Raw genomic sequence first — 144,179 nt, forward strand, 5'->3', positions numbered from 1 at the left:
AAATGGCATCATGTCCAGATTTAAAACCGAGGTGTCACTAAAATCGCAGTCCGAGTCCACAGGCCACTATATGCAAGTCCTACGCACTGGGTTCTTCCCCTAAACACTGCGTAAATCCGACACGGAATCCCCGACACATATTTAAGTGTTAACCTTCAGAGTTAACGCTGCAAGAGGAACAAGTACAATTTGGGCATGCTGCTCTTTCTGGCTTACAGTGGATGAAGGGCATAAAGAAACCTGAAAACGGAGGGAATCCAGTCGATAAAGGGTCCCAAGTTAAGAGACATAGTAGCCTATGTCGTTAAGATGTTCAGTAATTTCCCCCGGGGCTAGTAGTACGATCCGAATGGACAGGTTCCGTATGAAACCCGCCCGATTGCCGGAGTGCGCAGAGCGGGCATGGTGCAGCCAGAGCAGGTGCAGCACGCCTCCCTAGTCACCTGGCTGGTGCAGTGGTAACCTCACTCCCAAAACCTGGCTATAATGGCAATAAAGCAGAAAACAAATAGTCCTGGCTGTACAAACTAACGCCGTGACAAGCCTCTTTTCTTACCTGTAATCAATGCAGATATCACTTCACAGCCGCAGCGACACTGCGGATAAGAGACACGTCCAGAGCAATCCCCAACTCCTCTTACTCCCCCCAAAAAAAGAGAAATGCTTAAAATAACGTTATATCCTGATCAAACGTCTTGTCCACTTTAAACATCCCCGGTAGAGGTGTAGTTAGAGGGCGATTCCTGCACAGGAAAAAATAAATTGCCGCAGACTTCCAGGGGCAATCGCCGATCAGCAGACCTTACTACGCCGCTTCTGAGCGCTCTGAGACCCGGGAGCTCCACTTCCCCATTCCCCGGCGAGGATACACTTTGTATGCCGTTGGAAAAGCCACTGCGCCGTATGGGATACCGCAGGAGCCTGTTCTTGTGTGCGTGCGTGTGTGTGCGTGCATGTGTGTGCGTGCACAGAGCGGGGTGTGTATCGATGTGACTCGGTGCGGTGTTCCTGCTCAACTGATGTGCTGAGGGTGCTGCAGCGGAGTGCGAATGGGAAGGAGGGAGTGCGGGAAGGACGGAGATAGAGAGAGGGGCTGCCTCGGAGTTTGCAGCCTCTCCGCGGATCTTCAGGCTCGGGAGGGACCGAGTACTAGATGGCGCTTTGCCCGTTGCAAAAGGCGACTGTTTTCAACATGGTTCCTGCGTCGTCTGCAGTGACAGGGGGCTGTGTTTGGGTTACATTTGTAAGTCCTTGGCAACTACCCTAAAGAGGCTTTTGCGCATTAATGAGCACGATACAAAACAACAAACCATGTATTACCATCATGTTTATGATCTAATTTCCTAGGAAATTACAGCAAAACTGAGAGAATTCCACTGTGCAGTTTCATGTGAGTTTTAGTGTAAGCACCTTTAAACAACTTTTAAGAAGTTGATTTTCAAGTTTACCAAGCTCCACCCTTTGGTGGATATTATTCACCCCGAAAAAAAAAATATGACAGATATGAGCTTAAATGAAGCTTATGCTTTGTTAAAATAGAGGTTTATGTAATGCATTCATCCCATTGAGAATGGGATTTGGCAAAGCCAAAGGGGAATTTACTATACGCTACAATACCGGGGTGAAATGATCAGATCATCGGATTTGAATATCTAATCGCAGGATCATTTAAAGATGGAGATTTGGCAACACTGAACATAATTACGACACTTGCATAGTTGTAGGGGATTATAATCTGCATGTTTCTTCCTTGATGATCTTTTAACATGCTCCAGGAGTGCATCCTCCCCCCACACATTTGAAGCAATTAATATTCTAAATGTCCTAATTATGTAATCGTGTCTTCTTCAATGATATAAGTAGCGTGGGGGGTACGGGAATAATACCTGTTTTCATAAAATAGTCTACCAAGCCTACTTCTCTTCATATGAAGAAAATTGAAAGCAAATCCATCCCCATTGACTTAATATTGCGTACAATATTGAAGCCATGTTGTGGTCTATTTGAGCCCTTATCCATCTCAAAACATAGGCCAACTTTCAAACGTTCTTACAAAAAGCAATTGAATCAGTCACTGACAGGATGAAAGGTTTGGGGGATTTTGCAATGTGCTCAATGAAAACAAGTGACGAGAGAAAAACATGTGCATGCGATTGCAAACCCCTGACAATTTATTCTCTATGTCTCAGAGAAGTAGTGTGCGCTCGGAGGGGTCTATTGTATCGGGGGTATCCGTGCCTGCTGCAGCATCCTCTCTGCCTCCCTCCCTTCCCCTCCCTTTCTCCCTCCCAGGTTCTTTGCTTTGAAACACTGCATCAGAGCCCCACCTACAGGCCAATTGAACCTTACAGCCCGACACTGACACATACAAATCCATACAAGTGCCATAATTGTCTGTTCATGGCCACAATTCATAGTCATTTTTTCTAGAATTTAAACATAGGGTTTAATACGCACAATGACAACTGTACAACACCTGCAATTTTACAGTACAAGTGATACACAAAAATCCCGGAAACGTAAAGCCACAAGCGATTAAATGAGCTGTAAGCGGTCTAGCAAAAATAAATTAGCCTACGTCATTTTATGGGCTATGTACTTTGTAGGGTTCATGTCTCTTAGGCAACCTGATCTCACCAGAATGCTGAATGCACCACGACTCCTTAACACCGCATTGCGTGGAGTCACGAACTTTGTTACATTTACGTGTCGGCACCACGCAAACAAGCCCAATGTAGTGAATGAGGCTCCTTTGTCCTGGTGCACACACGCATTTCTACAACGTCCCGCAGTGAGCTTTTATTCTATAAAACGTTTTTTAAATCTACTTTATAGCTTGTAGTAACTCACGGGAGGCTTCTTTTATTTTATTTGTATAAATAATTATTTTTTATTTTTCGTCAGAATGTAAAAATTACATTAGTTACGAATTTGTGTTCTCAAAAAACAGTGCATTGTACGGTGGCCCTGAAGTGCAAGACACCACAGCATTTCAGAAAACACCACAGCATTTCACAAAACGCAACAGCATTTCACAAAACACTACAGCATTTCAGAAAACGCCACAGCATTTCAGAAAACATCACAGCATTTCAAAAAACACCACAGCATTTCACATTGGACGGAAAGGGTATTCCTTTAGGGAGAACACTTCTTGTTTGTGATTGGACAGAGCCAGCCAGAGAAGCACTGCTGTGATTGGTTGTTTTTGCTGCCAGTCAAGAAATGACGCTTCGTGATTGGTCAACACCCGACAGCGAAATATGTCCCAACCATGGTCCCACAACAACACATCAGCCGTTAGCACACACTCAGATCTCACAGCTCCTCATATCTGTTCAGAAACTGGACAAAAGTTAAACATATACAAACCACAGACTGTCTATGTCATGGCAAATACAGTCGCTGCTTTATTTATGTCTGTATGACGTTGTTGTGAGTGTGGACGGAGCAGCTACAGGTTAGTTTAGCCTGATGGATCCGGTTCAGAAAACACGCATTTTAAAAGCTTTTCGCCTGCCGTCTTGTCTGCAGACTTGTCAAAGCGTTAATTCATGGTTTTTACTAACTGTTATCAGTATGTAGTTACTTCGGCATCACTTTGAAACGTGTATTTCAATTAAATCACGGTCAAATATGTTCATTTTGTTGTAGGATTTACATGGAGATACGCCCCGTCCCTTCTCCAGCGCGTCTTGTTTGAATGACAGCATTGACAGGAGCAAACACAGCTGACAGCCGCGGTGAAACTCGAGCGATTAGAGCGATGCGAATATTGGGTGGTCTACCATAGTATTTACATAGAGATAAGCCCCTTAAAAACCATGAGTTAATAAAGCATTAATTCTGTGTTTACTCCTGTCATTCAAACAAGACGCTGGAGAGGGGGCGGATCCATCAGGCTAAACTAACCTGTAGCTGCTCCGTCCACACTCACAACAACGTCATACAGACATAAATAAAGCAGCGACTGTATTCACCATGACACAGACAGTCTGTGGTTTGTACATGTTCAACTTGTGTCCAGTTTCTGAACACATATGAGGAGCTGTGAGCTGTGAGTGTGTGCTAACAGCTAACGGCTGATGTGTTGGGCTAATCACGAAGCGTAATTTCTTGACTGGCAGCAAAAACAACCAATCACAGCAGTGCTTCTCTGGCTGCTCTGTCCAATCACAAACAAGAAGTGTTCTCCCTAAGGAATACCCTTTCCGTCCAATCTGAAATGCTGTAGTGTTTTCTGAAATGCTGTGGAGTTTTCTGAAATGCTGTGGCGTTTTGTGAAATGCTGTGGCGTTTTGTGAAATGCTGTGGCGTTTTGTGAAATGCTGTGGCGTTTTGTGAAATGCTGTGGCGTTTTGTGAACTGCTGCGGCGTTTTGTGAAATGCTGTGGTGTTTTCTGAAATGCTGTAGTGTTTTCTGAAATGCTGTGGAGTTTTGTGAAATGCTGTGGCGTTTTGTGAAATGCTGTGGCGTTTTGTGAACTGCTGCGGCGTTTTGTGAAATGCTGCGGCGTTTTGTGAAATGCCGCGGCGTTTTGTGAAATGCCGCGGCGTTTTGTGAAATGCTGTGGCGTTTTGTGAAATGCGGCGGCGTTTTGTGAAATGCGGCGGCGTTTTGTGAAATGCTGCGGCGTTTTGTGAAATGCTGTGGTGTCTTGCACTTCAGGGCCACCGTAGAATTGTGTGTAATGCAACTGTGATTTTTATTAAATTAGTTAGTTTTTAAGGAAGGCCAGAGCTTCAGCTGTGTCAACTGGGTAGGACACGTTCGATTCCTGTTTTGAATAGTATGCCGTCGATGGGTTTCATTCCATTTTTCAAAGTCCTTTTTGACGCTCTGTGTAAACTTCGCGCATCCAATCACAGAGGTTGAGGACTGATCACGGGGTTTGTCAAGCTAAGCACATGGTGTAGTCCCAAACGATAGCTGAGGATTCTGGGTAGTGTAGTGTCTTCGGCCATCCTAAAACTCAGAAAAAATATTTGTTTCTCCGAATCGAAGGGGGAAAATACAAAAGCATTGTACACAATTCAAACCAATCACAATTTGGTGTTTTTTAGTCGATGAGTAGTTCAGATATCACTGTAAAATCAATCGACAGTAAGGAGAATACTTACTTCCGGGTGTAAAATTCTCCGTTATCCAGTGGGAATGGACACTCGTAATACAATATAGGAGACATGATCATTATCTTTTAAATAACGTTAACTAAAGGGAACAATCTATTTGACACAGCTGAAGCTCTGGCCTTCCTTAAAAACTAACTAATTTAATAAAAATCACAGTTGCATTACACACAATGCACTGTTTTTTGAGAACACAAATTCGTAACTAATGTAATTTTTACATTCTGACGAAAAATAAAAATAATTATGAATACAAATAAAATAAAAGAAGCCTCCCGTGAGTTACTACAAGCTATAAAGTAGATTTAAAAAACGTTTTATAGAATAAAAGCTCACTGCGGGACGTTGTAGAAATGCGTGTGTGCACCACGACAAAGGAGCCTCATTCACTTTACATAGGGCTTGTTTGCGTGGTGCCGACACGTAAATGTAACAAAGTTCGTGACTCCACCACGCAATGCGGTGTTAAGGAGTCATGGTGGAGTCACGCATTCTGGTGAGATCAGGTTGTCTTAGGAGGGGAAGAAGCACCACAAGTCGTAAGTGGACGTTTCAACATGTAGCTTTATGCTAGCATTTTAAAGGCGAAAGATGAACAGCAAAAAAGCTAAGACGGGCATTAATATAGTAATTACTAGTGTTTGCAAACTATCCGTTAACCAAATGGGGCTGGAATAACTGTGAAAGAAGCCAAAAACTAGTAACATTTTAAAAACCTTACTTACCCCAAATGGTTTTCCCAAACTCTCTTCCAAAAAACGAAAACTCCGGCGTTTATATGCATTTTAAGCACTTACGTAAACGTTAGTTCAGGCGTTACACTTTAACTGTTAAAGTTTAAACGTTAACGTTTGAGCAACTCTACTGTAAAAAAAATTAAAAAAGGAACGTTGTACTTATTAACGCCAGGTTGGAGCCACGTGACTGTGATCACGCGCACCTGTTTTTTCTCGCTTCACTCATTAGAAGCCCACTACGTGAGCTAGGCTACTGCAAAAATAAACGTCACATAAAGCTTCCTTAAAGTTGTGATGGCTTGGCTTAAGCATTACATCAAATTAAGATATTAAGTCTTGTATATCTTTGTATACAAATTGCAATCAAATTCAGCATGATATCTTTGAAAGTTCAGAGAGCTGGACTGGAATTAAAAAAAGATGGCTTTTGGAAAACAAGTAAACACAAACCAAGTTAAATGTCAAAAGTCACTAAGACTGACCCCTTAAATCAAATCACAATAAATTAACAATAGTGTGTTGGGTTTGGTTGCCATTTTCCCAAATCGTGATCTGACAGGCCATTGATTTCAGTATGTGTCAGATCTCTGTTCATTTATTATACTTTAGTCCTTGTGACAGACACCGGGGAGGTCTCTTGGAGTCATTTGAAGGGTGAAAATGCATTGATATCAGCAGACCTATTGGCTTCATTTAATTATCCAACCCAAGTGCAGAGCTAAATCAACAGTCTGTGGATCTCAATATCAGATAGCTTTCAAAGCACAGCAAATCAATAGTGCTGCAATCTACAGTGACAATAGTAATTCTATGAAGGGTCAGGATCACATGACCTTATGAAATTAATGTTAAGGTGACAGGTCCATGTATAGGTCAAACATGCTTGGACCAACTGATTATAGGTCTGAATAATTATGTTTTATCATAGGAGGTCCATCCTATCTGTGTGTAGCATGAGCATAAATTAATTCAAGGACGAACAGGTTTGTGTTGAGAGCTTGAACACACAAGATTTGTTTTAATTTATTGTACACTTGGCGAAAAAATATATCGACTACATAAGCAGAACATTTACATGCGTGTCAGGCTTGGCATTAAAGATAACTATTGTAATGTCCATTGTTCCCTCTGACATTTTACGCAGCAGATGTAATACCCACGTTGTATTGGAATTGTAAATGGTAAAATGTCAATTTTTCAGATCATTTTCAAGACTTAGTCCACGTTATCTTAGAAGTTGAGATCAGAGATAATTCATTATTAAGGAAACCTCAACTGGCAAAACATTATGACCACAATATCCATTAGTAGCTGTTTCGGAGCTTTCATTGGTATCTCAAGATCTTCTTCAGCGGATGAGGTCACCATTTGTGGAATTGTTTTTTTAAACATTGTATCCAAGCTATCCTGAAAGTTTAAATGAGAAGTAAATTATTGTAGTTATTCCTAATGTTTGGGGAATATTTTATGGACAAAATTAAAGCCTTGTTTTAGACCTATTGTGCATTAAGCATAGACTTAGATAGATTTTTGGTTAGTCATTTTAGAGCCAGCTAATTATTTTTGACCAAAATAACTTAGCTGTCCATTGTTATCATTTATTTGTCTATTATCAGTCATTTTTGGACACCCTGCTGCCAATCAGAAATTGGGATTCACCCAGATCATGGTATAATTGGTTTAATCCAATTGCAGTCTCTTGGTTACACTGAATTATAGTTATAATCCCAAATTGAAACCGGACCTGCCTAGGTAATGTATACAAGGTGTTAAAGTTTACATTTTCAAGTTGTTATATTGAGCATTCAGTTAATATAGTTCTGCTTTGTGAAAGCTTGCGTCTGCAAGGGCAGAGGAGGAACAGAAGATGCTCGACCGGTGCTCGGCTCTTTATTCAAATGCACTGACCAATCTGACTTTCTATTTGTCTTGCAAATGAGACAATGATTTATGGAGGCACCATGAATAGCTTTGATGAAGCCTCTTTCTTAATGCAGTCAAGTGGGTTGTAGGGAGGTCCGTGTGTGTGTGTGTGTGTGTGTGTGTGTGTGTGTGTGTGTGTGTGTGTGTGTGTGTGTGTGTGTGTGTGTGTGTGTGTGTGTGTGTGTGTGTGTGTGTGTGTGTGTGTGTGTGTGTGTGTGTGTGTGTGTGTGTGTGTGTGTGTGTGTGTGTGTGTGTGTGTGTGTGTGTGTGTGTGTGTGTGTGTGTGTGTGTGTGTGTGTGTGTGTGTCTGTGTGAACCCTGTTGCCAGCTGGCAGTGTTATTTCAGCAGCTCTCCTCATCTTGCAGACAAATGTGTGTGGTTGTCCATGTGTGCATGTGTGTGGCGTCACATAAGCCTGTATTGCGTCCCTGTGTCCTTTTGAATTAACTCAGTGAACCCCTTTAAACACAGCTGTATATTATGGTTTAGCTTAAGCCTGTGGGGATGCAGAGATCACCCTGCAGAGGTGCACTGCTCCCGGGGGTCTTCCCCTTTCCCCTACGAGCCCCAACAAACACACTGTATCAGCCACATAATGACATTAATCACGCATCTGTCACTGCATATCCCTCAACGCGGAAGGCTGGTAAATCACAGGGCATGTATATATCCGCTTTATTTTCAATTTACAAGTCATTTCTATCCTAGGGATGATAATATTTATGAGGTGTCATGCGGAATTTAGTGTGTCCATCTTCATAAAAGTATATGCTCATTCCCTTCACTCTCTCAATGGCTTGATTCCTCCTGGTTTAAATCAAACTGAAACACTGGATATGTCAGCCTCATCCATGATATCTCATTTTCGTAGAAAATCTATTAGCGTGTCGCTGAACTAATGAAGTTTTATGTGCTGTATGGACGCAATGAATGACACTGATAACCCATTGATTTGGATTGTAAATAGGTTTTCAATTTTCTGTCTGTTTTGTGAGCTACTAGATAATTAATTATATTGAAGCTGACATTTCTGTATATCTCGTGTGTGTGTGCAGGAGCGGGTGCGTGGGGGTGGATGGACGGGTGGGTTGAATATGTCACTCAGTCATATAATTAGTTAGTTTGCATATTGATGACTTACTGCTTTTTGTGTAAATGTGTGTTTCAGTTTTTATTCCATCATCTCGTGTGTGTTTATTCATCCATGTATCATCTCCATCAGCCTCCCCGTCAGGCTAGCAGCTGCCTGCCTGCCTGTCTGTCTGTCTGTCTGTCTGTCTGTCTGTCTGTCTGTCTGTCTGTCTGTCCGTCTACATAGCTGTGTGTGTGTGTGTGTGTGTGTGTGTGTGTGTGTGTGTGTGTGTGTGTGTGTGTGTGTGTGTGTGTGTGTGCGTGCGTGTGTGTGTGTGTGTGTGTGTGTGTGTGTGTGTGTGTGTGTGTGTGTGTGTGTGTGTGTGTGTGTGTGTGTGTGTGTGTGTGTGTGTGTGTGTGTGTGTGTGTGTGTGTGTGTGTGTGTGTGTGTGTGTGTGTGTGTGTGTGTGTGTGTGTGTGTGTGTGTGTGTGTACCAACACACTGCAGGGCCAGGTGAATCAATGTTTTGCCAGCCATTTCTCTAGAGATCCAGGCTCATGTCCATGGAGATCAGACCAAGCTACCCCCACTGTGCCTCTTTCTGTCCCCCCTAGAACTGAACTGGATGGGCACTGCAGATGGTCAGGGGGTTGGTATACACATATTATACATGCAAAGAGCCAAGGCAAGGCAATCAAACATAAAGTGGTACAATGGAATCAAGCTCAAAGGAAGCACACTCTTTTAACATCCACTATAGCCCAGTATACCTTTACATTAAATGCCAAAGTCAAGTGCCAATACAGGAAGTGGAAAATCAAGTGTGTGGAGGTCAGGATGGTGACTTTTAAGCAGTACAAATCATTAAGAATATGCGTGGCAACATTGCTCATTGCTGCGAAAAAAGTGTTGCGTTGTGCTTGTATTCTCATTTGGTAATCTTTTGCAATTGAAAAAAGAGGACAACATACCAGTGAAAAATGGTGTTAAATATGTGATATCATTACTATAGTGGGCTGAACTACCAGCAGCTCTCTCTCACCAGTTGCCTCCACTGTAAAATCATCATGCACAAAATGTCCAAACAGCTGCTAATGGAGAACCAATGGTAATGGAACAACTGCAAACACTACAGGTTATGGTTTGCCACAGTGGCGCCTTGCAGCCTTCTGTTGGCCAGGTGTGTAATGGCTCCAAGTCCTTATGCCGTCAACAACATGATAATAGTGTCTTCATCTCTTCCACAAGGCAAGGTAGACTGAATAGGAGCAAGCCAGACTGTCTATAGTGTGAGGGCACACTTGTATTGACAGTAGCTTTCACCAACTTGCCCAGCTGCTGTCAGCACAATACCGACTGGCACCCATTACCACTGTTCCTCACATTTCACTTCCCCTTGGAACAGCATCATATGGCCAAATACGGTCTATGTGTGTATTCATATCTGTAGCTTTATTGTGTAGGTCAGTATCTGCATTTATCCTTTCTTGGGATGTCTACCCATGCTGATATTCTTGGGTTAACTGAATGAATATTTCTAAGGATGTTTTGTGCATTTATTTTGGGTCTGACCAGCAGTAAACCAATCTTCAAAAAGCTACAGTAGGCATAAACATGTGTCACTTAAAATCAGTCTGACATGTGTTGGACTGCATCATACATCATCATGTTGAATATTTAAACACAAGAAACTTTCGAAAGGGCATGACAACACAAGTGTGTACCAGACACGTTCATGCAAATGTGTTACTTGGAGAAATGGATGACTAATCCTCCCATCCTACAATTCCTACATCCACTTATCATGTTGTTTGTGACAGATATCAAGCATATCTTCACTGATTATAGTTAAGAATACATGCATTCAACTATGTCCATGGTGTCCATGATGATACATCAGAACACCAGTAAAAAGATGAGGAAGGATGAATAGGAAGCGAAAACATTAAATTACCAACCAATGTTATTCTCACTGTTAATTGATTGAACACATGGTAATGCATTTACATTTTAAATTGATCATTGTCTTCCAAGTCTGACGGAAGAGCTGTAAATTGCGTAATTATGTATGCATGAGTAAATGTCATAAACAGGCAGTGTCACCGCAGAGAAGCCGCTGTGTGTGTTGGAGTGACAGACTATATCATATTCAATTTGCATGGGGTTTTCAACAGAGGGACTGCTACACTTTGTTAACAAACAACAACTGTGGACGCTCAGGCGTGAAGACAACACACACTACTTATTTTGCAATGTTCTGCACCAAAGCTAGGAATAAATGAACGAAGGAAAAACAAAACTGTCGGCACCGAGTACAAATAACTCAAACATACTACGCAGACAAAATGCATCTCTGATTTACAAGTGAGACTACAAGCAAAATGCAGAACAACACAGCCAGGCCTGTTTGTCAAACAATATGCAGGAGAGCATCTTTATTGAAACATGTCAATGGATACCCAAGATGCAGCATGTGTTGTTTGCACGAGCGGTCACACTCACTGAAGGAATCCCTTTTATTGCGTTCCTCCTGAATCTACCCTGCCTCGAATAATCCCTCATTGAATCTGTTGTGCTGTTGTTGTAATACTTTATAATCCCTCTGCATTGCGTGTGACGTTTCTACAATGAAATAAATAAATAAATGCCAACATTTGTTTTCTGTATATGTAAAAGCTTCTGTGTCTATATTAAGGTCAAGAGAAAAAATCATTCTGATCATTCCACGATGACATGCAGCATGAGCAAACTGTGTGCAAACCTTTGGTGAATGGAGTACAAATGAAATGAGTGTTGTGACATGGAGGCTGAGCTGTTTTAAGCTATTCCACTTCCAGGTAGAGATGATGTGCCTCAGTGAAAGGTGAAACTGATATTTCAGTCTACAGTTGTGTCACAAATAGAGGGTTAGAAAATAGCTTCATCACAGCCTTCACTGCGGAATGAATTGTAATCGGGTATGCCAAACAAATTCAAAACACACAGTAGTCTAGTCATGGGCATCTGATGATACTGGCACTGCTTTTAGTGAAGACACAGGCACATATTTGATACACCCCCACAGACAGGAGACATGCACGCAAACACAATGATACACATTCTTAGTATCCACATGAAATGTAGAAAGGAAATAAGTCACACACACATAATATAGGGTTTTTGTCAGAGGTAAATGCAAAATCTAAATTGTAAAACATTAGGTAACCTCTCACAGTTTCTTTTGACATTTTTTTTTTTTACACTGTATCATGTGATCACAGAGCTACCATCAACTTGCCAAACGAGAACTAAAACAAGTGACCTCACAGAAAACACACACACACACACACACACACACACACCACACACACACACACACACACACACACACACACACACACACACACACACACACACACACACACACACACACACACACACACACACACACACACACACACACACACACACACACACACTAACACAAGCATTAGCTGGGGCTGATTCCAAAAAGCAGAAAAATAAAAGTCACGTAGATTAATAACTATCAGCCATTATATGAAGGGTCATTTTGATAGATAGCTGTTGTTTTAGGTTCCAATGACACACATTGAGTGGTTGAGTATATATTCTAGCGAGATGAATAAGTGGCAGATGTTTTTAAAGGCAAGATTTAAATTCAAATTGAAAACCAGCTAAATTCAAAACATGAGATTGAAATCTGCGAGAGCTCCCAAAGTGATTGACAGATCATGTAATTCAGAGACTTACACTACACAAGAGCTATATTGAATTATTAATAGTTGCTGATGCAGGAAGTTTTGTAAACACCGCAGTAGATTTGGGAGTAGTTTTCAGATCAGTTAGGGAGGCATTCTCTAAATTCAGAAAAAACAGCATAATTTTGAGAGGGAATGTATCGTGTCTCAATTCATATTTTCAGGCAACATAGCGAGGAGATATTTGGCAAGTCAAAACATGTTGACTTTACACCGAAGCCGAAAAGTAAAATATTCACTGACAAGTCTAAAATATGAGGTTGTGCAAGACAGTATCTGCGCCTCATCAACTTAAACAACCTAGCCTGTGAACATAATACAGGCAGTGATTGCATTTCTCAACAGAACATAATTAGGAAAACAAATTAGCAGTATATCAATATAATTCCAAGGCAGGGATGATGTGATTATTCTTTAATATATTGGGGCTTTAGGGAAGAACACAATTCCATATTAGTTCATTTAGTTTTTCTGTAATTCCAGAGTAACAATAACAGTGATTTATGATACACTTCTTAGTGCTGGTCTTGAGATACAAAATTATCTAAAAGTCCAGGTCTAAAATGTACCTGAGACAAGGCTGGGTGCAGTTGAAATACTGGAGCTTTTACAGGAGCTCGACACTCTACTGTAAACACGTCTCCCATCTTTTCTTTAAAGAATGTGCACACTTGCTTCCACATAAACAAACGCATGCACACAAACACACAAAAGAAGAAGTGGATGAAGGAGAAGACTTCAGCAAGCTGACAAGCGGAAGATTAATCCATCTTTCCCAGCCAGTCACTCCCACTCCCTCCCTCCTCCGTTTCTCTTTCCAGCCTCATTGTTTTCAATAAAGTGTCAAGACTGGCCATTTTATAATCACATTTGTGACTTGGGATCTGGGATTCAGATGCAATCAATGTCTATTAGAATCACAGGGTTATTGATTGAAAGTGGAGAGATGGTGTGAGCGATCTCTCTCATTTCCATCCTCACCCTTCCTCACACATAGTGTACACATATTTATATAGTGCCACATCTGGGCTGTGTCATAGCCTGTCTACAGAACACATGATAAGGGAATACATATGGAAAAGGAAATAATATACATAGCATAAAGAAAGCCCTTAAATTGAAAATTGGGTAGAAAAGTTGAACCGCCAATGCACTTTTTGAGTTGCTGCTACATTTTAAAGACCGATCAATGTATATGCATGCATAACATTTTATTGGATCATGTTTATTATGTATATCAATTGTGGATCAATTGACCTTAAATGCAAGGAATTATAATCTTTTACGTGATCTAAAGTTCTGATTAATTCAAGACAATGTTGATATTGTGTCTAACTTGTTGAAAATGCAATGTGTGTAGCTGTGTGTGAGCAACAACATAAAACCCTAAAGTTTTTTTAAATAGACGATAAAGCATTTATGAAGTATGGAGCTGGTGCTTTTTGTGTTCTTTTATTTATATCTTACATTATGTATCATTAACCCTATACAGCAGCCTGTATATATGTGTGTGTGTGTGTGTGTGTGTGTGTGTGTGTGTGTGTGTGTGTGTGTGTGTGTGTGTGTGTGTGTGTGTGTGTGTGTGTGTGTGTGTGTGTGTGTGTGTGTGTGTGTGTGTGTGTGTGTGTGTGTGTGTGTGTGTGTGTGTGTGTGTGTGTGTGTGTGTGTGTGTGTGTGTGTGTGTGTATGTGTGTGTTGACTTACAGCAGGGTTTGTCAGCCTGGGTCTGTGCAGCATTTCCACAAGGTGACATATAGGCAATATCACTGCTTCTGGAAACATTGCGCAATCTCACAATAGCTATATATCAGTATACATGTGTGTATACAGTATATGTGTGTATATAATAGCGGCAAATGGAGTAGTACTATGTAGGGGTGAAGATGATATAGACAGGATGGTATGATGTTACGCCTTGTCAAGACTGTCAGGACGAATATAGTTGGAAGAGCAATTTTAATGTCAATATCCTTTTGAGAGACACTGTTTCGTCAATAGAAATCCCAACAGCTTGTGTGTAGCAACTCACCGTGATTCTTTATCTTATTGTGGGGAATGTGTTTTTCCCCTTGTTCCCATCTAAAAAGGTCAGCGGGCGGGTTGACCTCCAAAGCAGCAGGGGAAGATTGAGTGTATTTGCTCAAAGGTGCCTGAGGAAGAGCTCTTTCTCATGTGGGCTGTATCGACACTCGTTTGATCAGATGGGGACGCCGTTCAAAAGATGCCAATTGGACTAAAATGTTAATCAGTGACGTGCATTGGATAGGATTCAGTTTATCGTAAGATATCTGTGATAACTGGAAAATACATGACAAATAAACCAAACAAAAAACCACATGCAGTGTGCTCAGTGTCACCCAAGGACTATATTGAGCACCTTGTGGTGGGGGTATTGTGTATGGCTCTTCACCTCGTAAAGGGGCTCCTCTGGGGTGAAGACTTCAGAGTAAAGGTTAGAATTAAGTTAGGAAAAGGGTTGGAGCTGTGGTATATAGTTAGGATGGATAAGGTTCACATTTGAGGCTATAGAGACTGTATTATGCCACTGAGTATAGAAGTATCTCACACATATTGAGGTACAATAGAAGTGTGTGTGTGTGGGTGAGTGTCTGCGAACGTGTGAGTGCGTGTTAAAAAGCCTAAAGTCCCAGAACCACTCATTAAGTGTGTAGCCCTTTGGTATCAGAATAAGGAGAGCAGGACTCTGCTGCAGTCTGCACTCAGCATGCCAGTCACACACACACACACACACACACACACACACACACACACACACACACACACACACACACACACACACACACACACACACACACACACACACACACACACACACACACACACACACACACAGCCATATGTGTGGGGAGACATACACATCACAATCACAGAAACCATGGAGGGTTTTCTAACTCACCCAAAAGTACACACAAATATGTACACACACACACACGCGCAACCACATGCACAAAAGTTACAAAGGCTGACATGAATTTATGTTTCCCACTGCTGAAGGAAACACGCCTCTGGAAAAGGGGAAAATTCAACCAAAGACTCGGAACACCGATTGTTCAGAATGAGGCACACACAAACAAGGACACAACACCACCACACTCTCCCCTTTAACTGGAAATAGTGTATTGACTGTGCAGTGTTTAAAGCAGACTTGTGTGTGTATGAGGCTGTTGATTTAGTCTCCTTAATGCAATAATTGAGTCTGGGACTTGTATTGACACATGCACGCATGTTAAAAAAGCACACATGCTCACATTGATTAATGCTGATTGACAAAATCTGTGGAGTACGTTCGCTGTGATCATTGATAAAAATCCCTAGGATTGAAGTTATTTGAATGGAAATGAAGCACAGCACAGGATTATGTTTGGTTACAGTCTTGGGGTGAAATGTGTGTGTTTCCATGAAATGGAATTTGTGGAAGTGATTTGTGAGACGACTAGGGACAACGACATTTTAATGAGCGTTTGTTTGATTTGGGAATTGGAAACTGGAAGGTCTTTTCTTTATGCTGATTTGCTCTGCTTAGTAATAAAGTAAATACTGTGTGTGGTTTTCTTTTCTTTTATACATTCATGTTTCTCTGGTTTCATCCTCCTTCTTGCCTTGTATTATTTTCTATTGTCTAACCTTTGTTCGAAATTCAATATTTCTAAACACAGAAGAGAATATAAGATCTTAACTAAGCTAGAGAGAGGTTAAATGAAGGAGAAATTACGTGAATCTTTTCTGCGACTCTCTTTCTCTACCAATCTCCTGCTCAGTCAATGAATGCAAGTGGGGGGGGGGGGGAACACAAACAAAAGGAAAATAATCTATGCACCTCCATCTTTCCTCAGCCTCTTGACAACTCCACAGCAATCGATAATCAATCCCTAATCTCTCACATCTCTCTGTTCCTTTTCGCTCTCTCTTTCCTTTCAAACCTTTCCATGTCACTAGCTAAGATATTGAATCTGCTGAGAAACAGGACCATGCAGACCGGCACAAATTACGTTTTCACGCATGGTCACATGCATACAGGTGAAAAGAAAACAGCTACTGCACAATAAAATACTAAAAACTCATTTGCAAAAAAAACATTTCAGCCAACAAACATTTTCTTCCAAGAGCAAAAAAAGTGATCACATGATGATTACACAGGATGTGGTTCACTTCTGTCATGCACATGCAGGTTTGGTTTCAGAAGGGGCTACTTCTTGGCTGCAGCCACTAGAAGTCTTAGGCCCGTCCACACGGAGATTAAACAATATAGTTCTTTATCGTATGGACGGTTCGTCCACACGAGGCCGTAACGGAACCGTGGAAACGGAGTCCTCAAACCATAACGCATCCCAAAGTGGGAAGATCTGGTAATGTAACACCGTGTGTAGTACGCCTAAACGATCATAGCCCGCCTCTCCCCACCTCTCCTGCTCACCCCTGTGTCACCGCTGATGCATTTCGCCAACAACAACAACAACAATGGTGGATCACAGGGTTGCGTTCGTGCTCCAGACGCTACTGACCATGATACAGATGTTAGTGCAAAATCTACAGCTCCACCACAACCATCAGCAACAAGTGGACATGGAGTACATGAACTACATGTTGTTAAATCCACCGCGGAGAATAACCAGAAGGGCGACCAGGCAACCATGGCAACCATGCTCGGGGGGTCTTCTTCGCTGCTTTTGGTGTCTTTTGTGACGGAAGTACAGCGCCACTTACAGGCCCGGCATGTGTACTACACCGGTCTCGTGAGGACGGAAACGTTTCTTGAGCCGATTCCGTGTGGACGGAAGACTTTTTTGATATCGATATCGGTTCGTTTTCATTTTCGTCTCCGTGTGGACGGGGCCTTACTGGACCCATGAGGTTACCAGGCAACCACAAGAGACTACAGGAAGTTACTGCACCTGGCAAGGCAAGGCTGCAAGGGAAGTTTATCTATATAGCACCTTTCAGCACACGGCAACCCAAAGTGCTTTACAAAATACAATAAAAGACATTTAAGAATAAATACAGCAGAAGCATATTATAAAATGGCGTTTAAAAAACAGGCATTTATCATCATCATCATCATCATCATCATCATCATCATCATCATCATCATCATCATCTTTATTTAAAGAGACTCTTGGTCCATTATTACAAAAATATACAACACTCAAATATAAATTAAAAAAGGCAGTTATACCAATGTTTCCACAGAGGTGACTGGTATCGTACATCACTGAAACACGGATTTGAAAGCAGCATAATGACAGAGTTATGAGAAACATTCAATCAACAGATGAATTTGTACATCAGATTTCTCAAAAGAGCATGGAACTTGTTGACTCGTGCATTACAGAACATTTCACTTGCACTGCACCACCTTGGTTTTCTAAGCAGCATATGCAAACAGTCATTATAAGCAACCTGGAGCTTCCGGAGGCTCGCCTTCTTATACTTGACCCACAAGGGGGCAGTAGAGAGAGGAGTGCAATAAGCTCTAAAGAGGTTCACCTTAACCTTATCTGAACACCAAGAGAATTTTCTAGCCAACATGTTGGCTTGTAAGACACGCCGCTGTCTATACATGTCATCATCATCAGCCATTTCATCTGTGATGATGTGTCCCAGATACTTCGTACAGCAAACAGACAGCACCTGTCCTGATAGATAGAATGTTGGAAAACGAAGGTTCTTATCCCCTTTTGCTCTACAGATCATTACAGCGCTCTTCTTAGCATTGTATTTAACGTCAAATTTGACTCCATAATCAGAACAAACATTTAGCAACTGTTGAAATCCAGCACTGCTAGGAGAAACAATTCCCAGATCATCAGCATACATAAGATGGTTTACAATCACATTACCAAACAATCACACATCCTGTTTTACAGACACTTAAATCATCTGATAGATCATTCATATAGATATTAAAAAGGCATGGTGACTCCATTACCAACACCAAATGGCGCCGAGACTGCATTCCCCCATTTGATCCGCATGCTCTGGTTGGCATACCAATAAGCCAGGATCCTAATTATACTGTTGGGCACACCCCTTTGTCTCAATTTGTCTACATTTTTTCATTTAAAAAGCAAATATAATAAAATAAACACAACAGATATAAAATACATGAATAAAAGCCATAGGCCTACTGCAGTGGGAATATGACCAACCATCTGACCAAAAGATACGTTTTTAGTCAAGATTTAAAAGTATTAACAGTTACAGCTGACCTGCAGGATTCAGGGAGTTTCTTCTAGATGGTCGGGGCATAAAAACTAAACGCTGCTTCTCCATATTTAGTTCTGACTCTTGTAACAGAGAGCAGACCCGTCCCAGAAGACCTGAGACTCCTGGATGGTTCATACTTCTGCAGGAGATCGTTAATATAATTTGGTCCTAAACCATTCAGTGCTTTAAAAACCAGCACTTTAAAATCAATTATTTGGTAGATTGGAAGCCAGTGTAAAGACTTCGGTACTGGACTGATGTGATCCACTTTCTTAGTGTTAGTGAGGACACGAGCAGCGGCGTTCTGAATCAGCTGCAGCTTTAATGGATTTTTTTGTGAGACCTGTGAAGACACTATTACAGTAGTCATATGTTCTTAAGGTGGTAGTATGCAGACTTAATAACTGCTGTAAGAGAAATACTGGCCCCCAAAAACCACAGCATGACATTTTATACTTCCGTTGTATATAATTACATGCAATAAAACCTGTTATGTGAGCCTTTCGAGGTGTTTGAAGGCATGTTTTTTATTTGTTACCTTTGAGCCAGGCTAGCTGTTTCCCCTTGCTTAAAGTCTATGTGCTAAGCTAAACTAACTGCAGCTTCCCATTTACTGCGCAGACATTAGGATTCATCTAAAATAATCCCAACAGTTTTTAACTGATCGTGAACAATCGTGTAAGTCTGTATTCAATCTTTAACCACTTATTATCTAGTAAAAACAAAATGTGACTACATTACAGAAAGACTACAAGTTTGTTTCCGCCCAGAATTTTAAGGAAGATAACAAATGGACAAACTGTCACCTCTAAATCTAAATATAGAATCTCCCAGGAATTACGTCTTTATTGAACAATTGAAAAATGAAACAATTGGTATCGAATGATGTGGTGTAGCAGAAAGGAAGTGTCTGCAGGTTTGACACTTTATGCAGGGTTGTGTTTGCTTTAATCATAATAGGATTTTGAAAAAAGGGGTAGACATCCTAATTCCTTGAGGAAATTATGCCTTGACAGATAGGAAATGCACACAACATATATGGCCTATAATGTATATATAATCTAACCCTAACCCAGCACAGAGGTCTGGTGAGGCAGACCACTCCTCAGAGGGAGCCTCTCCCCATGAGAAACTGCAGCCTATAAAAAGAGCTTCAGGGTCTGCTGCTCCAAGGTATAAAATCGACCTCTTTTACCTTTATGTACTTCCACAGGTGGCTACTGCTTCAGGAAATGTTAATCTTCCCCACATGGACATGATAAAAGAGAGAACACATATCTGACGGATTAGTGGTTAAAGGTAGAGTGAAATGAAAGAACAAAATTGGAGACAAGAGACCAGGGATGGAGGATGCCAGAGAGCAAGCAACATTTAATCCACCTGCTTTTTCAACCATATGGACCCCTGCTAGCCTGAGATCAAATGTACCATCTTTTCTGTACCTGCTGCCCTAAAGATATTTAGTTAAATAAATACATAAAAAGATAATGAGAAAGAGAGGAAAAGGTTAAAAAAAATGCATCTCACGTCAGTCTATCTATGTGTATAAATCCACAGCGTTGACAGAACATTGAATAAGACCAGTGACTCAGTCAACACATCCTCACTCCCAGGTCGGCCTATGTTGACGTTATGTCAAGTCCCCTGTGTCGGCTTTTTCCAACGCAAGGGGGGGGGGCCTTAGCGTCCATTTTCAACGCAAGGGGGGGGGCTTTAGCGTCCATTGTCCATATGCTTCTATGGACGCTCATGGAAGCACGGCATTCGTTTGTGTCAGCTGCCCTTAAAGGCAATGTGAGCGTCCATTCTCATTGGATAACGGAGAATTGTACACCCGGAAGTAAGTATTCCCCTTACTGTCGATTGATTTTACAGTGATATCTGCACTATTCATCGACTAAAAAACACCATATTATCCTTGTTAATTACACAACATTGATTGGTTTAAATTGTGTGCAATGCTTTTGTATTTTTCCCCTTCGATTCGGAGAAACAAATACTTTTTCGGAGTAAAGGATGGCAGAAGACACTACACTACCCAGAATCCCCAGCTATCGTTTGGACTACACCATGTGCTCTGTTTGACAAACCCCGTGATAGTCCTCAAGCTCTGTGATTGGAGAGTGTGGAGGGTTACGCCGAGCTTCTAACAGCACTTGAAATGGGATGGAACCACGGCAGACTGTCCAAAACTGGATTTGAACGGGTCCACCGCGTCCCCCCCTCCTCCACTCCGTCCCCAGAACTACACACGCTGGCTATTCTGTTTCGCAATCTATTCTCTATCTATGGCACGTCTCTACTGGGAGTTGTAGTTTTAAAAGACGTTTTCGTATTTCCCATAATAAGAAGTTGCCAGTATTAAACTGTGTACATCCCTGGAGGTTTAGGGGAAAGGAAACACTCACATTTAAAACATATAATTAATAAATGGGTGAAAATGGCTTGTGCCCATTATGGGCAGTATTAATATATATACCCACATGCACGCTAAGGTTAGAAGAGCTTTATTTAACAGCTGGTCTTATGTCTGTGACCCCTCCTGTTAATTAATAACATTACATTACATTAATTGATAAGCCTGAAACATGCACTTGTCAAGGTTCAGAGGCACATTTTGCAAATATGGCATTAGCCATCGATCAGCTTAAGATAAGATATACTTTATTGATCCCAAGTTGGAACATTTGCGTAACATCAGCATGTGTAACAGTTAAATATGCAGTGGTGTTTATTTGTAAATCATTTAGTATAATCACACAAATTCTGTGTTTTATATTCAACAATTCTGTGTTCTTTATTTATTGATTGTTCAAAACCTGACGAGGCCGGAGATGAAATATCTACATACATCTTATAAGAGTATAATACATTATGTATAATATCAGTTAAAATAAGTGCTTCAACATAGTTAACATTGCTGGAGGTATGCACAAATATTGATAGATGTCTTGTAATGCACTATTGAGGAACCTGCGACCCAAGTTTTTCATTCAATGCATAACTACACCATAGTTGTGTAGGCCTATAATATGATATGTCAATAAACCTTAGAAAATCTTGAAATCTTGAAAGGGATGTGCAAAATAGTCATTATATACAGTCTTTAATTAACTATTAGTAGAGAATAACGAGTAATAAATATACTTTATAGGGATCCTATTAATATCTAATAATAAAAATAATGAAATTCAATAACATGCTTTAACCACTAGGTGTCCCTTTATATCAGCTGTGCACCTTTATGGTGTAAATACAGCCTATCTACCAATTGGATCAAATATAAAAGTCAGCCGAATTAGTGTTGATACTGCAAGGAGACGTATTGTGTGAAAAGAAATGTAAGATGTTGTTTAATGGCTGATATATTTATGATCCACGTCACGTTTTCAGTTCCTCATGTTTGTCTAGAAGTCTTCTCATCAGGGCTCTATAAATACAGAACTACAGCAGATATGTAATATTTAATGCAGCCGAACCGTGTATTACAATGCCGTTATGTGATGACTTTCAAAGAGAAAAGCAAGCACACTCGGAATAAAGTATTATTATTATTTTTTTAAATGTTTTCGGTCTGTTTCCGGTATTTGTTAATGACGATGTGCTCTGAGATGTGATACTGGAATTGCACAGGGGAAAATAACGTAGGCTATCTTTAGATGCGGATTTTGTTAAACTAATATGTTTGCGCTGTGGACCAACACTATACATTGACGGGGAAGGGGGTAGCAATAAAGATAACACCATTAAACAGTTACACAACATAACAGAAATAATATCGATAGCAGCGTCCCTAGCAACCACCTTGGTAACAATGAAAACGTTATGGACGCAATTTCCTGAAGTAATCTTCGTAATAACTAGCAAACTAAAGATCATGTACATCCACTGCACACATAATCTGAAATAACAACTCATATTTCTCGCATCAAATGACATCAAAACGCATTTTAATGGCCAAACTAACTTTAAAATAGACATTTTCCACCGAGAATAAAACGAAGTTCGGCCATGTTTTTTTTCACGTGAAGTTAAACAGAGCACATGGTGTAGTCCAAACGATAGCTGGGGATTCTGGGTAGTGTAGTGTCTTCTGCCATCCTTTACTCCGAAAAAAAGATTTGTTTCTCCGAATCGAAGGGGAAAAATACAAAAGCATTGCACACAATTTAAACCAATCAATGTTATGTAATTAACAAGGATAATCTGGTGTTTTTTAGTCGATGAGTAGTGCAGATATCACTGTAAAATCAATCGACAGTAAGGGGAATACTTACTTCCGGGTGTACAATTCTCCGTTATCCAATGAGAATGGACGCTCTCATTGCCTTTAAGGGCAGCCGACACAAACGAATGCCGTGCTTCCATGAGCTTCCATAGAAGCATATGGACATCCCGGAAAGCTGAAAATGGACGCTAAGGCCCCCCCCACCCCCCTTGCGTTGGAAAAAGCCGACACAGGGGACTTGACATAACGTCAACATAGGCCGACCTGGGAGTGAGGATGTGTTGGTGAGTCCCCTGCTGTGGTTATTGGGGATGAAGAGCTGGCCTATTCAACACCTGACTAGCTGCTAGCCAGGGCAAAGTCACACTCAATTGCTTACGAAAAAAAGATAAATAGGGAGATAACACTATTTAAACCCAGCTAATTGTATTCGTTCTCTCATCTTGTAGTGCCTATAACGCTGAGTGTTTGTTGGGGTGTATTCACCTGTATGTCAGCATGCATAGGAACACTTGTAGCAGATGGCCAACTGCAAACACATCTTGTTTGAGGGAAATGGCTACATTATAATGTCTGTAAATGTTATTTTCCAGCATGAAGGGTCCATCTAAAAAGCTTTTTCTACACTGCCAAATAAAATCCTGGTATACTTCTGAGCAAAACTACTTCTGTAAATTCTCTATTCTAGTGCCCACATTATGTATTTAGCCTTCCTCACATTTACTGTATTTGAAGCAGGCTTATATTCCATACATGTATGTCTTACTCCTTTTGTTTGTATATCATCATTTAGTTTGAAGCTTCTGTCTTTCTGATGATGTTAAGCTTTATTTTTTTTAAATCCCAGCAGTATTTCAGTGGACTGAATCATTTAGCTTCAAGGCTTTTATTAGGCCATTCACAGGGATGTGTTGTGGTGAAGGAATTTGGAAAAGTTGTACTATTCTCATTTGCTGGACTACTTGCTTTCTATTTAAGATTCTCTATATAATCGTGTAGTGTAGTTGGTAAGATACACTTCATTTAATGGTCAGTGACATACTGTATACCCTGATCTGTAAGCAGTGGCACCATCCCTGCTGCTATAAAGACATCTGGTTTTGTATCTGTTGCTTAGGGAAAACAGAACAGACATCCATGATGTTTTTATCCAGCCCTGAGGTTGTTTCTTTCTTTTAAAGCGTGTTTAATATTTCCAGCTCACATCTTTAAAGAGGGGCTTATTAAACAACATTGTGTTTGCATTTCTTTAGATACAAAATGTGTGATGTGTGCTCTGAGGGAAACAGAAGCAGTCCGGAGTGATCACAATCTCTGTGGGATCAGCCTGTAATGGTTGGAAATCATGCGGCAGAAAAAAGAAAGTCAAGAAAAAAACTGTTCCGCACATACCTCCAAAGCAAGGACTAAAACATCAAAAAGACAACTTGAGATTGAGAATACTTTTGCACCTGCTCCTCTGTCTCACTCTTAAAGACACAGACAGCAGCTTTTCAATTCCGCCTCCACAAGTGGTATGAAGCACGAGGAGGGGCGGCAGGAGTCGCCAAACACTCTATTTGGCTCTTTTTGGTTTTGTTTCACGGTCCCACACTTATTTTGAATTCCAAATGTAGGCACTTGAAACTCAAATCTTGTATTCATCGGTCTGATTGTGAAACACTTAGGTGGTGTGAAGTGCTTACGGTCACTTCCCAAACGGCATTTAGTGATTACTGAGCAGAGAGACAGAGAGCTGCTCTCATAGTTGGTGGCATAGTTATTCAATAAGTCCAACTCCAAATCTGACTTGGATATTTAAAAGAGATGAATCTTTCCCGCAAAAATCAACATGCACAAATCCTCACCTCTGTTTACTCATTGGTTGCCGAGTCTGTTTTCCACAGATGCATAACATATGTTACCAATGAAACTTAAAAGGTTGTGTTGTGATGTTTTTCTCTACTTTTTTACAGTCACACACACCTACACACATCTCTTTGTCTCAAATGCACTCATACAGCTAGCTGGAGAGACGGAAAATGTGCACATCGTGACACAGTGGGGAAGCTTTGCCAGTATCAATGTTTGAAACTTAATAGACTTTTTCATCATCTTAATTGAATTCATGAGCGCACACATACATCCACACAAGTGATTCTCAGTATTACATTGCAGGTCATAGAAATGTGATGTGTAGTATTCACTCGGTGTGTTTTCATGGTGACTCCTGTGCTATATTAGCTTTTTAACAAAATACAACCTTTATTTGAGTTGCACTTTTCAGTGTTTCTTTGAAAGGAAACGAAGAAAATTAGTCAAAAGTGCATTCTTGCAAAATTAAGCTTCAGGAGACGATTTATAAGTGTATGTCTTTACACAGGAAAGCAAAACAACATCAGTGGGTCAAAGGGAACAAAAGAGAAACAGATGCAGCATCTCGCTAACAGGAGAGAAAATAGTGCGTCAACGTAAACTATTAAGTTAATGCCACATTTAAAATAGTATAACTTCTTTACCTTGCCGTCAAGCTGCCCTTTCCAACAAGGTAATACAACCTAAGGATATCATGTTTTATTGCTTGTGATTTTAGTTTGGAGGTGCATAGTACTGTAGAAATGTTATTATATTTAAACATTTCTGGTAATCCAAGATGCCACCTCCATTGGATCTATTTTTCTATTGTTTTTTGATTTGTAGATATGCACTGAGGGGATTGCTTTTTTTGTTTCGTTGTAGGCTACCTACAATGACAATAAAGGAGCTCAATTCAATCTGAAGTTTACTGTGTTTTGCATCCAATTATTGCAAACATACTATTGTGGAAGATTGCCTTTATAGTCATAGTACACAAGTGACTATTCCTATTAAGATTTGAAGAACATGGTGTTACCTTGGGCAGTTTAAAAAGAAATAAGTGCATGCAGGAATGTATTCTCTGAACATATTAAAATGACAGAATAACATTAACTGATTAATGGCTTTCAGTAAAATGCCACACCACAATAATTTCCCCTCAGAGCAGAACATGTTTATTAGCCTATAGCACATGTCATTAGTATACAGTAAAGTTCTGGTATCTTAAACAGTGCTGATGCTACAGATACCTGCTGCACCTCTGGGTGAAGGAGAAGCTGGCTCCCCTGTGGCCGCCACAATACCTCACAACTGCTAAAAGTGCTGTGTATCCAATAAAACCTGTGCCTGAGGCTCTGTGTGAGTATTGGTAAGAAACAATTGGAGTCGGGAAATGGTGGTTGTGGTTGTGTGTGTGTGTGTGTGTGTGTGTGTGTGTGTGTGTGTGTGTGTGTGTGTGTGTGTGTGTGTGTGTGTGTGTGTGTGTGTGTGTGTGTGTGTGTGTGTGTGTGTGTTACAAATAACAATTCCATTTTGATCATGATGTTCAGTCAAAATGCTGAGCTGACACAAAGAACACCCATCAGTGTTTATGAAGCTGCTTCTATTACCCTCACTGCCACTTAAACACAATGCACTCACTGTATTGATAAGATATTACCCAGCATCCCCTCAGGCGCAGGCGCGCGCGCGCACACACACACACACACACACACACACACACACACACACACACACACACACACACACACACACACACACACACACACACACACACACACACACACACACACACACACACACACACACACACACACACACACACACACACACACACACCTCCAAATACTGATAAGCCAATGTCATCCACACACACAAAGCATTAACGCAGCACCATGTCTGCTCCATCAAAATCGATAATGGCCCCGGGGCCCGTGTCGCGGCCATGTCTAAGAGCAGCAGCAGTAATAATAACCATGTTAATGAGCTGCGGGGAAAGGTCAAGGCTAAACAAAAGAATTCCTCCTTATAAATATTTAAGTGTGATTAACATTGGCAGTCCTAATTAAGACATCCGTCTACGCCCTGTGAAAAGGCCTTTGATTAGTCAACACTCAGGAACCCTCAATCCACTGAAGAGACGCTCAGCAGAGCCTGATGGGACAGCTGAGAGAGGGGGTGGGGGGGTTTATGTTTTGTTTTGAAATAATAGATGTTGAATCTTGGAGAACACCCAAATTATGAAATGGATCTGAATGGTCTCCTTGACAACAGACTCTTCTTGGTTAAACAGTGGAATGTACACGTTTCCACCCAAATATCAACAAGAACTTGGATGTTAGTCGTTGCTATTTCATCATGGGGGATATCGATTCAAGCATACAAGCTACATTTGAGCATACAGTAAAACTGAACCTACATTTAAGCATCTATAAAATATACGACAATTCTGAATGTTGGCAATCATTCCTTTGGAAATAAGTAGAAAGATAAGGAACACTACTAAGATAAAGTCTTAAGTTGTTGGACAATATAAACAAAATATGAAAAATTCAATATATAGAAATAAATATGCAATGTAGGTATCAGGTGTTACAATAAAAAAACAAATTCCCATCAAAAGCTTAAAAGTAGAAGTCACATAAACCGTTGTTATCTCAATACATAGACACCTGTAAAGACAGGGGTTAGATTGAGAGTGGGGCAATGAGGGGACCCTATGACCTATTCACGAATGATGCATCTTGGAAAAATGTCACACCTCAAACTATCTGCCAAATTGCTTTGCACAGTGCGTGAGACACTGCATTTCCCATCAGCCTTAACAGATGTTGGTGTGTGGACATCACAGGGCTCGGTGGTTGGCCCTGTCATCTCACAGCGGGAAGGTTCACAGATCAAACCTCAGCCCCGGACTCCTCTGTGTGGACCATCTTTCCATAGAGCTTTCAATTTCCTCCAAAAGTTCAAAGTCATGCAGGTTCTGGCCCTATCTGCAGTTTCTTCTGGATATAAAGTAGACTTATATTGGAGGTGAGAAAATACATTTTGAAAGGTATATACATGTTTGTACACACTGAAACACACATGACTAGCGACAAAGTTCAGTGCCAGATAACAGTACTCCATGTCATACATGCTGTTGTCCTGGGTTACAACCCTCCTCTGGGCTATACAATGCTTATGATGACTCCATGATGTCACCCGTCCCAATATCACCCAATCGCAGGACATCAAATGGAGATAATCATATTTGAGTGTGTCTGTGTTGTGATTGCCTCGAGGCACCTTGCACAACTGTTAGGGGGACAACGAGGTCTCAAACACAGTGTGTGTGTGTGTGTGTGTGTGTGTGTTTTAATGTGCAATAACTCCTGTTTGCCCTCGAGCATTTTGCTTACAATGTGAGTCTGCATGTGCAATAGCAATAGTCATATTATAAATAATAAATCACGTTGTGTGTTTCTGTATTCGTGTTTTGTCTGTATTTGTATGTGAACAGGTCATGTGTCTGTGTTTAGCAACTGCATGTGTTTATATGACAATAAAAAGGCTAATATAAAGTACATTTTAGTGTGTGTAGGTCTCAGATGGATACAATGTGAGCACACTGTATATAAGTGGGCTCCGATCATCCAAGTGTATTAGACGAGTGGACAAAATCAAGAAGAGAAATGCTCGGGGCACCAGCTGCACATCACACAGCAGGAAAGCCACAGGACAAGTTGTAAGTGTAAAGTAATTTAAATCCTCTTCTGAAGGATGAGAAAACATTTTATACAGCTGTGGGGATTAGTCTAAACTGGCTTCCGCAGGTCACGGATGGATAGGCTTATGTAGGGCCATATAACAGGTTTAGTAACCAATGGCTTGTGACAGTCATATGCCTTCAAACCTTCAAACTTACTCTGTCCGGGCATGTTGTTGGGGGAATTCAGAGTTTATAGGCTGGAGATACATATAAACCCGTTGTAGATGTCAAAGTACATTTGTTGCTTTTAGCAATTGGGATTTCATTGACATTAAGCATCATAAACAAAAGTGCATGGTAATTTGGTCACTCACTACCATATTGGTGCAATACTGCATGTATCATTATGAGAATGATGACAGATCAAATGGGCAACACTTGAGAAACGAGAGGTATTTGCTATTGCAGTTCTGTATTAAAGAATTGTCTAGTGTATCTGAAATGTAAAAAGTCAGTCAACATTTTTCTTAAAGCATATCAGGAAACTCCAAATGACTGGCTCTAGTTACTTATAGTTAGAATACAATGGAGAACTTCCTCTGTGCGGCACACGTGTGAAATGTCAAACAGAAACAAGTTATTTCTCATTACCAAACTTCTATCTTATCTTTGTTCTGACTTCCAGCAAGCCACTTTTTCAGTCGCAGCCGCAGCCAGGAAAAGAGCAAGAGAAAGGTTTGTTATTGTCACGCTAAAGAGCACAGGCATCCTTTAAACCTTTCATTTGTTACTTTTCTCACATTCAAACTACAGAATAGTCTGTAGATCTTTTATTGTGCCTTTAGGAAGTTCTGTCCTCATCAACATTAATGATGTTAAATGGACTGTAAGCACAGCAAATAACCATCAGAAACAATGTGTGTATGCGTATCAACACCTCTCTAAAGGTCTGATGAAATTGATTGTGTTCATGTGCTGTTCTTGTTCTTCTTCTGGTAATAGGAATTAAACCCCATTACCATTCCAACACAATAGCACTTTTCCATTAACGCATGGTGATAATATATACAAGGAACTGTCAGCTAGCAGGGAACTTTTACATTAACAGTGTTTAAAGGGTTGTGTGTGTGTGTGTGTGTGTGTGTGTGTGTGTGTGTGTGTGTGTGTGTGTGTGTGTGTGTGTGTGTGTGTGTGTGTGTGTGTGTGTGTGTGTGTGTGTGTGTGTGTGTGTGTGTGTGTGTGTGTGTGTTCACGGTCTACAAGGTCATCCTCCTCCCCTGGAGGCACTGTCTCCTCAGCGCAGCAGCTCAGGGCCTCATTACTGCTCACTGAGAGTGAAAAGCTCTTAGTCAGGGCCTCAGTCCACCTTCACACACACAGGTGTGCCATCCATCTACTGCACCACTAGCACCAGCACATGTTGAATCCTTTAAACAACTTTCTGATATAGATCAATGCTTGTCTTACCCCTTGCCTGAAGGAATTTGCCTTCTCTTCTTTCGCTCTTATTCTATCACTTATTTAACAGATTTTTCTGAAATATTTACCAATTAAAAAACCTGTTGCAGGGTCAAATAACCTCTGCCGAGAATGAGAAGAACTTAAACTTCATCTTGTCCTACATCTTGTTTGTGAAATCGTTTTGAGTTGTGTGTCAGACTATCACTTGGCTGGAAGCAATGACTTCCTAAAGTCTTATCATTACTGTGAGGTTACCATGGGAGACACAAGTTACAGTTGTGGCCATTAAATAGTCCATCTTTAAAAGAGCTGTTTTACTGTAGGTGTATTTTGTTACCTCTGAACTGAGCCAGAATAACTTTCCCCAGTCTTTATGCTAAGCTAGCAACGCTAACCAGCTGCTGTAATCTCTTATCTTAAATATCGCTGGGTAGGAAAGAAAAACAAGTATTGCGTTAAGAGTTCCTCTTTGTATTCCAAGGTATAACTTTCCCTGCAGTGAACTGGCTTTGGCTGTAAACCACTAAAGTTTGCCTCGGACCAATGAGACTTTCTCTGCCACCAAGCAGAAAACTAAAACTTCAGCCTGCCAAAAAGAGGCAGGAAGGTAGCACTTTCTACCACCGAGCCAATAACTCACTCCTCTAGCTGGACAAAACAGCTTTGTATGGCGCCAAGCAGACAGACTCAGAGAGAAGAGGTGCAGTACAAATAAATAAGCTTAGGAGAGAACAGCGGAGGGGAGTGAAAGAGAGCTCTATGAATAGTGTCCCGGTGCAGGGCTGCAGGGAGGGGAGCCGTCTGATGAATAGAGCCATCAGCCTAAGCAGAGGCTACAGAGCAGCCTGCCATCTGCCTGCCCAGTGTATGACGCTCCACTCTCATCTGCAGGCCCCACCGGCATTTCTCTATGTGTGTTAACCCTTCTCTTGCGTTTCGGGTCAAAAGTGACCGAATGACTTTTATTTTAATCATAAATATTGTGTTTTTCATCCAATTGCCTCAATACCTTATGTTATCCTCCACACTAGGCCTCTGAACATATACACTTGATGATCACCACTTGCATTGCATTTTGAGGGATTTATTCAACAGTGAAACACCCTTAATGTTTACGGACACACACACACACACACACACACACACACACACACACACACACACACACACACACACACACACACACACACACACACACACACACACACACACACACACACACACACCACACACACACACACACACACACACACACACACCACACACACACACACACACACACACACACACACACACACACACACACACACACACACACACACACACACACACACACACACACACACACAGGGAGAGGCCCCTGAGATAGAAGCCCCTGAGGGAGAGGAGCCTGAGGTGACATTCCACAATTTTGCATTGCCAACTATGTGCGTGAACACAGCCTACATGGCAAGCATTTTTATAATATACAGTAATGTAAAACAAGCACTATCTTTGAACTTACTGCCAACAATTATATGAAATTCACCCCTGGTGTCATTCTGTCTGTCATCCCTTGATTCTACTTGCTTTGACTGTTCAAATGAGATGTCAACCATCAAAATTGGATAAGGGGTTCCAGAGATATCACTGTGCAAAACCGTGCAAAACACACCGGTCAATGTTGACGGAAAATAGCATGGGAAGGGGGGTATGACCTAACGCAAGAGAAGGGTTCACTCTGAAGTCCAAAGTAGACGATGTGTCCTTGCCTGGGCATAACCACATTCCCTTAGTGTCTGCTGTTGTGTTTTAAATGTGTGTGGGTGAGCGCATTTGTCAAAAGCTTGTATCTTTTTTTAAGCATACTGTGTGAAAGTGTTTGTGTGTGTGTATGTGTGTTGATGCACGAGAGGCGAGGGTGGCCCTCGGAGAAGAGTTACAGCAGCGTGGCAGACGCTTCACACCTCATTGGCAAGCAAGGAAAGCCAATCACGGCCAACAGATCCGCCCCGCAGGCTGCCACCTATTCCTCACTCAGTATTCCTTGATGAGTTAGAGAGTTAGAGAAAGAAAGAAGTGGAAAAAGTAGGAGACTGAGACAGAACAAAAGAACAAAACAGGAGAGTTCATGCAGAAGCAAGAATGGGGAGGAGGAGAGACACTAAAAGGCACAAAGAAGCGCACCGATGGATAAGAGCTGGAGACGGAGTGTGGGGAAAACTTTCAAGGCAAAAGCTATTTTTCTTCTCCAGAGAAGGTCATTTAATCAAATGCGACTAGTCATCATGGTGGAGGATGTTTTTCTTTTGTGTTGCAGAGTTGAGTGCATCTGGTATGTGTTTTCTTCTTTAGAGAACAGAAGCGATATAGGGAAGAAATATCATTCATAACATATAACATAACTAAATTGTAGCTCAACCTAATCTCATAATAAAGATGAAGGAACTTGCTCTATACAGACACAGATGGCATGGAATACTTGAAGGAAGAGTGAAAGCTAAACTGACAGATGCTTTGACATAACAGTTTATTTTCTCTTGGGACAGCGTGGGACATTATTTTACATTTCCTTCCTTTGCTCAGCATGTCTGCAACTTCTCTGTATGTTTTTTTTTTTTTTTTTTTTTTTTTTTTTTAAATTGTGTTTTACTGTCAGATCATTGGCTTATAAAAAGACAGACTTGTCTCCCATCTGTGACAGCATTGCTTAAATTAAAACCAATCTAAAAGAATGATCACAATAATTTCCCCAGAATAATAAAACAAGATGGAATAATAGCCTTTAGTGGGTAAATGAGTCATAATTGTGAATCACTTACAAAATAACCAGAGAACTTTGGCACAAAATGTTGGACAACATGAAAGATTCCCTATTAAATAACCAATCATGCACACATTAGTTTAGCTTTCTGCTATTCGTTTCCTTTTTCTTATTTTATTTAAATGAGGTAGTATATTTAGTCTTTTAATTTTGCAGATAGAATGAAAATGAGCAAACTGCTATAATCTGGGACAAAACATGTAACCTCTTTGAAAGATTCATGTTCTTGACATGACAACTAAACTAATAAACTAAGGTAGCAGCCTCCAAGAGACATAGCAGGGGAAATAAAGATTACAATAGAAACGCACAACACCTCCTTAGATATATTGAAGGCGCTATATACATTTAAGTTATTAGTATTATTATTTATTACTAAAACAAAAATGTGTAAAGGTTTCCTATCATGCTATTTGTAGGCATATATTATGGGTCTCAGATATATACAAATATATAAGAAACATTTCTATGATGTGTTTTGCTCAAAATACCAACAGATTACCCATTCTAGCCATGCCGCATACCCCTCTATTTCAGCCCTGTTAGAGAAGTGCTGATCCTGAGTCCTTAGCTCTAAAAAAAAATAAGAGGAGGGGGAGCTAATGCCTGCTCAGAATTCTACCGAGATTCTCAGCTAAATGCTGCCGTGAAGGCGTCAAGGATTATTTCTGAAACAGTATGGAGCTCAAATGCTTTTTCTCTTGCGGGTTTACCACAAGATGAGTTCCTTTTTTTATTTCCTGCTTTTTTACACATCTCTCCAGTGCAGGTTAGCTCTGAGTGTTAGCGATGCTTGCTAATGTAAACAAAGACTTATTGCGTCCAAAAAACGTTGTGCTTTGTTTCCGATAGCAACTTTTCTGATAGGGCCGTGGGCGTAACGCCAGCCCACATTTCAGATATTACGTCATATCTGCAGCAAATCTGGATCAGCTCCGTTGTTCCCCCGTTTTTAGAGATTTGGGTACGGAGGAAAAGAGAGAGTTTTGTTTTCTAACACTTTGTGAGTTCCTGACACACCGGGGACACATACTTATGTACAAAAGACATCAAATAGTGCATTTTGCATGATAGGAGACCTTTAACATCTTGTTCAACATCAAGTATTGGAGGAAAACCGTACTTTTTTTTCCAATTCTAATAGCTTTATTGGCAAATATCTTACAACTTACTGTATTGCCAATGCCAATTTATATTGCTGCATGTGTTACTGAATAATATATTTAGATGATGTATGAATTGATTTTACAAATCTATTCATACATCATGCTATTTTTCACTTTAGTACTGAAACAGGAAGTTTGTAATGCAATATCATATTGTGTTGGATTAATGAGCAAAATATGACTACATTGAACACATTACCTTATCTGAAATTGAAATGTTTTTACTATAATGTTCTAATTTTTATCAGAAAGAAAACTCAGATATAACTCAAGTAGCTTAACATGCAACCATTTGAGTTATGTCAGTTTTCAAAGATATCCTAAAATGGAATTTGTGTTTTGCATCGTTTTATTTTATGACCTAATTTCTATTCAATGAGAAACTAAATGAGCAGAATTTGATTCACCTCTGCATGAACTACCTGTTATTCATGTATCCTTCATCTTCATTCTCCACCGTCTCCCCCTCCCTGCAGACAGCGGCCTTCTGCAGCGCTCCAGAGCGGCCACAGTCTGGACCCCGCCTGTTGCTGCTGTGCATCATAACTTCAGCATTTAGCAGCAGCTCACCGCTAAAGGACATCCAAGGAACTCTTGTGGACATTGTAACGAGAACAAAATAAGATTTATTGTCTGTTCAGCTCAGTCTGTTATTATGAACGTTGATTTCTTTATTCATCCCCTAAACTTCACATCAAAATCTCATGACTTCTGCCACCTGATAAATGGAAGATGTTCACAGTGCCTTTAGGATGCCTTTATGTAAACTGCATCTAACATAGCAGTACATTAGTTTCTAATTGCATTATGCCCTTTCCTAACATGCTTTTTTCTTCTTCAGGAAAAACATCAAACTAATGAGGCAAAACATTCCAGTTCCAACCTTAGAATCAAGGAATCAAGACAGAGAGCTTTTGTATAAAAGCTTTGAAAAGGTTGTGGTGAAGCCCTGTGTTTAGATCTCATGATTCTCTAATAATCCTGTAATTATCATCTGAGAGCATATCATCCCATTAAAGACAGAATACACCGTTCAATCACTGATCTGGGATCCGAGGTACGGCGTCAGATACAGAGGCGTCGTTGAGCTTGTGTCACAGAGAGAGAACAACAGTAGTGAAGGGGCTCGGTGGAGAAACACCTGCCAGAGACCCCCAAAGCTTTACCCCCAACCTTTAGAAAGCCCCTCCAACACACACACACACACACACACCCCTTAGAGACTCCAAAAGTCAAAAAGCAAAAGGACAGCTGACTGACAGACAGAGGGGGATTAGTCACAACAAATCACATGCTTGCACGCATGCACTCTCTCTCTCTCTCTGTCCCTCCGACACACACTTTCGTCTTCTGATGCAGAATTAAGATAAAGTCTGTAATCACCTCGCTCCATCCCGAACCACCAGACGGCGTCTCCACACACACACACACACACACACACACCACACACACACACACACACACACACACACACACACACCACACACACACACACACACACACACACACACACACACACACACACACACACACACACACACACACACACACACACACACACACACACACACACACACACACACACACACACACACACAATGAAGTGTAGATGGCTGCATTGCTACCCCACCCGTACATACATAATTTAAATCTCAACACACACAGTGCAGACAGCGTAGAGTACCCGTCTCCTCCAAGGCAGCATTAGCCTGGGAAAGTGAGAAGAAACGCAATCTAGTAATAAAGAAGACAGAGAAAGAAGTACATAGGTAGAAGGAATGAGGGACAGCGAGGGGACGAGGAGGAGATAGAGATCCCTGCGTTTTCACTGAAAGGCTGCAGCACACCAAGGATTCATACTAAATCACAACATGCAAAGAGAAAGGGAGCAAAACAGAAAGAAAGATAGATTACGAGCAGAACATCTGGGACAGATATTTCCCCCCCCGCTGCAGTCCCCCTCTCCTGGGCTCATTCACAAAATGTCGGCTGCGCATCCATCAAAGACGTACAATGCTTGCTGTAATTAGCATAAAACACACTCGCACGCGGGAGAGACAGAGCCAGCTGAATATTTATGGAGAAACAGTTCAACAACAGTTACTGCATAGTTTCATCTTTTATTACTTCTGATCAGACATCGTCACAAGTGTTGGTCTGGATGAACGCTCAACATGCTGATGGTTACATTATTAACATTACATGAAGAAGAAACAGATGTGCAGAAGTGTGGGGGGAAGTGCAATAGGAGCAGGAAAACAATGAATTGTGGACAACAACATAGACATTTATTATTATTTCCTATCAGTGCTGAAGTGGGAGGGGATGGTTTGAGGTGGTTTGCTTTCTTGTGATTGTTCCGGTTCATTTTTACAGTCCTTCCAGCGGGAATAGCTCAGTCGCTGCTGTTTCTACTAAATGGAAGACAGTGTCAGTGCCTTCATACTTACTCACAGGAGAGATAGACAGAAGGTAAGAGAGGGGTAAGTGTCTATTTCTCTATCAGGGTGCTGTGTTCGGTGCCTGTGGTCTGGTTCGGTTCGGTTCGGTTCGGTTCTCCACAGGGTTTTTGAGGGTGGGTGTCTTGGTGCTGACTCATACCTCACTCCCTCCACTCCGGTTTGGTCTGTTTGACAGTCGGTCGATAATCAGTAATCCCACACAATAAACTCTTCATTGCTTTCTGTGTCTCTCTCCGTCTTAGCCCCCTGTTCTTAACTTGTTCTGCAGAGGAAAACAGAAAGAAAAGTGCATTAGAGAGACATCAAAAAACATTTTAATAGACAAACCAACCAAGAGAAGGATATTATGTCCCACTGGAGACACAATACGGAGAGAGGGAGGCTTGAGAGTGCAGTAAAAGGGTGGAGGATTGAGTGAGTTGGAGAAGTGGAGAAAAGACCCGAGGGCAGTGGATTCCATGTTAGCGATAAGTGCAGCCACAAATCCCCAGCACTCCCTGTCAATAACCATTTGAACTGGCCTATTGCAGCTGGGGCCACTGCATGAAAAGTGCCCGAGAGGAAACTCTGGGGAAGAAAGAAAAGAAGGACCCGGAACAAGGGACATGAGGAAGAGAGTAACCTGGACAGGAAGTGAGAAAGAGAAATGTCTTCTTCCTTACCGACCAACTTAATAGTGGCATGAGATAAATAACGTTTCATTTCTGTTTATTTAGTGCACTAATGATCTGCCCACACTCCACCGTAAAAAGCTAGACTGTGAAGATATGAGTAATTCCAGTTTAAAGGAAATGGGCCTTATTTGTTATCTTTTCTATTTATCTACAATGTCAAAGGGCTGAGAATGGGGAACACAATTACATCAGATAACTTTAATATGGTTTGTCTTCTGAGCTTAGGGATGATCGGAACTACTCTTCTGTACAATACAGAACTGTTATGCTTGTTTACAACAGACACTTTTCACACTCTTTTACGTGTGACTCACCTAGACTAACCTTATTGTGTGTTTCTTATTGCAATATCAACATGTTGACTGACTAACTGTTTAAAATAAAAGTAAACGGACAAATTCAATCAGTACATTTGATATACTTTATCAAGAGTGATTATGATTGAAAATAATGAATGCCTTGGAGTTATATGCAGTTGTGGCAGCCAGGTATTTTTCCACTTTGATCCTTTTGCAAGCACCACGCCCTCTGAAACCCCAAACAGGGCTCTCGTGGGCCCTGAGAGAGTAAAAAGGAGATGGAAGGGTCAGTCTAAAAAATGAAGTGGAGAAGGAAAAGATAGGGAGCAGGGGGCAGTCATGCGGCGAGAATATGGAATGAGGAGGCGAGCAGTGGATGAGAGATTGTCTTCCATGATAAACTCTTATTCACAGAGCGAGAGAGAAAGAGAGACTTTATCTGTCCTTCCACTGCCTCTTGCTCACTGTATGCTATCTGGACCTGTTAAGTGCTGAATGCATTAGAAATGTGACTGGGGCTGATGGGATGGAGGGTTGGACGGAGGCAGTGAAGGAGGGACAGTGACCGGGCAAAGAGGGCACTGAAAGAGAGCGAGTGGGTGTAAATGTTATCACTGACCGGAGATAAGAGCGCTAATTATCAGTGGCAAAGGCTGGGGGGTGACCACGCCTGTCTTTGGATGACTTTAGTTCAGGGTTCAATATAAAAAAAACTAAGATTTAGGGATTTGGGTTTGTATCCCCAACTAGATGCAATCTTTGACATCTCCATCTTTACCCACGGTGAAGCAGCTTTTAGTGGAATTTAAGATTTGAAGAGGAAGGACGAAGAAGGTGAAAGAGATTTTTCTGAAAAACTGGATGAGCTATGTTATCAAGAGTCTTTGACAAAAAGGAGAGGAGATAAGACGTTTTTTTGAGGCCACGTTTGGATCTTGTGACCTTCAGAGGTCAAAGTCACGTCCTTTGACATTTGTTCTCAGAGCAGCTTCCTGCTGGGCTCTGATAAAGCTGTGTAAACATCCTAATCACCAACCACCATCAGCTACTATCCATTCCTACTTAATTCCTTCCCCCTGTTTTGTCAGCTTTGTAACTCTGCATAATATTCCTTTAAATCCTTATCATAGAACTCTTATTTTTCTGCAGCTAATGACGTTAAAAGCAAGTCTTACACAGATAAGCGCAGACGAACAGGAGTGCGCTGTGATTGCCTCGGGGTGATAAACACAAGCGGATTAACATATCGTCGCAGGCTTGCTTCCAAACAATTTACAAGATCATAACCGCATCCGGACTGCGAACGCACCCTTGCTGAATCTTGACGAGGCTACAGGTAGTCTGTGTTGCACGCACACGCACACACATCCACAAAATGAATAAAACATTGTGTAATTTACATGATGTATAGCTTAAAAATCCCCTTGCATCTTACTTTCAGATCTAATACTAATACCCACGAGAGTGAGGGATAGACAAAAAAAACAACTCAGTTTTCCTCATTTCACAATGCAATTGTAAAAAAAATCTAATAGAAAAGCTCTATGAATGTAAATTGAGCCTTTTGGGGGCAAAGCGATGTTACATATTGCAAAGTGAGGGAGGGGGAATCAAGTTAATATCAACCTGAGTGACATTACTATTACCATACAGTGTGTGGCCGTGGGAGACGGAGGGCGGGAAAATATTTGCACTTGGCAATGAACGGAGAGAGGACAATGGTATCCAACTAGCAGACGCTACTCCCTTGGTCTTATTACATTAAAACACACACAGAGACAGTCAGGGGAACGCCTGTGTCAGCAGGTATCATGGAATACACCAGAAGGTTTAAAGTGGCTATTTAGAGTGAGCTTTATTCAGGCGCCAGTCGCCCAGCGGAAATGATATTCTCCTGTCTAAAAGCCAGGAGCCAGTACATGTAAATGGATGCTAGCGTGTATGTGTGTATTACAATAATTAATTTAGACATTTAAAAAGGGAATGGCTTCTCAACTGTAGCTACCACACACATCTATGGGCCCAATGACGTATGGTGTAACTAACACGCACATGGGGCTCCTTTGTAATACACACATCGATTCAACTGAAAGCTACACCAAAGGATCAGGAGGCGCTACAACTTACATATCATCTGTCCATGAGGGTGCATGTACATCCTTGTCATTCTTATCAGACAGAAAAAAACATGTTAATTTGGAGGGGTTTATAACTATAACGTTGTATGTATTTTCCTCACGTGCAAAGTACAGTCGCACAGAAAGACACGCTCATTTATCTAACAAGCATGCAACACACAACAAAACATGCATATGGAAAAGATGCTAGCTCAGTGTATGAAATGATGTTTACATGAGATAAGACCTACAACAAATGAGATTAGTTCAGTAAACACGCACCTGTTTAGTGTTGTTGACACACTGGAGATAAAGGGTTGCTATGTTGGAGCAGTTGAGGGTTTTCCCGACGTTTTCCTTGTAGCACGCCAGGATCTGGCCCTGCAGGTCTGCACACACAGGGTACGTCTCATAGCGCCTGCGGGGGGGGGGGGGGGGGGGGAGAAATAGTGTGAAAACAGGGAACATATGGTGTTAAAATTGAGGGCAGGGTGCTGTGCAAAAAAAAGTGTGATGGGTGAAGGTGAAGGGGAAGGATAAAAGCGTAAGAAAGGGCAGAGATAAATGTGTGAGTTAGAGTCAAACGTGGACTTGAAATGAAGGGATATGTGTAAGGATGGGCAATTCAGAAAGATTGACAGAATATGTATGAGCTATAGAAATAAAAAAAGAAGAAGAGGATTACAGACATATCATGGGCTTGGTGGATGGTCATTTATCTCAAGAGAGTCCATGCCCTAAAAAGGAGGTTGATCTGCGCTGCATGAAACACAAACTAACTCTGCAAATCAATGCATAATGCAGGGCAAACAACAAAGGGCATCGGTTTATTCTCAACATGCAACAACCCTTAGTTGCTACAAAGTGCAGATGATAATGATGATGAGGTTGAAATGACCGGAAAGCTAAGTATACACTCCTTTAAATTAGTCTCTGTTCTTATGTCTTACTGCTAAGACACGCTTTAAAAAGGCCTCACGGACAAGAGTATTGATCTGGCTAGTAGTACATCCATCCATTGATTCAGAAAGGCTGCCTGAAAGAGTGAACCAGTTAGAGACTGCATTGCTGTCACCTTGGAGTGGTCTAAATGGCAAATTAAATCTTTCAGCTTCCACAAGGAGGTTGTTGTTGGATATTGTGAATGCTAATATGTCTGCTTACAAGCCACACATCACTAGCTTAGCACGCCCAGGTCTGTCCTTGAGGTCTGTTACAGCTTCAGTGCTGCCGTCTTAGCTGATCCAGCTGCTGGCCCTTCTAATGGGAAATGCAACGCTAAACTTCAGCGCATTTAAATGGGACTCGTATGTTATATCTATGCAATAGTTGGATCCTTTATCTAATCTAAGTAGTGGGATGTACCACCAGCGCTGGTGCCCACCCCAGTGCTAACTGCTTTTGTCCGTCTCTTCCCACACCCCATAAAAATCCATAATGACGACACATGTGCATGCTAGGGCTATTATGCTAATGGCAGTGTCATCGTTTTGTTCACACCAGTGCTCAGGACACTCCGTCTGCCTCACTAAACGGAGCGCATGGGTGTGAAAGAGAAAGGGAATTTGCCCGTCAGCAACTCCGGAGATCTCAAAGGAATATTGGGGGTGAATCCGAGCCCCTGTAGTCAGAATCAGATGTTTGATTTGCCCCCTGGAGTGAGAAATTACCCTCCCGTTGGATACAAAGCAGGAGATTGGTAGCATGGGTCATTACCCAGGGTGCAATGCAGCAGGAAGCGGGTGCAGTGTGTGCATGTGTACATATGTGCATCAGCACATGGTCATATTTGTTAAGGGGGCCGGAAAAATCGATAGTCCTTGTAAATCCATGTTAGTGGCAAATTGGATGTGCTCTCCATATTTTCAACTGTAATGTGATGAATCAATATACCTCATCATTCCCCATCAAAAACAAGGCTCAGAGGCAAACAGAGGAACACATATTATATCTGGAGCTAGTAAGGAACACTTCAAAAGATAGAAATGGTTAATTGGGACACACTCTTGTTGGCTTTTTGCTTCGACGAGGAGATCAATATCAGTCTTCTAAATGTGAAGCTACATCAGCTTAGTTTAGTCTCAGACTGGGACCAATGTGATCCTTAAGGTCGCTGGTAGACCAATTTGCTCACCTATCGACAGAGCCATATACATGTAAGGCTTCTCTAAATATGTTGTGGTTGTACAGTAACTACTTTGCTTACTGTAGAGACATTAGAGTGATATCCGTCTTCTCATCTAACCCTCAGTAAGAAAGTGAAAAAGCATATTTCCCCAAAAGTTCTTTGATTCCTCTTTATGTCTCATCCCTTTGAGCGCAGACTGGAACATACCGCTGTTGGGCGCGTGGATAAGGTTCTGCATGTGCTGATCCATTGGGGAGAAATTCAGTCATTTGCTAGGAGGCATGACAAGGCCATTGCTCTGCGTCGGGGTATTGAACGATGACAGCAGTGCTAGCAGAAATCGCTGCCATCCTATTCCTATGGATCCTGGCGCTCATTTATTACACCGCCTATGGGCATCTACAGGGACGAGCGGAGCCACATACACCCACTAATTACTTTCTTAAGCGTTCGCGTTAATACCAGGTGCATCCTGCTGATACAAACCGCAGTGTTTATCACCAGTAATGGCCTCAGAGAGAGAGAGAGAGAAAAGAGGACAGAGGAAGGGAGAGAGAAAGAGGGTGAGGGGGGGTGATAGAAAGAGCATTTCTTGATGAGGAAGAAGACGGTGGTACTTCTATTTGTGCTTGCTCTCTGCCGGGAGACACTGGTTGAGTTTATCATGGAGACAATAACACTGTCACATACACTCTGTGGCGGCACGCTGCATCCTCCATCATCCATCATTAAGATTAACATTAAGTTCCTGCAGTCAACCACAACCACAGAGCTGCGGGGGAATGACTGCAGCCCCCCCCCTCAGTTTTACATTAGGTGCCCTCATATCATTAACTATAGTGTGAAGGCTGTAGTGCTATGCAGCAGGGTGAGCAGATGCAAACACGACATGCATGTCATTTCAGGTTATAAACCACAGCCACTACAACATGACCCCTTCATTCATGCAATGTACCAGTGTTTTGTTTTTCAAATCAGTTATCAAGCCGTAGTTATCGAAATACAAATAAGATAAAGACTCAGTTTTAGGCAATCTGGTATTTTTGGTACAATGTGCACACACAATACCTTCTTACATAAGATGAACCTAGTGTACAGAATAGCAAGTCAGGGCAATATACATATCAATAACTGAATACACATCGGATTCTTCTACTGTGGGAATCACAGTGTGTGCTTAATAAATAAAGTCAAACACATCAATCATCCAGTTCCTGTAACCTGAGGAGTAAGGCGTTCATAAACATCAAGACTGTATCACTCCAGAAGCAAAACCAATTTTTTTTTTTATAGCTATATTTAAATGATTTATAGGAAATGAAAAAGAAAGCTGGAGGCATTTTGACATTTTTTCCAGCCCTGGTTTGGTCTTAAGTTCCGGTGAACACGTTGTGATGTATTTGAGTCTGTTATTGGGAGAGAAGGACTCAATGATCACAGAGAAAAGGCTGAAAAACAGAATCATATTGCGGCAGAGCTCATTTCTTTCTTATTTCCTGACCCCTGCGATTAATCTCATGACCCAACATAGGGATGTAAGCCCTGCTGGCGATGCTCCCGCTGCGTATAGATTATTGTACAGCTTTAAAGATGCAGCCATTGCCAATCAATTCCTCCACACTTTGTCTCTCCCATTCTACCATCTCTATCTTCCCTATATTCCCTCCCTTATCCCCAAGAGGTTCATGGGATATTTAATAAAACTGCATGTAGCGGGAGACACTGAAACAAATAGAGACATCCAGCCAGATATAACTGGTTATTATTTCCCCTATATGTGTATGTGTGTGTGTGTGTGTGTGTGTGTGTGTGTGTGTGTGTGTGTGTGTGTGTGTGTGTGTGTGTGTGTGTGTGTGTGTGTGTGTGTGTGTGTGTGTGTGTGTGTTGCACCCCAGAGACAGTCAATATAAACAGTCATATAGGGGTCTCGCCTCGTGCCATCAGTAGAAGTAAAGACCTCTATAACAACACCTTATGAACCCCACCCCCACCACACACATATACACATCCCTATTGCTTTGATCCGCTGATAGGAATGAAATGGCGGTTGCTTTAGATATGTACTTTACAGGTACTCTGCGACATAAATAACAAAGGGAAGGAAGGGAGACAACAAGAAGGAGAAGAAAAAGGACAGGGAGGCAGATATGAGTAAGACTGTATATTTTATATTTAGATGTCATTTAATATGCTATTCCTTGCACACGTATCCTACTTTTAAATGTGGTTAGCTGTCATTTTGCCCTTGTTTATATGATAAACAGTCTTTCACTGTCAACATGTGTATATTTGACTTTTTAGTTCCATTTTATTTTCCATTTTGAGATGTTTGTATTTTATGTTAATGTTTGTTTATGTTCTACTCTTTACTTTCACATTATGTGCAATGCCTTCTACATCAATAAAGAAAATATGATCTTATCTTAAGACAGAGAGGTGTGTTTGTGAGAAAGGCAGCAGAAAAAAAGAGCGATGTCGGAGAAGCAGACGAAGAGCCTCTGCGAAACACTCTCTAGGCACTCTGCTCACTTCCTTTGTGAAGTTCTCCTTAAGGAGGGAACAGGAAACGAGGTTGAGGAGGGGCAGAAATGATATGAGAGGGTGAACGTGTCCCATTTAACATGTAATAAGGCAGAACAGATTACCTGCTCACTCCCTCTCACTGTCTCCCTCCCTCCTCAAGGTGTCCCTATATCATTTAATACAATCCCTTCTTTCAAGCCCCCCCCCCCTCTGCACGACTCAGCACATTTCCATATTCCGATAGCTTTATGGCTAAAGCTCCGTTTGTCAAAGAACGTATTGACTGCAAGTTGGGGGACGACTGTACTGAGATCGATGTTGGGATTTTCATACAATATGCATGTGTTCTGCCAATAAACTGGGCAAGGAACAGTGTCAGTACATTCTTCACACTAACCTATATTGACCATCTGCTGTGACAATGTAGAGCTAGTGCAGTGAAATGACATTCATAGATCTCCGTTAGGGGAAAACATGCTTCAATAGTTGAACAAAGTGTGAGGCACATCTGGAAACATGTACGCTCATCGGTCATAATTTGAGGTGCATTATAAATCCGAACAAAGACACGCAGGCATGCCGACAAACAGACTATGTCCATTCCCTGGATAGCAACTGTCCTTACAAAAGGAAATATTTAATGTCTCCAGAGAATTGTGTAAAACTTTTCAATCCAACTGCAAGTTTCAGTATTTTTCTTCATAACATATTGGCATGGCAAGCACTGGATGGGCAATAATACATAGGCTTTAGCTACATCCAGCTACATTTACATAGTATAAACAAACTGAGTGTGCTTTTACAGTGTAACTCCATAAAACCTTTTTCATTCAACGAGGGGGCAGCTTGGAGGAATTCTTCATACAAACTGCTCCAGAATAAGTAAACAAGATTACCCGCTCCACCCGTGTAAAACCTGACAGTCTTTGATACTTGGTGTTTTGTTTATTACCAAATAAATATGTAGATTCAATACATTTCTCTACCTTCTCAACATTACTCAAAATGTTTTCAAAGATGTATTGAATGAATCTTTAACAATAAATACAAAATGTATGCAACAGAGTTGTTGCAGCGGATTCTGGAAAGTTTCTGCTTTTCTCTTTAAACATTTTTTTTCAAGCACTCCTAAACCAGAAGCCATTTGGTGAGCTGCTACAGGACCTTACTAATGGAATTCTCATTCTATTATGATTTAAAAGCCCTTGCCAACATAGGTAGCCATTTTATGGTCTGATTTGGTCATATTTCACACATGTTGCCAGTATTTAACACACACACACACACACTAATGCCTCGGGGTTCCGGTGGGCATGTAAACAAATGCATAATGCTGCGCTATACCTTGTGGCCTCGCCCAGTTGCATAGCGACACTTATTGTTTAGGTGTCTTTTAATAAGTAGGTAGTCCTATCATTAGCAAGAACTAGCGATCTGATCGATATGGACATAAACACGAGTGAAGTCTAATCTGACGGGAGAGAGAGATCAGCTGCTGCTGACGAGTCGACACGCAGCTCTGCATGATCACATGCAGCGGTGAGCGGATAAAACACACACCAGGTTAGAATATCACACGTAGCTATTTTAATTACCTCTCAAACTACCTAAACTAGTTATAGATATGTTTAGTTTCACTGTCGGGACACACACACACACACACACACACACACACACACACACACACACACACACACACACACACACACACACACAACACACACACACACACACCACACACACACACAGCACACACACACACCACACACACACACACAACACACACACACACACACAACACACACACACACACACACACACACACCACACACACACACAGCACACACACACAACACACACACACACACACACACACCACACAACACACATCACACACACACACACACACACACCACACACACACACACACACACACACACACACACACACAGTATGGCCTTTACCCTCGCTCCCACCAGATTTGAGTTCCCAATCACCATGTTCTCTATGTATCATCATTTGGGTCCACTTAGGGGTTTAATAGGGTTAAGGGGTGGGTGCCGGTTACGCCCTTAAAAAAGCCCTCATGTTCTCTCTAGTTAAGGCAGGCGTCAGTACCGAGGGGGGTAAATAAATACAAATGATCCAGTTAAGGAGAAAAATGACACACATTTCGCTCACGCTGCTTTTTAAAAGCAGACCTAAGTGACCCCCTGCAGTGAAATCCATCAGCATGGGTAAGAGATTGAATGAGGGAGAAAGGGAGAGAGAGAAAGGGAATGAAAGAGAGAGAATCAAGACAAGCATCTGGGATAAAAGAATGCAAAAGAATGGAGGGAGAGAGTGTGAGCAGAAAGCGAGGGAGGCAAAACAAGACTATAACAAAGATGGGAGTGAGCGAGAGAGAATTAAAGACAGAAAACACTGTCCGTAAGTGAGGGAGACAAAGAAGGATGAGTGTGTTAGAGAGTGTGTGTCCTTTCTGACCACTCTAATACAAGGGACTGGTGGCTTTACGCAGAGGAGGACGAACAAGATTATTCACAAACACATGCTGGTAAAAGATGATTCAGCGATTCTAATTCGTCAAAGACATCTTTAAAAAGAACGTTCATCCAAAACAGAGACTGGCACTGCTTTGTGATCGGTAAACATGAAGTGCTGTCACTTTCTTCCTGTTCCATCACTCCGGCCACTGTGCTTTTCACTTTATGAAAAATCCCTGAAGAATACAAAAAAAAGGAATGAAAGTTGTGAGTGGTTTAACCAACCATTTCCAATGCTCTAAAGTCACTGAATCAGCCACTAAAAGGTGTGTGTGTGTGTGTGTGTGTGTGTGTGTGTGTGTGTGTGTGTGTGTGCCCACACAGGGGGCTAGGATTGCGTGTGCTTTTTGCAGCCAGCACAGTGAAGCTCTTAAGGCCGATAGAAGAGCTTTTAAAGCAGTTATTGACTTATGTCTCTTCAGCTGACCACCATCGTGTCCCTGCACCTGCGTTGCCTAGCTACAGAATTAAGGTTCGCCCTCACCTGACAGAGGGGTCAACGCGCTCCTCAGTCTTGCCTGCCTCACAGACTGGAGTGCTTTGCAAAAACGTTCCTTCTAAATTAATCTCCGTCATTTTTTAATAATTAATAAAAAGTTAATTAAACATCAATAAATCACTTCATTAATTTTGGGACATTTATTGGCTTAAACAAAAAGAAGCACTGCCAAGACAATGGAATTGCTTTACACTTTATTTAGATATTAAGGCAGTAGGGTGGAAGCCTTCTGGATTTCCCCCAGCGTATGTATCCCCTTCAGTAATGTGACAGATAAAACAAATGCAACAGTCGTGCAATGCTTCTTTGCAGGAACTTGTGTTGGATTGCATTAGGTTGCACAGGACTTACAGGTTTTGTGTAAATGTCTTTTTTGCAAGAAGCAATGGTTTGTACAACATTTAAATAAATGTGTGCATTTCTTTCTGCTATAGGAACCAAGTTGTGAACTCAGTGGAGACTAGGTGTAATGCATCACTGTCGATGTGTTGGAGTTATCTTTATTACATGCTCATGTGTTGTAGGCCATGCTACTGAGTTAATCATTGCATTTGTTTAAAGACATTTGTACCATGAATGCACACGTGTCGGTTTGCAGCATGTTATCTAGCATAGGGTCCTGTATCATGTGACTATATAAGGTCAGAAAGAATAGTGTTGCGAACCAAAGTATAGGAATTCCTTTAGAGAATACATGTTTGAAATATGCAGCATTTTCTACTCAACCAGCAGCATTCACTCCTAAGGTGGTGGCAACATTGTGAAATGTATTAAAGCAGATACAATAAAGTGATTAATAATGTGTATGGTTATAAGGGGTCTAAAGAGGAATGAGTGGGATCTACTTTCTCCCACATGCTACGGAGGAGAAAACAGACAGGTGTCGTCTCTTGACCCTGAGCTGAAGGAAAACAACGAGCCATTCAACAAGTTTTGCTCCACGCCTCCTCATTCCACTGCATGAGCGGTGAGATGAAACTGTGTGGCTGCTGTTATTGTCAACTGGATAAAATAAAAAAAAGATGTATTCAAAAGAACTACAAAATAAACAACAGACAAAGGGAGTGAGTGTGTCGCCTGCGGGAGGAGAGGAGTGACAGTGAAGTGACAGACTAAAATGAGATGTTATTCTCTATGGCCCACTCTATAGGCGGGAACTAAACAACGCTCAGCTTGGACACACACACACATGCACTCTCAGTCACAAATAGAAAAGCATGAAAACACACTCTTTTATGATCGTATCACAAATGCCACCATCAAGGCTGAGAGCTAAGAGGAATCCAACTTTGTGTGACCTAAGAAGGGAGACATAGAGATGATGGTCTCAATCCTTCAGTATTACACATTCACAGATATACGATGTCCCGGTTTCTTCCCCATCCTGCAGGGACCATGAACCAACAGGGACCATGAACCAACAGGGACCAGCTTCAACAAAGAAGCCCAAAGCCCCACCAAAGGTCAACACTGACAGGAGCTTTCGGACCACTTTTATTTCATTCCCCATCCCATCTTTTCGCATAATCTCACATCCATCATGTTCCTCCATGCCTGTCAGTTTGCATTTCAAACTAAAGCCCCACTGGGTCACTGTAGCCCATGGAGACCCGCACACATTCGCAGCAAATATCGACATGCATATGTGACCTGGCTCTAATGCATTCATCCTCACACACACATATGCGCTTTTACATACATGTGGTGCAGCAAAGGTCACACATGCAGTGTTGGGCAGTGTGATAATGCATCAGACTTGGATAAACAACTGGTGGTGAAGGTGGCAGGATATAAATCAGCTGCAGGGAGAGATAGCCTCCTTTCCACAGGCAACTATTATCTACAGTCAGTGTCACAAGTGAATACAAAGCTTTGTTCTTAAGTGTCTGTATGTCTAACACTATATAGGATCACATTATCTGTTATATGGTGTGTATTTCTACATATATGTGGAAGAGCTGTTCACCAAATGGTAAGTGTGTTGTTGAAAGCCCTGCAGTTTATGATCCATGGTTACTATGTCGTTTTTACAATGTGTGCAGAATTTGGTAATATTAATCTCAGACGATATTGTTAGTGTCCATCATGTTGTGGGGTAAAAAACATTGAAAATGATAAAAATGTTCAGTTTGTCATGGCACTAATAAGTTTATGAAGCATTATGTATACAATTATTTTGTAATGTTTTCTTACATTAGTATTCATCATACGGCTATTGTGTGTTTGTGAGTAGAGGTAATGATGTCACAGTGATGCAGCTGCGTTCTGGTTGGGAGAGCGCCATCATTCTCAGAAAACTCTGACGGGAATACTGCAGCAAAACGTCAGGGGACCACACACACACACACACACACACACACACAACACACACACACACACACACACCACACAACACACACACACACACACACACACACCACACACACGACACACACACACACACACACACACACACATACACACACACACACACACACACACACACACACACACACACACACACACATCACACACCACACACACACACCACCACACACACACACACACACACACACACACACACACCACACATCACACACACACACATCACACACACACACAACACACACACACACACACACACACACACACACACACACACACACACACACACACACACACACACCTCCCTCGAGTACCTATCCCTCACACTTTAAATTATTTATTTTAACATCACCAGGGGAAATGCCCAAACAGCAATGCATGGAACATATAGCACACTGGCTAGTGGCTACCTGCTGAAGCCTATTTGTTAAAACTTTTGTGTATCACCGAAGTTAACCAAAGAGGCACTACTATTGCTGATACCATGAAACCTCAGTGTAATTTAACTGAATTATTTTTTTCCACTTTTCTTTTCAGGTCCTGAGTAATGAGTTCCCATGTTGAATATTACGGGGCATCAACCCAAAAAGCCACCATAAGATCAGTAGGTGACGTTATCTAGACACATTCACTCTTCCTAAATGTCGTCCAGTCGAGAGACCTGATTTTCCTGACATGGATGTCACAAAGAAATAACAGTTTGGCCTTATGGAATTCCAAACTGATCTGACTTTATATTGTAAACACAAACCACCCAGCAGCCCTAATTAAAACTTCCAAAAGTACATATACATAACCCCTGACAGGCAGCCCCTCTGGTCCCACACATCATCTCCACTACACTAAACCGTAGCCTAATATCAGCCTTAACACTAATCAATCTCTGGAGTACTATCAGTCTCTTTACAGACGCACTGACGTGAGCTGGAGCAGAGAAATTAAGACATTCTAATAAGAAAGATGTCATCTCCCATACTTTATAACATCCTAACATTAACATATCAAATGGTAATTCTATCAAGTATGGATAAGGCTTTTCATTTTTTGTATCTCTTTTTCTTTTTCTCTCTGGGGGACATTTTCAACTTTAAGGAAATCAAAAGCCTGTGTGAGACAAAATAGTTTCTGTTATTATTCAACAGAGAAGACAGATAGCGTCTTATCTCTGTAGGGTCTCAGAGAGAGAGAGAGAGAGAGAGAGAGAGGGGGGAAGAGAGAGCTTTGAGGAAAGGCACATGCATTATGTTCACAACAGATGAGTGCATCCAAACATACACCATCACACATGAACTCCCACATGTAAACAAAGATGGGGCAAACACGCCCTGTTAAATCCAATTAACCATCCGCTCTGAGCCCCTCAATGCATCCCTGCTCCTGTCTTGTAACACCAGACCTTCCCGCCATTTCATTAACACACACACACACACACACACACACACACACACACACACACACACACACACACACACACACACACACACACACACACACACACACACACACACACACACACACACACACACACACACACACACACACACCTTCATTAACACACACACACACACACACACACACACACACACACACCACACACACACACACACACACACACACACACACACACACACACACACACACACACACACACACACACACACACACACTACCCTGAATTGTAATTCGGTCACAGCCCTGCTAATGCACCTTCTATAATCCAATCAGCCAATCACTGCCCTTCATGCAAAGGCCTGTGTCACATGACTACCCGCACGTTAGCTCAACGTTTGCTGGCAGTTAGCACTGTCATTTTGCGCTAATGTTATTCCAGTTTTTCTTTAATGTGATTTGGGAAGTCTCAGCTTCGGCTTCCACGAGTCTAGCGCTAAACCCCTGGTGGTCTAGGCTAATCAGTTTCCAGCATTTCAGAGGGAGACAATGATCCCGGTGTTAGCGCTGGCTAATGACAAGCTAACACAATTAGCCTTGCCTCCCTGGAGGAGAGCTCAGAGCCAGGGCCCATCTTGCCCCACCTCCTGCCGTCTCTTCATCCACTTTTCCTACATTACTATGGAGCCTAATGGCCTCCTATTAAGGAGACAGATGGAACACGGATGGAGAGGGATTCCGCATCCTCTTAGGTTACACATATGTGTCGGAGATGTGCTACACCCATGACTGCTTGGTTGCCTATTACCTCTGTTAATAACTACAATGAAGTACCCATTCCTTTTACGGAAAGGTGTGTCTACTCCATGTGCTTCCAATAATAGTGAGTGTAGCACTATCAGAGTCAGGATCATACATTCCCTCATGGTGCTGTAATGCAATTTGAATCAAAATACATCATTACAATTATTAGATTGCAAGTGGTAGGTCTTTTCTATTACAGCAAATGAGTCAAACCTATTTTAAAGCCAATGTAAGTTTTATTTTCTGCAGCACAAAGGTTATCTTATGCTCGTGTCTTAATGTGGTTTAAACTGGTTTCATAATGCTGTTTGACCCATGTCTAGTTGAACATCAGAATTAATAATATTCTTCTAACACAGAAACATTAAAAGGGCACGAGAACCACCCCGTCAGCTATTATTAACATGCGATCAGCCTTATCAGCGGACACCATCATCAACATCAGCTAATGGGCCGTGCTAATGCGATCCTGATTGAAAGACATAGGTTAGTGGCTAGCATAATTCAATACTGTATTACTATTCCACATGGACTTCTTATCTTCTATGCCAGGAAAAAATGGGATTTTTGGCAAAATAAATAAGATAAGGAAAGCAACAATCAGAGTTCTATTTTTGGCAGTAAATGAAAAACTGTTGCGAGTTAAAACCCTTGATCTACTTTGGATTGACAGTGTTTAAACTCACCTGAACTTGGAATTCACTTGGTCGGCAGCTTTATGGTAGTTCTCTGTGGTGACCTTGTAGAACTGAGCACTCTGCAGAGACACACAAAGAAAGCCAGGGAGTGAGATAAATGCATAAAACAGTGATTGCAATCTCCCATATAAAAAAGCCTATTTATTTCCATCTTCCCTGCTCTCAAGTGAAAAGCTATGTATGCAAAAGGAAACATTTCAGCGAAGTGATGCATCGTGAAAGTTCTGTCTTCAGTGCAGCCGAGCCTGCACAGCCCTGCCTCATCCACCACCACTCAAACTCCATTACATCTTAGTGGAGAGGGAACATGTCTATTACCAGTTTGCCTTGTGTCCACAAATGGAAGCTAACTTGGTCTACAGGTTGAGAGTGGGCAGTATATGCTTGGATGTATGAAATCGGACTGTGCATCTGTGTGTTTGTGCTTATCCTCTCTCAAACGACTGCTGTAATAACAGGCAGCAATCCTATAAGGTCAGAGGGTCGCTAGTCAACAGCGTACAGACTACCAGCCATAAGTCTCCAGCGACCCATAGCAAATTAACTCGTAGCTGGACCCCTCAACCTGAATCACCTCTTCAAACACCGCCATATAACATAGCTCATACACCATTTATACTACTCAAGAAGATCTGGTTTGTCAGCCCTCAGTGGCTGTTATGCACATTTATGATCAAATGGTGAGAGGTGGTAAAGTGTGATGGATGGCTTGACAGAACGTCCTATGAGGTTTCGATCCCGGGGGAAAAAAACATGCAATGTCTACCAATGCCTTTCTGTCAGGTACTCAACTTAAATGATAGTAATACCTCCATTAATACCTTCACTTAAAAAGTTCACTTCACACAAGCAGAACAATATTTTCTTTACATATTTGATGGTTAAGAGGTTTTATGCCATTACCTGTTGGGTTATTGTTGAGTTGCAAAATCAATACTGTAGGATTTAGTGCTGGATTGATTTAGTGAGGAGAAAGTTGGTCCAGCTAGCTGGTTCGAGGGACACATTTTTAAATACGGTTCTATCCTGTCTATGTATTGCTAAAAGAGAACAATTATTTGCCTTAGTAAAGGCCTGACAATAACCTTAGGCTTAGTATTTGTCGTGCACAAAGCACAGAGCCCAGGAGCCAGCCAACCCATCAACATTACTGGAAACCAAACACTTCATCATCTTGCATAAATTACAGATACAAATTAGAAATGTGACAAATTAAGCCTTTTGGTCCCCAACTGCCCCGACTTAACCTTCCAGCAGGGAGGACATTCATCATAGTTCAGAACAGATCAATAGGAATGAACTGCACTGCTGAAAAGATCAATAGTTGTGTGTTGTAGAGCTAAAGGAAGATGGGACATGACAATGCTGGCAAAAGGTCTGATACACATTTGAGTCCTCTTCATTTGGAATGACAGTAAGGGTTTGCAATGGATTCAGAGACCTTTTCTCGCATGCTGTATAGTTACAGACAAAATCATTTATATTTCTGACATCAAAATGCAAACTGCTCTCCATGAGATATCAAGATACATGTACAATATATACTTCATAGACGTTTCAAGTCCACATGTATCAAATGTATGCCTATGCAGGGTCCCATGTCCCGTGAGTTAAGTCATGCTCTCTAACACACCTTCCATCAAATTTAAGATGCACGTTCAGGGATTTATTTGCAGAAGGTTTGAGTGTGTACGGAAACGTGAACATTTTTAAAATATCCTGCGTGAAATGTATAAACCAAAATGATTTGATAAACTATAAAGGGGTCTTATACTAACAGATCCACTGCACTATCCCTCAGGCGGACATTAGTTTGTATGTTAAACCCAATAAAGAAGGATGCCCAAAGTTTAAGAGTTAACTTGTAAGCTGCTGTTCTATCTGTGCCCTCTTGGCCTTGAATCAAGTGGTTTTCAGTGTAGACAAAGAAACTGTCAAGAGCTAAGAAAAGGATTTCAAAGAGCAGCTTATTCACAGATAAAAAGACTAACTGGAGATTTTTTACGTTGCTAAAGAGGCAAGAATAAGACTTCTCCTGGGTGCTGAGATTGGACCATTTTAAGGGAAAGAGAGTCGGAAAGAGAGACATTTGGGTCTCTGTTTAGAATACTAAGTAGGTAATAATACGCGCCTAAATGGCACTATGCAGTGCACACATACGCCTGGAAAGACCAAAGGCCATGTGTGACAATGATAGCAGGACCTTTCAATACACATACACACACTCACAAACAATGCACGTTCCTGCTGAGACCTACACGCACAAGGTACTTACACACATGTACACATTGTTACAAGACAATGACTTCAACGCAACTCGCTCGTTCACTGTACAGAGCAGTGAAGAGTGTAATCTGTGTGATTACTGAGTGTTGTCAAATCATGATTTCCTGCTGTCGCCCCAACTGATTCCAAGAGTAGCCCTGACCCTTTTGTTAGCCCAGAGAGACTTGGTTCACACAAGTCTCACAAAGAGCTTTTTCCATTGCTCTCAAGCTATTCTTTCTCAATTGACTAACAAAATGTGTAGCAACCACAACCTTGTTAAACAGTGTGTGTTTGTTTTCATCCTAGTGACTATTTGTTTTCACCAGGTTTCTGGCTCATCTGGAGCCATACAAAATGCTGGTGGGGGGTGTCTCAGACAAATTAAGTCATTAGTGCTAATGCACTGCGGCGATATGGAGAAGATAGAAGACGCACCCCAACGCAGGCCCCAGTGCAATTTAGAGGAAACGCCACACATTTGTAATGAACACAACAAATAACTCCCTGTTCTGATGGCTCCTTTCTCTTATCTGCTGCCGAGCAGGAGGGCCGGAATTGGGAGAAACCCCACCATGTTCAACATGTTCGGAGGTTCTGAAAATAAGACTTCTGCTGTGTCCATACACCGTTGCACAGTGCAACTTGCTTAATTTGACTTCTTTAGTTATTGTCCTTGTAAGCATGTGTAAAATGAGTTCAACCCTCATTTATGTTTTCAATACAATACCATCCAAAACAACTGCAAGGCCTAGAGACTTATGATTAGATACCGTAAATCAACAGTCTTTTCTTACGTCTTAAGAAAACACTGAGTACTTTAAGCTCACATTTCAAAAGGTGTATCTCTACATTATTATGTTTGCCTCTGGATCATCCCTGCTGTGGGATTCTTTAAACATAAACAAAATGTACCTCTCTGTTGTTGTGAAATCACCACTCTTTGAAAAGACTACCCATTGAATCCCTGTGAATCCCATCATGCGGCTATAACAGCAAACAGACAGTCTCCAGCGACTGCATTGATCGCCTCATGGTGAATGAGAATTAAAAAGATGTATTAACTGCTACAATACAGCAGCAAGACAAACCATAAACACCTGTTTTCAGTTTTGGTTACATTTGAACAGACAACAAGCGAAAAGAGACAGAGGGCAAGAGACTGAGAGGGATATAGAAATGACAGACATAGGAAAAGATGAAGATACCAAGACAGAGATAGAGAGATAGAAGCTATTACTGCTTTTTGTAATGCTCTTTCCTCTGTATTTCTTCCTTTCACAGAGCTGTGGAACTTTGCCATGAGATGGCAATTGCTGCAGTGATTGTCCTCCATGGGAGAGCAGAAAAATCCAATTTCATCGATATACAAGGCGAAAAGAGAGATAGTAAAAAAAAAAAAAAGAGAAGAAAAATCCTTCCTGAAAGAAATGAAATTGAAGCATGGAGGGGAAAAACACCACTCCAAGAAAAAAGAAAGGAAAATGGAGAGATATATAGAAAGACAGATGTGGCGAGGAGGGGGGGCTGGAAAGAGACATGGTCTAGAGAAGAAAAAAGAACATGGGCTCGTTGATTGTTAAATATGAGATTGTTTTACAGCCGGGCAGGTATTGAGTGAAAATGTAATAAATATATAGATATTGTTTGCAGCGGTTATTTGGTGGCTGTGGCCTCAATGAGTGGCGGCAGCAGCAGAGGGCTGAGCTGCCTGGGAGCCTGGTGATGGCCTGTCACTGGAAGCCCCTCTGATGAATGGCTATGTTGGATTGGAACAGACATGTAATATATATCAGACTGATATTTTTCTCTCTCCGATTCCCTTTGTGTGCTGGTGTGCACGATGCTGTGGGAATCCTGAGGCAACGGGAGGAGTGGAGAGAGATAATATTAAGCTAGCAGTACCCTCCAAATGAAATCACTACAGCTTTGTTCACTGCCCACCCATACAGCATCACCTGACATGCTCAACAATGTCAGGCAAAATAGTCTTCAACTATATATATCCTTGAAGTGACACAAGAGTCTACTTTATGATTGTTCATAAGAGTTTATCATGCGGGCATACCCTATTTCAACACCCTCACACATTTGTGGGTGCTACAGACTATTGTAAGACAGTTTCTTTTCACACACCATCAGTCATGAATATTTAAATCAGCCCTGTTGTGATGACGATGGTTTGTTTTGGTTTCACAGTTTAATTATTTAAGTTCATATAAGAATTATGCATGACATACAGTACAAATTTGACCCGGATATGGATACTGTATGTTTGTTGTCCAGTTTTTCTTTACAATTAATTATCTGTCTATTTTCATACATACTAATCTGTTTGTAAGCTGCATGTTGAGCTTTGCTGAGCTGTATGTATCTCCCTGTTAATTTGCTCTCTCTACTGTCTATATCAGGGGTTCTCAAAGTGCGGCCCGCGGGCCAATGGCGGCCCTCGGAAATGTTTCTGGCGGCCCGCGATAGTTAATGTGACACGCTGAAATGCATGCGTTATATTTTAATCCTCCATGGTTGTATCTAGTAAGAATTAGAATGGAATTTAAGAATGGTAAAACTGCGCCCCCTGGGTTGTCATTCCTAAATTATGAATGACAGCTTGTGGAAAGTTTGCTAGACTACTGGTTGCATGGCAACTAGGCATCTCGCGAGTTGCGGTAATGGGTTAGTACAATAAAGAAAGGATTTGTTTTGGAATTATTTTGTGTTCCGTTTTTTCTTGGGCGGCCCTCAATCCAATATTGGGTACCTAAATTGGCCCTCACTCATCAAAACTTTCAGAACCCCTGGTCTATATGTATTTAGCTTCTACATCTGGAGTGGACGTTACTAACCAAGTGGGAGTTACAGTGATTACAGAGGTGCAGAACATGCCAAACACGCTGACTTTGGTACACTGCTGGGATTGTGTTGGTTGAAGGGATCAGGGACTGATGCAATGCTGAGAGTGTCAAATGGGGCACTGTGGCGGGAACATGAAAAAGGAGCGTTATTAACACAGTCCAAACAGACTGCACCCCCTATGGAGTCCCAAGCGAATAATTAGCAAATAAAAAAGATTTTTGGGAATGCTTTTTTAATTCCTACTGTACGCAGGAATTAAAAATTAAGAGACTGTTCACACTCCTGCATTGCAAATTCACTGTCTTACAGGACTTACAGCTTTTGTTTAAAATGTATCCAGTGATGGTTGGAGAGCTGTTTCAACCTTTCTTTTACTCTTTTGTTCTTTATCATTCAGTGACATTTGATCTTTTTGGAAACCACTCTTCTGTCTCTTTCTTTGACTTTAGTCTTTGTCTAGTTCTTATCCTCACTCACTCACAAATGTCACTTTATCATAATTCCATGTGATACCTTCGGGGTACAATTCCAATTTGTCTGTCCCGTCTCCTTTTCTATCTTGTCTTTCCTTGTGTCAAATTTCTAGTTTCCTCTCGTTTCCTCTAGCTTCTGTCTTCAATACAGTATCTCTTTACTTGGCTCTTCATCCCTCCCTTTCTTTCTTTCTCAATCTTCTGCCCCTCTCTGAGGTGTGAAGGTGATTTGTTGACACTTTGATCTAAGGAATATTGACGAGTGGCCAACATGAGTGATGGATGGTCAGTGCCTGAAGTCGATAATGCCTGTGTAAGTTGGGACTCATCGCTTCTACCATCAGCGCTCACATCTGCTCCTATAGAGGGCAATTGAGCCGAGGTACACTGACCGAAGACGCAATAACACAACACTAGTTGAAGAGATGAAAGAGAGGCTCAGGTATAAGGATGGATCTCCAGGGTATTAGAGCAACAAGAGAGCATGCCTGCATGACATGATATTGCAACGTCTTTAGGTATTTGGTCATGCCGTCGACCTGCTAAGAAAAGTCGGTAAAGTTGTTTACTTTGCTAATGATCCATCTCTTAATTCCCATCTTCCCCTAATGTCAACCAATGGCTTCTCTCCTCCCCGCTGCCCAACCAGAGTTGCACAGACCAATGCACTTCCAATTACTGAAAGAAGTCCACTACCACTCAATAATACCCACTGGCTTGGCTGAAGTATTCATCCTCAGTGAAGGAAGGACAATTTGTGCGCTCTATTGACTCAAAAGGTGGACTGTCTTCTTTTATTTAATGGTAACTAACAAATGCATTCTAACATATTAAAGAAGCATGTTTAATTATTATGGGCTGCTTGATCAAGCAGCTCAGAAGACGTTAAGTAAAAACAAAAGTATATTTAATTCCCATAACACTGATGTAATAATTAGCATCCTTGGATTCCCGTAAGCTCCTAAGAACAAGAATATGTGAGTGCCTACCTCTTTCTCAGTTTTCTCAGTGAATATCTGGCTTCACAAACATTGTAAAATGTTCATTTTGCTACCACTATAGGGAGCATTTGACTTTTTGCTCTCTCCAAAGGGGATAAAACTCCTTCCCAGCATGACAGCCTCATTTTAAGCACATTAAATTGGGCGTTGTATCCTTCCTAAGATACACGAATGATTTGAGAGCAGCATGAGGGCGTCCTTCTCTACACACGTTAAAACGGCATTTGACCCTTGTTGCCCGCCCTGGGACCAGCATGGAGCTGCGATTTGAAGTTGGCATAGCTCGGCAGCTGACCCTTGTCCCCCTCCATAGGACACTAGTTTGACAAGGACCATCAGGGTAGTGTCATTTCCAGGGACAGAAGGACTCACACAGGGATGAATGAGATGTAACCCTTTATCCTTCAGGCGGAGGGTAGAAATTAAAAGAAATAAAGAGCGCCAGAGAGCAAAAGAGCAGCAGAGACAATTACGGAGAGAGCCATGCAGACCACACGGGGGAACGCATGCAGAGTTAAAGTTGAGGGATGATAACAAAAACAGTAGGGCAGGGGGATGAAGAGAAGGAATATATGTGAGACTGTACTTAGGCTGAGCCCTGTGGTGACCGAGCTCTCTGTGAATGCTGGCTGAACTGTGTGCATTATTCTGTGTGCACTGCTATGTGTCGATTCAAGCATTACACATGAATAGAAGTAGGTTATAAAACCCCAGGCACATGAACCAGAGCTGCAGTCCATGATGCATATTCTTACAATTAGTGATGAAGTCATCTTGCTTGGTGGCTGTATAATGCGGTATTGAGTGTTTCTTTTGTCCTCTGTTGTAAAATGGAAAGTTTTCTTTTGCTTTACTTTTTGTGTCTTCGATCTTTGTATTTCCTTAAATGTTGCGGTTCAGTTTTGTTTTATTATTTACCTTTTTTAATATCCTTATTGTAGTTACTGTCTGTGCAGAGAAAAACTCTGAAATTAATTGATTTCCATGCAAGGTTTAGTACACATTTGTATGGTTCTACATAAAGCATGTGCAATGCATTCACAAGAGCCCGTCAGCTATCAGTTGGTTTGTTTGTTTGTATCGACATTCCCAATCTTAAGATCACAACCCTGTAATAGGAGACTGATTTACCGCTCTCTGTAGCACCTGGCAGATCCTATCTTTGAAAGCTGGGTTACAAACTAATATTACCAGTGAACATAAAAAGGCCTTTTCAGGTTGTTGTGAAAAAAGTGTCTTACCCTCTCCTCCAGCCGGGCCACCTGCTCTCGGTAGAAAGCATCCTGCTTCTTTAGGTCTGCTTCCCTGGCCCCCAGCTGCTTGGCCTAAATACACACAAATGAAAACACACACAGATATAAATACATGGCTCCACATCCAGAATACATTACATATGTGCGCAGTGGAGCATTGACAATTTCATCTAACGGATCACCTAACGCACACATAAACAACTATACACAAGAGAGGCAAATAATGAGTTTATATTAAGAAGAGACGTCGCAGGCCTTCTGTTTATGGACTATACTTAGGAACAATGTGTGAATGATTTATATTGTATAACGTCTGATGATGTGTGTTCTGCACCTGCCAGCATGTTGCCTAAAATGTTGAAAATACACCCGAATGTGAGAGTGATGATGCCTTGGCTTGTATTGTATGTGCTTCTTTGTCCTCTCCTGTTCACTCTTCAGCCAAAGCACTATCAGGCCAAGAGGATAACATCAGTTCTCAGCGCGAACCATGGTCTGGCGTATATATCTACCCAGAACTACCAATCTCCACTGTCCTCCCCTCTACTGTGACCTTCACTAAACGTAAGGCTGCTTCTCCGGGTGATATACAGGACAGATAAGACCTGGATGCATCAGATCCAAGAGAGGAAAAAGCAGACCTTCACACAGGGAAAGACGGCAGTGACTCTAAATTAAAATGAAAAGAAGTTTATTTATTTATTTATAACCCATATTTGTTGGATTCATGGACTTGTTATTGGGACTTACTAAAGAGAAACCTTTGTGGTATTCTTAAAAGACGTATGTTATTAAAAAAGGACAGTTAACTCTAGGACCTAGTCAAAATCATTTTGTCTTACAGCTCCCGACTGTTAATAAGGCCAGAAAATAAAATTGCCAACTTATCTATAATTCTACAAAGCATCTGGACTTAGAAAGCTGTAAAAAGGGAACATTAAAATATGGAGCAGCTGAAATACCAGGTGGGAAAGAAAAGTAATATGTCAGAGAAGCCGAAAGGGGAAAAAGAAACCCTTGACTCTATCCTGCAGAAACAGCGTGAGAGAACTGTAGAGTATGGGAGAAGAAGGTAAAGACCTCTAGACTTACCTTCAGCCCAATCTCCTGAAGAAAGGGAGGCATTGTGGAAAAACAAGAGGGGGAAGCAGAGAAAGAGTGTAAAGAGGCACTGATTCATCCATGAACTTCTTCAAAGTGACATTTGGAAAGGTTTAGTATTCAGGGGTGACTGGCTGCCACACTGTTCTGCCTGAATACTCACACTTCATACCCTCTATCTCCTCTTGCACTGGTCTATACACACACACCAGTGCATACACACACAATACATGTATGGTTTACGACTACAAATGATTTTTGTATGCACACATGATCAGTTACATACATTCAAACTATGGAAAGCAGCCATGCTTTAAAGCTTTTGCTTCCAGCACTGAGGGTTGTTGAAGGAGACAGAGAGTGCATGAAGAAAATACTATGTATGGGGAAAAAATGGCATTACCCCATCCAATCTCTACTACACTGATAACCATCTGCTTTTGGCTACTCAGTGCACTGCGGGCGGAGCTGCGTGCTCTATGCATTGTGATGAGGAGTGTCACCGAGGGGCTGTTCTCAAATCAGATGAGTGGGGGAAGTTTCAAAGTCAAGGGGATGCTCTAAGCTTACCCACTACACACAAGACAGAAAGCTGCCCACACAGGCAAACACCTGCACAAACACACACACAGTGACATCATGTCACCTACAGACCAAGGTATAGAGGAACAACGCTCCACTGCAGCACTTTATCCAACACCATGCCCAAGTGGCTGCTGTCTCTGCAGTCCTCAGCACAACCTAACATTTACTATTGTTGAAGCCAGAAGACTGTCTCCATTTTGTCCCCTTACATGTCTTGGTATTTTGTAGCCAGTGTGATGCAAAAACCTAAAGCTGCGTGCACTTGATCGAATCAAGTTGAACTTGAACCAAAATAATGGTGCAGGGTGAATGAACCCTGAAGTGTATCCTTAAAAGTATGCAGTAAGTACATAAACTAGCACGATCATGACCTTAAAATGTGTTATCAATTCAAAGCATGTCGAGGTGCCAAAAAACGGTCTCACACAAACAGCTCAATTTAAGAGAAAGAGGAGAGGGATGATGGGATGGAGGGAAACACAAAGAGGAGAGGACTGGCAGGGGGTTGTGTTCCGTCTCAAGTGTGTCAAAACGAAGCGTTACGCTGATAGGTGGTGACTTAAGACTTTAGCTTTGCAGAGAGAGACAAAAGATGCACACAGACGCCGGACACAAACAACGGCTTAGACACTGATCTGAAACACGCACGTGCACACACACACCAGCCGGAGCAGCTGTCCCCGCAGAGAGCGGGTGGAGAGATAAATGTGTGCTGAAGGCGAGACTAAAGGGGTCATTAAAAGAGGAGAGGTTGTGACAGAAATGTGTGCCCAGGGATTTTGCGTAAGTCTATGCATGCACGCAGCCGTGCATGTGTACAATTTCCATGCAAGCAGGTTGGCCCTCCTTTTTACACACACACACACACACACACACACACACACACACACACACACACACACACACACACACACACACCCACACACACACACACACACACACACACACACACACACACAGACACACACACACACACACACACACACACACACACACATCACACACACACACACACACACACACACACCACACACACACACACACACACACACACACACACACACACACACACACACACACACCACACACACACACACACACACACACACACAACACACACACACACACACACACACACACACACACACACACACACACACACAGGATTACTTCCGACTGATTAACCCTATTCAGCAGACTTTAAAGATAATCTAATCGTACTAAAGGCCAAACAATAGCACAGACTTCACCACTGCCCATACACCTTTTGTTCCCCTAATGAAGAGGCGGTCACGGGTGGAGGGGGAGAGCTAGGGTAAGTGTGGGAGGTGGTAGAGGGAGAGAGGGGTAGAATCAAACACAAAAATTGAACAAAACTTGAGCGTGGAAAGAACAGAGAGATAAGACACAAAGAGAAGGAGAGGACAATAAAAGGTGATTTATCAATGGAGGTGTCAAGAATGGAGACAGGCTGTTAGATGGAGCCAGGGCCAAGTGTATCTCTTTAACTAAGAAGTTCAAGAGTGAGTATGATAAAGCACATAAGAAGGATTAAAGTGGAAGACACAGGAACAAAACTCTGACAACTGTTTTAGCTTTGAAATGCAGGATGATTGCTTAACTCAGAAATGGCTGTCACTCCCTGTTATGATGAACAGTTTCCTGATTTTGTGAGCAATTTGAACATGTTGCTTGTCCAGAGGAGGATGTCATGAATTTGAGTTAATTTACCAATTTTAATTCAGCTTTACTCAGTCAAATGTTTCCGTGCAGCAAACCATGACACAAAGAAAAAAAGTAACCCAGTAAAAAAAAATCTCAAACACTGCGCTGACACTAAGCTTCAGTCACAGCTATCGGTAGCTAAGATTAACAAACAGCAAACTTTGACTACGCCCACTCCTACTTTGTATCCATCTCCCCCTGGTCTCTTATTAAGTACAGTAGCACAATGTCTGAGGGTGACAGGCGGTGGAGAGTGGGACCGTGGTGGTCAGATTAAACGGATCGTTTAGGCAAGGTGAAAGCCTCTGTGAATAACAATTAGCCCAGCGCTGAATAATTAAGGACAGCCATGTTTTTTAATTAGCCGACTGCCGCAGTTTGAGCAGGGAGTGAGGGCGGAGGAGAGGAGGAACACATGAAAGGAGGATGGAAGAGGGATGAAAACAGGTTGATTTTTGCTGCGTCAGGCCCCCCCCACCACCGCCTCCTGTTCTCTCACCGATTTGGCTGTGGACACTTTATTTTCTTTCACACCTTCTCTCTGTTCACTTTTTTTAGTTAGCGCTTTTCAAGGGACTTCAATTTAAATAGCTTCTGCCTGCAGCATTCAGCGGGCTTAAGGCAACTGCATATGTGAGTTGTACTCCAAAATGAAAAATGTGTTATGTGCCAAAGCCCTCTAGCAGCAGTAGGAATTATGACCAGAGTAAATAAGAACGTCTGTGAGGTTGTAGAACATAAAAGTCTGGGTCTGGGTATTTATTTGGGGAGTCCTGACCCCAGTTTGAGAAACATCAAATGTATCTTCTCATGACAAAATTAGATTCATTACAACCCAACATCATACATTTAGTCAAGCCACAGTTTACTGGGAAAAACAATCAATTTATATATTACATTTTTCATTTCACACCTCAATGATGAAGACCTCTGTATTGTATGTATTGTAACAATGCTGGGATTCACTGTTACACTGTGCACCAGCTACATGCTTAGAAATCATGCTAGATGGAAATAATCTTGCAGGATGCCATGACCGATAGAGCACAAATCATATCTCATCACATTAACTAACATCACCTCATCCATAATAACCTTGGGCTCTTTTGTCTCGCCCTGCCACCATCCGCTCGGACTCTCCCCTGTCACGAGTAGCATCATAATCAATGCTCCCTCACACCATCCGAGTGAGTGCCGCAGCACGGCGGGTCAGAGCCGCTCACCGAGGCCCATCTATCATAGACCTGCGCGACACGGCCCTGTGACAAACTAATACTGAAGCAGCGAGCCTCGGGTCCTGTGTTCCCCGACATGGCAGGGAGGGGGTCAAAGGGCATAGCAATGTGACCGTGCTCTGGTGTTAATTGGCACAGTGTAGGTGGTGTGTGGGAGGTTAGAGATGGATGCAGGGAGGGGAGGGGAAGTTCACGGTGTAGGGAAGATGAAAGGTAGGGAGAGAAATGGGTCAATGTGTGGCTGGAATATGGATGATAGTACAGTTGGATATGTTTGACAGTTGTTGGGAGAACTGTCATATCAAGAAGATAGGAGAATACTTTAAAAGAGGGGTTTGACGGAAAACACTTATTATTTTGCAGCCATAAAAGAATATAGAGAAAGCTCACACGTTCACACCCAGAACTCTTTAAGACACACTTCCCCGACAGAAATCTTGGCACATCCTGTAACTGCCTCTAAAACCACTGCAACTCCATCTTTAAAAGCAATCACTGGCAGATCAAATCTATGTGATGGAGTGTAAAATGATATCACCTAACACAGACCTTACTGGCAGTATTACTGTACGCATTACCCTTAGAGTCACTAATAAAACACAAGTCCTGGTAGCAGTAGCTGTAAAACTCCATCGGAGACCATTCACTTTGCTGGGTAATTAGAATCATGGTGCTTTACTAAGCTGCAATAACACTTAAGTTCAGGGCTAGCTATTAGTCTCCACGGGAGGCGGTAGGGTCGCGGGCGAAGTAATCGTGTCAGATATAATGCGGTCAGTTTATGGGCTTGATAACACTAAAGAACAAGAAACCGGCAAACACTAAGAAACTTTTCACTTTTTATTACTAAAAAATAGTTCAAATGCTTATTTTCAGTTAGGCCGCTGTGTTTGGGTTTATTGGACATATATCTACAATATTGTCTTCTGGTCATGACAATCATTTTTTAAATAATATTTGAGCTGTGAATGAATTCTTATCTGATGTGGATGAATTAAGGTTGTTTTGTTGACTCTTGGTCAGACCAGACTACCGAAGAAAATACATAAAACGGAGATCAAAAGAGTGAAGTTGATTTGGCTTTAGTTTGAGGTTTTCATTGCAGGGAGAAAAAGAAAAGTGCAGGAGTTTGACTTGCAAGACGCTGTCCGATTTCAAATCAGTTACTGGCACCTCACACTGCTGGAACTGAAAGACGGTGCGAAATATACTTGACAGCATGGCCACCCTGTCACAACTAAATATATTGCACATTCTGAGCACATATTTACAAGGATTTATTTCAGCGCAACTGGAAAACGGTTACAATAAGACCAAAAGGAGCTGTGGTATCATTAATCATTGAGAACAAGCTGGCTGTGGCTAAGATGCTCTGACTGAAGCAATTATGACCAATATGCCGTAAGAATTAGTCTCTTGGTAATGTGATGTGACCGGTGACACTTGCTTCTGCTGTAGAACTTCTGAAACAATGTTTGTCAGCAAAGACAGCAGCGTGCAGATGCTGTGTCCAGGTGTCTGTTGGCATACAATATGCCAGTGTAGCAAAGTGGCAGATCTTCCAAACAATGATGTAGTTACCCGTCAGTCCATGTTACTCATGATTATGAGTTTACATTTGTTTCCATCTGATTCTAGCATGAAACAGACAAACAAAATCACTTTCTAAAGAGGTCATTTAACCGGCATAGATTCCCGTTTTGCCAACCTTGTAAATACACATATCCAGGTATGTAATACTCTTTTATATATTTGGAAATGTCGGTAACTAGACTTGATCTTGACAAATGAATGACTTAAGCATGGAGCATCCTGGTAGCATGAAGACATGAAGCCACAGGCTGCAGACAGAATACACTCCCGGGGGAATCTCTTAGCACAGCGAGTAATGACGCAACGACCTGATGGGTCCAAGGGCTGACCTGCCAAGGACAGGGGCCGAGGGGCCAGGACAGGGGCCGTGGGGCCAGGACAGGGGCTGTGGGGCCAGGACAGGGACCAAAGGCCAAGAGGTGTAGGTGGGGAGTGTGGGCTTTCCAATGTTTGAATGTGTTGCCTAACTGCTGGCTGTTTAAGGGCACATTAAAATGAAGTGTCCTTGTGGAGTCTGAAGCTCATTGACTGTGAACAGGGGTCAACAGAGGGCCCGATCTGAACCAGCTGGCCCTAATGATGCTGAGACAGCGGTGTCATCCCACTCACACATTAACATCTCTTTTGCACTTCTCCCAAATGTGGGGATGTCTAAAAAAAGTATGTATTTTAGGGAAAGACATAAAGAGTGCGTTTTAAAGTTATAATACGCTTATCAAAGAAAACAAGGATCATGCTTCCTTTAAAAAGTGATCAGGAGTGAAAAGCAAAGACTAACATGGGAGAGGCTGGAAAAGGAAAGATTGTCTAGTGAAAACGAATGGGACTATTGAGCCCACAAAAGGTTGAAATCCTGGTAGAAACATGAAAAATCACTTTCTTTCCTGCTCTCTGACACTTTAAGCCCCTCAGCCTACCCCAACCAATCCACTACCAGCTCCTTCGCTGAGGGACAGCAACAACATCTGCTGGCTCAGAGATTGATTAATTGGCTGATCGGGCGCCTGCGGTGTAAACTGATTGATTGATCATCTTGTGGTCAGAGCTGCCTTTATCTAGTGCCCTGGGGAGCAAACCTCTGGAGGTCCCCAGTCATCTGTCATGTCCAACACACTGGGGAAGACGGAGGAGAAATGAAGAGCTGTGGGTTCATTACTGAGACATGGGGGCATGTATGGAGGAAGTCTCAGCCAAGATGGGAATAGGGGCCACGCAGAGAGAACAATGTGAACATTGGGACAAAAGGGATGAGGATGAAAGGGAGAAGATATGTGTCCCGCTCTATCGAAATCAGTCGGAAGTCGCAACGGCTCATTTCAAAATAAACGTGGATTTGCGTAAAAAACAGGTTGGGGTTCGGGTGTTTTGTTTGATTTTAAACAAACAAAGTCTTGGCTTTCAGAATATGAAACTTTTATTTCCAAAATCACACGATAAATACATTTTTGAAGCTTGTAAAGGGAAGATGACGGGCACCTCTCACTCGCAATCTGCTCTTCCGCAGCGCCGCCCCCCCCCTCCGGCTGAAATTATGAATGTAAGGCGTATAGTAATCATAGATAACACGGCAGGGTCCGTTACAGTTTGTTTTCATCTGATTTCAAATAAACAAAGTCTTGGCTGTCAGAGTATTAAACTTGTTTCGGCAAATTCAGATGATAAATACAACTTTGAAGCTTGTAACGGCATAATTACAAGCGGAGAACGGAGTAACTTGACGTCACAGCAGGCATAACAACAGCCGGTGTTTCTCGTGAGGGGTTTCCCCAGGAAACAAACACAATACACACAAACGCAAAATTACACATACACACACACACGTATACACACACACTCGCGAGCTTCCCTCAGACCAGTAATCCAAACGAAAATATCTTCCCTCCGTAGTATTTTGATCATTTGCTAATAATCAATCAGATCGATGGATTCCAGAGAAGAAGACACTTTGAAGGCCTTTTTCTCAAAATGATGATTGTGACAGTCATTATATAATGTGACATATTTTGCTTAATATTTGGAGAACAAAAACAATCCTGATATCATTAGAAAGTTGGGAATCTCCTCTTTCCAACAGTGTATACAACTCAAAATGTGTCTTCGGGTCAATGCGACTGATTTCGATAGAGCAGGTCACATATGTGGTGCTTTTAGAAAGAAAGACAGACTGTAGGTGAAGGCAGAAGGAGACAACAGTGTGGCCCAGCCAAGAACAACAACAGAACATCTTGAAATGAAACAATAAGAAGAGCTTGACTGTCGTGGTAAAGTGCCTTCTACACATTTGAAGGGTTTAGTTGTTGGGTGTAGCTGAAATTGAGACCGAAACCCCGGTGCGTCACCCCTCCTCCCCCTATCAGGTGCGTCTCCTTGACTGTCTCCTGATTGGCCCTTATTATCAGACAGAGCTCGACTGACAACTGACTATTGAGCGGTCATTATGAGATGGAGCTTTCCAGCTAAACCTCCAGTCCTCATTACAAGACGAGGATCTCCCACTATCAGTGTGTTATGATAGGAGGTAGAGCGCCCCCATTAACAGCTGGGCATGACCAACCTGAGATTGCAGTTTGAAAATGTAGTAATAAAGTCAAAGTCAAATGTCAGCAACAGTAGCTAGTTCCTCTTTATTAAGTCAGTTAAAGTTATTCTGCCTCAAGAGAGTTGGTGTGGTTTATTGAACAAATCCAGCAAATCATGATTATAGAAATTTTATGTGCTTTTTTAACGATAAAATTGTTACTCTTAGAAACAAAATTAATGACCTCTTGCCTTCGACCAGTATAGTGTTATCAACAGCTCCCGGAATCGTAAGTTCTAATATTACACTAGATAGTAAACTAGAATGCTTTTCAGCCATTAACCTTGAACAATTACATTCAATGATTCTCTCTTCTAAACCATCAACGTGCATGTTAGACCCAATTCCAACTAAGCTGTTGAAGGAAGTTTTTCCATTAATTAGCACTTCTTTATTAAATATTATGAATATGTCTTTATTATCAGGCTATGTTCCACAATCATTCAAAGTAGCAGTGATAAAACCGCTTCTTAAAAAGCACAACCTCGATCCAGAGGTTTTAGCCAACTATAGACCTATTTCTAATCTTCCGTTCCTCTCAAAAATTCTTGAGAAAGCGGTCGCAAAACAGTTGTGTGATTACTTAAAAAACAATGATTTATTTGAAGATTTTCAGTCTGGCTTTAGAACACATCATAGCACAGAGACAGCTCTGGTTAAAGTCACAAATGATATTCTAATAGCCTCAGACAAGGGTCTCTATTCTTGTTTTGCTCGATCTTAGTGCTGCATTTGATACTATCGACCATGATATCCTATTGCAAAGACTAGAGCACTTAGTTGGCATACAGGGAACTGCTTTAGGCTGGTTTAGGTCCTATCTATCTGAACGCTCTCAGTTTGTACGTGTTAACGATGAATCTTCCACGCAAACCAAAGTTAGCCATGGAGTGCCACAGGGCTCAGTGCTCGGACCTATTTTGTTCACATTATATATGCTTCCGTTAGGCAATATTATAAGGAATCATTCTGTAAACTTTCATTGTTATGCGGATGATACTCAACTATATTTATCAATCAAGCCTGATGAAATTAATCATCTAAATAAAATTCAAGACTGCCTTAAGGACTTAAAAACGTGGATGACCTTAAACTTTTTGATGTTAAACACGACCAAAACTGAAGTTATTGTACTTGGCCCGAAGAATCTACGAAACAAATTATCTAAAGACATACTAACTATGGATGGCATTAATTTGGCCTCCAGTGAGACTGTAAGGAATCTTGGTGTTATATTTGATCAGGATTTATCCTTTAACGCCCACATAAAATCAATTTCAAGGACCGCCTACTTCCATCTACGTAACATTGCAAAAATCAGGCATATCTTGCCTCAAAACGATGCAGAGAAACTAGTCCATGCATTTGTTACTTCTAGGCTGGATTATTGTAACTCTTTATTATCAGGGAGTACCAAGAAGTCAATCAAGTCGCTTCAGCTGATTCAAAATGCTGCGGCTCGTGTACTAACCAGAGTTAGGAAAAGGGACCACATTACTCCTGTTCTGGCTGCCTTACACTGGCTCCCTATAGAACACAGGATAGAATTTAAAATTCTTCTTCTCGCCTACAAAGCCCTTAATGGGCAGGCGCCATCTTACCTTAAAGAACTCATTATACCCTACTGTCCTACTAGGGCATTGCGTTCCAAGAATGCAGGGTTGTTGGTTGTTCCTAGAATCTTTAAAAGTACAATGGGAGCCAGAGCCTTTTCTTATCAAGCTCCACATTTGTGGAATCAGCTTCCAGTTTGTGTTCGGGCGGCAGACACCCTATCCGTTTTTAAGAGTGCGCTTAAGACCTTCCTTTTTGATAAAGCTTATAGTTAGGGCTGATTAGATTCAGCCCCTAGTTTTGCTGATATAGGCTTAGTTTGTCGGGGGACATCTTACTTCTTCCTTCTCTCTGTCTATACCCGTGTACACTCATGTTCCGATTAACCCAGCTTCCCCAAATGTCTTTCTTTTTGGTGTCTATATACGCTGGGATCCGGAGTCATGGATGATCCTGCGGTCCTGTGTCCTGGATCGTGAGCGCTGGATCTTGAGTCGTGGCTGTGGTCCTGGATCATAGGTCCTGGATGGATATCCTCGTGGATTCATCTTCCTATTATACACACATGCATTTCCAAACATTTGGACTACCTATGTTGCAAATGTATTATCTTTTCAATTTACACACGGCATCTATTGCACGTCTGTCCGTCCTGGGAGAGGGATCCCTCCTCTGTTGCTCTCCCTGAGGTTTCTCCCATTTTTCCCTTTAAACTGGGTTTTCTTTGGAAGTTTTTCCTTGTACGATGTGAGGGTCTAAGGACAGAGGGTGTCGTATTGTCATACTGATATTCTGTACACACTGTGAAGACCACTGAGACAAATGTAACATTTGTGATATTGGGCTATATAAATAAACATTGATTGATTGATTGATTGATTGATTGATTGATTGATTGAGAAACCAAAAAAATCTATTCCTGAAAAATATAATACTACCAGAAGATAATATACAACAATTATTTGTTTTAAATCCAGAGAGTGCGCAACATAGAAGGAAATGTAACTTAAGTTTACATTGACTACTTTAAAACTGATCTCTGTAGTTGGAGTAAAACTGTGGAATTGTTTACTAAATGATCCAAAGAGATCTATGTATGACATCTTTAGAGACATCTTATATAAAGAGAGAATAATTAGACAGTATGAAGATGTCAGGTAACCTGTTTAGCTGACCGTAGATTGTTATGTTTGATTTTGTTTTTGGATTCATGTTACTGTAAGTATTGGTTGTAAGCAGCTGTGATTGACAAACCATCCATTTTTTGGCAAGGGGTGGGTAAAATAAGACTTTCTTCTCACTGCCCCTTTCCATCATGGGCTACAACAACACATCTTAATGTGTACAGTACATGTTTTGTATTATAATAATTGCCATGAGTGGAATACAACTATGGATTTACAGAGTTGTTTCAACCTTAGTAGTTTTCGCTGCTTCTTCTTCACGATCCAGGGTCTTCTGGACATACAACCTCCACTCAATTATAATTCCTCACCACAAGCTTGTTTAACAGCGTGCAGTCACAGTAATAGGATACAGGGAGAAGGTGGCAGACGAAAACAAGTGTGAAGCATGCTGGTAAGCATCTTTCAGACACCTTAACCGACGGCAGAGAATTATTTGACTTGACGGCAGAGGACACAGTGAATGACCTGAGAGTGGAGAGGGCCATATTGTCTTTGGACAACAGATGTCCCGAGGGAGTGAATGAGAGAAAGAGAGTAGTAGAAAGAGAGATGGAATAACCTAAAGCAGAGAGAAGGGGAGAGGAATACAGAAGGAAAGACATGGGAAGACGTGCAGGGAGAAAAAGGGAGAGCCTGAGGATGTGTTGCTGACATTGGACCTTGTGCACAACCCAAGCTGCATGGGCCTGACCTATCTGTGTGCATGTGCCTTCAGCATGTGGTTCCTTACCATCCATCTGTAAGTTAAAAAACACCCTGGTGAATGTGAAAGTGACTGAATCCTTGAGTGATTATGGCTGTGGGCATATTGTACATATTTCACTGCTCACGCTGTGCATCAATGCATATTCATTCAATCCAGCAGCAGGTGGTCTTCCCAGGCCCGAAGAAGCCGGGAGGGGGCTACAGTCCGGCTTCCATTTCTGTCCATCAAGCACATATCAGCAGATTCAAGGTCACCTCTAATTCACTAACCTCTTCAGCTAAACATATGCCTTTTCCCCTTCATAAACGCCCTACTGTTAGCACCCTACTGTACTGTTAGCGTACGACACCTTTAAATGGATGCATAGAAAATATCAATGCATTTGATCTTAAGATTCTTATCTTATGACTTGTAAGCTTCATTATCCTCTCCACCCACACGTCATATCGAATTAAGAAAGAATCCCTACTTGCAGATACCGTGCTATGTTGTCGATATTCTTCTCCTCCTATTCTTTAAAACCACTCTTTTTACGTAGTTTGAAATGCTGTTTTGGATTGGTTTGTTTCCTAAATTGGACTTTTTAGACTCGTTTTGAAAACTGGAATGTGAATCAATATTTCTTTCTCTCGTGTCTACTCTCTATTTATTCCCCTATCTTTTATCCACTCTCCATTATTTCGCTGCTTCTATATCTCATCCAGATGTCCTGCCTCTCAACTCCCCTCTCGTCTTCGCTCCCTCCATATGTTGAAGTTCTTTCCATCGTTCAATCAAAATCTCCACCTCAGGCACCATTAGCTGAGCCGAATGTTCGCTACTATAGAACCTCATTAATACCACTCTCCTGTCAGAGCCAAGAGGGAAAACACAGAGAAAGACCAAGAAAAGAGAAGGCGACAAGCTCAGGAGAAAATACCTTTCATATTACACATCCAACATATCTACTGCATTGAGCGCACGCATACAATACTTTCACCAAGTTAACTCAGGATGCTTGCTTATCTAACATGTATATATCTGGCCAATTTAGTCTTAGCTAACACCAGTGGATAACTAGCACCAGTGGATAAGAAATATTGCAAAAATTGCAGGCTGCAAAGAGGTTGTGACTAAGTTCAAATCATTCGAATTGGTGAAAAAAAAAAACAGCAAGCTTAGCAAGCAAGAGGCGGCACCCTCATAACTCTACAGCACCAACAGCTCTGACCCTAAAACCTTAAAGGGGACCTATCATGCAAAATGCACTTTTGTCTTTTAGACATGAATATGTGTCCCCGGTGTGTCAGGGAACTCACCAAGTGTCAGAAAACACAACCCTCTCTCTTTTCCTCCATACCCAAATCTCTAAAAACGGGGCTGCAACGGATCTGATACAGACTGATACAGATTTGAAATATCTCTGACGTCAGAAACGAGGAGCTCTGCCTATATGGGCAACTCTCCACCTATCAGGGGAATGGAGGGTTGCTGTGGCATGGTAACATGACGCGTGCCTCGCCCCCCTCCTTTGCAGGGGGGCGTGGTCAGCTGCAGCTCATTTGCCACAGAATCAGCCCTTGCAAAAACAGGGCTGGAATACAGCAAATAGAGCGAAATGAGACATGGCTAAAATGCATGATCCGTTTGGTATTTTGAAAAAAATACTTCACAGACATGTTTTATATAGATATGGCCCTACAATATATGTTTCAAATATAGCAGGATAGGTCCACTTTAAAAAAACATCAAATTGTGTTGAAATCAGTTCGAACTTGTTAATGCTCACTATTAAACCCATTAAATGATCATTAATGTTGTGAGATGAGCAAGTGTGATTCGTTTATGTGTGCAGAAGCCAAAAGCATTCACTGCTCCAGATAAAGTGGAACAGGAGCACAGAGAACAATACAAATATTTTAGTCAGCTTTCTGAAATGTTGATAACAAATGAGGATAGATACATACGTAAATGCATCCACTGCCCATTGAGTCTGAGATAGTAAGCTGACGGTAAAAGTGCTCTTTTCAGAAAGAAGCTTTCCTGACATCAGTGTCCATCCATCAATCGAAACACCGCTGTATCCCGGCCTCGCTGCTGGACGCTCGATGTGCCAATTAGTGGACAGGGTAAGGGCCTGGCGCAGAGTGCCAGCCACGGGCCCTGCCAATTAGAGCCTGACCTCCTGTCTAACCCTGATACTGGCACAGTGAGTGTGCACCACTCCCTGGGCGGGGGTGAAGTAGGACACCAACCTGTAGAGGACGGTTGAGTGGACAGCCTCCAAGACAAGAAAAGTGGATACTGGTATGTACAGAACACAGTCAGTAGGACATATCCAAAGGGCATCAGTGCAGACAGAACATCTGCTCATTAACTTAGAACTCATTGACAAGGATCAACCCAAATCAAGGACACAACATGCCTCTGTTTGGAACTCTTTACAAACGTTACCTTTTAGAAAGAGGTAAACTGTAAAGCGTATTGTCATGTTTACTCTTTCACTGGCTATAACTTGTCATTGACAAGGGTTTATAGTTTGTAAGGTCCCAACTTAATAAAATATATTAGAGTGACTGAAGCATTTCCCCCTCTGCCCTATTACTGTCAGATCTCTAAATCGTAGCTCCCCCTCTAGGCCAGTCAATAAAAGTCTAATAATGCTGAAGAGCAGGAGGGCTATATTTTGTTTTACTATTAGGTCTACAGTAAGTCAAAAATCCAGGCACTTATAAAGAGATAAATAAACACACAGAGTATATCATATTACACTCTTGATTGAAGGTTTATGATTTTGCATTCAAACAGTAAAACAAGTAAATAGAGGTACTGCTTGACTTCTCAAGGGCTGTAAACAGTTATGGAGCATCTGAGAGGAATATGAAATTAGACTGGTAAAAGGCAGTACATTTAAGAGTTTATCCACAAGACTGCTCTCTATGTGGTAAGATTATTTTGATGAGAGGGTGAACAAGGTTACAAGAACGTTCAGAGCCGAAATTGACTATTTCATCCCAAATTCCAACATGCACAAGTGTGCAATGGCTCTTTTTCTCTTCAACGTTTGCAGACTTTTGATTATCTCCATCCAAATAATACTAGGTATCAAAAAACATTATTTACAAACTGGAAGACCACCTTGAGATGAAGGTATTAGGGGGTCTGTGATTCATGCCACATCACCCTTCTTCTTCCGTAACACATCCACTGAGCAAAAAACACCTGACAAATCATTTCCAACGTCATACAAATCAAACAGACTCACAAATCTTTTAAATCCAGTTACATCAAGCCTGGCAGGGGTTACGCTTGCAACAGCACAGAGAACTGGAGTCAAAGATAGGATGCAATTTGTCCTTGGTGAGCTGAGCATATCCACAATATATGTAATTCACAGTGTACCACTACCTCTTGTTATCTCATTCAAAAGTAAAAGACGTGAGGACCTTTTCTCCCCCCAATCTTCTTTGTACTCTGTGATGTGGAGAAAAAAGCAATACTTTTAGAGTAAAATACATTTTTTTCATTTCCCTCTATTATTATTTTTTTTTAAATACCACCAACAGGCACCAATTTAAAACCCAGCAAGTCTCCTTTAATACCTGGGAAATTAAATTGTCAGCCCATTATCAGCAGTGTCCAGTCGGCCGTATCTAAAATGCAACAGCAACATAAGATTTATAAAAATCAAGGCAGGACATTTGCTGGGGACTGCAGTTTTTGAAGGGGTGGAGGGGAGAGGAGTACCAGGGCAAGCAGAGGGGGGCTTGCTGCATTAAAAATGTTGAGCTTTACCCAAAGTCATTTTCAAGCCAGCCAAGCATCAAATGGAACACAGTTTAAGGAAAGGGTAGCTACTGATTTTCTCCAGGAGCTTTGACAGGATGGACACGGAGTGTGTGCACTGCAGAGAGCCAACACACACTGTTGCTGTGAAGGCAGAGGTAGTGGAAAAACGCTGGAATATCAAATTAGCTACTTGTATAATATATGCGTGTTGCTGTGAGTGTATGAGAGAGAGAGAGAGAGAGAGATTTGATGATGGAAACAGAGGGAGTAACAAAAGCATGATAAACTACAAGGTGGATAGGTAAAACAATGCATTTGATATTCTGTTTTATTCTGCTCTTAACCTTTCACCTTCACATTAAACAAACTCCTGTATTAATGTTTATAAATGCTGCTTAAGGTTTCATTCTATTGATGTTTTTTTGTAAACAGGTCGATAACATCTTCAATTATGATCTGCTGAGACACAAAGAGGCTCGTCTTGTATCCAAGCTCTGGGGATTCTGCACACTGATGTCCCCTCAATGTGTATATCAACATGGTATGTTGTTTTTCAAATGCATCCAGGGTATGGGTGGGGGAAGAGCTGCTACATCCCAAAGGGTCGTTGATCTGCTTCTATCCTTTTTGTATTGTGTGCTTTGTATGAGCTGCTGTACTTAGGAATTTGATAACCTGTTTAAGGACAACGAATCTCAGACTAATAACCCTGCTTGCACTGCCAACTAGTGGAGACGTCATGCTTTAAACCCTGTCCTGCTGTGATCTAACATTGCGTTGTGGTTTAACAGCTGCTTGTTGTTTCAATCAGACCACACCTGACCACTCATGTTTCCGGATGCTTTTACTACGTGTATCATTTAAGAATTATGGCTATACATTTCCTGTCAGAAAGGTTGGGTTCTTCACCTGTGTCTTACCAGCTATATTTTAAGTTTTATTTATGAAATGTGGTTTTCCTTATTTGCTGTGGCAGGTCACTTGACATGAGAATTCATTGTTTTTGTTCGCTATTTCTGAAATCTATGTACTGTACAACAGTTTAGAATTAAAACACTGGATAATTAGTACAAGACAGCAGAAATATGAAATATATCATGGTACCTTAATCCCAGTCCAATTATTATTATATTCTCAATTTAATGTAAACCTATGTGCCATGGTGGTTGGGGACATTTTTATCAGCCACAGCCAATAGAATATATGCACGGGAAAACTATTTAACACTTTTCTTTTTAGTTTCAGTTGCATATTTGTTATGCTTTATTCTGTTACCTTTCAATCAGAGTTAGGGTTTAACATGTAAATGTAAGATCTGAGGGTTTAAACCTTTTACCAACAGTACACAAAACTATTGCCGCCAGGTAGACCCCACCTGGGCCAGTGTTCTGAGCTCGGAAAGATTGATGACTATGGGTTTGATCGAAAAGTCTGCCTAGGGGGTTAGCCTGTGTCTCGGTGAAATGCTGTGGCCAGTGATTGATTGGCTACTGGGCCAGTTCGGCTCCACAGAAAGCAGAGTCGTCAAAAATCCAAAGAGGGGATGGTGGGAGCGTATGATTTCATTAAAACACAGATGTGTTTACTGACAGATGGCTGTAGACTGTGAATAAGAGAGTAATATGCCATGTGCTAGCTAGTATATCTCTCTGTCAAAACTCACCATTTGTCAGTCCATAAAGACTAGATTATATATACACATTTAGATCATTCATTCACTGGTCTTTTCTGCTCTGACTCCAGCAAGTATCCACTGCAAAGACTCACCTATTCCCTAATTAGTGTTTCAAAGACATTAAGCTCTAATTCACTTGTTCTCTAATTAAGGGTTTATTTGTGTGTAATGAGTCTACTCAGTAACTCCTTGATGAGGCCATCTTGACCACATAAAGCCAATAATCAGAGTTCTTCCACACCAGGCCGTCTGCTTATTAAATCACACTCATCCAGAAATTATTCTGAATAACCACAGCATGAGAAGATACTGTCTGCCTTTACTAGGTTGCAATATTGGAGACAAAACAACGCAGTGGTAAGTGTGCATTCATCTTTTCAATATGAAATGACCAGATTGACATCTTTAGCCAGTAAGTGAAGCTTTTTCTCCTGCTCTGGACAGACCGGCATAACCAGCATAACCAGCATTACTAGTCAAATTAAGAATGACTAATACAATGTTCCGACAACTGTGGATCTTCAAAGGCTTATTTAAAAGTAAAAAAAAAAAGTTCCTATGTCGGGTTCTCTTTTTTTTTTATCCTCCCAAATGCCGATCAAGGAAAGCTGAAAACACCACGCAACATTAGTATAAAGCAGAACACTTAAATATACTGCTGTATTCCAACAGGAACATGAACCACTTGTTTATGCCACTGTTTCCCTGTTATTGTACGTTCCCCCTGAGTGGCAGAACACGTGTGAGTGTTAACACGGAACATGTTCCCCGCAGACAACAGAACCCCAGGAACCCATCAACAACAACAACAATGACAACACACACCCTTCCCTACACTGTTGAATTGAAGTTTCAATTACTGGTAGACTTGGTGGTTGGCACTCAGCCTGACAGGGAGGGACTAGTGTTGGAAAAGCCTGAAGGACAAGCACTCCCAGCAGGGGGTACCAACCATCTGGAGCCCCAACTACACTTTAAAACACACTATGTAACAATATACAACATGTTTCGATGCCAAAATGGTTTGCTACAGGACATCATTCTTCTTATACTAGCTACTAAACTTAATTTAGAAGTTAGGAAGTAGTTACATTGCTCACATTTTTTTATTTGACTATATATACACACACCGGTATATATATATATATATTATTATTATTATTATGGACTACCCCTTAGTTGACTAATTGATTGTTTTGGTCTTTAAGAACTTGGATTTACTTTTTCATTTGCTAATTTTTTTTAATTACACTTTTACTAAAGAAACTGTAATTCAATTCTTAAGTTGAGAACAGCCTGTAATTTATGACAAATGACTATTATTAGCTTCCTAATGTATTCTGAAATTCAACGGGTTTTGCGTTCCATAACTTAAAATGGCAACAATCCTTGGTACACAGAGTAAGAACCAGAATTTATAAACGGAATCTAAATCAATAGAATCTAAACGCTACCAACCCTGGTCGAACCCTGTGTCTCAGGGCAATTCTCCAGAACGGGTGTCGATGTAATTGGTGCAGCCATGGTTGCGGAGGTTATTGTCATTACAGGTGAGCGTGGGGAGGCATAACTGCTCACAGCAGCGCTCTCAGTGCGTGTGAAGTAGAGCTGGACTGTATGGGGTCCTGCTGCTCACCGTGACCTGTATCTTAATGAGGAGGACAAATCAATACTACGCTGAACAGAGAACACAACAACTACAGCTGCCATAGACAAATGTTATTCCAGTGGCAGTGACCATGAGAGGAGGGATCAGGACAATTCACATTCAATTAGAACAGTTGTAAGTACAATGGAAACACGAATGTGTTACCAATATCTAAATTCTGACTTAATATTTAACCTTATATATATATATTGTGTAAATACAAGATGTGTGTGTGTCTGTATATATACACACACAGGGTTAGGGTGTGTATGCATAGCCTGCTTGGATGCTGGGTAATATCGTATCAATACAGTGAGTTCATTGTGTTTAAGTGGCAGTGAAGGTAATAGAAGCAGCTTCATAAACACTGATGGGTGTTCTTTGTGTCAGCTCCACATTTTGACTGAACATCATGATCAACATGGAATTGTTATTACACACACACACACTTTTTAATTTCTTTTGTTACCAAATTCTATGTGGGCTGAAATGAATCCCAACATTTCTCTGAATGCTCTGCCTTGTTCCAGTATTTTCTTCCTGGTGTGCAGCAGAATAAAGTGTCACTCAATAAAACATCTAATGGGTCAACTTTGGTTTCTCTTTAGCAGGAAGGTTGATTGTATACTAAGTTAACTTGAGTGAAACAAATCATGACAATTTCTCAAAATGATTCTATCCATTACTTTTTTTTTTTTTTAATTATAACACTTAAGCCAAATATCATATTCAAACAGTCGGAATAATATATCATGTCCTTATCTTAATCTTATACAGCGTCACTATTCCTCAAGGACATAACAGTGTAGCCTCTAAGAAGATACATGAGGTGTTACCAGGTTTAGTGGAAGAAGGACTGAGTGAATCGCCTCTGATGCTCTATCAGCCACCAGATTATGTGCTTAGTACAGCAAACCACAACCTCTCCCTGGAGCTGTTTCACAATCAACTTATTGACTTTGCACAGCAATCAGAACAAATGTCACCTTCCAATCATTGATGCCTATATGCTTGTAAATGTAATTGCTTGGGTAGCCTACGCTGAGGCAATCTTTTACTTATGGAAAGGGATAGTTAAAAGCACTTCGTATTTGAGCTAAATCTTGCGTCTTCTTTTTTTCTTCTAAAATAAAACACAAAATAGTCTCACACATCCAGAGGGACAGAAAGACAAGCTAGAGACAGGGACACATAAACACAAAAGACCTTAGAACATTTATTATGTTTCTTTAAAGATGAGTTCACTGTGGGAAGCAGACAAATAGAGAGTCAAATGACAATGGGCAGGGGGAGACGTCTTAGAGACACTGCCTTTTAAAATGGAAAAGTCAATTTCAAGTTGAAAAGAACAGTGGCTGTGGGGAAGCGTCTGACTTGACAATTACATGAGTGGTGCGCAAGGCACTGCGCCTCCACTGATAACCCGGTGGATTCTATTAAAACTCCAGCACTCCAAAAGAATGCTCAAACCGAAGAAATTATCACACAGGCAGGCACGCACACATAAAACCCTCTGACAACGCCTCTTTTGCTGCAATGGGTGTTATTTAAAGAAGCAGAGACGAAGTGGAGGAGTAATAGAAACTTTCAACTGGATTTAAATATATAAGTTACTGACAGAGAATGAAACAAAGAGTCTCATACCGAATGCATAGCCACTGCAGTGCTGCTTGCCGTAGTATCAAAGGCAGCTAATGGCTCTAGGTATAGCCTTGGGGACACAAGCAAAAGCTTCATGGCAAGCATACTGGAGGAAAAGTTCTCTTAAGTACAAGGAGATAGCAAACTGTCAATGACATGCACAAGGACGCTCCTCTGTGTCAGTTCAGTAAGACCCACCGCCCAGGATGCTGCTCATATAGTAGAGATACAAAGCTCCCTCCCCTCATTTGTCCCGTCTTCCTTACTATGAATAACAACTGATATTAAATTCTCTCTCTCTCTGTTCCAAATGAAGGATCCCTCATACACTTGTCCCGCGGCGTGGTTCATTTTTCAATTACGGCGATGAGCATGTGAAATGCGCTATATAATCAATAGCATAGGTTTGTAAACAGCAGCCACACTCGGGGTAGAAAATGCGTTTTCTTTCTGAAGAAAATACACAGCCTGTGTGTGTGGTAAAGATTGCTCATCTGACAACGTTTACAGGGGCAATTTACAGGAAATAAAGAACAAGGCTGCCTAAAATTAAGGTATCTTTTATGATAAAGCAGGATGAACAAGCAGATATATGAGGAGGACAAAATATCCAACTTCAAGATGTGGATACATCAAAGACGAGTTTAACTACCTTTTTTAGTTTAAAAAATGACCTTAAACTGTGCTTCTTGTTTGCATTATGTCAATACAGGTTTGATTTCTTGGAAATAACTAGATTGTTGTACTGTTTGTGAAGGACGGTGGTAAGTGCCAACACAGTCAAGATGTTTCTGTGAATATCTGCTCACAGCGATGTTCACACATTCACTGACATCTTTCAATGTACCAGGGACGACCTGTCGATTACAGCTAATTCACTTCACCTCTGTGTGATAGAACAAGATCATGTGAACGTAAAAAGAGCCCAGTCCTTGTGTCAAAATGGCCTCATCGGTGAGTTTATGCTTGCAAGGTTATGTAGTTAAAATGTTCAATGTCTAATTGACACTGTGGTGTATCCAACTAAATGTTTTTGAACTATTTGGCCACATAAAATAAGTACACAGAAACTGCCATACATTGATGTGTGTTTTTGTGATAGACTTACAAAGAGCTGAGCGCGGAGCCTCTCGTCCTCAGTGGCGATCCTCTCTCTAATGACAGCCTGCTGGATGCTCCCCTCGCCCGCCGCCCGCTCCACACACAGGATCCTGGACACCTCCCCCTGAACCTGGGACTGGGCATCATCCTGAGCATGGGCCGCTGCACGAGCCTTCTCCGTCTCTACCCTGTGGAGCATCATCATTTTACATGATTAAAACACAAAATGGAAACAATGTACAAAAACTGCACAAACTAATGTACCTTCAGACTGTACCAAGAGTTATAATAATGCATCTCATAGTACAGGAGTACATTATAAACATACTACTCACTATTCGTTCCCCTAAAGGTATCTCTATAATGCATGACTTGCTACTCAAATGTTCAGTATAAAAAAATGATGCTGTCCACAGCACAGTATTCTGCACTTCAGACATTATGTTGCCTGACTACTGTATATGGTGAACCATAAGTCTTCTTTTTGCACGTTACTTATTTTGTATTTTAAATTAAAAACTTAAATGACATAAAACCTTAATGACATAAAGTGATCATGTTGTTAAACACTTGCGGTGAATGGCTTTATGCATGTATGTGACGATACTTGTTATTTTCCAAGCAGCAGAAATGTTCTGGTAAATGATGAACATCGTCAATGTTAACAGCACACCCACGTTTCAATGCCTTTATGCTGCAGTCCTGCAGTGTCCCCTAAAATAATTAAAAGGTCACACAGGCAATTACAGTGCTAATGAAGCATAGATAAAAGCCTATATACTTGTATATTGATTTTCAACCCTAATGTCAGATTCTTCCTCACATTTGTCTGTGTTATCCCACTGCCTGCAAAGAGGGGGCAACAATGAGAAGTTAAAAGAAAACCTGACGTACCACAGAAGGTTGACACATGTTGGATAGTTCAAATCAATTTCAACAATTTTCAACAATTAACATTGAAGAGTAGTTTGACTATAATGACAGACAAGGAATGTCCTGTTTTCCACCGAACAATAATCATCAATCCAGTAAGGCAGTGATATAGACAGAGGCAGTACGCTCCCTGCAGACACAGGACAACCATTTGAACCCTGTCACTGGGTTTCTATAGTTGCCTAGCAACGCACTTCCTACTCAGCGACAGTGTGCTTGATTGGAGAAGAGGAGACACGTCCCTGAGACCCCGAAAGTCTTCCTCTGCGAAGAATCAAACAGTGGTGGCAGCGTAGAATAAACACAGAACAGACGGAGCAGGTGCTGAGTGAATCATGACGGACTGAATGAAGATTGTGAGGATCTTAATAAACTTCTGCCTAAGAAAAGATCTCAAGAGAGCCCTGACATGAGAAGAAAATCCTTCACATTCAAATGAGCAATGTCTGATCTTTATGATGCCACAGTTAAACCACAATAGTGGTTTTAAAGCTTTAAAAAGGTGGGACATTTTTGTTTTATTCATGACCAATTAAGTGAAATGCATTTACAGCCTCATCAGGCTTGCACATTGCTCATTATGATCATTTAAGTGCATTATCCTGCTTGTCAAGTGTGTGGTAACCGTCCTAGACGCAGCATGTGGCTTTTTCACCTCATGGCTCCATTTCTCTGCATATTACATGCACCCACTGATCTGTCAATGTGAACGGTTTTCGTCTTTTATTATATTTTAAAAATATCATTCATCTTTTCACTCACCTGTGAATTTACCCAAACTCTAGAGGAGTGAGGAGTCGTGATGGACAGACTTCTCTATCTGATCACCATGCCATGCCTTTGAGCAGATGACATGTAGGTCTATTAAAAATATGTCTGAAGTCTTAAAGCTACCGTTTGCCCTGCAACGCCACTACCTGTCAGAGAGCAAGACGAGACGGGGAGACATTGAAAAAGACAGGAGAGGAGAGAGAGGAACGGAGCGAGAGTGAGTGGTGGCGACATGACATGTTTGGCCCTGAGGAAGTGAAGCAAAAAGGGAGTGAGGCAGAGAGTGGGAGAAAGAGATGGAGGGAGACGGAGAGAGACCAGCCATGTCCAGTCTCACAGTCCACTGGGCTGCACACGTCAGCACACTCCATCCATCATCGGGTTTCCAACTCACGCACACACCGACACACACAGGGAGCCTCCTAATGGCCTTTTACATTCACCATTTCCCCACAATCAACGCCTGCCTGCCTACACTGCTAATGCACCTAAGCTACATTTACTCTAGCAGCTTAAGCTGTTGCAACTGTAATAGAAAAGTGACTGCATGCAGGGTTTCCAAGAAATCGACTTGTTGGGTGGTACCCAGGGGCCAGTGTTAGAAAACGTACTTACAAAGCACTGTTGGTAAAAAATGTTTTATCAAAGCAATTTTATTTAAACTGTACCTGATAGCTGTAGCTTTGTTACAAAAACTTTGTCTGAACTCATTAAATTATTTATTGTTCACATTCTGAAAGTGTGCAGATGTTAAGGAATACCAGCATTCTCCTACGCACCTGTCAGTTGCACAGACATCAGGAGTGCAAAAGACCTTTTTGTTTACCCGTTTTGGTACGGAAAACTAATATGATAGTGAATCAGAATTATATTGCGCAAAGTCAAAACTACAAATAAAAAATGTATATTCACTGACAAAGCATTAAGGCATTTTGCCAAATTACAATAAAAAAAATTACCCAATTGCCATGATTTTGTTGGAAGATTAAAAAACACTCAGTATTCTGTTGAGGGGAAACTAATATTAGCTTTCATTATTACATAAAAGTAAACCGAATTCTCTCAAATGTGACTTAAAGCTAAATCCGGGACAGATGAAAGAAAGGTGGCCAAGGAAATAGACAGCCTTGCAAAAAAAAAAAGTCCCTCGACTGACTTCCTCACAAGTGCTAACCCAAGCAAAGACTGCTATCACTAGCTGGATGCTATCTGTCTGCTTCACCCCTATTGCTTTCCAGTCATTATTGCCCTGTCCCTGGGATATTGGACGCATTTTTCATTCCACTGTAGAAGATTGGCACTGGGGAAAAAGGGGGGCTTTGAGGTAAGGAAAGGAGAGTGGAGTCAGACACAGAGAGGAAAAAGACAGAAGAAAAAAAGATCATGTTTTGGGAGGCTAAGAGGATGATGCTTGGCCTGGACCGAGAGAGAGAGAGAGAGAGAGAGAGAGAGAGAGAGAGAGAGAGGATATTTTTGGCCCAGTAACCTGTGTGTTTTGAAGGCGCAGTGAATCAAGCCTTACAAACGGAAAGATGGAAAGATAAAACCGGTGAGGCGGCATTAATTCGAAAAGGAGTTGAGTTCGAGTGGGCCAGGCTGTGTCGGTCTACCAAGAAAAGTGACTCACTATTCAGGAAATGACCATGAACAGAAGTACTCGGGAACATTTCTGTTATTTTTTGAGCAGTACTTAATAAACCTGAAAGAGATTAGATCTGTGGCCGGTTATATGAAACATTTATAGGATGAGTAGCTGAGATGCGGCAACTTAAGTGACCATAGTCAGGGTAATCTTTCTGTGTGTGTGTGTGTGTGTGTGTGTGTGTGTGTGTGTGTGTGTGTGTGTGTGTGTGTGTGTGTGTGTGTGTGTGTGTGTGTGTGTGTGTGTGTGTGTGTGTGTGTGTGTGTGTGTGTGTGTGTGTGTGTGTGTGTGTGTGTGTGTGTGTGTGTTTCCAACAGCACACGTACTGAAAGAAAATGTTCATAACGAGCAACCCTGCAACAGGTGGTGCAAATCCATGAGGGGCGTCATCACCTGTTACTCCACAGAGAATCCTTTCAAATATCATTGCAGAAATATGACAATAAGAGAAATCACAAATGCATGCCTTCTTCCTTCCCCTCCGTTACCTCTCTACCTTCCGTTTGTTGCTCAGCTCTGCCGCCCTCATTAATGCGTCCTGTTGTCTACCTGTCATCCACATGAGATGCGTCTCAATAAGATGTATTCGGACCCACCAGTAAATCAGGGCGGACTCCAAATGCCTTGAAACAAAGGCATGTAAAGGCCCAATGCAATATTGATGTTGGGAATAATGTAGCTGAATGCTGCCTATGAATCTTTTATGGAGCTAAGCACTCTCTCTCACACACACACACCATGTGACTGTGGGTGCTCTGAAATGCTGGGACACAGTTTTAATTAAGTGTATGGGAAACAAAGAACTGTGCGATGATAAGATTCATTTAGAAGAGCTCCCATTCTGCAGAAGGAACATAAAAGCCATTTTGTACTCCCCCTCTACTTCGCCCACAGGCATGAAGAGATAACCGTAATGTTCTTAGTGCGATGATCAAGCACACTGTCGAAAGAGAAAATTATTGTCACTCTCCCCTCTGCTGTTGTCACTTCTAATATCGCACCTAGTGCACAAAGCTCAAACTCCCAACCTAAAGCCATTCAGCACTAAAAGAGGCAGAGCCCAAAGTCCATCGACTTGATGGGGAATACATTCATAGGCCTGATGGTGATCATTCTGGACTGCTACCAGAGTGTCTTATGGTGCTTAAACACTGTGATTATAATATAATTGACTTGAAGTTTGTATTGAACTACCTCCAACTGATTCCATCTGTTCTGTATTAGACTAGCTCGAGGACTAGACTAAACAAAGATGGAATATTTGCTAGGAGATTGAACGGAGTCAATAACCATAAATGTTCTACTGAATAGGTCAGCAGAAGGCTACAGTAAAAAATCTGATATTTCTTAAAACAGTATATTTAGAGTTCATGTCTGTTACTCTTTCACAACAAATGGCCTTATACACTGGGGATAGGAGCACTTCTACATCGCTATGAAGAGGTTTACATGAAGCCAGAAGCATCAAATGGCCGTTAAATCTACTTATGCAGATAGTGAAACACTCATTATCACATCGCACACAATTACAGCACAAACATCCCAAGACAAGAAGGCAGCACACAAGAATGCACGATGTGTAAAATATTCTCACTGCTGAAGCCTGGGGGCTCGAATGTTTCATGTGTGTTTGTGTGCATGATGGTTATTGTAAAACACATTAAGCATATATGGTATTTAGTGTAATTAATATGCTATTGCTGGGTGGTTGCTTGTTTGTACACATGGCACAAATAACTGTTGTTGCAATAGTTGTTTCCAGGTGGTTGCTCACAGGTTTTGCTTGGTTGCTAAGGTGTTACTAAATGTGCTTGTGCTACAATAACATATATACCTGCATCATATATTGTAAATACACAACGTAAATACATTATGTTAAATGTCTGAGCCTCTTTTCTTAAGCTTGGGTAGATAATGGGATGTCCCATTTCACATATCTCCATTATGCCTTGTGATTGTACTTGTATTTCTTAACCGTTTGTAATTAAATGAACTGAATTGGGTTTATACTTTAACCAACTATGGTTGCTAGTATGTTGCCGTCTATGGTTGTATGTGTAGGTGATAGCTAAAGTATGTTGTTTGGGGTGGTTGATCTCACAGATGCTGTTTCAAAGCTGGTTGATTGTGTGTTTGCATTAGGTCATTGCTATGGTTTTTCCTTTGTAATTGTACTATGTATTTTCTTGTTAAACACCTTCAATTAAATTGTTATTTTAAGCATCGCCATTATTATTATAATGATGATGATTTGTATGAGTAACCCGAGTAGTCATTGTGATTATCATTTGTCCTCTGGTTAAGATTGTGTGTAAAGTATATAATGTTTTTGCAGTTGTTACAGTTAGGTTATCCTGAGTAAATATGAAATGTCTGATAATACTGCTGATTTGGACACATTTAAAAAGGAAGAATGACAACTGCCTGATACACACTCTTGGAAAATCAGATTGGAATAAACACGTTCTAACTGTGTTAATTTGAATAGTATGTGTGCTTGTCACTGTATGTATTTATGTAAGAATAAACAACATGTAAAACTCTGTGGGCGGGGCTATCTGTCTGCATCTGACCTGAGGGCAATGAGAAATGTAACAGGCTGGCTGGTGGATGGTAAGACAGAAGCTCTGGGAGAAGGTCAGCATTCTCACTCAACAGTCTGACACGCAATTATATCGCCAACACAAGCTGCTTGACTACATGCCGAAATAATGGACAGAAGTTTCAGAACAACAACTAACCTTTAAGTGTTAGAGTTATGCACTCATGCACGGGATAGATTGAGAGAGAAAGAGGGAGGTAGGAGGAAGACATGGATTGGAGGGAATGAGAAATAAAAAAGTCTGATTGAGAAACAGAGAAAAGAGATGGTTGGATTAATACAGGAAATGTTGGGTAATAGAAGGGGGAAAAGACAGGGAAGGAAACGGTGGAGGAAACCCAGGGAGAAACACTGGATGGAGAGGTGACACAGGAAGAGATGGTATGTTAAAGAAGAAGAGACAGGTTGGTGTAAGAGGCCCCCCCCCCCCCATCATCCCTCCTTCTCTCATCCTTTCCTGAGTCGTTCTGCTCTGATGACTCACAGAGAAGAGGCAGAGGCAAATCTGCTCCCTGCAGCCGCTCCTTGCTACAAATGACTTTAGGCTACACCCAAATGAACTCCTTTACTTCACTCTTACCAGAGCAAAACATGCAAAGCCAGATCTCATGGAGTTCATTTATAGCCCTAAAGCCAGACAGAAGAAATACTGCCATCATCTAAAAACACCACTATTGCTGGAAATCCCCTATGCAATATTGCATAAGATAGTGTGGAAATAATAGATAGATAGATAGATTCAACTTATTGTCATTACACAGTACAGGTACCATGTAACGAAACGGTTTCTCTGCATTTGACCCATCTTAGTGTTAGGAGCAGTGGGCTGCCATTATGTACGGTGCCCGGGGAGCAGTGTAGGGAACGGTGCCTTGCTCAGGGACACCTCGGTAGCACTTAGTCTTTCCGGGACTTGAACTGGTGACCTTCCAGTTGCCAAGCCAAGTCCCTATGGACTTCGCCACCACCACCGCCCTATCCAAATAATACGATTCGAGTCAAATGTGATGCGTTTGGTTGCCTCAGAGTTCTAATGGCCTTACTCTGGCAGTAACCTCAATTGTACTGCTTTTCAAGTTAACAAATGATTTTCTATTGTAAAATAACAGGCATGAATAATTCATGTTTTGTGTTGAACATGACCTTAACATTTTGGCCTCATGCATCTCATGTGTGTCTCTGTTTCCCCCCCAATGACCTGGGGGTTCACAAATCCTTTTATTTCATTGTGTTCAAGCTGTGAAGCACTTTCACTGCAGGGTTTTGCATCATGTGAGGCACGGTGCAGTATTGTTACCTGAGCTTTAGAACACTCAAATTATTTTTAACTCTTACAGCAACAGTCCCCCAGTTATCTTCCTGAGTCTTCAAACAAAGTGAAAACCATTATCACCTTGCCTTCCACAACCTGCCTGCAATGACTGCTTCAGTGTGGGGTGAAATACCATTGCAATTTAATTATTGTTTGACAGCCCAGAATAAAGGCACTCGGTTCCTCTCATCTATTTCAATTAAAAGGGAGCCCAGTCACCTTTATCTGCAATGACGACAAATTAAGAGAAAAGTTAAATTGCAGGTGGTAAAAGAAATAAGACATTTTGAGTCCTAACATATGTTGGTGTGTTGGAGCTTGAGCAGAAAGGTCATGTTAGTTTGCTGTGTAATGTAAATGTAATTGTGGCTCAGCTCATATTAATAGGGATTTGGATGAAGTGATAAAGTGTCTAAGCTTATGACTTCCACTGTCCATGTGTTTTACTTTACTTAATATGAATACCATAAAGTATGCCCCGGCAGGTGTAGCAGTGTTTCCACAGGAGGCATTTCAGGCACGTTGTCAGTCTCATGTGTGTCTAACATAATGGATACACTTTGTATTTCTAATGAAACTCTCAAATGCAAGCCGTGTAAAAGGCTTGCATTTGATTTGACTATATTCTGTCAAAATGTGCAAGAGAAAAAACAAACCGTACACAAGGCCACTTTAAAACTGATATTAATATGCCTCCACACACAGTGCTGGCAAGCCGATGATTGCTTATTGACCATTTAATGTTCAGTTAAGTCTTCTTTAGTGAAAAAGGAACCCGTAACAAGCACAAACTAAATTTGAGAGCGACAATAATTTCAATTAATTGCAAGGAGGGTGTAATTTTGAGGCACTTACTGCTCTGAACAGACAATAAGTGAGCTGCAGGAAGCAGTTACATCACACAAACAAAATAGCAAGGGTAAAAAAAATCTATAGACAAATGATTTCTCAAAACCACATTAACATTAACAAGGGGGGCGCACCACGATTATCGGACATGTTGGCATGCGCACCTGCTTCTTTATGGTCAAAAAGAAAAGAGAACAATGGAAGAGAGGAGAGGTGGAATATGGTCTTTACATGAACAGTGTTTCTTCATCAGGCAGGGCTAATGGATCACCCACTCAACACCCAGGAAATTACCTCAGGATAGCGCCCTCCTCTCTCAGGCATGATTAATTGATCCGGAGAAGGGTATAAGAAGCAGAGATGGATAGAGGAAAAAGTGCTGATGCGCTTCGGAAGTGGGGTGGATCGGAAACACAGTGGGGAATCGGAAGGAATGGTGCTGACCTTTTTGACTATTAATGAAAGCGGGAAACTGTCACATGTGAAAATATCTCTCGTTTCTAATGAAATCCTGCAAGAGGAGTTGACACTTGGTGCAGTACCCTGACGCGATCTATCATGATCCAAAGAAGGAAGGTAGGGCAGAGAGAAGAGAAAGAGAGAGAAACGCACACCACACAGAGAACAGCAGAGGGTTTGACTTTCAGGAAACCCAGGAATGTTAATTTCAACTCCAGAAAACAAATTATGGCAATCCATTTACTTCTGGAATAAGTAGAATGCCTTGCAACACCATATGCTTTTGTTGAAGGTCATAAACAAGACCATTAACCATTCCACAGCAAAACAGGGCATTTGTTTGTGTGTCTGTGTGTTTGTGTCTAACCAGGCTTGCAGCTCTTGCTCTGCCTTGGCCCGATCCTGCTCCATGTCTTTGTGCAGCTCATCAGTGATGGTCTTCCTCAGGGCCACTTCATCAACTGGGGACGCAAAGAGAAGGGAAAGAGAGAGTTAGAAACAGAGGATCTTAGGCAAATAACTGTGATTTGCTTACAGCAATATTGTGCCTGTTGGAATACTGAGTTATACGGTCTAAAAAGTGAAACAGATAAGTGCTTTTTGAACAGTCTGTTCATCCGAAAATGTGTTATTTCATTTTAACGAGTAATGACGGGTCTATTTGTCTTGTTGCTAGAGATTGAAAATTTGTGAATTAATCCATGAAAAGAGAGAAAAGTGTGCAAAGCAATTAATCATTCAATTCATTATTAAAGTACCAAACATTGCACAGTTCCAGTCTGTCATTGTGTGCTATTTCATGCTATTCTTAATGTGATTTCAGACTGACGGTCTATGATGTTTTACTACACACACAACATTGAAACAACAACTGATTTAATCCATGTTGAATATTTGTTGTTAGTTGTTGTAACATTGCTGAATCTTTATAAAATCCTAGTGTATACAGTGTCCACTCTGTGCTTTCTCTGAGTAAAGCAAGGTGTGATAGAAATCTCAACCACCATGCTGTATGACAAAGAGAAATATGTCTAGAGTGCTTAAACACACACAAACACAAAAGAAGCACAAACATCCTCATATCACAGCAGCGCACCAATCTATCTACATAATATTCATGTCAGGGACATCATACATGTATGATTTCCGCGCCTCCACCGCTCTATCTTGGCAGGTAATTAAGCATGAAAGTAAAGATGCCGGGCCAAAACGTGCTCTGAAGACAGAAGTGCCATGCGGTGTGCTGCGACACTGAAGTAATGGAGGGAGTGCCTGTGTATGTCAAGATTACTCCCCCGTTGCATTAGTTAGATAGGATAATCCCTATTGTCAAGGTACCTGGTTACATTACCTGGTTACATGTGGTAACAACAGGCCGGTGGACACGCGCGCGCACACAAACCTAATGCCAGTTCAATCAGATCAACAATAAGACCTGAAATGTGCAATGACATTTCTTTCTTGGTATATAGCAAATGACCTTATACTTTAGTTAAAGATGTAATTTATTTCAGAAACACTTTTTGTTATATTCCATGGAATGCTCTTAACATCCCGATAGCAATGACTATATGAAATGTTTTGACAATAAATTCATCTTTGGAAGCCGCGGCGCTGTAAAAAGCACGACCAATCATTTTAGCCGGCCCGGCTAAAATAACTGGATGGCCTACCTGCCTGTCAGCCTTCCATCTGTGCACAAACTTATCTCATGCCCTCATTGGTCATGTGCGCGCTTGTGTGTGTTGGAGGAGGGGCTCTGTGAGGAAGTGGCAGATTGTTTCAGGTTGTGTATTTTCAAATTCTAGTGCACTCGAGCTGGTTTCTCCAAAATGACATACCCCACCTTTAATGTGGCTATTTTGTGATTCAACAAAAGGTGTGGGGGTTCAGGATTCCATGTGGTGTTAAACAGTGCTTTACACATTCTTTGAATTCAGTATCACAAATAGAAAGTGTACAAAGGCAAACAAAAGTCAACAAATGATACATTTTTCAACTTTAGTTTAGTGTGAAGTTAAATTAGTTTCTTTTGGGCAGACTTGAAATCAAGACCATCTAATTCAGCTTAATTGTTTTGACTTAAAAAGATAAAACTCATTGTCTACAATCCCTAGATCCAGATCATCTTCTAATGAGATGTTTGAAATATCACATTGCCCAAAGACCCCGTTATATTGGACATCTTTACCAAAAGGCTTTTCAGAATCCCACCAAACAAACCTCTTCTAAGGAACGGAAAAAAACAATTGCGTCTAAAATGCTTGGCTTCCTTTATGGGTAGAATTGTCTTTATGGGTGCTTGCATGTCCTGAAAGTGCCGCTGATATATTCTGCTCTTTGTGACGACTTAAACAAACGATCCATTTATTATTGAAGAAATTAATTACATAACATTTAAACTCAACTGTCAAACATTTCAGGGGCAAACAGAAATATATAAAACCATTTGTATTGTCTTCTGTGCTTGAAGTAAAGAACAAGTCAGTGACATGGTGAACTAGTGGAAACTAGTTACCAGGAGATGGCTGCAGTTAATGCAACCGGTGTCAAGGAGACAGAGTAACCGCTCAGCTTATTAGCAAACATGTCATCCTCCACTTTCTGTTCTTTGAGTGTCCTGCCTCCTCCTGCAGCTCAGTCACACCCACTGTCAACAGTTTGCTCTTAGAATACAGTTCATTTAATCCTTGCTCTGAATTACAACCTCTGTAGCATTTTTGGCTCTGCAGCAAACCGCACATAAGAAGAACTCAGCTTAGAGAAAGAAAAGCAGCAGGTAGAGGGCGGTTTAGGATGACAGGGCTTCAGCAGAAACACTCTTGCAAACAGAGGCGGTGATTGACAGTAGACAACTTTTTGCTGCAGTGTCTCCTCAAAGACACACACTGCTGTCACCTAACTGTCCGGAATGTGGGAAAATAATATCCATCATGTCTGACAGCACTCGGAATCTCCATTGATCCATCTGCAGAGGAGAGTCTAATTACAACTCTGTTAAGAGCTACGACAGAAAGACAACCTGTAGGACCAGAACCCCGCTGAAAGGTGTCCGTCAAATAACAAGTCATAATGCTTCTGACATCAGGGTGATGTGAAAACATCCAATGATATGCTACGATTGTCTTCCGTCTACAGAAATAACATGCTGGCATTTAGACGTGAAATATGTACTTCAGTAAGGCATTTTACAGGCAACTGTCTCCTGGAAATAAGAGAATACACAATGTACTGCATGAATATTGTATTGTTTTGCTTTATCAGTCTAGATATCTACTCTGGTTGTCATATTTGTGTGATAACTTCAACAAATGTGACAACATAATCAGAGCCGAATATTTTCCCTTTCTTCCAACTCACAACAACAATGTCGATGTACTGAAAAAACAAGCTGCCTATTTCCATGATGAAACTTGTGAGAATAATGTTGTCTGTCCACTATAAATAGCTCGTAATCTTTATGATAAAGACACCTCTATTACTCACTTTTCCCTCCAGAGATTTGTACAGTACATGAATACACAGTACTGGGCACCAAACAAAAGTGACCCTTTAAATCAGAGGCAAAATCCTGCCATTATGAAGTAACTATCGGGTAGGACTGGCATTTCTGTATCAACTGCCCTTTACAATATCTCACATTAAAAAAAGATCCCTCTGAGCGGTACACTACGAAAAGTAAAATTCTAAATGTCCTCTAAGTTCAGACAAGCCTCAGCAATTCCTTATTTATCACTGCATGCTCTCCAGCTCTGCAGAGAGAGGCTTCAGATAGATAGATAGATAGATAGAAGGCCCGCAGGGTCACCTGGAGAACAGGTTCTGATATGATAAACACCGTCTGGGGTCCTTGAGGGAGGCTGGTTGGGTCAGAGACAATTCCAGATCGACGGAGCCAGTGTCACTGCTGAGTAGGACATGTAAATGTTAAAAAGATTAAAAACTCATCATCTTTTTAGACGTGTCCCCCTCGTTTCCGTTTCCACCAATCACTAAACCCTGTGGAAAAACCGGAAAAACCCATAGAGGAGTAGGGGAGGCGGTGAAGCACAGGCTATTGGCAGTGGAGATAATAGACGAAGGCAAATTGCGTTTCTCATCAGAAGTTTCATTAACCCCAGGACCCGCGAGGAGGGCATAATCTGTAACATTACCACTTCCCCACGTTTCGAGCTCGCGCTTCCTGGAGTCACCGCACACCTTTCACAATGCTCACGTAGGAGAGAACATAGAAAAGAAAAGCGCCAAGGCCAGGCAGGTGCCGTTTCTGATATTTTTTCTTTTATCCAGACTCTTTCCTGTTAATTCAATCTCATGTGATGAAAAATGATCTAACTGATCAGTTCACATTTAAAGAAGATAACTATAAAAGTCAGTTTCAAAAGGAGAGTGATATATTTCAAACTCACATTTATGCACATACACCAAGTCATCCACATTTCTCCTATTGTTTTTCTCTGCCTGTCCCTTTTCCCCCCAATTCTCTCTGCCGCACCAGGGAGACATTTAAGCAGGCTATTAGTCCAGCGCAGTGTGTGGGCTCTGGCATATGAATATTTATAACACATTGGAGAAGGTGTAGGAGGTTCAACCTTGACTATGTAATCAGCACACATACTGAGTCAGGCCCATGATTTAGAGACAGTCGACCTGCTGACAGCCTCACTCGATACTCAACTCTCGTGGACACACATAATCAATGTCTGCCTCATTAAGGTCGTACCCTTTCAAAATTGGGCTGAACTTTGCAACTTTTTAACGAGATTCACAATCATCCTACCTGTTTTTACTTCTTTAAAAAGAGCAAGCTTGATCAATCGTCCAAGTTGACTTTTTCCTTCTCCTTTATAATACTAGGTGAGGTTGTTACACATTACACCGCGGGGTGACCTTGCGAAGTAGAGGACTAAATGTCAACCGACATGATTGTTGAGGGATACTGTAAATATTTAAATAAGGGCCACTGTCTGGCAGCCATTAAAAACGGCAACAATGGTCACTATGCAGAAACATCAAAAGTACAGCCATTCAATCACAATCCTTAACGCTGTTTCTATATATTTTTATCCCATTCTTCAATCTTTTAATAACTGGTGAAAAAAATTACTTCTCTACTCAATCTTTTTGTGTGTACAGCATATTTGCAAATGAACTGTTAATGTCCAGAAACAGACAACATACAGATAGATAAGTCGGTTTGTGATATCTTTCATGACAACTGTTGTGCTGTGAACGCATCTGGTAGTTTTCCATAATAACTACACTTAACAAACTTCTGGTCACAAAAATTGAAATTAAATGTTGCTTTATCTTTTAATCTGAGAAACTGATTAGTGCAAACAATAGAGGAATAATTTAATTCAACATGGGAACAAACTTTGTTTCCATTAGCTCTGTGGGCATTAGCTCATGTACACAGAGCTAATGGAAAATGGACCAACGACAAAGAAGGTTTATTTGTGGAATTTACAGGAATAAATTATATTTACTGTCCAAATGGTGTTACTAATGTGCCCAAACAAGAAGGCTGGGGGCTCACACAGAATTCGGTGTCATATCACAGAAACACTACGACCAAATTCAAGTTTAACACGCACGCACACACGTCCACCTCCTTCCCTTAATGAGGCCTGGTGGTTTGTTGTGAGAAACTGCGGAGGTGTCGTTTTAATCACTGGAGTCAGTGTGGCGTGGCATAAGTTGGCCTTTTTTAATTACCTTGCTGATTGAGCACAGTCAAGGATGGGGACGCCTGCCCACACCCTGCAGACCACCTTCTTAAGAACTAGCGCCCACGCCCCATTATGAATAGTGCAATGAACAGGTAACATTCAGACGTCCTCTGTTGGATATGTCAACAGATAAGGAGCAAGCACCCATACTATTAACACTAAACACTTTACCTCAAGAGAAGAAGTCATCCCAACATTCTATAATAGTCACCATAAATTATTTGAAAATGATAAACTAATAATATTACTAGGGGGAAATGAAAGAAAGCGTGCCACAAGTGAATCAAACTGACCTGCTACATCTACACCAGATCTCACATCTTTTGATTGTATTATTATTAATGTATTATATGAATTGACTATCAGCATTATCTGGCACAATAATCATTAACTCACCTTAACTTGTTCTGTTGTTCAGTGTTTTTCTTGTATTTGTTCAAAATGCTTATGAACTTAATGGTACATTCCAAATGTATTCGCATGGATAGATGTTGCAATTGTACAAAGCTGAATTGGAGTCAAAAGTATAATGAGTTTGTTTGTGTTTGAGTGTCCACATAAATCTTTTTAGAACGTAAACAATGTAGCTGAATAACAATAAACTATATTGATTGCATATGTTTGATAGTGACAGGGATGTTATTTGATATTTCAAATAATAAACATATGTATTTAAGCTTTATAATGAGACTTAACGTTTTGAAAAAGCTTTGAAATATCAACTCATTTAAGTTTCTGTTCATTATCACAACTTTCTATTTCTGCTTTTTAATTACAGATTGTTTCTGCAAGTTTGAGGCAGTGGAAATTGCCTTCTTTGACATCTATTTTAAAACATATTGATTGTACCTGCTTTAATGGAGGTAAACAGTTATAATAAAGAAGAGAGGGAAAACTTTTCCATACAGATCAAATAAAAGATCTGTTTAGCCTAGATGAGTGCTCTGACAAAGTGCTGGAAGAAGTAGGGTCATTGTGACCGGTTGAGCTCCACAATGAAGAGGCAGAATTGAGGGGCACTAATTAAAAAATACATGTATTAACATTAACAAAAAATCTAATGAATTAATCATTTCATTAACAGTTTGGGAATGGCAATTAATCATAACATGACCAAGGCTTCTATGAAATCCATTTTTAAAAATAAGGACAACGAAAATACAATATGCACGAAAAGTTGGAGACAAAAGGTTAAGGTGGCTACAAGTAAACACCCCCACAATAAACATCATTAACTGGACTTAAATCCTTAGAAAGCTTATTCCCTCATAACCTTCGCCTTCTAATTAACCACTATGCTGAAAAAGCATTCAGGAGAAATTAGCCATTACAAAGAACAATTAATTTCTCCAGTTTTTGAGCATTCACTCCTGTCTCTTGTTAGAAAAAACAAGAGTGTAGTCGCCTCGCTGGTTAAAAATGACTGCACAAATCCAGTTAAAACATTGTAATAGAAAAGAGTGTTAAATCCGAAAAGCTTAAAACAATTCAGAAAGCATTTCGTTAATCCTCACAAAACAACTCCTTCTTCCATTCTACTGTAATCTTGGTTAGATTAACTTTTTCATAAAATTACGACATAAAACTACCAGAATATCATGCAGTCTAAATCAACACAGTGGGATTTTTACATTATTTAAAAGTTAAACCTTCTTTTCCTGGTGTTTTTGCTTATAGTACACATTTATAATGATATAGAATAGTTATTTTAGTAAATGTAATCCTTTGTGCTTTTATTTTGAAGGCAGCTTTGGGCACTGGGTGATTGAGGCACCTGGTGATAATGTATATATTGGACACAGGTGGTTATGGGATTGGCGCACCATTACGGCCCGTCCACACGGCAGCGTGCGTTGGAGCGTCAACGCTTCTGCCCATTCACTTTGAATGGGGTCACGCTTTGCCGAACTGCATTGTGGGAGCTTCGCTCGCTTCAAAAGTTGAGCAATGTTCAACTTTTGAAGCTTCGACGGAAGCGTCAGCCAATCAAATCATATGCCAGTGCAAGCTCTAGCCAATCAAACCACGTGCTTGTGTGTCCAGGGCGGGAGATTCATGTGATTGGTTGTTGGTCGAGCTTCAGACACGCACGCCGGCATGCTTCAACGCAAGCCGCCGTGTGGACGCTGCGTTAGAGGCAAATGTTTTTTTGCAGGGAAAACACAGCAGAGGCCGCAGGTGAAACCATTGTTCTATGTATGTTTGATTATTGTAATTCTACTAAATAAATACACAAAGACAATGTTCTTGCCTGGACATCGGATGATTTCCATAAGATTTGCTAACTGGTGCCCCAGCGGCAGATCATTTTGAGTTACATTTTCTGTTTTATTTGGCCGCTACAAACACTATATAACTGACCAACATATGCTCTGAAGACATGAATTTATTTCCTTATTCAAAATGTGTTTGTGAAATATACGACAAACCCTTTATTTGTAGCATACTGGGGGGAAAAACTCACCGGGTGGTGCAGCAGCAGCAGCAGGTGGTGGGATTAAGATCACCTCAGGTACTACCACAGGCTCAGGGACAGGAGATGCTGGCTCCACTGGGGGCTGAGGAGGAGGTGCAACTGGTTCACAAGGAGCTGTAAACTCAGGCAGAGGAGGTGCAGCGAATGGCTCAGCTGTCTGCGGCAAGATAGTGACAGGCTCAGAAACAGGAGGGGAAGAAAGGGGTTCCAGTTCGGGAACAGGGGGAGCTATGGTGGGCTCTGTCTTGACAGGAGGAGGAGGTGCTAAGGCTACATATGGAGCAGCAATTGCTTCAATTAATGAAGGACAAATAGCAATGGATTCATTTATGGCAGGGGGAGAAGATTCGATTGAAAGGTTAGGAGGAGCAAGTGGAGTGATCACTTCCACTTCGGCTGGAACAGGGCATGGAGCAAGAATCTGGGTAGCAATGGGAGTAGCAGGAGGCAACATGACTGGCTCAACAACAGCAGCAGGTGCAGGAGGAGGAGGTGCCGCCACAGGCTCAAAAGCAGGAGCAGGGACAGATGAAGTTGGGAGCACCATGTCAATGATGGTGGGTGCTGCTACCTGTTCTGTAGGCGTTTTAGCAGGAGGTGGAGGTGCAGCCACAGTCTCTGTGGTAGATGGAGCTGGGGGAGGTGCAACAGGTGCTACAAGGGAAGGGAGAGGAGGCAATGGGGTGATATGGGCAAAGATGGGAGGCACTGGACGTATGAAAGGAGAAGGAGTGATGGTAGGCGTCATAGAAGGTGGTGAAGAGGGAGCAGGCAGGACTTTAGGTGGAGCTTTAGGTGGAGCTTCAGGTTCCCTCATACGGTTGATGACATTCTCAGAAAGCTGCAATGCAAGAGTGAAAGAAGTTTCAGTGGAACAATGTGATGCATTTAAAGATAGCCCTATATAGTGATTATATAAAGTGAATGCTCTTACTTAACTTCCAGTAAAACCCACACCATGTCACGTTTACATGTTTGTTTTATTTCAAATTGAAAGACTAAACGTAGCATTGTGTGTGCTTTAAAGGTGACTATTGCTTTCAGTATTTATGCTAAATTAGATCTATTGTCATACTCTCAGTAAGAAAGCAGTAAGGGTATTTCCGCACAATGTTCCTTTAGTAAACTATACATTGTGGAGAAGACAACGGTTTTTTTCATGTGTTTAAAAGAGCATAACACCATTAGTATAAACAGGATAAGACCTCGCTGAAAGATAACAATAGCCACAATTGTCCTACAAAGTAATAATAGACAGAACAATGACAACTGAAGTCTTAACTAATCGACTAAAGCCTCTCAATCTGTATTTAACATCAGCTGACCTAAGTACAAGCTATTAAGTCACTTCATTCACATGCATCCTCGACAACTCAAAGAATAGCATAATATACAACAAAATGTAAGATTCATTCATACATTGAGTAACTGTGAGAAGAGCACGAGGCTAGTGACGTCAATATTACCAAAATGACATTGAAGAGCTTTCGGTCTCACAGACACTGCAGCGGCTATAAACTATATATTGTTACATTGTATCCTCCTTATCCACTTTTATAATAACGTACTGTTTAGCACTCAGAGTTAATGGAAATCAGGTTGCTCGTAATATCAGCGTAGCATAGCTGCTACAATCCATAGAGCACCTTGATTGTAGCCTTTATTTAACCAGGTGAAGCCCCTTGAGATCAAAAGATCTCTTTTTCAAGGGTGACCTGCAGGACATTAGTTACGCATGTAACATACAAACAACAGAATAACAATAAGGATGACATACATTGATAGTTACTAACTCTATAACCTAATAACTTAATTACATCATTGTATTACAGGTATTTCTTTAAAGCAGTCAAGAAGCAGCTGTTTAGTCAACACTAACCATGTAATGTAATGTATAGGCCTACTGTCACTTACCCGTATGCCCTTCACCACCGATACATTCTCATTCTCGTCCGACTCAAATGACACGCGCCGGGTACTGTTGTTTGCTCCCATTTTTCGTTAAATGTCTGTTATCTACATGTAATGCCTAAATGTTAAAGTGTACTTTTGTTATAGCTAAGTATAGCCTGCTAGGGGCCACACGCTACTGTTTCGGCAAGTCTGCACTTCCGTAGCGTGACGTGCTCGGTGAACGAGCAAGTTGATTGGACAGAAGCGTCGGCATCCTAACATCAGTGACTGTCATTGGTTTTTTTTTAGTGGGAGTGAGAGAGCTTTCTCTTTTCCACTGACAGCACCACTTGTAGGCTACTAATAACATGTTCAATATAGTCACTGTTGAACATAGAAGTTTAAATAGCACTTTCTTCCAACGAATACAGTTAGTATATTTTCATGGCAAATTGTGAGAATATTTGTAAGTAATATATGTTCATCTATCACTAATTAGGCTACAATATTGTGAGACACAGAACCTATATTGCACTAAAACATTTTTCATCAATTTATATTTATTATACAAATATTTTACAAACATCAATATTTCTAAGATGTATTAAGAATATGGATTATGTAGTCTTCTGAATACATTCCTCCTGATGATTAGACTTTTCATAGCTTTCGGGTTGCTGAAAGAAAAAACATATCCACAACCCCTTTTTTTGCTCAGCTATATGCTCAGTTGGCAATTTGCTCTGACCTCAGAACTTAAGCCTTGAGTGTTCAGTATCCAGCCCTACTGTATGAATATGAATAGACTTGTGAATAACTTGCCTTAAACTTCTTAAAATAAAGCCTATTTGCATAATGGTGTTAGTAATGTTGATTAAATGGAATCAAAATTCATTTGAATGTTTTACATAATGGCTACCACCAGGAAAATGTATCATTATTTAAGCTGTTTTAAGATGTGAGAAAACTTATAGGAAGACATAATATCATAAATAATGAAGTAAGGACTTGAACTCAACACAAACGCTGGTCTGAGCAATACAGAGTAAGAAATGCATGGAGAAAAGAAGATGGGATAGGATCGATATAACTATGCCGGTCAGATATGGCAGGGAAAACCAAGACACAATGAGTACATATTGAAATAGACACGTTAAATGTGCATGTTCTGACTAAGACCCTTTAGTTCAGAGCTGGCTTAGCAGAGGGTTCATTTTGTGGTCCTCCTGGCATTATTTTCAATTTCATTTACATTAATCAGTGGTCATTGTTTCTGATGTAATGAACAACGGCATTTTGCAACACTTTGACTCAAAATTGTCATGCAATCCAATTCCACTGAAGTTTATCGACACTTACTATCCTGCATCTCTGCCTTCAATTGATGATTTCTCTGCACTGCTCTAACGAGTATTTTCCATTCATCATGCTGACATGATGTTTAAACCATTTTGTATGGGATATGTCTCTGCTGCTCACCATCCTTGTGTTTCCTTACTTTCTTAGATTTTTCTCTAACAGTCAACACTTTACTGATATTTCTCCCATGGTGTGTCTTTGTTATATACACAGCAGAGTTATTTAATGCTGGGAATTAATGTGTGAACAACAATAGTTGTTGATTTCATTTTCCATGACATGTGTCTGGGTATTGCTATTCCTTTTCTAAATCTGCCTTCTGCTCCCAGTAGAGAGGATGGGGGAATACAAAATAAATCCTACAGTCAGCACCACAGGTGTGGACAGTTCTTGGACCCATGAAGTAGAACTAATGTAATAAAACAAGGATTTACTTGCCAGCAAGGAGGCTTATTCAGCGACAGGCAGCCAGTCAAAACAGACAAACAAATCCAAAGGGAGCAAGGCAAGCAGGAAGATAATCAAACACAGAAGAATGAAACATGATAGAGGGGAGCATGCAGGAACAAAGCAGAAAAGGGTCGAAGGCAAATTGATGATGACACAAAACAGTCATGGGAATAATTTTGAACTATTTGAAAGTGTGAGAAGGTTAGGCGATCCCAAAAAGTGAAAACCTAACCAGGATGACCAGTGGACAAGAAAGACATGTCAAATAATAGAGTAATGGTGAATAAAACGCTGAAGTGAATATGTAAATTAGAGTTGAGCAAGAGGGAGAAGCCATCAGAGAACCAGTTTAGTTTTTTATACTGAACATCAATTATTATTTATTTAAATTATTATTAAAAAAAACAAACAAAACAATTCTACAGGCATTAGACAGACTTCAAGCATTGCTACTGTATACCATTATATTATTGTTGGTTTTTCATTTTCTTTTACCATATCATATCCAAAAACTCATACAGCCCTGAGCCTTGCGACATTACATTGCTGCTGGAAATTTGATCTGCCTCAAGGAGAGAGGATATTATAAGGGATGACATTTCATGAGAATCATACTCTTAACTTGATAAGTCATACACACACACACACACAAACTAATCTAATATATATTTTTTATTATGCTCCTTTTTGCTGATATTTGTGTTTTCACATTGTCTATATTTGTGATACTGTGCAAGCATAAATCAATGACAATCTTTTTAAAGAATTTGTCGAAGTGAAAAATGTCATATATGACTCACATTGGAATGCACAATATACATCTTGAAAAAATAGATGTTTTTAATTTAAAACTCTTTACCAGTATGGCTGACTGGGCTGTATGTTGAAGAAGACACATATCAAGGTCATCTGAACTAATTGGAAAAGAAAGCTAACAATAAAGAAAGAAAGGATTGAAAGCACAACAGATGAAATGAAGTGGTTATTAAAAAACTGAAAACACAAAGAAGGTAAACGTTTGGAAGGTAATAAGCAGGTATGCAGGGCAGGATCATGCCCTGGAGCCATGATTCAAAGTCAATTTAGATGGACTATAGAGTTACGGTGTGTATACTTACCATCACGCAACACATTGAAAAACATGCAGATCCCGAGGTTTCATTGATTTTTCATTTTCTGTGCTCCCCCGAGATAATAGTTATTCAAATGGTTTAACTCTTGTCATATTGTCATGGACAGATTTCCCCAAGGGGACTGCCCCATAACAAGTCCATGATGAACATATTACATAATAAAGAATTAGAACATGCAGTAATACCCTGAGGGCACTCTCTCGAATGCCTCAGGCGGTATTGAATAAAGTGCTTATGGGACAGTGGTTAAATTCCAGAGTGTGAAAGGTTGTTGTTTCTGACAGAATTATTATAATAAACATGATTATTATCAAGACTGACTCGCAACGTTGATACTAAGCATGCTACTGGTGATCAAGTAAATCTATTGGTTATATTTATTTCATGATTGTCTGCAGGGGAGAGAGAACTTGGTTTTCCTGGACATGGATTTGTTGCAATTATTTATTTAAAAACCCGCTACTTCATAGCAACTCCTAGATTATCCAAGAAGATAATCCAGACCTGATCTGCCGGATTTTGCTGTATGTTTACCAAATTCCCAAAAATCTATTATTTATTTGTTTATCTTGTTTTATCTTCCCAACCTTTGTGTACTTTTATTGCTTTTCGGCAATATTTCTTACTGCGCTTTGTCTTGTGATGTCAATTAGATATCCATCTTTACTTTAGATAATACCTCGCTGTCATCTTTGTCAAATGGTGTGCTCTACTTTACAAATATATGAGATGAATGAAGAGTGTCTGGAAAATAAATTGGTCAAAAACCTTAAGTATAAAATGAGTTTGAGGCCCTTTTGTTGGTAGTGCATCAAGTTGGAGATATGAGACCAATGTGTTGTTTGATCCAATTCAAGATTATGTGAAAAATCCGCAGGGCATAATAGATGCAGTGTTTTTCTGTTTCCCTAACCACATTTCCATGGAAACAAGTAAAGAAGTACATACTACCTAATCACCAAGGGATGACATTTTATTATACATTTCCATGGGGTGTCATTGGATAAAAGAAAATACTTCTTATTTTCTGTTGATAATGATCAAAGCTATTACAACAAAGAAATACATCAAAATACATCCCCAAGTCCAAGGATATTAATTATTGAATGACCAGCCAGGGGCGGACTGGGGGAAAAAAGTGGCCCGGGGATTAATTGACAGACAGACCCACTTAATGCGCGGCATGTATCGGCCGGCCGATACATGCCGCGCATAAATTGTCTCACCCACATTGAGGATGCTTCCTACGCCCATGTTTTATTCCATGTGTCAAGTCAGGCAAATTGGGTCAAAATGTTATTGCATCAATGATCTGTTAACATTAAAATCACTAAATATATGCCGTAACTATTTTGCTCTAGGCAACTCAAGGGCTAAAGTAATGTGATTACTATATGAATAATTGTCCAAAATAACATAAAATGCATAGGGTTTTTTGTTTAATGAACCTCTGATGAAGGACACAGTAATTGATATGCAACATTTGCATTTAGATCTATATACACAGATCACAAAGGCATGTCCTACAAATACCTTATTGCCCTTGTAGTTAATCCACACACAGGTCAGTCAGTCAAAGTAATCACTTACTTTCCAAACACACATCAAGCTGAAAGAAATAACCTTGGTGCTGCATTATTGGAGAAAAGAAGCTCTGTAGATTAGTTGGACTGATGGGACCTGGGCTGCAGGGAGAGGTGATAAGAACTTGAAAATTAAACTTGGACCTGGGAAGCTACGTACCTTCAGAAGAAAAACTGTGGCTCCCGAATGACACAGCGATTGTTTCTTTTTTTTTGCAATAGACACAAAGATCGCCCACAATGTTATCTCCTCAGTCCACCAGTGCATCAATCAGGGCCCAGGCTCCCGGGAATCGACCCCCTTTGGTCCCGAATCAATGCCCCCTCCCATTCTCATTGGTACAGCAGAGATTGTCAAAGATACAGAGCAAAGACTCCTGCCAAATCCGACACTATATGTTCTAAATGGGGGAAGCTATTAACTCTCTGACACACTGTCTATCTCCTTTCTTCTCTGCTCAGCCTTTCCCTTATCAGTCTCATGAGGACTGGATTGAAAAGAAAACTGTTTTTCTATTGTGATATTTGTAATGCAAAGGAAAAACTTAAAATATGAACATAAAACACAAGTAATAATCTTATGCTGCATCACAGCACATAAACTAGGATCAATATCTGCACAACTGTGCACAACCTATTGATGTGCCTTTTTATTCATCTTGGGAGATCCGTATTGACTGAAATCAAATAAACATGCACTTTTTAATAATCTAAAATGATAATGTTATCATAAAATGGCTGCTTTGTCTCAAGCAACATTTTTACTATAAAAGAATAGACCTAAAAAGATAGAACTATTACTGTAAATTGTTAAAATTACTCAGAATGTAAATAGTTGTACCTTTTTCAAATAAAGAAACCAAACACAGAATAATTAAACAGCTTATCTAGAATATATATGATAGTTATATACAAATATAATAGTTATTACAAATGTGATGGTGACCAAATCCCAGCGCCAAATCCGAAGTCAGAGAAAATGAGCAACACTGCAGGCAGACCTACTTTCATGTTCATACTACAACTCCCAGAATTCCTTCCTTAACTCGCGCTTGTGTCTTCCTGTTTGGGTGCCGCAGCTGGAAAAAATGGCAGCTGAGACAGGGAGATACAGGACTGCAGTTAGCAAAAACAAAGACCCTTCTGGTCTTCTTATCTCTGTGATAAGGTAAGGCTTGTCTCATTCTTTATATTTACTATACGGCGCTGGTAAGACGTATGAAAAGTCTTAAGGTGGGCTCGCATTTGCTCTGACACTCATTGACAGCTAGCTTGTATGCTAAAGCTACGTTAGCAATATCCTTCCTGCATTTTTCATTTAATGTATAAAATGAAAGCACATACCTTTGCAATTTTTCATGAACGATATTGTTTATATGTCGGTTAATATCAACAGCAGTTTTATTTGTTCCTGAAGCAGAATAAAATGTTGAATCTTGGACATTGTTTGCGTCTTCTCCCACAATTTGAAGCTCACCAAGTATTTGTTACAAAATAAACGGTTTTCATAAAAACTTTGTTTAAATGTACGAAATATATATTGTGCATGGGTAAACATTTTTATGCCGGTTGGCTTAATGAAGTGCACCAAGCTTGGCTTTCTGGCATGTTTCTTACCCACAGTTGCTTTGATTTCGTAGGAGCACATAGCACTGAACAAGTAATTCTCATCTATAACTTTGAGATGTATTAAAAATATGTATTAGGTGAAAAGCATACACTGCAACTAAATGACTATCACTGTGACTCCTGCAGCTACCAGATGTAACAGGTGTAGTAATGCACTGTTTAAAAAAGTTGCTCTCGTTTAGAAAGAGGAAAATGTATAGGAAGTTGATACAAAAAGAGTAAGAGTTCTCTAAGTGGAGGTCAGGAATATCCATACAGCCTGTACATTCTGTAACTCCTCCATTGCGTCCTCAGTATAACACAATCTGTTTTTATTTACTAACTTTTTTTCTAGTATGATCAAATGAGGAGTTTGTTTGCCAAATATGTGAAAACATGCTATAATTGACAACACCGATTGTTATGCTGCTGTTAGAGCCTTTTGTTTCCGCATCAGTGTTTCTGTCAATGTTGCCATGCTGCCTTTTACCGAAGGTGTATGTTGGAATATGTCAGTTTTCTTTTTACACCCTCGGCTGCCTTTAAATTCTTTACGTAAGCTCAATATCAGCTTGTAATGGTTATTTCCTGAGGGTTTCTGCTCTCCACCTCATTCATTCACACTCATGATGTGGTAACTGAGTCAAACCTTTTACCTTTCCCTCTTCTTCATCACTGCAGGACTCTGTCCAGCAGTGATGATGTGCAGGACAGGGAGACGGAGAAGGGTCGTCTGGAAGAGGCCTTTGAGACATGTGACAGAGATTTGGACGAGCAGATCGTTCAGCATTATGCCGAACTTACCACCGCCATCAGGACCTACCAGAGCATCACTGAGCGCATCACCAGCTCCCGCAACAAGATCAAACAGGTAGGAATGCGACACTTTATATACAAATGGACACTGAAGGTTCTGGGAAACAAATAACAATAGTTCACACTAACTTTTTAGGGATTTTAGATTAGTGATGTGCAATTTAAAAACTGAATTTGTTTATTGAATAATTTTTATTTTGTGTGTTCATACATAATAATGGATTATTGGATTATAGTTTTGTATGTCTTTTGTTATTCTCCAAATCTGACAGACCTGTTTTTAAATTGCCTACTTAAATATCCCACAATCCTTAGCCTCAGGACATACATTTCTCTATCACACTTAACATTGATCAGCCAATACAGACCTTGCAAAAAAGACAACCCGTGTCCGAGTGCTTCTTTAAGCAAACCGAAGTGTAACCAAGTTCTGTCTTTAAATGAAGACAAATTATGAACTCTGAAACCGAAAGATCAAAATGTGTTTTGTTTAATGTTCCTGCTACTCTTTGAATTCTGCATTCTCCAAGCATAGCTCTAAAATCAGCTAAGCTAATCAGCCAGAAGTGCAAACACCTGTGTAGGAGTGCAGAGCTCTTAATGGAATTGCAAATGGTTTCAAGGTACTTGAACTAAAGCACAGAAACACCAGAAAAGCTATTGATGTCTCCCAGACGAACAAATAAAAGTGTACCAAAAAAAGGGAAATGTGATTATATATTGTTTGATGTTAGATAATAATAATAATCCTTATATTTATTATATTTATTATTTTATTTACAAATACACATTACACATACAGATCATACATACATGTAATGGTCATCAACTGTGGACAATACAATTTGACTTGACAATATTAATGCTAAACAGTTAATGTCACCTTTTATTACTGTTGTACTCTGTGCAACTGGACATTTTGATTCTTTGATGAAAGTGAGCCCCGAAAATCCAGTTTGTTAAGGAAGAGGGGGTCAGGTTAGGGGCCTAGCTGTCATGGCTCTAATCTTTCTTTACAGCTATGGCTTCATGCTCTTTTCACATTCCACGCTGGCAAACTCTGAGCTCATGAGAATCAACAATTCACTTTTTTGACTTGATTCAAGCAGTTACACTTAGATATTAAAGATGATTTAAATAATAGGTTGGGAAAAGCATTGCTTTACCATTAAACAGTTCTCAAAGTTATCTGAATGATGACACACACATGTATGGTTCAAACATTTAGAAGTATAGATGGACTTACTTTGTGCTTTTTATCACTCGGCTTTCTCAACAACACCTTTTGTTGATTTCAACTCCCTCTTCAGGTGAAGGAGAACCTCCTGTCCTGTAAGATGCTGCTGCACTGCAAAAGAGATGAGCTGAGGAAGCTGTGGATAGAGGGCATCGAGCACAAGCACGTCCTGCAGCTGCTGGATGAAATCGAAAGCATCAAGCAGGTGCCTCAACGGCTGGAGGCCTACATGGCAAGCAAGCACTACCTTCATGCCACAGATATGCTGGTGAGTAGACTGATAACGGCTGACATGTCTCTCCACCAGAGCTTCTTTGTGTGTGTGAGCATGTGTGTGAGTTGTGTCAGTTAGATGGAGAGGCAGAAAGGGGGAAAAGGAAATTGCTTGTTAGATTTGTTTTGGTGTTGTTTGATGGTGAAGAAAGTGAGAAAGGAAAAAAGAAAAGATTGTCGTCTTTTTTTTGAAGTTGTGAGAAAAGCTATTTACATAATGTAAATGCGTATCAGGCAATACAGAGGCGGTACCGTGCTTCTGAGACTCCCGGTGTGCACAGTACACATCTACAAACAGCAGCCTCTATGAAGTGTTAATGCTAAGATTGATTTCTTGGCACCTGTCATCCCTCTAAAGAATCGTTTTCTAGCCGTGAACAGTCCAGCGGGGGCAACTCTTTTACTTCAAGAGAACATCATCTCAGTGTGGTGAGGTGTGTATGTTTGCGCGTCCTCCTGTTCTTTTGATGTGTGCTTTGCAGTACGCTCGGCAGGGGAGCTGGAGGATGGTATTGAGGACTAAACGACCAGACTGTCTGATCCCTCTGCTCCTTTCTTTTACCTCCACTTCCTCTCTGCCTTTCTCTGTCACACCCACACATATTCCTCCAGACTTTGGTAATAACTAGGTTGCAAGAACAGTGTTATCTGAGGAGGAGGAGGAGGAGGAGGAGGAGGAGGAGGAGGAGGAGGAGGAGGAGGAGGAGGAGGAGGAGGAGGAGGAGGAGGTAAAAAGAGGGATGATAGTATGCCCAAAGGACCATGAAATATTCTCTTTGTGGAGGTGGGAATAATTGTAACTTCATCCAACCTGTGCTCAGTCAGTGTTTTTGAAAGGTGGTGGAAAGTTCGAAGTCAGTACCACACACTAAAGCCAAATTAGAGGCGTTAGTTATGATTATAAAGTGGCAGGCCAGCATCCTTTACATTTACATTTTGTTAGTTTTGGAACCTTCCATATTCATTTCTAAGTTTCTGCACTTTAAAGCTAAAACGAACAGCTTGCAATGAAGCAGTATACATGCTGGATACTCAGAGGTCAAATACAAAGTGTATTTTTCTATAGAGCAAGTCAATTAATGTGTTTTTGAGAAAAGTTGGTGTATTGTTTACTCATAGAAGCCATGTATTTACCTTTTTAAAGTTATCTCAAAATACTTTCTTTCTCTAAACAAGTAAAACATGCTTGTTTCTGGTTCACATCATAGTTAATGAGGTGGGGTAGGTACTTTTGGAGAAACCAGCTCGAGTGCGCTAGAATTTGAAAATACACAACTGGAAAAAATCTGCCACTTCCTTACAGAGCCCCTCCTCCAACACACACGAACGCGCACATGACCAATGAGGGCACGACGTAAGTTTGTGCGGTTTGTGCCCAGATGGAAGGCTGACAGGCAGGTAGGCCATCCAGTTATTTTAGCCGGGCCGGCTCAGATGATTGGTCGTGCTTTTTACAGTACTACGGCTTCCACAGATGACATTTTGTTATGAATCTTTTTGTCAAAGCACTTAAGATATTCATTGCTATCGGGATGTTAAGAGCATTCCATGGAATATAACAAAAAGTGTATCTCGAGCCGGTTTCTCAAACTTACCTACCCCACCTTTAATGTCTGTTTAAACATTTGTGAATTAGAAAAATAACTCATCTGATAAATTCATCACACTGGTATTAAATCTCTTTATATATTACTAGATAAATATTATTTATCAGATAATGATCCACATGTTTATTTGAGTACCTAAAGATATGTTTGCATTGTTCTCTAAATGTGTTTCCCACATACATTGTATACTACCTATACAATCCCACACATGTCTCTCCACTGTAACATCACACTGCCTGTGTAATGTCTCTCAGTCCCTGAAGTGTGCATTCCCATCATGCTGTCACTCATTACTGCACTCATCTGTCAGAGGAACGTCTCCCTCGTTTCCCCATGCACCTTATGTTTCCTCTCCCTTCCTTATCACTATCTCTCTCTTTCTTTACCACAACGTTATACATGTGTTGACTCATGCAGTGTACTGGATGTCTTTGTTTTTTATTTGCTGTGTAGTGTGGTAAGTGTAGATTAGCCAGGGATACTTCCTAGCTTCCATCTCTCCTTCCTTGTGTGTGTGTGTGTGTGTGTGTGTGTGTGTGTGTGTGTGTGTGTGTGTGTGTGTGTGTGTGTGTGTGTGTGTGTGTGTGTGTGTGTGTGTGTGTGTGTGTGTGTGTGTGTGTGTGTGTGTGTGTGTGTGTGTGTGTGTGTGTGTGTGTGTGTGTGTGTGTGTGTGTGTGTGTGTGTGTGTGTGTGTGTGTGTGTGTGTGTGTGTGTGTGTGTGTGTGTGTGTGTGTGTGTGTGTGTGTGTGTGTGTGTGTGTGTGTGTGTGTGTGTGTGTGTGTGTGTGTGTGTGTGTGTTGTGTGTGTGTGTGTGTGTGGGTGGGTGGGTGGTGAGCTTTATCTCTAAGGGTTGACAATTAGAATTCAGACTATGCTCTCTGTCTGCTATTGAATGGCAGTCTTAGACCCCATGGGTTTGGTTAAAAAAACGATAGTGGCTTTAGTTCCATAACATGTCCTCTCCTATATCTCCTCTCATTCCCTTGTTCCTGTAGTGTCACAAAACCCAGGTGCACACAACTGCTGACACAACCCCCCCTTGGTGCTCAGAGCTTACTGATAAGCTGTCATACTTCTTTTCTGTTCTCCTCTCTTCTCTTCTCTTCACTTGTGTCCTTCTCACCATCTCTCTTGCTACTCTGCAAATCCACAAGAGGCTCCATATCGCTCATTAAGCTGACAGGCCCGGCCCCCTAATGATGTTAACCAGCCTTCCTCTGTCATCCCAGCCCAATGGTAATGAGATATTCCCCCCTACACTCAGACACATAAGTGTTAAATGATTTACAGCCATGCAATCACACACATATCATCATACACACATCTGGGAGGTGTGAACACACACACAAATGGGACACACAGAGCCTTGCATGCACGCAGAGTTATTCTATTAAACCAAAGCGGGCTGATCATGCCGCTCAACTCGTCACTAATGTGCCTCTCATTTGCATCAACACACACTTGACCCATGCACCCTGCCCAGTACCCCCCCCCCCCCACCAGCAGCTACCCATTCCCTTCTGGCTCGCCCTGGCCATGCAAATATTTTTCAAAGCACTATCATCTGGCCATTAGTGCCCATGAAATAGACATAGTAATGCACATATACAGCCTGGCACATTTTACTTAATGGCATGAAGATGTATTAATTGCAAGCATGCCACTGCTGCCGAAGTAGGGAGGGTAACTCGGGAAAATTTGAAAAATAAAGAGCGTGAGTCAGGAGGGCGTGAGAAGACTTTTAAATCATTTGTTGGAGGAAAATACATTTTTCATATATTGTATATGTGAATCCCGTACCCTCTCCTGAGCATGTCTATGATAGCTTGTGGAAAATGAGTGTCAAGACTGGGATGGTGACGGCTGATCTTCATGGGGAACCAATGGGTTTCTTCATCATTGGGATAGAAGGTGTCACTTCAAATGGAATCGTTCAAAGCTGGTCTGACAGGTACATTTTACCGTCATAACACAATATAAGATTTGGACGGTTTTATTCTATAACCACAGGTTGGTGAGTGGATCAATTCAATGTTTTGTCACATGGAGATCCTCTCCTCGTTGTATGTCTTGTACATCCTTGTCCTACAAAGGTGAGTTATGTGCAATTGTAAAAGAACAATGAATGTGCAGCCTTCCCACCTCCAGGCTACAATGTTTGCTGTGTGATGATTTGCCATGAACCTTTTATGAAAATTGGCCATAGAATTGATGGCCTTTTTATACATGCGTTTCCATACCTCTCTCTGTTCTGATGTCTTTCTGTGGCTTCCTACTGTGGGCTTTCCAGTGAAGGCAAATGTCAAAAGAAAATCTTCATCAGACACTATGAAGGAAACGTGAAAAGTCCAGCTGAGGACAACCTGTGATTGCCTGGTATTTTGTCATATGCAGGTGTCAGCGGTGGATTCCTTGGAAGGCCCCCTTCTGCAGGTGGAGGGGCTTGGAGATCTGCGACTCGAGCTCCACAGCAGGAAGCTCAACATCCACGTTGTGCTCATCGATGAGCTGCACCGCCACCTCTACATCAAGTCCACCAGTCGTCTGGGACACAAGAACAAGGACAAAAATGCTGCACGTCTTCCAGGGTAAGCGGCATATTTTGAAATCATATGGTTACCAATTAACAGCAAGATTAACTAGGTAGAAAACAATTCATTTGTTTTCCCTCTAAGATGTGTTCCTCTTCTGACCTTTTATTTATCTTTTTACTCAAAGTTTTCACTAATTTACAGGTCTGAGTAAGACAGATGTAGTGAGATTAGATTGTTATAAAAATAAAAATTTGATCTGGTTTGTTTGGTCCGAGTCCCCAAAAGCCTTTCTTGTTTGACTATTATGGAGTCATAGGAAATGTAGCCTTCTAAGTCCTCCTTCTTTTAAAAGTTCTGACTGTACAGATGTCTATTCATTATGAGTTAGTTCATTCTCTGGACAACTTTCCAATTATTTACTATTATGTAAACCAAGCCAATTACTGAGAAAAACAATTAGACCTTGAATAACTCAACTTTGTATGTGTGTACTACAGTATCTGCTGTGAAGTTTCAAAGAAACAGAAGAAAAACAAATCATTTATTGTAAAGAAGTATACATTACTGATTAACTCATGGGGAATCGGGAGGTATGAACATGGAGCTATGATAGATGATACTGTAATACATCTTATATGTATTAATAAGCCCATGTTATTGTTTGGTTTCCAGGACAAACACATTGTTCAACCTCGGAGAAACAGTTGCCAATTAATAGCAGTAGAAAAATAAACTGATAGACATAGAGTTTCCGTGTGACACCGGAGATGCTTTTATATGATGATTTCGGTTTTGCAGCCACTAGGAGAATAACTTAAGCTATGCCTCTGTGACCCGAGGGCCAGTCTCTTGATGCGGGCGTATAAGCTATTAGGGATAATGCAGCACAATGGCTTCAAACACGCTGTTGATGCTGCTGTGTTCCGTGGATGGCATTCAGCTTAAGTGTTGTTTGTGCTTTTACATGTGTGTCTGTGTGTGGGGTGCAGTAATTATGTTGGCTGTGGGTTGCTGAGGCACAGTGATTTATTACTGAGGGTCAGCCGGTGACAGGTCCTGGCCTTCCTGTATTTGGTCGCCTCTAACAACAAGCCAGCCTCCATACACCCCACTCACTTAGCAGACACACTGTGTTTATACCGCCCAACTTAAGGGAGCCGGATTGCTTCCACCTCAGGCTTAAGCCATGATAAATGGTTCATTGGAAAGCAGCACCAATCCTACCCAGATGCAATCATTATTTTTGTTATAAAATTAGAGTGTTTTTCTGAGAAATGGCCAGGTTAGTTGGTGCATTTCTGGGCATTATAAACTTCTCTGTGTATAAGAAGCTATAACTCAAGATTTTTAGAGTTAATCTGGGTATATTCCTCTCATAATCATGCAATATATATTATTGTATTTGCATGTAAATTTAGAAAGTTAATTATTCTATCCAGACTGATTATTGTTTTTGTCTTCACAGCTCTGCGGCTAAAGATACATCTCCAATGCCTGTGTTGGATGTGAGCAGCATGTCCACCCCACGCAAGCTTTTGGATACATCACAGTTCAGCACACCTGGATCAGGCAGTGGTACGAACCTCAGATATCTCTACATATGGTAGTATGAGGGAATATGGGCGTTAGCTTGGCAAGAGTAAGGCGAAACGATTATGTGAAGGAAATGAGATGCGAAAAGAACTGGGGGTTTTATGAGGGTGTTTCATGAAAAAAAACCATTTGTTATGTGGTTTGTTTTCCAATGAAGTTGCATACATTAAGGGAGAACTATAGAGATAAACACATCAACAAAGCAGTGTTGTTGATCTCTTTGGAAAACAAAGTGTGTGGATTTCAGTTTGCGATTTTACTTCCACTGTGCTGATATCCTTAGTGATAATGAAGTCATTAGCTTACACCCATTTGCATGTCATTACGGGTGTGTATTGCCTCTCGCACACATAGTATTATTGAATGCACACAGAAACTGCTGATCCAAACCATTGCACAGTGCAATAAACACACCACTGACTTTTGCACATACACACTTGCAGTATATGTCATAATATCCTCAACTATAATCATCATATACAATTCCCACGCTAACATTAATCATCTTGTCCCCCCTATCTGTACCATTAGTCACCCAGCATCTCTGTCTTCACAGCAGGGGAAAGGCATTCATTATGCGCAAACTGGTAACCAGCGCTTTAACAGGGTCTCATAATGCCGACTATAACTGTATTCAGGAATGTATGAATTCTCTCATGGTTGTAGGGGCGTAGAGTCGGCACTGCATTACTTGCAGGCAGAGAACAGAGGAACGCAAACAAGAAGATAATGAAACAAGTTAATCTGGCAATAACTTGCTGTTCCCTTGGTATTTCAGAGTTTTTATATTAAGCCTGACACTTTTTTTCATCACCTACTCTTGGTGTTCTAACTTAGCAACTCACGGTTTTGTTTAAGCTGGGTGGATGCCATGCAACCATACTCAGTCCTGTGCATACCACTCAATGCCACAAACATATCCACTAATTGCTGCCGCTTCTTCAATTATCCCTTGGGATGAAAAAAGATTTATATATTTAATATATGATATGCTCTTGAAAAACAAGGGTTCACTAAAAGCAACGATGTGGCCAACATTTATATCCAGTTGTTGTTTATTTATTTGTCTCTTTTGCATTTAGCCCTTTCTTCACTGAAAGCTTATGTCACCTAAAGCTGTCATTTAATCTGTTTTTTACCCAAAACACTCACGTGTTTTGGAAAACACAAATGCATGAATTACCACTAATAGATTATGAATATCCGTTCAATTCGCCCACCCTGTAGACCTAAAAGTAAAAGCTAAACCACAGATTTCCCATCATTATGCAAGGAGAACACTGGCAATTAGCTACCTCCAGGCAGTAAGTGCCCATACTCCGTAATGCTAACAACTGCGGTCACGACACAGCAGCAGGCTTCCATCAATGGCCTAGCTTGCCATTTTGTCTAATAGCATTAGAGCACCTCAATTGTAGTTTGTAATTGTCATAATTATGACACAAGCTAGGGTTGGAATGGGGGAAAAGAGGAAATACACCCAAAGTCCATTAACTTGCCATAAACATTAACCGTCTTAACGTGCCTGATGGGGAATAGGGACGCCCCATCTAATGGAAATTAGAGTATCACTTGATGCTGCCACTCTCAATTTAGCTGCTAATGTGGCTAAGTCAGATGGAAAGAATATGAATGAGGGGAGGATAACAGGATTGGTGCAGGTGTGCGCACTTATATCTGAAGCCTCACCTTCATTTGTTTTAGTGCGCTATTAAAAAGGTGAAGGTTCAATCTTGGTTTTTACAAATGTATATGTAGATTTCAGATGTTTGTTTGTCGATGTTACATGGCATATCTCCCAAAGTCTTTCACGACTTCATCGCAAAGTGGCTACGAACAACCAACATAGAAATGGAAACTGGTTTATAAATGTGCAAGAACATTTTGTGACATTTTTGCTACCATTTTTGTAATTGTCTTTTAATTGTCCGTTGTTTAAATACTTGTATATATTCGGCTGTACATTTATAAGCAGTTGTGCTAATTGTAGACGGTATGTGCTAACTTACTGTATGTTTATGCTATGTATTTACTTTCTTTAGTGCGTGAGCAGGATGTGCGGGAGTTAAACCAAGCAGACCTCACTGAGGTGGATCCAGAGGAAAACAGTGCTGAGTTCATGGGCATCCTCATCAAGGTACATACATGAACACTTTTAAACAATATAGACACTGTGAGAAGTCAACTTCAGCATTTGGTTTTGGTTGCTATTTTGGTGTTTCTAGTCTTTCTTGACTTCAAGTCTTTGTATCCTCCTTTTTCTTCAGGCACTGGCCAAATTGAAGAAAATCCCTGAGACAATTAAAGCCATAATGGAGCGACTGGAACCTGAGCTGAAACAGATCGTCAAGAGATCCACCACTCAGATAGCAGACCATGCCTACCAGAGAGGAGAAAACCTGGCCCAGGAGAGCAAGCCAAGGTACAGTAATGAGAAAGGGAGGATAAGAAAACACGCATTGAAGAAAGAATGTCACTGGGGAAGTGGAAAATTCTTCAGGTTAATAATAGATAGTAAATGAAAAGGGAATGACTGATACCTTTAATAGATAGCCATGAAGAAGGAATCATAAGCACTTGTGTACAAAAGATGAAAGCCATCTTATAAAAGTTATAATGTACTCTTGTTGTGTTAAAGCAGTTCACCGTTTTCACAGTATACCATGGGATAATGATTAACAGCTATACCAATTTGTATAGAAAAAAAACTGACAGAAGTGAGTGTGTGTGAGTCTGGCTGAGCTTTCACGCATCTACAGTATATTAATTGTTCATAGGACATATTTTTAAAAGCTAACAACTTATGTTATTTGTCATTATTGTAGATAATTTAACATTCTACAGTGTCGCTGCCATGGAAATGAACATGTTTTAGTCTTTATATTTCTGATTGTGGACAGATTTTCACACACCAATGTTTAGCAACTGTGTAAGATACAGTCCTGAACCTTTACAGAAATATAGCTCAGATCAAAATGGTCGTGTTCGAATCTTAAAAAATAACCGTAAAATTGCAATTTGTTTTGAGACTGTTGGAATCGTATCTGCCTGACAGAGAATAAGGAGAAGAATCAGCAATGTTTCTATACAATGATTAGTGTTAACAGCAATATGCAAAACAAAAGACCTTAGTAAAGCTGTCGCTTGTAATCCCCTCAGTACTGTAGCTGTGCAGGAGTTTTATTAAAGCAGCTGGCTTGCATATTCTTGTGTAATTATAGTATTCCCATTTAGATGCAGTTCCCCAGTGTCATTAAGTACAAGGTGGCCACTCTCTCCAGTGGTTGCTTGAGTGTATTGTTACTACTAATACAGTACAGCTGTAAGTAGTTTATATGTCATTGATAAGTCAGCTGTAATTTTAAAATGTTTACACACACAAAGTATTTGAGGTTTGCTTAGTGCTGGCAGTGAAGGCAGTAGTTTTGAATGCAGTCCCTCGGTGTTCATAGTCAGACAGTCAACCAGGTATGAAACATAGTAAAGGCTATGAGTGGAAGAACACCTGCCTCAGACCATGAAAACAGATCCTCGGCTGCTTTAAACCCAGACAAGTCATGCTTAAACACACCCGTATACACACAAACAACTTTCCACCTGCCGTCGAGGACTGCTCCATTCTAAGAGCAGTCACATCAGCTGCTGCAGACACACACATGCAGTGAGCACACTTGGGAAACACAGGTCTCAGTCCACTGATCCTGAACCATTTAAGAGGAACGTCTTGTTTTCTGTCAGGGATGTTCTCTCTGGCCTCGTCTGCTTTCCCTCTCTGGTTGCCTGGCGAATCTCATCTGACCTCAATGTAACAGGCCACCGTGTAGCTCATTGCCAGCTCTACTCCTTACAGATTGTTTTAAAATTGCCTGCGTGAGCGTACGTGTGCTAGCGCTTAACACTGTATTCGTGTCAGACCGCTTGCATCCGGGCGAACCCTTAAAGGTTTGTGTGTGTGTTTGTACTCGGATGCATCCACACCTAGTTTTGCCTATGTTCACTACAATTTAAAGTCGAGGCTTGTTGCTATGGAAACTCCACCCAGTGTACCGCTTGCAGAGAACAATGGTCTTGCGTATTGCACACTATATTTTATAGCACTGCAGACTAGCAGGCAACACTCAAGCACTTTAGAGCAAATAAAGCCGTGTGCAGCTTAACTCTGGGAGGTTTACGTTCTCATTCGTGTCCTCTGTGATCAGCTACGTTGAAGTGCAATTTTATTTCCAACTAAGATTTTTACTTTTAATAAGATACTCCACACAGGTTCCCACTCCATGCGCCAAAGCTATTAGCATGCACCACTGATCTGTGATTAGTCCAGTTTAATTTCCATCAAAAGCAGACTTTTTTAATTCCCTTTTTTCATTTTGTTTTGCAAAAACAGAGACTTTTTGCTTTGCTTTTTGAAGTGATTCTGAATCCCTTAGAAAAGGAGCTGATTTAAAAATAAAGAAATGCTTGAATGACCAAAGAACATTAAGATAAGGGCAGAGTATTTTAAATCCAATTTAAAAACAAGAAAAGGATGTTGATCATGAGATTGATTGCTTGTCCCTCTTGTACCCGTGTTCAGTAGAGTGGGCATTGGAGATGTTTGGGTGAATGTGTTTCTACTTGATTTGTGTTTGACAGAAGGATGACATGGCACATTGCATACTTCAAAAATGGTTCTATAAACACTATGCAGAAAAGAAAAGACACTGAACTGCACCGGCACTGCATCTATTAATCATCTTAAACATTAGATAAATTACATAATCAAGAAAGGGCCTGCTTACATACTCAAAAACATGCTGTATATCTTCTACAATGGAAGGTTTGACGGCATCCGTCGCAACCACAAGCCCCTTTTTACTGTCATTTTGTTCATCTGTGGCTGACAACCTTCCTTATGATAACCTAATGTAGACACCATCGTTGTCGTCCCCAACTGAAACACACACACAGAGGTGGTGTTGGTCAGTTAGTAAGGGGCGTGCAGGTCCACGTGTATGCCCCCTGCTGTCTCTCCCGACTGTTCATCAGCCATGTGAGTGTCAGCTTCGATCCTGAGGGGAAATGAGAACAGGCCTCAAAGAACAGACTATATGGATTAGGATGGCCTCCACTGGGAGATAATAAGGAGGTCTGGGCTATCTACACGTGTGTGTGTGTGTGTGTGTGTGTGTGTGTGTGTGTGTGTGTGTGTGTGTGTGTGTGTGTGTGTGTGTGTGTGTGTGTGTGTGTGTGTGTGTGTGTGTGTGTGTGTGTGTGTGTGTGTGTGTGTGTGTGTGTGTGTGTTTGGCCTAGCATTACTATACTTGCGGGGACCTACATCTGTTTACACAGTCACGTGTGGGGACTCGCCTCCCTTATGGGGACAAAATGGAGGTCCCCATGAGGGGAATCATTAATTTTAGGGTGAAGACTTGGTTAGGTTTAGGCATGTGTTGGTTATGGTTAAGGTTAGGGTGTGTGTGTGTGTGTGTGTGTGTCAACAAGCGGTGACAAGGTCAGAGCCATCCATTTTACCCATGTCCAGCTCCATGTATGCAAACATGACCATGAATTGTTTGTCCCTTTCTTTAAGTTGGTGTCACGTTGTATTCTTTCTTGTCAGTCATTCATGTTTATGCATGAAAGGGGGAGAGAATTCATCGACTGGTTGGCGTTTCGCAGCTCCTCTCTTTCTTCGTCTTACGAACATCTCCCATTCACTGAGTTATAGCTCATAGTGATTGGTGCCTGCTTTCCTTACCATTAATAACATGTATTCACTGCTTCTGCCAGTGTAGTGACAGGCAGCCAACCAAAATGCCCCTCAGTGAAACATCCATCTTGCCGTTACATTATCCGGCACCTCCCCAGGAAACCTTGGCCACTTCACAAAACTTTTAGCATGCGGGTTTTTTTTTGTACAGCATTTTAAATGGCTTGTAATTTGTTTCAACTTGGCATTTATGAGGTGAAGGCTCAGGTGCTTTTGAGTTAACTTCATAAAAGATGGTTTGTTTTCTATGTAAGTATTTGACCCAGAGCAGGGAGCTGTGATCCCGTGTGTCCTGCCAGCTTGAGTACAAGATTCGGAACATTATAATTATTATGTATAGAAGTAGTAGTAGTTATACAGTATATTTCATAGTGTAAGATTAGACATGCATCTTCTATGACACAGCTGGTTTGGTTTTGGAGTGGTTTAGCTACCAGAAGACAAATATTTATATTTATTTATTTCTATCTGGGACTTTAAATTGGTCTTTAAAAGTATTTTAGTTGCCTAGAATAAGAAAAAAACAGTTTCACACACCACTGATTAAATCAAACCCAATTAAAAGGATAGTACTAATCGAACAGTCTTGCACAAACAGTAGGATTATATTTGTATTAACTCTAATAACTCCACTAAAATAAAGTGGGCACTCACTGGCATGGGTGCACTCATTCAGACTAAACTCATGTAGCCTGTGTTCCCTCTTTACTTTGAAAGCTTTGTCCTTGTGCACAAAGCAGGTACAGCACAGTGTGCATGAAAGCATTAGTGTAGATGAGGCAAGTGTGAGTTTTCAATCCAGAGCGCAGCACTCAGATCAAGTGGAAGGTCTTTTTGGTTTTGGCTGTGCTCTCTTCTCCAGCCAGAGCCATTTAGAGTTAATGAGAGTAGCTGTTCATCTGAGTTGAGGTTGGGAAGCTTTTCTCATAGCCTCGCCAGGTGCTAGGTTATTACTGCAGAAGAAATAGCGGTGAGTGTCAGCTGAATATTAAATGTGAACGAAAACAAGGAGCCGAAATGTGAATCAAGAAATACTTTGGATTTTTACATAGCAGTTTTACAATGACATTTTATTTACCTATTTTGTGAGGGTATGTATAGTGAAACAGGGATCCTCCTTTCACCATGCGTCTTAGCACATACATCCCTCTGGTGATGGGAGTGAAGAGGTTTTACTAAATGTAAGTGGAGCAATAATCTCCTCACATTTGACAAGTGTCATCTCTTGGATGCCGTTTATTTTGACACTCAATATCTCTCAGCTGTTTTAACGGATACGATACATCTGGAGCAACCATGCAGGAGCATAGAAACCATTCTTTAACTATGGAGGCATTTAAATCCAAGACCATGTGATGTTCCAAAAGTAAGAAAGTGTGCCACATGTTTCTTATTTAGCATTACTACTTATTAATGTCTTCATCTCTGCCCCTTTCCCCCTCTCCTCTTCATGTCTCTCCTGCTCTCTTCCCCACTTGTTTCTCTGTGGCTCCCTCTACAGGCTGCTGCTGGAGCTGCTGGAGCTCTTGTTTGATAAGTTCAAGGCAGTGGCCCAGGCTCACAGCGTGGTGTTGACCCACCTGCAGCAGATCGCTGTGCAGTGCCCGGGCGGGGCCCACCAAGAGGGCATCAAACTCTACGAGCAGGCGGACGTCTCTGCCAAGATCCAGACCGTGCTGCAGGTCAGACATGTGCATCAGTAACAGAAGATGTATACCAAGACCATTGGTATATGTACTTAGCATACAACTATGCAGCAGCAGCTTTTAATAATATCTGTTAATGAAATGTTGTGTATTAAGGGAAAGTGGATAACACACAAATAAGTGTGCCATGTCTGTCAGTCCAGTAGATTGTAATAGACCTCTTTGAGAGTAAAACAAGAGAATACATATATCAAGCCTACTTTAATGTACAGTATGGCATTATTGTTCCCATTAAGTGTTCATATAATAATTCAAGCACATGAAGGTTGTAGCGCTGCACATGGTTGTTTGCTTGGCCTCCGCTGGCTGGCATACCAACAGGGTTTTATATTCATCCACTGCCATGGTGATTTGTTCATCCTTGATTCATTTTCCATCCGGCCTTTGTCCTAAAACATTGATTTAATTCACCTTTTCTCATAGCAAATGAATCCGTGTAGGAAGTGGCATTGATGGGATGAATGGCATTCACTCTGTCATTAAGAAGCAGCAACAGCAATAGACAGGGAAAGCTTGATTGCTTGGATTAATTTGAGGCTCTTTAATTGGCGTGTATTTATGCCGGGTTCTTGCTCCCTGCTCCCATTTGATTGACTGAGGGGTTGAGCAGCTGTTCGGTTGACCTATGCTGAATCTCAGAGGAGAATCTGTGGCAGTTGTTGCTCTCAACGCCTTTTCCCTAATGCTGGGAGTTGTCATTTTTAATTGATCACATTTTTCTATGCAATTCTCATGTGTATAACCATGTTTTCACAAGCAGAGGAGGGGCTTCTTTCTTCATTTGAACTGGCATCTCTAGTCCATCCATGACTAAGAGATTGTTTAAATAAACAAGATAGTTTCAACTTGTAATCTATTTTAAGGTGCTGATATAAATGTTTTGAATGTCACCATAGTTTTCGAGGGCAAGATCACGAATCAAATGTGTCTTTTAGTCGTCCTTTCTCTGCACAGACCAGTGTTTTTACTAATCAAAGCGAATTCAATGAGAGAATGCTGTTGCCTAGTTAAATCAGACGCCCATCTATTTCTAACTAGCGCACAACGGCCCGTCTGATTGAAATAACTTGAGTTTTTTCCATCTGGCGAGCATGGATTATAAATACAGAAGTGTTGAGGTGTATGCATGTATGTTTCTGAAGGTGTGAACATGCATAGGCGTATACTTGAATAGCTCTGCTGTACGGGAGCAGCTATAGAAGGCATTAGGCCATTCCCCAGCATGCGATCGCTGCCAACACCCAGTTGCCAGGGGCTTCACTCTCCCCTGTCTCTGCGATGTGAGATAATGTAATCTCTTGATTAGAATACTCATTATGTGAAATGAGGTTTTCTTATTCACTCACTCGTGTTATTATTTCCTGACCGATTGTATCAATATGAAAGCCCCTCGTCCATCCCGCTCTCCCTTGCCGTTTCTCTCATCTCTGGCTTGTTCTTTCGCTTTTCTCTCCCACTCTCCCTTCCTTCCTTCAGCATCGATGCTCCTGCCTCTGTATTACAGTCTCTCAATCTCCCGATACCTTGTGCATACCCCTTCTTGTAATTTCCTTCTTCATCTCATTATCTTACCTTCTTTTTCTTTCTTTCTTGCACACACCCTTTCACCCCCTTCCTTTTGCCCACTCTGTTCCGGAGAGTCACATATCGGCAATGAGAGAAATTAAACTCCTACGGCTCCCACAGTGGCTCTGTTTAATTTCTTATCTCAAATCTTAAGACTCTCAAAGGGCGAGGAAACTACACAACATTGGTTAAAATTGGCTTACGAATTGTGTAAATCACTCGTCATATCTTTAGTTCTTCAATAGCTACTGGAACAGTGCTTTAATAATGCATGGAAAATACAGAAAATGTAAAAGAAGTATCTTTTTTTCCCTTGTCTAGTTGAATTCCTGTCTGTGTTGCACCTCTAACTCGTTGCATATCCATCTTTGACATGTACAGAAACCTCTTGGTGTTTTTTTCCCACTTTGAGAGGTGGAGATACCAGGTTGACCTTTCCACATGACATACCAGCAGGCAGATGCAAGAGCCGACAGAAACACAGGGTGCACCCGTTCATCAACGTGTGACTCGGGCCCAGTAGGCTTAGAATAGCGAGTAGGTAAACAAACTTTTGAAAGTCAAGAATCATGTAATGGTTCTAATCCTCATTCACAAATGCTGAGGGTGCTTCAGTGTGGAGTTATTGATCGAAAACATAAATGACTGAAGGATCTGAGGATCAATATCCTGAAAGCAGTGTTTTAAGGCTACTTCATACATTTCAAACAGCTTTCTATAGAATGTGCGGATATCTATTGATTATTCCCACACATTTTGAATGAACACTTCTTAGTGTTCAACATTGCATGCTTTTGCAACTCTCGACCTCTATCCATGAGTGCATTTTCCATCATCTCCCTCAAAGCTTTGTTATATCAAAGAAATCCCAGTGACTGGATTTGATCCATAATGATTCATTAGCTTCTCCTTCCTCAGTGCTGTAGCGCCTGACAGTCTGTCAGCATAGCAAGTTTAATTTCATGTAAATGTTAGTCAAAACAACATTTGGTGCCAAGCCAAGAATATCCAGAAGTTTCCTTTTTAATCTTGAACAAGCCAGAAGTCACAATGCACTTTCAGGTAATTGGATAACATAGTTCATCAAAGATCACAGTTCATAAACCTCTCCATGAAATCTTTATTAAGACCGGCCAGTGGGAGTGTTATTTAATGTATATTAGTGTCTATATGAGTGTGTGTGACTACTGACGTCCGTCACCCTTTGACCTCGCCGACCACTCGGTTTGAGGCGTGAGTTTGTTAATTAGCTCGGCATTTGCGCATTCTGCAAGGATTTGTGGCCGGGTGACTGCGTGCCGTGTCCGCTGTCTGCTGCGAGCGTGTGACCAGGGTGCAAATCACTCTTTTAATGAGTGGCTTCCTCTGCAGACAAGAAACTGTGTGTCTGAATTCAAAAATATGGATAGACACTGACTATCTGCCTTGTGACAAAGAAGAGATTTCTAGATCATAGAAACTTCAGCTGAAGAATCAAACATTTACTTTTTATTCTGTAGCAAAAGATAGAAAATGTGGCTCGAAATGAAGAGTACAATTTGAAAAAGCAAACTTTGATGAGATTGTCATTGAGTACGATGGCTCTTAACAGGAAAGACCTCTCTCCATGGTACTGTGATTTGTCCTGCCTCTGTGAGAGCTTTAAAAGATTGCTTTCATCCATTTTGAGCAGAAACATCTCATATTTCCTATATATGTATTGCTGATCCTTTCTCCTCCTTCTGTTTTTTTGATTCAGAAAAAAGGTCTAATTTTGACTTCATAAATGGGTCATTTCATTGCCATAGATTAATCACAGCAAAAGAGGGGTGTTATGGGGGCACTAAAAAGTATATAAATATACGAGCGTCTTAAATATGCACTGCCTTCTATCGGCTCATCAACAGAGTGAAAAGGAGGTGAATTGAACTGCCAGAGAGCAGCCAGAAGACAATGATCTCTTTTAATTAGATACGAAGCAGTGACATTGCTATGTTGTTCTCGCACAACATTTTAATCAATGTGTCACATTTCTTCTGCCCTCCAAAGCGTTGTCGTATTTACATTTCGCTGGAGCGCGCTGAAGTTTACCATCTCTTCTCTCTCTGCCCAATCCCCCATCCAACATATACCAACTACATCGCTAAGAAACTGGAGACTTAATCAACGGCTCATGTTTCTGCCATCATTTTCTTGACTTGTTGATACACTTTATGACTCTGTGCTGTGAAAGGCTACACAATAATGTCGTGTTCAGTGCAACATTATAAACTTAGGATATATCTTAAGATGCTTCTGGTCTGCGCATTTTTATTTAGTTTATTTTATTTAGTTTGACATTTTTTTTTTGCCAGATAATAAATTAATCTGTTACCAGCCGTGCTGTTTTGATAGCAAATACGAAATATTAAGTGATCATATTTCACTTAAAACCATGCCTTTTATATAGTTGCAATTAAAATAATGATGTAGATAGAGGCTATTCACTACAGTCTATCTCTGCAACATCCCTGAGAAATTGCCAGGGCTGTATATATATGTATATATATATATATCTATCAATCATCCTATGCATTTCACATATTTTATAGGAGTGTATCCATAGAAACACTATTCAAAGTTGTCTTTTATTTCTATTCCCTTTTGTTTTAAACACCTCAAATTGTTTTCACATCAAACACGCATGGTAGGGACACAGCAAGGACACAGAGAGAAATGAAATGGGTTTGTGCGAACAAGCAGGCGCATCTTCCTTTCCTGCGACAACAAGATATCCTTCAAAAGATTGACTAGATGCGCTGCACTCCAGGTGGGAACCCCCACTGGTTAGCGGTAGTGGTGTACTTTGGGAGTAGTTGTGGCTGGAGCTCTGTCAGAACTTGTGAAGGTTATTGAAGTTTCTGGAACACAATCCATACAGGGGGTGTATAAAGATCACTTTATTTGATGGCCAAGGACACTTTGGGCTCTCACTTCAAGCTAGCAGCGAGGGATATCAGTCAATATGTTTTGTGACAAGACACCAGCCATGGGATTTAATGGGAAAACAGCCAATTTCAATGAAGCCTTGAGAACAGAACAAAGTGTTGAGTTGTTCTCTCGGCTGCTTTTAAGACGCTTTTAAGACTTAATAAGAAGGAAAGCAAAGGAAAGAGAAAATAAAGCGATATTTATTTCTTCAATTTTAGACAATTGACTGCTAAGTTCACCGAGCGGCAAGTGCTCACCTGTTCAGCTTTGAGTGGTGCCCTCTTAATTGGCCCGATCGGTTGGGTGTAAGGCCCTAATAGACATCATGGAAATACATTTGATTCTGGGTGACATTAGTTAGGAAGAAATTAGTGCGAGTGCTGAAATGAATGATAAACGCACAATTCAAATGAAGCTTTACTCCTTTTTATCTTGGAGAAGAACTTAGCTCAGCCAGATGGAATGATTTAAGTTTTGGAAGAGACCCAAGTCACTCAAGAGCCAAAATATGTTTGTTGTTTGGTCGAATTACATGAAATAGTTATGGTGGAAATACTTAGGAAAGAGACGTGAGTTTTGCCCTTTACACACACACAGTACTGTACTGTACTGTACTGTACACCACCAACATGCATCGACACTCAAGTTGTTGTGAACCTTTAAGCTTGGTTAGTATCTGGTGTGAAGAGCCATTTGCCCCAAGTCTCACATCTGTACATAGCACCTTTTTTGTATCCACTATTTCACTTATTTGCCCATCCATATGGATTTTTAGGAAATTCCGACCGTTCATTTCCTCCTCTCCATTTTCTCTAACAACTCTGTAATCTTTTAATGGAAGTTACAGTAGAAGGTCGCCTGACTAATGTGGCATGGAGATAATGTTTTCGCTAATTATCAAGATGCATCTATACTGAAGAAGATGCTTTAAAGATCCCTTGATGTCTAAACACCAGTTGAACTGTTGAAACAAAGATGAACATGTGGAAAAGAGACATTACTCTGTTTCTTTTTGGCACTACTATTTGTATTCCTGTAATAGCAGAGCCAGGTATCTCAAATATGGTCCATCTAAATGAGATATAGCTGCTGTTTGGATCTGCTCTCTGGGGGCCATCTCTAATGAATGCTCTGGCCCCAGCCACTGACAGAATGTCGTGCTACAGTACCTCTGTCATTTCCTTTTGTGTCCTTATTGTCACCTATATACAGTTGTCTAATGTCTTAAACTTTGGTTAATTTCTTATTTTGGTCACTTTCATATCTTTGAAACAGAATTCTCTTTGTACTCTTGACTTTGTTTGTAATCCAATTACTTTTTTACTACTTTCTGAACATACAGAAATAGGATATTTGACTCTGAAAGAGTTAATGGATTACTAGCCAAATGAGATGAAGTTGAGTAGAGATAGTATTTTTGCAGCATGATTTACTTGTTTATTTATTTAAAGGACAGTGCACATTAATCCACATTGCTGTAAATGAGCCAGTATTAGCCAGCAGGCTAATTTTCAACTGCTATGTTTGGAACATGTAATGCTAGGCAACTAATCTAGGTTGTGCCTTGTTTGTATTGAGTGTAGTGTGTGATTACTTTTAACATCGGTAGATATCAGTTTGCTATTATTGAAAGGTACTTGATAAGAGCTGTTGACAGGAAGTAGTGATCACTCCCCAGAGTGCTCATATAACTACTTAAGGATAATTGACTTCAAGAAAACAATGACTTGAATTGAAGAAGTTGCTGTAATTATAAAACTTCTAAAAAGAAACTTACCTGAGAAACCTTCTTGACAACTAAGGTTATTTTATTCTGAAATTGCTCTGTTATTCTTGCTAATTAGTTTGCATCGTGCACAATGAGATTGAGATATATTTAATCCTTGTCATCTAATCCACTTGTAACGAGGGAAAACACACATTATCAGTAGTTAGGCTTTTAAATAAAATAACGTTTTAAGAGCCAAGGTAGTGCTTGTTATGCACGCAGCTTTGTTGATTTGAGGTAAAAAACGTCTGCCCTTGCCAACATGAGCTAGAGATTCCTAAGTAGAGGAGGGGAAACCAACCTTCTTTTTAACTTCACTTAGAGTCTGTTAATTTGAATAGTTCGATTGAATTTGTGTCCTCTCTTTGTCTACCTTATTTCCCTGCTTTTCCGTTTTCTCTTATAACATTCTGTTCAGTGTCCATTCTCCTAAAATCCTTTGCTCTTTCCATTCTTCACAACTCCACCTTTATCTCTCCCTCCGTGTTACGTTCTGCCTCCCATCCTTCTCTTCCGCTATCTTTCTCTCTGTCCTAGCAGTCCAGTTAATTGCCTCCAAAGTTCGCTCTGTCTCTGGGCTAATGCAGTTTAAGTAGGGTCGGAGCCCCTTCATCAGCCCAGCGCTGGCATTTCATTAAGTCTACTTGGGCGTTAGCTTGCAAGCAAGTGGGGGTTTCGCTCCATCGGCTCATCATTAGTAATTAATACACTGATAGGATTAGCTGCAGCATGAGGCTAGTGACAAGTGGAGGCCCTGGTGTTGCCAGTGTGAGAGGGCGTGTGTGATATGGCCTCCAGCGCTATGTGGGAAGTAGTCAGAGGGTAATTAAATATTTGGTGGAAGATTGTGTGTTGTACTTGCTTATTTACATTTATGACCAGTTGCTATAACACAGGGGTCGGCAACCTTTTTGATATGAAGTGCCATTTAAAAAAAAAAAAAAAATGTGATCAGTGTGCCGACGATCGTGAACTGTCAAGGGGGGGGGGGGGGAGCCTCGCTGCGGGGAAGCAGTGTGTTGATGTCTTTCACCTGTCAGGGCAACTTACATGATGCGGTTTAAACACATTTAAATAATTGGTTTAAACGGCATTATAATAATGACGACGGTCCGTTCTGTGATTCTCCAGAACACACAGATGGCCAGTCCGCCCCTGTGTAGCATATTATTTTCGATGAGCAGACCGCCACTGGGCTTTCAACTAAAGACACAGCCACGCAAACACTGCGGCATTTGTACAGCTCCTTATGGGTAGCCTACTGCAATTTGTGAAGTGCGGGCGCGCTCCGGCAGCACGACACCCCTGATCGTTTCACCACGGAGGAAAGCAGCAGAAAGTCGACTGGAGTTAAAGAGAGCGGGACTGCGTTGCGTGCATGGCTTCCTTCTGCAGGTAACGGGGAGACGCGCTCTGGTGGCGGTCTCGTTCAGGATCCGAAAATACAATTGTAATATTGAGCACACTTATTCCACTTATTTCTAGTGTGCCACTGGTTACGGTGCCGCGTGCCAGGGGTTGCCGACCCCTGCTATAACACCAGACTCCTTTAACTTCATATCACAAGTGAACAATTGCCTCTAAATGCACAATTTGATTTAATTTTCAAGCAAAAACATTCCACAAGATACCTGCTTTTGCATGACTTTTTCATGCCCGGGCACATGCATGTATGTTCATGTGTGTGCACTTTTATTAACATCCTCCTACCATGTGAAGGCTTTCCCATGCATGACGGCGAGGGAGCTCTCCGCAGCGTTAATTACATCATTACGGTCGGGATGGATCTCCATCTGCTCGGCCATTACTCCTGTTCCATTCTGGGCTGACCCACGCCGCGCCTCAGAATTAGACACACACAGGCTAAATGGCCCTGCTAAATTATGAAGCCATTAGATATGGAAGGCTATTTTAGAGCATATGTATTCACACAGAGAGAGGAAGGGAGAAGGGAGAGAAAGAGGACGACGAACTGAGGTAGACGGAGCAACAGAGAGAAAATAGAAATGTGGGAAATGAGAGATGAAGCACTAAGAGATTTTGAAAAATGAGATCCAATGAAGGCATCATAGGGAATGTTCGGATAGAATGATAGAGTAGAGGAAGTTAACTTTCTCTGCCTGGCCACGGTTTCAATGGGCTTGTCCTCAGCTATTGTTAGAAATTGATAAGATTTTCATGAAGCATAGGACGTTGATGGATTTCACCATGGATCATGCAGACAGGTCAGGGAAATGGTAGACAAGAATGTGTACTCCCTTCATCAAAAGGCTTTGTTCCATCTCAAACTTTGGTGTTTCTTTAGTGTTTTAGAAAAGGCTTTGTGAATTCATTTATTGTGATACTACGCTACTACGCCACATAAATAAAAACACCTGTTGCTAGAGATGTCCAAACCAAACCTGCTACTGTAGATATATTTATCTTTGATGAAAAATACTTTCTCCCAGTTTTTCATTAAAGGTTATATGAGAATGGAAGATTGATTCAGCAAAATGTTCTTGGTGGTTTAACAAAATTAAATGGCAACTTAACGCTTGTATCAGTAATGTGGCACAAGAACTGTTAGAAAAGAACAAGTGACATTTAATAACAAAGAACAGGTTTACAATTTCATACAGCAATGATATTTAAACATGACGAAGAGAGATACTTTGTTTGGTACTGAGTTCCAAAACAATAGGGTATAATCTGAAGGTAAATGTATATAAATGTTCTTTTAGCTATACTCTGGAAGAGGACTTGCTGTACAAAGGCCTTTGGTTGATCAAAGTGATCATGAATATATGATAGGTGAACAGAGCAGGCAGGTTGAGCTTACAGGATAAGAGTTAATGGGAGCTTTAAAGCAATTAATGAACTTGAGTACTCCATGTGATGAATTAGGGACCACCATTAAAAAAAAAGCTTCAGTGAATGACACCGTTTTTGACAGTTGAGATTAATGTATTGTAGTTTGTTGTGATTTGCTTTTGAAATATCCAATCATGTTTCAATGGTTCTTTTATTTGTCTCTTCCCAAATCAAAAGAGAACTTACAATAAATTGGACATCTTAGGTGACACATGCTTTAACTTTAAAGCAAAGTCTCACCAACAGTCTCCTATAACATATTTATTCCTGTTAGCTTCAAATTGTTGCAGCCAAAAAACCAGCCATGAGAAATGTTTTGTCTATCTTACAAAATGGCGCGTAGGAAGCACTTAGTCTGAACATGGGAAGATTGAACCCTCCTATTTGACCTTGCTAAAGAACAATATCCCATTAAAACAGAGCTGCTTCTTGTTTTCCTGTTTTGACCCGGCCCTCTGTTTGTTGTTCAGGTTCTGCTGATGGAGTATCTGGACGTGAAGAACAGCCGCAGCGCCACGGAGCCGTCGGCTCAGCTCTCCTACGCCAGCACTGGCAGTGAGTTCGCTGCCTTTTTCTCCAAGAAGAAGCCACAGCGGGCCAAGCAGTCGCTCTTCAAGTAAGGATTACATCCTTCTCTGCCTTGTGCTTCACCAAATCTTACAAAAATGAAAATAATATATAACCTTCCGTGTTAGAGAAGTGAAATCTCTATAAATACAATATTTGTCTTGACTTGACTTTGGTCTGTCTCAAGGCCATTAGATTCCTTTTTGCAGTTTCCTGTGCCATGTTGTACTGCTGTGCCGTGTTCCCACTTGTTGAACTCTTTGTGTGTTTTGTAGGTTTGAATCTTCTTCCCATGCCATCAGCATGAGTACCTACTTGAGAGAGCAGAGGCGAGAACTCTACAGCAAGAGTGGAGAATTACAAGGTGAGGAGGGGGGAAAGAAGGATACACTGAGGGTAGAGAAAGTGGGGAGGACAAAACACTCCCAAACAGCTGGATTGGCGAAGTGAAAAGGAGTGGGAGGACGGTGAGATGAAGGGGGAGGGGAGATGATGGAGCAGAATGTGTGAAAAGTATTGACAGAAGAGTGAAGAAAGGAAAGAGCAATCTGACGGAGACGGGAATACATTGGGCAGAGTTTGTGTGTGTGTTGAATAAAGCAGGAGAGAAAAGAGCAGCTGGAACACAGACCCAAGGTTGAAGTTGGGTACAAATTAATAAAGGGAGGTAGGGATCGAGGTTAGAGGCGTAAGAAAACAGAAAACTGAACAGAAAGAAATAATGGGTAAAGGCAGATTGATGCAGAGATTGTTAAAAGATGGCAAACAGGAGGTGTCTTTTCGCCTTCAGGAAGGAGATGGGGACAGGGGTGTGGAAGGATCCAGCGAGAGAGTGATGGAGAGATTTGGGGGAGAGTGGGGAGAGCAGTATAACAAAAGGTGGAGATAGCACCGGCGTGTTGCAGGTCGAGTATTCCACTCAGGAAAAGAAAGGGGGACAACAGGATTGTGGAGAGGAAAAGGGCGATAGCGATAGAGATTGACGAGAGGCAGAGAGCAGGGTGACTTTGCAGAATCCGCCTACAGGGAGAGGCCTTGAAAACCGCTCACTCAACACACACACACACACACACACACACACACACACACACACACACACACACACACACACACACACACACACACACACACACACACACACACACACACACACACACACACACACACACACACACACACACACACACACACACACACACACACACACACACACACACACACACACACACACACACACACACACACACACACACACACACACACACTAGCAGAGTGAGTGAGCTGCAGACCCTGGAGAGCCTAAGCAGTTCTAACGCTCGTACTTCTTCTGCTCCTCTGCTCTCTGTTTCTCTGCCTATGACCTTGAGGGTTCAATCAGCAGTGCCTGACAGCGCTGTCTGTCTGCTACTATTCTTGTTTTCACACAAGCTCCTCATTGACATTGTTTGGATAAATAGTAAAGGTAGGAAATGGAGCGAGAAAATAACTGCAAAGTGCTTTTAATCCTTTTTGCTTTTAAAGTACGACTCCATAACACAATAACAACAAAATCATTCTGTGACAAAATCTGCATATCTCATTATGACTATTTAGGGGTAAATAATGCAGTTTTAATTAAGATTCCTCTTGGTATTTGACAAAAAAATAAGCAAAGAAATGACTCGACTATCAATTCTAAAAGGCATTTCATGCAGTTATTTTAGAGTTTTGACAGAAGAAGGCACTCATACAGTAGCTGTTCTGTAAATGTATGCAGAATGTTCTGCCTCGGCTCCCCCGGCACAAAGGGAACAGCATTGATTAACTGTGGATAAAGGAAAACCCCAAATGGTCTTCAAATAACAGCGCACTTTTTTTTCTTCCTCCATCTGTCGGTGCCTCGGAAAGAAAGGGGGAAAAAAAACCTGTTTTTTTTTGACTGGCTGAATGCCTCAGAGCGTTTATAAGAAGATGAGATTTCTGTGGGCTTTCATTTCACCTGTCACAATGCGTCGCACCGGCCACAAGCATAGGCCGGGCCCTGAATGGCTGCAAAGAGATTGAAAGAGTAAGAAATCATTTAGAAAGTGAAATAAGTCGACTGTGATGGAGGGAGAGAGGGAGAGAGAGGGAGAGGGAGAGAGGGAGAGGGAGAGAGAGAGAGAGAGAGAAAGAGAGAGAGGGGGGAGAGAGAGAGGGAGAGAGAGAGAGAGAGAGGTTAAAAGTCATTGTTTTCATCAGGGTCCAGCGAAGAATTCATTAAGAGATTTCTGAAGGAAAAAATTAGAAAAAGATGTATTGAGACTGTGTGGAAGGGACTTTTTCTCTCTCTTCAAATGAAACTTACTGTAGGGAGGAAAAGAGTTAGGAAGGGGAGATTGAGCTGATGAGTTCTTCTGGCTGTGGGATTACTCAACACTTAAAGCTTAGTCATGTGTGTCTCTTAGTCTCTCCACTCGGAGTTTCCTAAACTCTTTTTCCCTCAACGGTCTGCTTCAAGTCAATACAGTTAATAACTCAAATTTAAACCAACACAGCCTCGGCTACAATTTGATTGCTCGTTTTAAATCCACCTATGCACCGCTTCAAAGAGAAGACAAATGGCCAGGCCCGGAAAAGAGTTAAAGTCAGAAATACAGATGCAACAACGCTCTTTGTGCTGCGTCTTTGTTCAGTTCCCCATCTCTTTGTGGTAAGAATCGCAGCAGCCGCAGTTGTACAGCATGTGTAATGATTGTGTAGCCTATCTAGAGTCCCATATCTCTAATAGGCTTGAAATTAATCTGTAATATCTGTAATTTATGTCCCCCGAGTGTTATAAGGATTCTCCATATATCATTACACGCATGCCGACAGCTATATAGGGACATAGGCGCATGCCTCATATACACATGCAAACACACAGGCACTTAATTGCTTGCTTCCTCCATTGGAGCACGTCTCGTACGCTTCAATTAATCCAATGCTTCATCTAAAGACTTTATTACAGCTCCATATGCAGCCACATCTGGAATGTGTGTTGGTAGCGTATGCAGCCCCAGCTACAGCATGTGCATAGTGTTCATATTTACAGCAGAGCCTCAGCTGTGTCTGTTTGCATGTGTATATAGCGTTTGTGGGTGTGTTTGCATCCTTGGCAAACCACTACTTTAGAATCACAGAACCCCATCCAGATTCAATCACAGTCCCTATGAATAAATTATGAAAATAACAATTTTTCTAGCTCTGTGTTGCCATGCCCCCCCCCTTTTCCCCAACCACAAGACTTTTACATCTCCTGATATGGTATCGCCTCTCTGTCGTGTGTGTGTGACTCGGAGTACCCCAGTGGTCACCTGGGAGGTGAAGTGTGAAAATATCTCAATAACAGTGTTGCACCAAGCCGAGTCAGTAATGCATTTACAGCCTTTTTAAAAAATATTATTTCTCTTTGTGTTGCATCCTTTCATTGCGTTTTGTGCGATATTGCCTTGCCCTGGGGCACGTTTGAAGTGACACCCCCACCGTGTGACAGCCGTACACAAAGCCTGCCTATCTCCACACGCATGCCCTGGATATGCACGTAAACAAACACACACTCTATAGACTTCCCCCTTTTTCCTTCAGGCATATAGATATTTTCCCATTCCCAAATCTGACCTCCCTCCACTTCCAAGATGTATTCATAATCAACTCGGTTGCAAATCAATTTCCCACATTCCCTGTTTCCTTTTGATATTCAAATTGACTTGTTTACAGCAAACAAAAGAAGTCCCTGGCTGAGGCCCCTACGCTATTGCAATCTAGTTACAAATAAACACTTTCTGCCCACACCTTTATACCTTAAGAGAAAAAAACAAACCTATGCTATGTTAGGGGCTTCTTGTTTATGTATAAAAGAATCATGTTCCCCTGAGAGAGGGAGGGACATGGAGGGGAGGAGGAGGAGGAGGAGGAGGAGGAGGAGGAAGAGAGCCGCTGCCGGGGGAAACCAGAAGTGGTGTTCCCTGTCAAGCGGAGTTGTACACCTTAATGGGGAGGGGAGGGAGAAAAGGTGCAAATGGAAAAATGTCTAGTGAGAGACACAGTTGGAGGTGATGGTGGGTGGGATATCAGGGGTGGGGCTAGCAGATGTTAATAGCCACGTGTTCATAGAAGTGTGCATATGCGTGAAAACTGAAATAGCACAACGGCATGCTCCTGCAAAACGATGTGCGATGTGACACAAACTGGAAACGTGATTGCCGGGGGTGTGGTATTATGTTTAGGGGAAAGACCGTTTCAAAAAAGCTTGGACATTTCAGAATGGTGATGGGGTCATTAGATGACGCTTTGACCAGACACATCCCCGCAGAACATAACAAACCCCCACTTTTTCATTTAGAGAGCCCCTCGAGAAAAAAAAGATTTTTATTTCTAAACACATTCAGCGCCTACTTTTACTTCCTCACTCTCTTTTTTATGGTATAATCACTGACTTGCCTCTTTCATAATTATTTTTCCAATCACTCATCCCCTGCATTTGTTGTCGGACTTCAAGGATAATGGCTGTGATCAATACTTGACTTCCGCTGACCTTGCAATTAGAATTTATCCTATTCATAAACGAGCCTGAGATGGAAGTGGTGAACACGTCAATAATTATTAAAGGATTATGGCGCTGGAATGTGGAAGACTCAGGTAAGCCGTATTCTATGCCTTGCATTATTATATATATGTTTCTTCTTCTTGCTTTCTTGCTCTGTCAATATGTTTAAAGTTGATCTTTTTTTCCTCGTGCGGGTGTATGCTTGGGTCTCCTTACATGAAATAACTAATAAGTAAGTTGTAGGATATAGACTCACCATAAGTAAACCGGCAAATTATTTAATTAAATGTAACGTTTAAATATGATGGTTCTATTAAAAATCAAGAATTATGGTTAAAAGTTCATTAGAGACACTTTTTATCACGGGTGCTTAGTTATTAGTTCTTGTCTGAGCAAACATATTTTACTTAACCACAGGGCTGGATTTCTTTTAAACGGATTACATTTCTACATTTCTAATCCTCAGGCCGTTCTAAACTCTACATTACATCATGTGTGCTGTAAAGGGAAGATGATTTACTATTTTCTATTTTTTTTTTTACTATGTCCCCTTAAAATGTTTTCGCAACAAATTGAATTTAATAGTCATACATTATATAAAGGAGGTTATATTATATTCAGAAATAATTCAAAACTTTTAGTAAGTTTCTCCAAAACTTCAGAAAAATGATCCTGGTCTCAAAATGTTAAAGAATTATGGGACATTTGCTAGAACACTCTTAAACCTTACCATAGTAAAACTTCTAATTCACATGTCTTACCTCAATGGGAAGAATGTGTTAAAAGTGTGTTATATATATATATATACAAAAATATCAGGTTCACCATTTCAGGTGTACATTTGTCCTTTACAGTATATGGCTGTTACTCGTGGTGTAACATTACGTTGGAAGCAAAGTGATGTAGAAAGGGCACATGTCATGTCAATGACTGATGAGGGTTTTCATAGTGGCCACACAGTGTGTGTCTGTGTACCCTACGTAAAGTATGCATGCCAGGTCATGTCATAAGTGACATGTCCGACATGCTGTAATTGAATGACATGTTGTAGCCGAGTCTTTACTCCTGTCCACCGCAGGAATGCCACTAGCAAATGACATGTTTCCCCTTTTGCACAGGTGCCAGACCTTCATAAATCACTTTGTTCCAGCAGCGACATAACTGGGTTTGTAGATAAAAATGCAAGGTACCTCTGTTACCTGACAGGCTATTACTGTGAAAAGCCTTTATTTGTGTTCAGCATTAAAGACAATATGGAGCAGCTCTGCATATTGTGGGGAAAAAACACAGGCACACATACACACACTGCTGCAGATGTCTTTGCTTTCAGTAGTTATTTGTACGTTAGCTTGGGCTCATCATGTTCAATTTGCTCCAACATAGATTTCAGCAAGGTTGATTGGTTCAAACACTAGAGATACGATTCCCCTCTCCTCCTTTCTTAAGACGCACGCACGCACACACACACAGACACACACACACAGACACACACACACACACACACACACACACAGACACAGACACACACACACACACACACACACACACACACACACACACACACCACACACACACACACACACACACACACACACACACACACACACACACACACACACACACACACACACACACACACACACACACACACACACACACACACACACACACACACACACACACACACACACACACACACACACACACACACACACACACACACACACACACACACACACACACACACACACACACACACACACACACACACACACACACACACACAGTGTTGGATTCTCATCTGCCGTGGGACCAGTGATTGGATTACAGTAGCTCTGGTGCTGAAATTAGAGTGGAACATACAGACAGTGGAAAATGCTCTGTGGCTTGAAATAATGATATCAGGATTTGACTGTATTGTACCTCACCAGGACCCTGGTTAGGAAGATAGAAGCATGCTAATGGAAAATACATAGCAGACTGTTATTTAAAGACGGACTACAGTTGCCAGCATTTGACTCACTATTATTATGTCAAACATTTGTGAACCTCGGGAAAGCGCTCCACAGAATCAATGCCAGGATATTGTACTTTGCATCCTGTTTTTCCGTTCATTTAGCAATCATGGCTCTTTACTTTTGGACGCAACGTGAATCACAGATAATTATCCAAACAAAAGCCAGCAACACCTGCTGGAAGAACTTGGTACAAACCCAGGAGCAAAACTGGATGTCAACCAAAATCACTCTTCCATTAACCAAAGCACTTCCACCTTAGACACTGCATGCATGTCTCATACACTTACTCTATCCATGAAATAATAGCATTTCAACTTAAATAGCTGACAAAGATGGCAAATTACTAACGTTATTCGAACTAGAAGGTCAAACTAAAGTTTGTATTTTAAAATATGAGATGTGTTTATTTCACTTAGGTATGTTTGTTGACACTGCTATTGTTGCATGTGATATTGGCTGTGAGTTTCTTTGTGGATATATTTGTTTAATATCGATTAAAAACAGTTTGATGTCATTGTCCAAAAGTGTGCACATAAATATCACCGTCGGAAACCGGACAAAGGATTATTCACTCGGTGCTTTTTATTGTGTCAAAAAAGGGCACACTACCACAAAAAATAAAATAATCCAAGACATTTGAATCTCATTGCCAAACATCAGATATGACCAATGCCAATTATAGTAAAGCTGTGAAGTGCAAATGTAATCTTTGCATAAAGAAAAGTTTTCTCTCACTATGACCGTCTGAGATAAACATAAACATTGCTAAAGTCAGTGTTTTGACACGACAGATTTTGAGCGTGGCGTGCAGGAGGAATATAAATGACGTGGGGGTGCAGAGGACAACAGGAGGAGAATAGAACAAGGCTGTAATAGTTTACACAGTGCAGACATTTAATCAGAGGGAAAGAGCTTGGTGTATTTTCACAACCTGAGGCTAATTTTAATCAGCATTGGTCTTGTCATTATTGGCGGCTTTGACTGTCACCTCTGTGTTTACTTTTAATCTCAGACCTGCTGATTGGAGAAGATGGAGGGATGGACAAATGGAAAAGGGAGGAGGTGAGGGAAGGAGAAGGGCAAGTGGGACATGGGGCTGTAGAGACCTTGGCACCTGCATCTTAGCAGCTTGACTGGCAGCCTGACAGATAAACACTCACCTCTCGCTTACCCAGCCTGCAACAGGTTTTCCCCGTAAAGAAGAGGTTGTTCAATGTGCGGTCTGATTCCCTGCTGGGTCCAATCAGAGATGTGATGAAATGTAGTTGTATGGCTGATTACTTCTCCTGGTCTTTATCCACACACACATACACTCACATGCATGTGCTATATCACTCGGAGATAATTCTTTGTTATGGTTGACAGATTCAAGACACCACGGCAGTAAAGAGTGTTTTATCACCCTGTTGCTCAGAGTGAGCGAAGTGATGGTGCTTTTCCTTAGCATTTTACAAAATTAGACTCAGAGGAACTGTTTCTGTGATAGGAGCTGTTAAAGAAATACCTTTTAGTGAATATTTTATCGCCTGTCTTTAATCATGTTACTGATGTTTTATAATGGTTGTATCAGCAGTGTCTGCAGGCAGTTTGGTACACATTATTCCTGGTGGTGTTGTTGACTGTCAGTCGGGACTGCTGTGCCATTTTTCAGGGTAGTAATGAAAAAGACCTGATTTGTTAGCCATGCTAATTGCATAGAAATGTATTGTAGGTTAATTGGTCCACTTCCACGTTCCTGACTGAAAAAAATGTGATGGTTTATTAAGACATTTTCTACATATATCCACTCTCCCTAGAAGATAATTTCAACAGAATTTGATGACTTCAGACCCCGTTTTTATCTCTTCTTACAGTAGCTACGGTAGGTAGGTTTTAGCTTTTGCAATGGCTCTTTAGTGTTATTTATGTGAAAAGAAGAATCTTGATTATATCAATCATAAGTGTTGGAAGACTGCACACAGTTTTTTTCAATTGCCACCATTTGCTAACAGATTGAAATGTTACTGTCCTTTCTGAAGTTTGAATGTCAAACGACATACATTTCCAGCTATTCAAATCACCCCCCCAAGTCTTCATAGTGTCTTCAGAGAGACATTAATGAATATTCATTCTGCTACTGAAGTGCATTGTTGTCATACAACCAGTGGCAGATGTGCATTCATTAAACTCAAGAGCATGGAGACTCATTGCGTGCCACAGTGAGGCTTTTAATTATTAATCCAGCTCAATTTACACCTGAATTTATTTATACTATTATTTATTTATACCGTTTATTCTCATCAAAGAGGTGGGTTAGGTGTCCTGGTTGGTGGAGCAGCAATATCGTCCCATCAAATTAATTTTAATAATAGAAAGCTCTCATTAAGACTCAATCAGACATGAAGACAGTCTGAGTGGAATAGGATGCCTGGAATTGACCAGAGAGTCATACATTATTGACATGGAAATCAATTGTATTAGATCAGCAGGTTAAAACTGTGAATATGCAGCCGGCTGCCAGTATGATACTGTCACAAGCATACACACATTTAAATGTATCTGAGTTTAACACGGAGAACATTACCTGAATTGATCACACCAAAAACTAATTTTCATACTGTAGCATAACAGCTACAGATAAATGAGGCTATTGAGGTTGAACATTGGATTATTCTCCATGTTGCTTTCCATTCACACAATTTAGCATGGAATGTGCAGTGCTGGCTAATGGCACAGAGTAAGGGCTTTAATTAAATGAATTGCACAGACATTTTATAGGCTAACAATGAATACTGTAGAGAAATCTCCATATTGCAGAATCCTACCCGTCAAATATCAATTTAGTGTATTTTTTCATCTACCATATTTTTTAAACAAAACCGCCACAAAAAAATGTAAAAGGGAAAACAATGAAGAAAAATATGTATATAGACATGATTGTATATCAACATGAAACGTTATCATAAATACAATTATATGGAGAGATGATTAACAGCGAGAACAAAAATATACATCATTTTACAAAGACTAGTGAAGAATGCTTCATACTGAAAACATATAGTTATACAATCAAATGTTTTATATATTTGTACAATACACTGAAATATCATTGAATTATCATAAATTGTGACATATTTGGTAAAACATGTACCTCAAGTAGGGAATTATGAGTTGTTGGACTACTGTAACTTCAGTCCTTTTTTTCATATAGGCACAGACATTTAGATGGCGAGCAGAAAACCGATTTCAAACCACTTGTAAATTAGGGATTATGACTGTTCCTCAGCCCTGCCTGTCTGGATTTCCCCATCTCGCTCTCTCTGGCACATGCACACAGAAACACTCTTTTCCCGGGAGACGAGGAGTGTGTTAAAGAAGGCATCACACGTTTGTTCTCTCACTGTCTAAATCTGGGCAGGGCCGGAATTCATCACAGGATCAAACCCTTTTCTCATCAAACCCAGGAAAGTGTAGCTAATGCAATTTCACTAAGTCACTGCCCGACTTGATTACATGTGGGCTGGGGAGCGCATGCTAAGGCACCTTAGGGGGTTGGATGAGTGTCACTGTTGTGAGTGTGTGTCAGCATATGGTATCTGTGTAGTTTAGGTGGATCCATTTGAGTCAGTCCAACACTCAAAAGTATGTGTGCTTTTTTTGAAGCTGGTGTGTATACATATCTTTACCTGTTTGTACCCCTCTAATCCATGGATGTTTTTATGGACAGAAGTGGTGTGTCATGTCTGCTTAGGTGTGTGTGTTGCTGACGGAGCAGTGGTCCTCGAGGGGGATTTCAGGCAGATTTGGCAACATTAGAATGTGTCGCTACTTCCTTTCCAGCTTTCAGTTGACGTCCCACTGAGCATCACACCTCCACACACCCCTCCTACTAATCCTGGATCAGACCACACACCGAGGGACTGAAATGCACAGACACCCGTCCAGAGAACACCATGGAATACTCAAGCACACACACACACTAACACTCACAAACAAAATGACACTTTTACACATTTGTGTTTGGAGAGACGGCTGGCAGCAGTTCGGTGGCACCCTGACCTGCAGCCGGAGCCACCCTGTCACGTCGAGACAACTCTGAAGAACCCCATGCATATTAATGCTGGCCTATTTAATATTTATCTGTGCAATGCCCTGTTGGCAGCTGGTCGCAGACCCCACGGATCAATGGGGTCTCTTCCTCGCTCCTTTGTCTGACACAGATGCAGATGTTTAGAGCATGAAATTAAATTGGTCACTGTCACCGGGAATACATGCCTGGTAGTCAATTTGGTGTGTGTTTGTGTAGTTGCTGCACGTTTGACGTGGCTCTTGGAGCAGACGGGTAACGCTAACTTCCCCAGAGTCTTTGACATGTTGATGTTATTCATGAGAACTGGAGTTTTTGCAAGTTGATGACAAGGAAACAAAAGTTTAGCCCGCTCCTTCCACATTATAACCAGTGAGAGAGAGAGAAAGGTGGAGAACATGGGAGAGAGGCTGGATGAGCAGGAGAGTGCGTAGGTGGCAGCTTTGTTTAGGAGTCTGTAATTGAGTCTTAATTGAATTGGCACCAAAGGAAGGATGGAGAGATGGAAAAAGAGAGTATGAGTGAATTGGACCTTATCCCTGTCTTCACTTAGCAACGCGCACGTGGGCTTACCACGCAGGTGAGTTTCATGGCAACAGATCAGAACCAGAAACCCTTGATTTGAAAGTTTTGGATGGATTGGAAGCTTTTCTTGTCATTTTAATGAAAATACGAAGCGTCCTTTAGAAATGCATTACGGAGCCCGGCACAGGGAACAATGGCTTGATATGCATTTGAATGCAAGGCTATGCAGGCGGGGCAGGTAATGCGGAACAGGCTTGCGCACTATGCCGTAGTGTCTTTGTGTTATATCACACACACACTTCACAAGGTCGTATTGGACATGGAAATGAAACGACAGAGCAAGTGCCGAAGTGAAATCTCACCATTTCAGAAAGCGCACGCACACACACCCTTGCCCAGTCCTGAAACCCTATCAATGTGGATCAGTGTGTTGTTTGATTTCTGTCCAGTTTTTCAACTCTGTACATCTAACACCACATCACACCTCCTTTGAAAAAGAACACAATTTGAACCTTTTTGATGGCA

The 144,179-nt window shown here is 41.1% G+C and overlaps 2 protein-coding genes across 4 annotated transcripts in view; one reads left to right on the plus strand and one right to left on the minus strand.

Annotated features, from left to right (window-relative positions):
- Positions 1-36,131: 36,131 nt before the first annotated feature.
- chchd3a (coiled-coil-helix-coiled-coil-helix domain containing 3a) lies at positions 36,132-101,403 on the minus strand. Of its 3 annotated transcripts, XM_071201779.1 has the most exons (10): positions 101,170-101,403; positions 99,827-100,096; positions 99,244-99,337; positions 91,415-91,508; positions 82,487-82,667; positions 60,371-60,454; positions 52,523-52,593; positions 39,866-40,001; positions 39,594-39,634; positions 36,132-36,755 (listed from the first exon to the last, which is right to left on the minus strand). In XM_071201779.1, the coding sequence occupies exons 1-10, from the start codon at positions 101,248-101,250 to the stop codon at positions 36,746-36,748; spliced, it is 1,062 nt and encodes a 353-aa protein (XP_071057880.1). In that variant the 5' UTR covers positions 101,251-101,403; the 3' UTR covers positions 36,132-36,745. The 3 variants fall into 3 exon arrangements, with proteins under 3 accessions (XP_071057880.1, XP_033930810.1, XP_033930813.1); XM_034074919.2 differs by having other exon boundaries at positions 99,244-100,096; XM_034074922.2 differs by lacking the exon at positions 39,594-39,634 and having other exon boundaries at positions 99,244-100,096; positions 101,170-101,401.
- Positions 101,404-106,737: 5,334 nt separating this feature from the next.
- Positions 106,738-144,179, plus strand: part of exoc4 (exocyst complex component 4) — a 118,378-nt gene continuing 80,936 nt past the window's right edge. The window contains exons 1-10 of the mRNA XM_034075291.2: positions 106,738-106,841; positions 107,963-108,152; positions 109,408-109,602; positions 113,609-113,802; positions 115,214-115,323; positions 117,384-117,478; positions 117,609-117,763; positions 122,592-122,772; positions 132,403-132,548; positions 132,775-132,863. Of these exons, the coding sequence (XP_033931182.1) occupies positions 106,762-106,841; positions 107,963-108,152; positions 109,408-109,602; positions 113,609-113,802; positions 115,214-115,323; positions 117,384-117,478; positions 117,609-117,763; positions 122,592-122,772; positions 132,403-132,548; positions 132,775-132,863 (1,435 nt within the window). The 5' untranslated portion in view covers positions 106,738-106,761. The remainder of the gene's footprint in view (positions 106,842-107,962; positions 108,153-109,407; positions 109,603-113,608; positions 113,803-115,213; positions 115,324-117,383; positions 117,479-117,608; positions 117,764-122,591; positions 122,773-132,402; positions 132,549-132,774; positions 132,864-144,179) is intronic.

The sequence above is a fragment of the Pseudochaenichthys georgianus genome, chromosome 23 (assembly GCF_902827115.2).
Source record: "Pseudochaenichthys georgianus chromosome 23, fPseGeo1.2, whole genome shotgun sequence".
NCBI classification, from domain to species: domain Eukaryota; kingdom Metazoa; phylum Chordata; class Actinopteri; order Perciformes; family Channichthyidae; genus Pseudochaenichthys; species Pseudochaenichthys georgianus.

Coding starts and splice junctions, on each gene's coding strand:
- chchd3a (XM_034074919.2), bottom strand. CDS start 101,250: ATGGGAGCAAACAACAGTACCCGGCGCGTGTCATTTGAGTCGGACGAG. Junction 100,097..101,169: donor CGGTGGTGAAGGGCATACGG/GTAAGTGACAGT, acceptor CTTGCATTGCAG/CTTTCTGAGAATGTCATCAA. Junction 39,635..39,865: donor GTGTCAACAACACTAAACAG/GTGCGTGTTTAC, acceptor CTGTCTGATAAG/AATGACAAGGATGTACATGC.